Raw genomic sequence first — 118448 nt, 5'->3', positions numbered from 1 at the left:
TTAGATATTACTTTATTATGGAAGAAATGAAGAACAAATATGGGGACAGAGTGTGTCCCTATCATTCTAGGGATGTCAAAGGCACCAGCAATGTCATTTGCCCTAAAGATGCCATCTAAACTGCAAACTCCAGTAGACCTTAGTATGTTCATTCCATTTTTTAAAACCACCACTTTCCTCTAATAAAGCCACACCTTTTCTCCCCTGTTTGGTTATCCAAACCATCCAATATCACCTATACTTAGAGCAAAAAGAGTAGTAGCCTCTAGAAAATATGATGATAGTGGTGCCCTGGCAGTGTATGAACAAGGTTTAATATCAGCAAGCTGGGAAATCAAAGACGAGGACATATGGAATGATTGCATTGGTCGGTGTCCCACCTACGCTTTCTTCGCTCTGTCCCCAGAGAGGAGGCAACACTCCCTTTCTAACCTCCTATGGATGAGTCAACTCAGATATACAGCATAGCACTGCCCCCAAACTTAATTGCTCAAATGAATTAAAATCACTTCAAAAGTGTTTTACAGTAACTGCTCCCTCTGCCTAGAATGTTCTTCCAATAGCTGTCTTGTCTCTTCCTTCAGTTTTAAAAGTCCTTCAGTTCTCAAAGTTGACACCCTAGCTAAAGAGTTCCCCACCCCTAGAGGCACAAGTTTACTTCTAATACATTACCTTGAATTTTTCCCTCATGACTTTTCATTTGTAATTATTTTTAAAATTTGTTTATTGTATGTCTGCCCCACTTGAATATTAGATTTGTTCATTTTGTGTCTGCAATGCCTAGCCCACTACCTGCAACATAGTAAACATACAAAAAATGTATGTTGAATGCATACATAGATAATAAATCTAAACAAGCAGAAATCTGTTATCCAGCACTCCTTCTATGAAATGCTACATCAGTTGATAGTTTATGGTTCATAGCATACAATAACAGTTCAGATTCATGGTGCTAACCTAAGGTCTTACAAAATTTTCAGGTGCCATTCAAATCATATCTAAGAGGAAATATGTTCAACTTTTTTTGTGTCATATGTACCTCCTTGTGTTTCTGTGGCATAATAAAGAATATGTCTGGTCTTTGCTCATAGTTCTCTGCATAGAATTTAAAAAACCCTTTGAATTTCCTGAGTGATAACAGTGTATTTGTTATGCTAAAGAAGTAACTCAAGGGAAAGAGGGCAGCTAGATAGCTTCCAGATGGGGGCTAGTCACCAGAAAGTCCAACAATGTGATTAGTAAATTTGTCCAGGCTGGAGATTGAGTTCAATCACATGTCCAGTCATTTAATCAATCATGCCTACATAATAAAACCCAGATAAAATCTTGGACATCAAGGCTCAGAGGAGCTTCCTGGTTGGAGAACATATTAATATACCAGGAGATTGGCACACTATGTCTCCACTGAGATAGAAGCTCCTGCACTAAGGATACTTCCTGGCCTTGCCCTATATAGCTGTTCATTTTTATTACTTATAATAAAATGGTAATCACAGTGTGGCACTTTTAAGAGTTCTGTGAGTAATTTTAGTGAATTATTTAACCCAAGGAGGTTACAGAAAGCCCTAAATTTGTAGACTACCAAGGAGAAGCGTAATTGGCTTGGGCACATCTGAAACTTGCAGCTGGCATCTGAGGTGGTAGTGGTCTTGTGAAGGACTTGCTCCTGTGGGCTCTGCATTAAATCTGGGTAGTTAGTGTCAGAATTCAACTGAATTATAGGGCACACAGTTGGTGTCAGAGAATTGGTGTCACAGCAGGCTAATCTCAGTATTACTATATATTTGACTCTCAATTAAGTAGGACTTAAGAATAGCAAGACCATCCCCATTTATCTGTCGGTTAAAGCCAGCAGAGAGGTTGTTATAAATAAACTTCTATATTTTTTCTTAGGTAAACAGTCTTTCTAACACAGGGAGCAAAAATTAAAAGAGTTAATTTATTTGATCATTGCCATTGCCAATAGATTACTGAAGTCAATGGATGAAACAAATATGATGAAACTGGTAGTTTAACCAGTAACTAGTAGTCTAAGTAAATTCTACCAGTTGATTCAGTGCTAAGAAACAAAATTTGATTTTCTTTGCAAAAGGCACAGCTCTGGATGAAAATACTAGTCTTTCAAAATAGAAGCATACTTGACTTTTGTGTACCTTAAAAATGTAATATCCCCTTAATGAAAATGAGTCATTTGTCTTGGTCTTAAGCTGTCACACGTGTTTGTATTTTAAAACTGTCTAAGCATGATTTCATTGAAGCCCATACCTGAGCCAAAATTGTGTTCTGGGGAATCAGCTTAGGAAAATCATCATGATTTACCTGCCAATATTACACAGAAACCCAAACAGAAAGAGAAAATTGGTTTTCTCGAAGGTATTGCCCAGGAGAGAAATTTATTACTTCCTTACCAATCCTTCCAGCCTGGTTATTGTTCCAATGGGACCTAGCCAAAAGCATGTAAAAATCATTACAAAAAAATCCAGTCAATGCTGGACTTAAGGTAGAAATTAAATGACAGTCTAGGTTGTTCTTTACCAACTATAATTCTAACCCCTTATTTCCGAGTGAGTACAAAATACTTCAGTTTTTCTCCTGTTACCAACCATATTACAGGGTTTGAGGCCTGAACCTGACCTGGTGGGGACAAGGAAATTCTCACCACTACCAACGCCACTGCCCAGTTCAGCCTCTGAGTTAAACATGGTGATCATTTGCTAACAAATCATTAATGAGATAGTTAACCCCAAATCAGTAGCTTGTATGTAACAGCTCTGAAAAGATAATTTGAATTTTACTTAGCAGTATGATGAGGAGTTCACCCCTAAAGAGAAGTTTGGGAAAGCAAATATAGTCAGAATAGGATGAGATTGAGGCTTAAGCCCTTTTCAGTTTCCTTGTCTGCTGGTTAACCTCATCACAACCTGTGTCACTGGCTGTATTTTAGATTTTCAGTTAGAGAGACCTCTGGGAATGACTAAGCTGATTCCTCTAAAATGGGTGTATGAAAAAGATGGGTGCAAAAATGCATGTTTGGGAGATTAGAGAGAGAGAGAGGATCATTAAAACTGCTAGAGAAATACAGATATTTAGAAAAGGAATGCCTAGTAATATAATATACCTAATGTATATCATTTGCAGAGCTGTACTTTTTTCTCTTTCTGGCTGTGAAAATGCAGTCATATGCCATATAACAAAATTTTGATCAATGATTTGTTTAAGTATGCTTAGATACACAAATACTTACTATTGTGTTACAATTGCCTACGATATTAAGTATTGTCAATCACACGCTATACAGATTTATAGCCTAGCAACAATAGGCGATATCATATGACCTAGATGTATAGTAGGTTATACCATCTAGGTTTGTGTAAGTACACTCTATGATGTTCTCACAAAGATGAAATTTCCAAAGGATGTATTTCTCAGAATGTATCACTATTGTTAAGTGGCACTTAAATATAAAACTAAGCAATAGACTTCATATTTATGATAAACTACATTATGTTCTATTTTCAACATTAACTATGATAGAAAAAGTTGTTGATGTCCACTCTTCTTATTAGTTAATTACTCAAATAGTTAAATACTAAATAAGTACCATGTAACATGGTTTGTGTTAGGCAACAGGATGTAAAGATAATAACTACAGAGCTTGCTTAATAAGGCTGTCTCTGCTTCTTTACATCGCATTTACTTCTCAGCACATATTAATCTGGCCTTTCTGGCACGGTTTCATGTATTTTTCATTCATCCATAAACAAATATTTTTGAGCATCAGTTAATGGCAAGTACTAGTTAGGTACTGGGAGCTTACCATCTAGATTACACAGGGTCAAACTTAATTATACAGTCGACCTCTGTATCTGTGGTTTCTGCATCCTTGGTTTCAACCAACCATGTGTTGATCATATTTGAGGAAAAAAGCAGTAAAAATAACAATATAACAGTAAAAATTAAGACAAATAAAAATACAGTATAACTATTTACATAGTACTTACCTTATAATAGGTACTGCAAGTATATAGAGATGATTTAAAATATATGGAAAAATGTGTGTGAGTTATATGAAATGCTATGCCATTTTATTTTTTTATTTTTTATTTTTTAATTAATTTATTATTATTATTATACTTTAAGTTGTAGGGTACATGTGCATAACGTGCAGGTTTGTTACATATGTATACTTGTGCCATATTGGTGTGCTGCACCCATCAACTCGTCATTTACATCAGGTATAACTCCCAATGCAATCCCTCCCCCCTCCGCCCTCCCCATGACAGGCCCCTGTGTGTGATGTTCCCCTTCCTGAGTCCAAGTGATCTCATTGTTCAGTTCCCACCTATGAGTGAGAACATGCGGTGTTTGGTTTTCTGTTCTTGTGATAGATTGCTAAGAATGATGGTTTCCAGCTGCATCCATGTCCCTACAAAGGACACAAACTCATCCTTTTTGATGGCTGCATAGTATTCCATGGTGTATATGTGCCACATTTTCTTAATCCAATCTGTCACTGATGGACATTTGGGTTGATTCCAAGTCTTTGCTATTGTGAATAGTGCCGCAATAAACATACGAGTGCATGTGTCTTTATAGCAGCATAATTTATAATCCTTTGGGTATATACCCAGTAATGGGATGGCTGGGTCATATGGTACATCTAGTTCTAGATCCTTGAGGAATCGCCATACTGTTTTCCATAATGGTTGAACTAGTTTACAATCCCACCAACAGTGTAAAAGTGTTCCTATTTCTCCACATCCTCTCCAGCACCTGTTGTTTCCTGACTTTTTAATGATCGCCATTCTAACTGGTGTGAGATGGTATCTCATTGTGGTTTTGATTTGCATTTCTCTGATGGCCAGTGATGATGAGCATTTTTTCATGTGTCTGTTGGCTGTATGAATGTCTTCTTTTGAGAAATGTCTGTTCATATCCTTTGCCCACTTTTTGATGGGGTTGTTTGTTTTTTTTCTTGTAAATTTGTTTGAGTTCTTTGTAGGTTCTGGATATTAGCCCTTTGTCAGATGAGTAGATTGCAAAAATTTTCTCCCATTCTGTAGGTTGCCTGTTCACTCTGATGGTAGTTTCTTTTGCTGTGCAGAAGCTCTTTAGTTTAATGAGATCCCATTTGTCAATTTTGGCTTTTGCTGCCGTTGCTTTTGGTGTTTTAGACATGAAGTCTTTGCCCATGCCTATGTCCTGAATGGTACTACCTAGGTTTTCCTCTAGGATTTTTATGGTATTAGGTCTAACATTTAAGTCTCTAATCCATCTTGAATTAATTTTCGTATAAGGAGTAAGGAAAGGATCCAGTTTCAGCTTTCTACTTATGGCTAGCCAATTTTCCCAGCACCATTTATTAAATAGGGAATCCTTTCCCCATTTCTTGTTTCTCTCAGGTTTGTCAAAGATCAGATGGCTGTAGATGTGTGGCATTATTTCTGAGGACTCTGTTCTGTTCCATTGGTCTATATCTCTGTTTTGGTACTGGTACCAGTACCATGCTGTTTTGGTTACTGTAGCCTTGTAGTATAGTTTGAAGTCAGGTAGCGTGATGCCTCCAGCTTTGTTCTTTTGACTTAGGATTGTGTTGGAGATGCGGGTCTTTTTTGGTTCCATATGAACTTTAAAGCAGTTTTTTCCAATTCTGTGAAGAAACTCATTGGTAGCTTGATGGGGATGGCATTGAATCTATAAATTACCTTGGGCAGTATGGCCATTTTCACGATATTGATTCTTCCTATCCATGAGCATGGTATGTTCTTCCATTTGTTTGTGTCCTCTTTGATTTCACTGAGCAGTGGTTTGTAGTTCTCCTTGAAGAGGTCCTTTACATCCCTTGTAAGTTGGATTCCTAGGTATTTGATTCTCTTTGAAGCAATTGTGAATGGAAGTTCATTCCTGATTTGGCTCTCTGTTTGTCTGTTACTGGTGTATAAGAATGCTTGTGATTTTTGCACATTAATTTTGTATCCTGAGACTTTGCTGAAGTTGCTTATCAGCTTAAGGAGATTCTGGGCTGAGACAATGGGGTTTTCTAAATATACAATCATGTCATCTGCAAACAGGGACAGTTTGACTTCTTCTTTTCCTAACTGAATACCCTTGATTTCTTTCTCTTGCCTAATTGCCCTAGCCAGAACTTCCAACACTATGTTGAATAGGAGTGGTGAGAGAGGGCATCCCTGTCTTGTGCCAGTTTTCAAAGGGAATTTTTCCAGTTTTTGCCCATTCAGTATGATATTGGTTGTGGGTTTGTCATAAATAGCTCTTATTATTTTGAGGTACGTTCCATCAATACCGAATTTATTGAGCGTTTTTAGCATGAAGGGCTGTTGAATTTTGTCAAAAGCCTTTTCTGCATCTATTGAGATAATCATGTGGTTCTTGTCTTTGGTTCTGTTTATATGCTGGATTATGTTTATTGATTTGCGAATGTTGAACCAGCCTTGCATCCCAGGGATGAAGCCCACTTGATCATGGTGGATAAGCTTTTGGATGTGTTGCTGAATCCGGTTTGCCAGTATTTTATTGAGGATTTTTGCATCGATGTTCATCAGGGATATTGGTCTAAAATTCTCTTTCTTTGTTGTGTCTCTGCCAGGCTTTGGTATCAGGATGATGTTGGCCTCATCAAATGAGTTAGGGAGGATTCCCTCTTTTTCTATTGATTGGAATAGTTTCAGAAGGAATGGTACCAGCTCCTCCTTGTACCTCTGGTAGAATTCAGCTGTGAATCCATCTGGTCCTGGACTTTTTTTGGTTGGTAGGCTATTAATTATTGCCTCAATTTCAGAGCCTGCTATTGGTCTATTCAGGGATTCAACTTCTTCCTGGTTTAGTCTTGGAAGAGTGTAAGTGTCCAGGAAATTATCCATTTCTTCTAGATTTTCCAGTTTATTTGCGTAGAGGTGTTTATAGTATTCTCTGATGGTAGTTTGTATTTCTGTGGGGTCGGTGGTGATATCCCCTTTATCATTTTTAATTGCCTCGATTTGATTCTTCTCTCTTTTCTTCTTTATTAGTCTTGCTAGTGGTCTGTCAATTTTGTTGATCTTTTCAAAAAACCAACTCCTGGATTCATTGATTTTTTGGAGAGTTTTTTGTGTCTCTATCTCCTTCAGTTCTGCTCTGATCTTAGTTATTTCTTGCCTTCTGCTAGCTTTTGAATGTGTTTGCTCTTGCTTCTCTAGTTCTTTTAATCACGATGTTAGAGTGTCAATTTTAGATCTTTCCTGCTTTCTCTTGTGGGCATTTAGTGCTATAAATTTCCCTCTACACACTGCTTTAAATGTGTCCCAGAGATTCTGGTATGTTGTATCTTTGTTCTCATTGGTTTCAAAGAACATCTTTATTTCTGTCTTCATTTCGTTATGTACCCAGTAGTCATTCAGGAGCAGGTTGTTCAGTTTCCATGTAGTTGAGCGGTTTTGATTGAGTTTCTTAGTCCTGAGTTCTAGTTTGATTGCACTGTGGTCTGAGAGACAGTTTGTTATAATTTCTGTTCTTGTACATTTGCTGAGGAGTGCTTTACTTCCAATTACGTGGTCGATTTTGGAGTAAGTACGATGTGGTGCTGAGAAGAATGCATATGCTGTTGATTTGGGGTGGAGAGTTCTATAGATGTCTATTAGGTCTGCTTGCTGCAGAGATGAGTTCAATTCCTGGGTATCCTTGTTAACTTTCTGTCTCGTTGATCTGTCTAATGTTGACATTGGAGTGTTGAAGTCTCCCATTATTATTGTATGGGAGTCTAAGTCTCTTTGTAAGTCTCTAAGGACTTGCTTTATGAATCTGCGTGCTCCTGTATTGGGTGCATATATATTCAGGATAGTTAGCTCTTTCTTTTGAATTGATCCCTTTACCATTATGTAATGGCCTTCTTTGTCTCTTTTGATCTTTGATGGTTTAAAATCTGTTTTATCAGAGACTAGTATTGCAACCCCCGCTTTTTTTTGTTCTCCATTTGCTTGGTAAATCTTCCTCCATCCCTTTATTTTGAGCCTATGTATGTCTCTGCGTGTGAGATGGGTCTCCTGAATACAGCAGACCGATGGGTCTTGACTCTTCATCCAGTTTGCCAGTCTGTGTCTTTTAATTGGAGCATTTAGTCCATTTACATTCAAGGTTAATATTGTTATGTGTGAACTTGATCCTGCCATTATGATATTAACTGGTTATTTTGCTCGTTAGTTGATGCAGTTTCTTCCTAGCCTTGATGGTCTTTACATTTTGGCATGTTTTTGCAATGGCTGGTACCGGTTGTTCCTTTCCATGTTTAGTGCTTCCTTCAGAGTCTCTTGTAAGGCAGGCCTAGTGGTGACAAAATCTCTAAGCATTTGCTTATCTGTAAAGGATTTTATTTCTCCTTCACTTATGAAACTTAGTTTGGCTGGATATGAAATTCTGGGTTGAAAATTCTTTTCTTTAAGAATGTTGAATATTGGCCCCCACTCTCTTCTGGCTTGGAGAGTTTCTGCTGAGAAATCTGCTGTTAGTCTGATGGGCTTCCCTTTGTGGGTAACCCGACCTTTCTCTCTGGCTGCCCTTAAGATTTTTTCCTTCATTTCAACTTTGGTGAATCTGGCAATTATGTGTCTTGGAGTTGCTCTTCTAGAAGAGTATCTTTGTGTCGTTCTCTGTATTTCCTGGATTTGAATGTTGGGCTGCCCTACTAGGTTGGGGAAGTTCTCCTGGATGATATCCTGAAGAGTGTTTTCCAACTTGGTTCCATTTTCCCCCTAACTTTCAGGCACCCCAGTCAGACGTAGATTTGGTCTTTTTACATAATCCCATACTTCTTGCAGGCTTTGTTCATTTCTTTTTCTTCTTTTTTCTTTTGGTTTCTCTTCTCGCTTCATTTCATTCATTTGATCCTCAATCGCAGATACTCTTTCTTCCAGTTGATCGAGTCGGTTACTGAAGCTTGTGCATTTGTCACGTATTTCTCGTGTCATGGTTTTCATCTCTTTCATTTCGTTTATGACCTTCTCTGCATTCATTACTCTAGCCATCAATTCTTCCACTTTTTTTCAAGATTGTTAGTTTCTTTGCGCTGGGTACGTAATTCCTCCTTTAGCTCTGAGAAATTTGATGGACTGAAGCCTTCTTCTCTCATCTCGTCAAAGTCATTCTCCGTCCAGCTTTGATCCGTTGCTGGCGATGAGCTGGGCTCCTTTGCCGGGGGAGATGCGCTCTTATTGTTTGAATTTCCAGGTTTTCTGCCCTGCTTTTTCCCCATCTTTGTGGTTTTATCTGCCTCTGGTCTTTGATGATGGTGATATACTGATGGGGTTTTGGTGTAGGTGTCCTTCCTGTTTGATAGTTTTCCTTCTAACAGTCAGGACCCTCAGCTGTAGGTCTGTTGGAGATTGCTTGAGGTCCACTCCAGACCCTGTTTGCCTGGGTATCAGCAGCAGAGGCTGCAGAAGATAGAATATTTCTGAACAGCGAGTGTACCTGTCTGATTCTTGCTTTGGAAGCTTCCTCTCAGGGGTGTACTCCACCCTGTGAGGTGTGGGGTGTCAGACTGCCCCTAGTGGGGGATGTCTCCCAGTTAGGCTACTCAGGGGTCAGGGACCCACTTGAGCAGGGAGTCTGTCCCTTCTCAGATCTCAACCTCTGTGTTGGGAGATCCACTGCTCTCTTCAAAGCTGTCAGACAGAGTCGTTTGTGTCTGCAGAGGTTTCGGCTGTGTTTGTTATTGCCCTGTCCCCAGAGGTGGAGTCTACAGAGACAGGCAGGTTTCCTTGAGCTGCTGTGAGCTCCACCCAGATCGAGCTTCCCAGCAGCTTTGTTTACCTACTTAAGCCTCAGCAATGGCGGGCGCCCCTCCCCCAGCCTCGCTGCTGCCTTGCCGGTAGATCACAGACTGCTGTGCTAGCAATGAGGGAGGCTCCGTGGGTGTGGGACCCTCCCGGCCAGGTGTGGGATATGATCTCCTGTTGTGCCTGTTTGCTTCAAGCGCAGTATTGGGGTGGGAGTTACCCGATTTTCCAGGTGTTGTGTGTCTCAGTTCCCCTGGCTAGGAAAAGGGATTCCCTTCCCCCTTGCGCTTCCCAGGTGAGGCAATGCCTCGCCCTGCTTCAGCTCTCGCTGTTCGGGCTGCAGCAGCTGACCAGCACCGATCGTCCGGCACTCCCCAGTGAGATGAACCCAGTACCTCAGTTGAAAATGCAGAAATCACCGGTCTTCTGTGTCGCTTGCGCTGGGAGTTGGAGACTGGAGCTGTTCCTATTGGGCCATCTTGCTCCACCCCGCTATGCCATTTTATATAAGGCACTAAAGTATCCTTGATTTTTGGCACTGGGAGGAGGTCCTGAAACTAATTGTCCGTGGATTCTAAGAGAAAACTACATTCATATTTATATATGCATTTATATTTTAAGGTAAAAACAAAATTTTTTTCTAAAATTGGTATTACTTTTATTCATTTCTAATCATGATATTTATTCTTTTTTTTTTTTTTTTTTTGAGACCGAGTCTCACTCTGTTGCCCAGGCTGGAGTGTGCGGTGGCTTGATCTCAGCTTACTGCAGCCTCAGCCTCCCAGGTTTGAGCAATTCTCCTGTCTCAGCCACCCGAGTAGCTGGGACTGCAGGCACCCGCCACCATACCTGGCTAATTTTTGTATTTTTAGTAGAGACGGGGTTTCACCATTTTGGTCAGGCTGGTCTCGAACTCCTGACCTCAGGTGATCCACCTACCTCGGCTGCTCAAAGTGCTGGGATTACAGGCATGCTCCAGTGCGCCCAGCCTAATCTATTTTTAAACTATAAATGACATTAAAGAGGGATGTAAGACTATTTTCATCTGTTTATTAAAGAGGTTACATAAAGGTTAAAATGAAGTTAAGAAAGATGTTATTAAAGTGGGTCTTGAGTCTATGATCCTGAGGGTAAGTTGTCTTAGGAATTTTTTCCCTTTCTATCTCTTCTTTCAAGCCTGAGTCTAGTCTAACAGAGATTTGCACCAGTTATCTGGATCATTGTAGTAAAAAACAGGCTTATCTGAGCAAATGAGGTGATACTACTTTAAAACAAACAAACAAACAAACAAAAACTAAAAACCTCTTATTCACAGGAATTCAAACTGAAATTTAAAAAATTTTTAAACACGACCGGGTGTGGTGGCTCAAGCCTGTAATCCCAGCACTTTCGGAGGCCGAGGAGGGCAGATCACGAGGTCAGGGGATCGAGACCATCCTGGCTAACACGGTGAAACCCTGTCTCTACTAAAAGTACAAAACATTAACCGGCCGTGGTGGCGGGCGCCTGTAGTCCCAGTTACTCAAGAGGCTGAGGCAGAAGAATGGCGTGAACCCAGGAGGTGGGGCTTGCAGTGAGTCGAGATTGCGCCACTGCACCCTAGCCTGGGCAACAGTGTAAGACTCTGTCTCAAAACAAAACAAAACAAAAAACTAAAATTTTAAACTATCATGTATAATTTGTTTTTATTTGATATAACGCTTTTGACTTGGGCCCAATATACTAATCTTTCTGAATTGCTATTATCACAATTAACAGCTTTACTATTTATGCTTAGAAAAACCCACTGACTGTCTTCAGGGCCTCAGTTTATTTATATGTTAGCTCAAATTACAGAATTATAATGTCTAAGGACCATTCTAGTATTCAAGGTTTGTGGTCTTATGAAATTATCTGATCACGTGTATAATCAGAAGTTGTTACTGAAGGTTTTCTATATGCTGTGATGTGTGGGAGTAAAGATATTCCTGTTCTCTATGTCTTCGCTGCTTCTGGAAACCAAGAAGTTACTCCAGATGGCAAAATACCAGTAGAAAGTTAGGCAGTGCTGTTAAAACTCACAAATCAGGCATTTCAGAGTTTAGTGTTTTGTGTCATCATTGCCACCTTAAGATGCAATGCATACCTGCCCCCTTACAGTTTATGGAAAGGAAATGCGAAGAACTACTGTGTTTGCCTCTGATTTCCTTTTGAAGTAAGGATTCTCAAATTCTTAGAATATATTCAGGCAAATCAGTGATCATCCTTGCAAAAGTATCCCCAGACTTCAATTTCACAGTACAAAAAACGTTTCACAAAGAAAAAGTAGGAGGGGCTGACATAAGGTTGTATTTTGCCAAGTAGGTTATGCTAAAGCAAATTACTGACCAGGTACATTGACTATCACCATTATTTTATTTTAAAAAGAGCATTTTAATCTCTCAACCTTCCCTAAAGAAAGAGCCTAAACTCAGAATAAAAAAAAAAAAAGTTGTTTAAATACAATACATTTAGCCTTGCAGAAACACTCACTATATTGTTTATATTTTTCCCATTCATATGAAAGTTTTTGTGTGATTGGCATTTGGGAAACACTGTTCCACAGATCTTAAGTAAATTATTCCAATTCAGACCTAAAAGGGCGCAACGATGGGACTCATGTTTGGCTATTAGCGCTTTAAAGTTATCATGAGTCCTCAAGCCTGGGCTGAGTGCCCCAAAGAAATTAGTTTCCAAGGAGACTTGGCCACAAATTTGAAATAACATATTGTATAGACAAAATAGCAATGGATTGTATCTTGGGCACTTATTAACACTGCCTTCATCCACTAAATGAAAAATTGTTACTAAACTCTCTAGGGTTAAGCTTACTGTGCCTCTGTGAATACTAGAACTTGCCCCTCAATCCTCCTCTTCTGGTGAGTCACTTCCTCTTTAGGACCATTGTCCTGTAGATGGCGTCAATTCCGTGAGATTCCTGGCATGTAAATGGTCACCCCCTTTCCCTTGAGAAACAGAAAATTTCACACTAAGTAAAAGTATTACACTTTGAGCTCCTTTACCACTGGAAATTCTGCTTCTCTTTTCCTTCTTCCCTCCCTCTCTTCCTTCCTTCCTTCCTTCCTTCCTTCCTTCCTTCCTTCCTTCCTTCTTTCCTTCCTTTCTTCCTTCCTTCCTTCCCTCCTTCCTTCCTTTTTTCTTCTTTCCTGCCTTCCTTCTTTCTTTCCTGCCTTCCTTCCTTCTTTCCTTTCCTCCTTCCTTCTTGTATTTTTCTTTTATTCTGCCCTCACCTCACCACACACACACCTGATCCCAACCAGTGATAGGAGAAGGAATTATTTGCGGTCAGGTGACTTAGCAGGAGCAGAGAGAATCTGCATATATATAGAGAATAACTTAAGACCTATCGAAACTATGAAGACTATTGACTCTGTTTTCAGATAAAACACTAATAAATACTCATCTAAATATGAGGTAGACTTTTTTGGCCTAGCTAAATCATCAAAAATATATTCCCTGTCTAAATATATCACAAAAACCTTCCAATGGGTCTCATTGTCCTGGGAACTTAATTGGAAGTATTGTCTTCCAAGATATTCCAACGTTTGGTTCCCTAAAACTTAACATTGCTCTTAACTCAAACTCTGTCTTTTTTAAAATCATATATATATTTTTTCAGGTGGGAGACATCAAAAAGACTGGGTTTTCAATAAGTCTTTATATCTCACTTATCCAGGATAGGATTGATGGGAGAAAGGTCTAATAAATAATTGTTCATTGTAATTGGTGTTTTCCTTTTCTGCTTTCCCAGATGTCCATTGCTGTTTTATAACCCTGGCCCTGCTATATGCCCTGTTGTGCTTTCTCATTGTCTTGGTGCCAGATCTCTCAGGTTTATTTAATTTGATGAAGTAGTCCCTGCTAATGAATATGAATTTGTTAACAGTGGTAGCAGGTTACAAAATAGAGATGGTACTCTAAAGAAAATAGGTGATTGATGGGAAGTTTCTGAAACTATGGACTGACGGTGGATGAAATTGATTCATATGAATTTAGAGGTAAAGTAATCCTAAGGTTATCTGATAGAGTATTTGTCAAAGTGTGGCCTGTAACCTACCAGGATCAGAATGCTCTGGGGCTACTTGTTTAAAATTTATTTCAAAGATTGCCCTTCCCCAAATCATGATCCCTTGAATAGGGACAAGGAATTGGTATGTTACCAAGTACTCTGAATTATTCTCATGCAAATTTTAAGTCTGGTTTTATCAAACTTCTTTATTTTACAATTAAAAACCTAAGACTCATAGAGGAAAAAGTATTTACTAAAGTACAGAGTTAGCTAGTGGTAGAATCAGGTTTGGATCCCAAGCTGTATACTCATAACAACAGACCATTAATTCTCAATGAAGTACCTACCTAGCATAGTGACTGGCATAAAATAGCATTTTGGTAAATGTTCGTCAAATGAATGTTTCAAAATGCTTATACCTATTTTTTATTGTGATAAAATATGTATAATATTCATCTTACTGTTATAACTACACCAAAGTGTACAATTCAATGACATGATGCACATTAATATTGTTGTGCAACCATTACCACTATACAGGTTCAGAACTTTTTATCATCCCAAACTGAAACTCTGCATCCATTAAACAATAATTCTCCATACCCTCCTTACTTTGGCCACTGGTAATCATAATTCTGCTTTCTGTGTCTATGAATTTGTCCATTTAGGTACCTCATATAAGTGGAATCACACAATATTTATCCTCTTGTGTTTGGCTTAGCACAATATTTCCAAAATTCATCCATATGGTAGCATGTATCAGAATTTCATTGCTTTTTAAAGCTGAATAATATCCCACTACATGTATATACCATAATTTGTTTATTTATTAATCTGTCAGTAGACATTTGGGGTATTTCCATCATTTGGTCACTGTGAAAAATGCTGCTATGAACATTGATGAATAAATATTTGCTTGAGTCAGTTTTCAATTATTTTGTATACATACTCAGAAATGGACTTGATGGATTATAAAATAGTTCCATTTTTAATTTTCTGAGGAAGCACAGTACAGTTTTTGTAAATGATGTACCATTTACATTTTCAAGAGTGTGCCAAATTCTCCACAACTTTTCCAACTGTTCTTATTTTCTTTTTTTTTTTTTTTTCATAATCCCCATCCTAATGGGTGTGAAGGGACATCTCATTGTGGCTTTTACTTGCATTTCCCTGATGATTACTGATGTTGACACCATCTTTTAATGTGTTTATAGGCGATTTATATATCTTCTTTGGAAGTGTCTATTCAAGGCCTTCCCTCATTTTTAACTGGGTTGTTGTTGTTCCTGTAGAGTTGTAGAAGTTCTTAATATATTGTGGAAACTAAAACTTTAACAGACATATGTTATACAAATATTTTTCTCTCATTTTGTGGGTTGCTTTTTCACTTTGTTGATAGTGTCTTTAGAGGCACAAAAATTTTTAACTTTCATAAAATAAAATTTATGCATATTTTTATTTTGTTGCCTGTCCTTTTGGTGTCATATCCAAGATATCAGTGCCAAGTTCAATGTTGTGACTCTTTACCTCGTGTTTTCTTCTAATAGTTTTATAGTTTTAGCTCTTACATTAAGGTCTTTGATACATTTTGATTTTTCTATTCCACAAAATACATCATTTTAATAGGGATCAAACTGAATCTGTAGATTGCTTTGCTAGTATTAATGACTTAACAATATAAGTCTTTCAATCCATGAATGTCAAATGTCTACACATTTATTTGTGTTTTTTCCACTTCTTGCACCAATGTTTTGTTTTGTTTTGTTTTGTTTTTCAGTGTACAAGCCTTTTGCCTCCTGGATTAAGTTTATTACTAAGTAATGTTTCTTTTCAATGCTACTGTAAAAATAATTGTTCTTAATTGACTTTTTGAATGTTTTATTGGCAATATAGAGAAGCAAAATTGATTTTTGCATGTTGATTTTGCCACTATGGTTCAATTTATTAGTTTAAACAGTTTTGGAGTTTTTTTGTGTGGAATACTTAGGGTTTCTATGTATAAAATTATGCTATCTCTGAACACAGATATTTTACTTCTTTCACCACACATTTCATGCCATTTATTTCTTTATTTATTTGCCTAATTGCTCTGGTTAGACATTCCAGTACTATGTGAATAGAAGCACGGAAATAATGCATCCTTGTTCCTGATTTTAGAACAAAAACGGTCAATTTTTCAACACTGAGCATGTTGTTAGTTGTGGTATTTTTATGTAGGGCTATTACTATGTTCAAACAGTCTCCTTCCAATCCTAATTTGTTGAATGTTTTCATAATAACAGGGTAGTTACTGTTGCCAAATGTGTTTTTTTGCATCACTTGTGACTATCATGTGATTTTTTTCCTTTATTCTGTTGAAGAGGTATGTAACAACAATAATTTATATTTACACAAATTGAATTATGGGTAAAAACATAAAATGCATAATTTTAACCATTTTTAAGTGTAAAATTCGTGAGTTATAAGTATATTCACATTGTTGAGCAACAAATCTCCAGAATATTTTCATTTTGTAGAACTAAAATTCTATATCCATTGAACAACAGCTCTCTATTTCTCTCTTCCCCTAGTCCCTGTTAACCACCATCAACTTTCCATTTTCATGACTTATATTACTTTAGATACCTCATGTAAGTGGATTTATACCTTATTTATTTATTTATTTTTTGTAGTTGGTTTATTTTTCTTAGCATAATTCCTCAAGATTCATCTATATCATAGCATGTAACAGGATTTCCTTCCATTAAAAGGCTGAATTGTATGGTTATGCCAAATTTTGTTTATCCATTCATCCATCAATGGACGTTTGGGCTGCTTCTACCTCTTGAGTATTGTAAATAAAGCTGCTATAAATATGGCTGTGAAAATAACCTCTTTCATATGTATTCAATATGTACTCAAAATGGATATATACTGAAAAAGAGGATTCTTGAATATTAGGGTAATTTTTTACAAACATTTTTTTGAGAAATTTCCATGTTCCTTTTCGTAGCAGTTGCACTACTTTACAGTCTCACCAACAGTAAAGTTGTTTGCGTTTTCACCATCCCTTGCTATTTCTGTTTCATTGATAATAGTAATTCTAAGGGATGTGAGGTGATATCTTGCTGTGGTTTGGATTTGCATTTATCTGATGATTAGTGATGTTGAATATCTTTTCATATGCTTTTTGGCAATTTGTATATCACCTATTCAAGTCTTATACCCATTTTTAAAGCAAGTTTTGTGGTGGTGCTGAATTGTAGAAATTCTTGTTATGTTCTGTATAATAATCCCTTATCAGACATATGATTTTAAAATATTTTTCATTCTATAGTTTGCCTTTTCACTTTGTTAAATGTGTCCTTCAATGCAGAGGAATTTTTGGTTTTGATGTAGTCTCATTTGACCATCTTTGTTTTTATTGTCTATAGTTTCCATGTCATAGTAAGAAATCATTGCCAGATCTAACATCATAAAGCTTCTCTCCTAGGCTTTCTTCCAAGAGTTTTATTGTTTTGGATTTTATGTTTTGGTCTTTAATCAATTTAGGGTTATTTTTACATATTAATATTATATAAAATCAGGATCAAACTTCACTCTTGTGTGTAGATGTCCAGTTTTTCTAAAGCCATTTGTTGAAGAGCTGTCCTTTCCCCACTGAGTGTTCTTGCCACCCTTGTCTAAAATTATTTGATCATATACATGAGAGCTTATACCTGAGGTTTCTAATATAGCCTATTGGTCTATTTGTCTGTCTTCATCCCGGTAGCATGTTGTTTTGAGTACTGTGGTTTTGATATATATATAAATCAGAAAGTGTGAGACTTCCAGATTGGTTTTTCTTTATCAAGATTGTTGTGACTGTTTGATTCTCTCCAGATTGCATTAAATTTTAGCATAGATTTTTCTATTTCTGCAGAAAATGCCATTGGGGCTTTTTTAGGGATTCAATTGCACCAGGAGATCATTTTGGTTAAAAAAATGAATTTTGTGTGTTGAACTGCCTTTGCAGTCCCAGAATAAATCCTATTTCTTTATGGTGTATAACCTTTTTAATATGTTTCTGAGTATGTTTTGCTAATATTTTGTTGCAGAACTTTACACCTATATTCACAAAGATTATTTCTCAGTAGTTTTCAGTCTTATGATTACTTTGTCTGGCTTTGGTATCAAGTTAATGCTGGCCTCATATAATGAGTTAGGGAATATTCCCTCCTCTTCTACTTTTTGGAAGTGTTTCTTGAAAATCCATGTTGATTTTTCTTTAAATGTTTGGTAATACTTACCAGTGAAGCTATATGGTCCAGGGCTTTGTTTTGTTGTGAGGTGTTTGATTATGGATTCAATCTCTGTGATGGTTGTAGGCCTGTTCAGATTATCTATTTCTTCATAGTTTATTCTTGGTGGGTTGTGTGCTTCTAGAAATTTGGACTTTTTACCTAGGTTTTCCAACTTTTTGACTTATAATTGTTCGTAGTACTCTCTTATAGTCCATTTTATTTCTGTAAAATTGGTAGCAATGTCACCATTTTAATTTCTGATTTTACTTCTTTTTATATTTTATCTTTTTTTTTCTTAGTCAATATACCTAAAGCCTTATTCATTTTGCTGATCCTTTTGAACAGCCAAGTTTTGATTTCACAATGTTTCTGTTGCTTTTCTATTCTCTTTTATTCATCTCTGTTCTGATATGTATTATTTCATTCTCTCTGTTAGGTTTAGATTTGGTTTATTCTTCTATTTCTACTTCCTTAATGTTTACATTAAGGTTGTTGGTTGATAACTTTCTTCTTTTATAATGCATGCATTTAAAGCTATAAATCCCCTCTTAACACTGCTTTCTCTGAATTCCATAAGTTTTGATATATTGCATTTCTGTTTTCATTTGTCTCAAAATATTTTCTCATTTTCTATGTGATTTATTCTTTGACTCATTGGTTGTTCAAGAGTATGTCTTGTAATTATCACATAATTTTGAATTTTCTAGCCTTCACTCTGTTATTGATTTCTACATTAACTCTATAGTAATCAGTAAAAATATTTGGTTAAATGTAATATATTTTTAAAATATTAAGCCTTCTTTTGTGACCTTACATAAGTTCTAAACTGGGAGAATGTTCTACGTTCACTTCAAAAAAATGTGTATTCTGCCATTGTGGGGTGAAACTTTTTGGATATATCTGTTAAATATGGTTAGTTTATAACATTGTTCAAATTGTTTATTTGATCTTCTGACCAGATGTTATATCCATTACTGAAATTGTGACATTCATCCCTTCAGCTATTATTGTACAGCTTATTATTTTTCCCCTCAATTTTGTCAAAGTTTGCTTTACATATTTCAGAATTCTGATGTTTGGTGCATATTTGTTCATAATTATTACATTTTTTGGTAAATTGACCTTTTATTAATATACAATGTTCTTCTTTCTCTCTTGTAACTGTGACTTAAAGTCTATTTTTACTAATATCAGTATAGTCACAGCAGCTCACTCTATACTTTCTGTGGATTACCTTTTCTCATCTTTATTTATTTATTTTAAAATATTTATTTATTTGTTTATTTATTTTTAATTTTTCTTAAATTCCAGGATACATGTGCAGAATGTGCAGGTTTGTTACATAGGTATACATGTGCCATGGGTGTTTGATGCTCTTATCAACCTGCTATCTAGGTTTTAAGCTCCAGATGCATTAGGTATTTGTCCTAATGCTCTCCCTCTCCTTGCCTCCCAGAACACAACAAGCCCCCATGTCTGTTGTTCCCCTCCCTCTGTCCATGTAGTCTCACTGTTTAACTCCCACTTATGAGTGAGAACATGCATTGTTTGGTTTGCTGTTTCTGTGTTAGTTTGCTGAGGATTATGACGTCCAGCTTCATCCATGTCCCTGCAAAGTACATGATCTTATTCTTTTTCAGGGCTGCATAATATTCTATGGTGTATATGTACCACATTTAAAAAAAAATCTAGTCTATCATTGATGGGCATTTGGATTGGTTCCATGTCTTTGCTATTGTAAATACTGCTGCAATAAATGTATGTATGCATGTGTCTTTATAGCAGAGTGATTTATAACACTTTGGGTATATACCCAGTAAAGGAATTGCTGGGTCAAATGGTATTTCTGGTTCTAGATCCTTGAGAAATTGGCACTCTGTCTTCCACAATGGTAGAACTAATTTACACTCCTACCAACAATGTAAAACCATTCCTATTTCTCCGCAGCCTTGCCAACATCTATTGTTTCCTGAATTTTTTTTTTTTTTTTTTTTTTTTTTAGAAGGAATCTCATTCTGTTGCCCAGGCTCAAGTGCAGTGGCACAATCTTGGTTCACTGCAACCTCTGCCTCCCAGGTTCAAGCAATGCTCCTGCCTCTGCCTCCCAAGTAACTGGCAATACAGGAATGCCCCACCACACCTGGCTAATTTTTTGTATTTTTAGTAGAGATGAGGTTTCACCATGCTGGTCTCAAACTCCTGACCTCAAGTAATCTGCCCACCTTGCCCTCCCAAAGTGCTGGAATTACAGGCATGAGCCACCGTGGAAGGCCCTGTTTCCTGACTTTTTAATAATTGCTATTCTGAGTGGTGTGAGATGGTAGCCATACTCAGAAAACTGAAATAGACCCCTTCCTTATGCCTTATACAAAAATTAACTCACGATGGTTTAAAGACTTAAATGTAAAACCCAAAACCATAAAAACCCTAGAAGAAAACCTAGGCAGTACCATTCAGGACATAGGCATGGGCAAAGACTTCGTGATGAAAACACAAAAAGCGATTGCAACGAAAGCTGAAATTGACAAGTGGGAACTAATTAAACTAAAGAGCTTCTGCACAGAAAAAAGAAACAAACAAAAAAACAAACAAACAAAAACAGGCAACTTACAGAATGGGAGAAAATTTTTGCAATCTACCCATCTGACAAAGGTCCAATATCCAGAGTCTACAAGGAACTTAAAAAATTCACAAGAATAAAACAAACAACCCCGTCAAAAAGTGGGCAAAAGATTTGAACAGAGATTTCTCAAAAGAAGAAATTTATGTGGCCAAAAAATGTATAAAAAAAGTTCTTCATCACTGATCATTAGAGAAATGTAAATGCATCATTTTTTATCAACCTATAACAAATTCTTAGATCTAAAGTGAGTATCTTGTAAACAGCATATAGTTGGATGGTGTTTATTTTTGCATTTGTCTAATCTATGCCTTTTGATTAGAAAATGTAATCTATATGTAAACAAATTGCTAATAGAGACGAACTTATACTTGCCATTTTGTTATTTTTTCCTGATTCTCATTTATTCCATTATTGCCTTCCTTTGTTTTTAGTAGTTTTTAAATGTAGTGCCATGTTTTTATTCTCTTTTTCTTTTTTTATATATATTTTATTTATATTTCCTTAGTGGTTACCATGGAGATTGTACTTAACATTGTAGAGTCTTAACAATTTATTTTTTAATTTGCACAAATTTAACTCTAATTGTGTACTAAAACTGTAATTTTCTATTTCTCCCATTCCCTTAGACTTGAAGGGAAAGACCCAATTCTAACAGTATTCATCATCTGCTAAGTGAAGAGCTCTCGGGCCCTGAATAACCAACAGAAATACTCAGGTAACATATTGATGGCTTTGGGTGAGAGTCTGAGACTTGCTGGCCTCGGGAGAGATTCAGCACATTCACACCTGTAGTGGCTATGGGACAAGACTCCTTTTGCTTGAGAAATCAGAGGAAAAAGTAAAGGGGACATTGTCAAGCCTTAGGTACCAGGACAGCCACAGAGAAATAAAGCACCACTAAGTGGACTCTTGGGGTCCTTGATTTCAGGACTTGGCTCTTGGATGGCATTTCTAGACCTGCCCTGGGCCAAAGGAGAACTCACTCCACTGAAGAATATAAGTCCCAGGTCAAGCAGCATGACTTAAGAGCCCTTGGGTCTTAAGGGAACATTAACTGTAGCCTCAAAATACTCTACATGCACCTATGGTGGTAGTGGCCATTGAGTGAGGTTCCTCTGCCTTTGAGAGGGGGAGAAAAGAGTGGGAAGGACTGTATCTAGTGGTTTGAATCCCAGCTCATCTGCAGTACAACAGAATACCAGGTAGACTTCTCAGATTATTGAATCTAGTCACTGACTCTGAGGCAGCACCTCTGGACTGCTCAGAGACTGGGGGAACTCCACCCTGAAGGAAAACAGGCCTGGCTTGTGTTGCCACCTTTTGATTGTAGAGCCCCATGGTCTTGATTGAACATACTCATTGGACAGGGAGTGGTTACAGCAGACCACAAATAAGATACAGTGCTGTGCTGTGCTAGCTACAGATCTGACCCAGCACAGCCCTAGTGGCCACAGGACTCTTGTGTCACTCCAGTCCAACTTCAGGTGGCTCACAGCAGAGAGAGTGTTTAGGAGAAATTAAAGGAAAAAAACAAGTGTTTCCACCTGGTAATCCAGAGAATTCTCTCAGATATTTTCCAAGACTATCAAGACAGCAACTCTATGACCCTGCAGGAACCACAGTGCTACTGGGCTTGGGATGTCCTACAAAGCAGATACAGCTCATATCACAATATCCAAGTCCTTATGGGTATCTGGAAAGCCTTCCCAAAAAAGATGAGTAAAAACAAGCCCAGACTGTGAAGACTACAATAAATACCCAATTCTTCAATGTCCAGACATAGATGAACATCCACAAGTATCAAGATAATTCAGGAAAACACGACGTCACCAAATGAACTAAATAAACCAGCAGGAACTAATCTTGCAGAAACAAAATATGTGACCTTTCCAGGAGAGAATTCAAAATAATTGTCTTGTGGAAAAGAAAACTCAAATGAATTCAAGATAAAATCAAAGAAAGAATTCAGAATTCTGTCAGATAAAATTAACAAAGTTATTCAAATAATTTAAAAGAATCAAACAGAAATTCTGGAGCTGAAAATGCAATTAGCATACTGAAGAATGCATCAGGTTTTCAATAACATAATCAATCATCAGAAGAATTAATGAACTCGAAGACAGGCTATTTGAAAATACAAAGTCAGAAAACACACCAAAAAAAAGAAACAATAAAGCATGTGTACAGGATGCAGAAAATAGGCTCAAAAGAGCAAAACTGAGAGTAATTGGCCTTAAAGGGACATAGAGAAAGATATAGGGGTAGAAAGTTTATTCCAAGGGATAATAACAGAGAACTTCATAAACCTAGAGAATGATATCAATATCCAAGTATAAGAAGGTCATAAGACACCAAGCAAATTTAACCCAAATAAGACTACTTCAAAATGTTTAATAATGAAACATCCAAAAAACAAGGGTAAAGAAATGATCCTAAAAGTAGCAAGATCAAAGACATAAATGCTGCACAAGGAAGATTTAAAACACCTGACAACAGACTTTTCAGTGACAACCTTACAGACCAGAAGAGAGTGGCATGATATATTTAAACTGCTGGAGGAGGAAAAAAAATCAAATTAAAAAACACTTTTACCCTAAAATTGTATATCCAGCAATAATATCCTTAAAACCTGAAGAGGAAGTAGACATTCCAGAGAAAAACATGACATTTGTTTTTTTCTTGTAAAATTGATTGAGTTCTTTGTAGATTCTGGATATTAGCCCTTTGTCAGATGAGTAAATTGCAAAAATTTTCTCCCATTCTGTAGGTTGCCTGTTCACTCTGGTGGTAGTTTCTTTTGCTGTGCAGAAGCTTTTTAGTTTACTTAGATCTCATTTGTCAATTTTGACTTTTGTTGCCATTGATTTTGGTGTTTTAGACATGAAGTCCTTGCCCATGGCTATGTCCTGAATGGTATTACCTAGGACCTAGGTTTTCTTCTAGAGTTTTTATGGTTTTAGGCCTAACATTTAAGTCTCTAATCCATCTTGAATTAATTTTCATATAAGGAATAAAGAAAGAATCCAGTTTCAGCTTTCTACTCATGGCTAGCCAATTTTCCCAGCACCATTTATTAAATAGGGAACCCTTTCCCCATTTCTTGTTTTTGTCAGGTTTGTCAAAGATCAGATGGTTGTAGATATGTGGTATTATTTTTGAGGGCTCTGTTCTGCTCCATTGGTCTATATCTCTGTTTTGGTACCAGTACCATGCTGTTTTGGTTACTGTAGCCTTGTAGTATAGTTTGAAGTCAGGTAGCATGATGCCTCCAGCTTTATTCTTTTGGCTTAGGATTGTCTTGGCAATGTGGGGTCTTTTTTGGTTCCATATGAACTTCAAAGCAGTTTTTTCCAATTCTGTGAAGAAACTCATTGGTAGCTTGATGGAGATGGCATTGAATCTCTAAATTACCTTGGGCGGTATGGCCATTTTCACGATATTGATTCTTCCTATCCATGAGCATGGTATGTTCTTCCATTTGTTTGTGTCCTCTTTGATTTCACTGAGCAGTGGTTTGTAGTTCTCCTTGAAGAGGTCCTTTACATCCCTTGTAAGTTGGATTCCTGGGTATTTTATTCTCTTTGGAGCTATTGTGAATGGGAGTTCATTCATGATTTAACTCTTTGTTACCACTATTCCTCTCCGCTTTATGGAAACGCTCTGAGGATACAAAGAGACATCTGTATGCAAGGGCATTGGAAGTTTCTGGTGGTGTGTGTGTGTCTCTGTGTGTTAAAGTTTTATTTTATTTAAACATTTAGTTTTAGGGGTACATGTGCAGGTTTGTTATATAGGTAAAGTCATGTCAATGGGGTTTGTTGTTCAGATTATTTTGTCACCCAGGTACTAAGCCTACTACCCAATAGTTATTAGTTCCATATGTGAAGTTGGAGCTTTGATATTCATATTAGAACCCTTTGACTTGGCAAAGAATTTTGCTGCAAAATTTGAGGCCACATGTTCATTCTCCTAGTTTCTTTCTAAATCCCCTAGGGGACTGTGGATAGTTGAATTGGAACAACCACTAGGACTCATACCTCTACCTTTGTTACTTTCCTTAGGGGATGACTCCTACTTTGTACCCTTTTACAGGTACAGGAAGTTTTACAGGTACAGGAAGCCATAGACTACCAGAACTGTATGAGTACTTAGAGGTACTAATTCCACACAATATTCCTTAAATGGGAATAGGGCCAGGAGAGAAACAGAATATTTGTATCTAAATTATTTACCCTATCATTGATCACATTCTTTTTTTTTTTTTTTTTTCAAGTTTCTATCTGAGCCCCTATGCCATGTTATGCTTAGAAGTCAAGAAGTGGGCATTGATGGCTGTTTGGGTTAATGAAGAAAACCCTCACAGACTGAAGGATCATGGACTCTGGGGCGGGGAAGATCATAAAGGAATGCTTTGAATTACTATATTACTACATTAAATTATTATTGATCTCTGGGCCATGGTTTTACTTCCTACATCTGTGTTTCTGTGAGGATTATCTCAAACCCAATAGAACAAACCATTATTAGTTTTTTTACTGTTCTGGATTTATTTATTCATTTAATTATTGTACTTTAAGTTATGGGATACATGAGCAGAATGTGCAGGTTTGATACATAGGTATATGCGCGCCATGATGGTTTGCAGAACCCATCGACCCATCATCTACATTAGGTTTTTCTCCTAATGCTATCCCTCCCTTAACTCCCCACCCCCCAACGGCCCTGGTGTGTGATGTTCCCCTCTGTGTGTCCATGTATTCTCGTTGTTCAACCCCCACTATGAGTGAGAACATGTGGTGTATGATTTTCTGTTCCTGTGATATTTTGCTGAGAATGATGGTTTCCAGCTTCATCCATGTCCCTGCAAATGACATGAACTTATCCTTCCTTATGGCTGTATAATATTCCATGGTGTATATGTGCCAGATTTTCTTTATCCAGTCTATCATTGATGGGCATTTGGGTTAGTTCCAACTCTGTGCTATTGTGAATAGTGCTGCAATAAACATACATGTGCATGTGTCTTTATAGTAGAATGATTTATAATCCTTTGAGTGTATACCCAGCAATGGGATTGCTGGGTCAAATGGTAATTCTGGTTCTAGATGATTGAGGAATCCCCACAGTGTCTTCCACAATGGTTGAACTAATTTACACTCCCACCAGCAGTGTAAAAGTGTCCCTATTTCTCCACATCTTCTCCAGAATCTGTTGTTTCCTGACTTTAATGATCACCATTCTAACCAGCCTAAGATGGTATCTCATTATGGTTTTGATTTGCATTTCTCTAATGACCAGTGAGGATGAGCTTTTTTTCATATGTTTGGTGGCCACATAAATGTCTTCTGAGAAGTTTCTGTTCATATCCTTTGCCCACTTTTTGATGGGTTTGTTTGTTTTTCTCTTGTAAATTTGTTTTGGTTTAGATTTGCATTTCTCCAATGACCAGTGATGATGAGCTTTTTTTGATATATTTGTTGGCCCATAAATATCTTCTTTCGAGAAGTGTCTGCTCATATCCTTTGCCCAATTTTTCACGGAGTTTTTTATTTCTTGTAAATTTGTTTAAGTTCCTTGTAGATTATTGATATTAGCCTTTTGTCAGATGGATAGATTGCAAAATTTTTCTCCCATTCTTTAGGTTGCCTGTTCATTCTGATGTTAGTTTCTTTTGCTGTGCAGAAGCTCTTTAGCTTAATTAGATCTCATTTGTTTATTGTGGATTTTGTTGCCGTTGCTCTTGGTGCTTTAGTCATGAAGTCTTTGCCCATGCCTCTGTCCTGGATGGTATTGCCTAGGTTTTCTTATAGGATTTGTATGGTTTTAGGTCTTACATTTAATTCTTTAATCTATCTTGAGAAAAATTTTGTATAGGGTGTAAGGAAGGCATTCAGTTTCAGTTTTCTGCATATGGCTAGCCAGTTTTCCCAACACCGTTTATTGAATAGGGAATCCTTTGCCCATTACTTGTTTTTGTCCAGTTTTGTCCAAATTGTTGTAGATGTGTGGTGTTATTTCTGAGGCCGATGTTCTGTTCCATTGGTCTATATATCTGTTTTGGTACCTGTACCATGTTGTTTTGGTTACTGTAGCCTTGTAGTATAGTTTGAAGTCAGGTAGCGTGATGCCTCCAGCTTTTTTCTTTGCTTAGGATTGTCTTGGCTATACAGGTTCTTTTTTGATTCCATATGAAATTTAGTTTTTTTCTAATTATGTGAAGAAAGTCAATGGTAGTTTGATGGGAATAGCATTGAATCTTTAAATTACTTTGGGCAGTATGGCCATTCTTACGACACTGATTCTTCCTATCCATGAGCATGGAATGTTTTTCCATTTCTTTGTGTCCTCCCTTATTTCCTTGAGCAGTGGTTTGTAGTTCTTCTTGAAGAGCTGCTTCACATCCCTCACAGGTTGTATTCCTAGGTATTTTATTCTCTTTGTAGCAATTGTGAATGTGAGTTCACTGATGATTTGGATCTCTGTCTATTATTGGTGTATAGGAATGCTTGTGATTTTTCCACATTGATTTTGTATCCTGAGACTTTGCTGAAGTTGCTTACCAGCTTAAGGATATTTGGAAATTATCAGAAATTTGTTCTTATTTAATTTTAATAAAACTGAAAAAAACTCTTAGGAAGACTAATCTTTTAAGAAGCAAACACAAATTACCTATGTTAGGAATATTAGACATAAGTATAAATCATTTAAATGTTAAAACTATAACAATTGAATATGAAACATTTTAAACCAATAAATTTGAAAATTTGAATGAAATGAAAACATTCTCTGAAAATTCAACTTACCAAACGGACTTAATAATAAATTAAAAATCTGAATTATTTGAAATCCCATGAAGAAATGAATTCAATTTAAGAAATTTTCCCATAATGAACATTTCAAACTATAATAGATTAACCTGTGAATTCTTCCAAACACCAATATTATACAAAATCTACCAGATAATAAAGATGATACACTTTCTACCTATTTGTATGGAGATTACATTACCATGATGCCAAATCCCTACAAGAATGGGAAAAGAAAAGAAATCTACTGGCCAATATCTTTCATCAATCTAGTTCAAAATCCTAAGTAAAATACTAGACAATAGAATTCAGTGATTAAAAAAGCAATACTCCAAGACTAAGCCATTTACTTCAGAAAATCAAGGGTACATTTTTATACTTGTAAATCTATCAGTGTAATACACTACATTAATAAACACATAAGTGAAAATTTATATAATCATCTCAATAGAAGCAGAAAAGTAATCTGGTAAAATTAGATACCTAATTATGTTAAAAACAGTAAACTACATCTTCATAATAAAAAAATACAAATTAAAATCACAATGCGATACCACCACTACAAGAATAAATACAATATAAAAGAGTATATATATTAAAAAAAAAAAAGGAGATTTGGGGCTGAGACCATGGGGGTTTTCTAAATATACAATCATGTCATCTGCAAACAGAGACAATTTGATTTCCTTTCTTCCTATTTCAGTACCCTTTATTTATTCCTCTTGCCTGATTGTCCTGCCCAGAACTTCCAAAACTATGTTGAGTAGGAGTGTGGTGAGAGAGGGCATCTTGGTCTTGTGTTGATTTTCAAAGGGAATGCTTCCAGCTTTTGCCATTCAGTATGATACTGGCTGTGGGTTTCTCATAAATAGTTCTTATTATTTTGAGTTACATTCCATCAATACCTAGTTTATTGAGAGTTTTTAACATGAAGGGGTGTTAAATTTTATGGAAAGCCTTCTCTGCATCTATTGAGATAATCATGTGCTTTTGTCATTGGTTCCATTTATGTGATGGATTACGTTTATTGATTCACATATGTTGAACCAGCCTTGCATCCCAGGGATCAAGCTGTCTTGATTGTGTTGGATAAGCTTTTTGATGTGCTGCTGGATTCAGTTTGCCAGTATTTTATTGAGGAGTTTTGCATCAATGTTCATCAGGGATATTGGCCTGAAATTTTCTTTTTTTGCTGTGTCTCTGTCAGGTTTTGGTATCAAGATGATGCTAGCCTCATAAAATCAGTTAGAGAGGAGTCCCTCTTTTTCTATTGTTTAGAATAGCTTCAGAAGGAATGTTACCAGCTCCTCTTTGTACCTCCGGTAGAATTCGGCTGTGAATCTGTCTGGTCCTGGGGTTTTTTGGTTGGTAGACTATTAATTACTGCCTCAATTTCAGAACTTGTTATTGGTCTATTCAAGGATTTGACTTCTTCCTGGTTTAGTCTTGGGAGGGTGCATGTGTCCAGGAATTAATCCATTTTTTTTCTGGATTATTTGCATAGAGATGTTTATAGTATTCTCTGATGGTAGTTTGTATTTCTGTGGAATTGGTGGTGATATCCCCTTTATCTTGTTTTTATTGTGTCTATTCGATTCTTTTTTCTTCTTTATTGGTCTGGGTAGTAGTATATCTATCTTGTTAATCTTTTTGAAAAACGAGCTCCTGGATTCATTAATTTTTTGAAGGGTTTTCCATGTCTCTGTCTCCTTTAGTTCTGCTCTGATCTTAGTTATTTCTTGTCTTCTGCTAGCTTTTGAATGTCTTTGCTCTTGCTTCTCTAGTTCTTTTAATTATGATGTTAGGGTGTCAATTTTAGATCTTTCCCACTTTCTCCTGTGGGCATTTAGTGCTATACATTTCCCTCTAAACACTACTTTAGCTGTGTTCCAGAGATTTTGGTGCGTTGTGTCTTCGTTCTCATTGGTTTCAACGAACTTATTTTTTTTTCTGCGTTAATTTCGCTACTTACCCAGTACTCATTCAGGATCAGGTTGTTCAGTTTCCACGGAGCTGTGCGGTTTTGAAGGAGATTCTTAGTCCAGAGTTCTAATTTTATTGCATTGTGATCTGAGAGACTGTTTATTATGATTTCCATTCTTTTGCATTTGCTGAGGAGTGTTTTACTTCCAATTATGTGGTCAATTTTAGAATAAATGCAATGTGGTGCAGAGAAGAATGTATATTCTGTTGATTTGGGGTGAAGAATTCTGTAGATGTCTATTAGGTCCACTTGGTCCAGAGCTGAGTTCAAGTCCTGGATATCCTTGTTAATTTTCTGTCTCATTGATCTGTCTAATATTGACAGTGGGGTGTTAAAGTCTCCCATTACTATTGTGTGGGAGTCTAAGTCTCTTTGTAGGTCTCTAAGAACTCGCTTTATGAATCTGGGTGCTCCTGTATTGCATGTATATATATTTAGGATAGTTAGCTCATCTTGTTGCATTGATCCCATTACCATTATGTAATGCCCTTCTTTGTCTTTTTTTGATTTTTATTGGTTTAAGTCTGTTTTATGAGAGACTAAGATTGCACCCTCTGCTTTTTTTTTCTTTCCCTGCTTCCTTCATCCCTTTATTTTGGACCTATGTGTGTATTTGCATGTGAGATGGGTCTACTGAATAGAGTATACCAATGGGTCTAGACCCTTTATCCAATTTGCCAGTCTGTGTCTTTAATCAGGGCATTTAGCCCATTTGCATTTAAGGTTAATATCGTTATGTGTTAATTTGATCCTTTCATTATGATGCTAGCTGGTTCTTTTGCTCATTAGTTGCAGTTTCTTCATAGTGTCAATGGTCTTTACAATTTGGTATGTTTTTGCAGTGGCTAGTACTGTTTTTTCCTTGCTATATTTAGTGCTTCCTTCAGGAGCTCTTGTAAGGCAGGCCTGGTGGTGACAAAATATCTCAGCATTTGCTTGTCTGTTAAGGATTTTGTTTCTCCTTTGCTTATATAGCTTAATTTGTCTGGATATGAAATTCTGGACTGAAAATTCTTTTCTTTAAGCACGTTAAATATTGGCCCCCAGTCTACCCTGGATTTTAGGTCTGCAGAGAGGTCTTCTGTTAGCCTTATGGGCTTCCCTTTGTGGGTAACCTGTCCTTTCTCTCTGGCTGCCCTTAGCATTTTTTCCTTCATTTCAACCTTGTTAAATCTGATGATTATGTGTCTTGGAGTTGCTCTTCTCGAGGAGTATCTTTGTAGTGTTCTCTGTATTTCCTGAATTTGAATGTTGGCCTGTCTTGCTAGGCTGTGGAAGTGCTCTTGGATAATATTTTGAAATGTTTTCCAACTTGGTTCCATTCTACCCCTCACTTTCAGGTATACCAATCAAACATAGGTTTGGTCTTTTCACACAGTCCCATATTTCTTGGAGGCTTTGTTTGCTTCTTTTCATTATTATTGCTTTTTGTCTAATCTTCTCTTGGCACTTTATTTCAAATTGATCTTTAATGTCTGATATCTTTTATTGTGCTTGATCAATTTGGTTATTTATATTTGTGTATGTTTCATGAAGATCTCGTGCTGTATTTTTCAGCTCCATCATGTCATTTATATTCTTCTCTACACTGGTTATTCTAGTTAGTGATTCTTCTAACCTTTTTTCAAGGTTTTTAGCTTATGCTGCACCCACTGTCTAACCAGTCCTAATGAGATAAGCCAGGTACCTCAGTTGGAAATGCAGAAATCACTCATCATCTGCATTGATCTCGCTGGGAGCTGCAGACCTGAACTGTTCCAATTTGGCCATCTTGCCAGCCACCTCATCATATTCTCATTTAAAAATCTTCTCTACAGCCTGATATGACTACTTCTTCCATATTCATTCAATAAATATTTATTGAATGTATACCTATTCTCAGCCTAACAGTGCTCTAGATAGTGAGGCTACAGAGGTAAACGAGAAACCCTAAAACCAGAACCTTGTCTTCATGAAATTAACATTATGGCATTTGTAACAGGAAAGACAGTAAGATGATAGAGTTTAGCTTTTGTTTTGTTTTGGCACTTAACTAATCACTAACCAGTATTACCTAGGTTATTTCTGAATGGCCCAATTCTCTCTTTATATTTACATTGAAAAATAGTAAGTTCACTTCTTTGTTTTTTTTTTCACATTGTAAGAATTCTAATATTTTCATCAAATTGGGAAACAAAATCAAGAGGAGCTATAAACACTTCAATTACACTAGCTCAGGAAGATAAAATACTTACAACTCATAGGATTATCACAAAAATATGAAGTCACCAGGGTACAGTGAGTTAAGCAGCTATTTAAGCAGAAATATATCTCCTTCATGTATATCCATAGGTTTCAAATTGAATAGTTAATTCTAATAGCTGATCATTTTCTTGGCAAATGGTTAAATTAGAGGAAAATAGAATTATATCACAATTACAAACATATCTCTGTGTTTCTTTAAATAATACCTTTTTCATAGATTGTTAAATAGTTTACAATAGAAGAAACTTAAAGCTTAATTTTCCTATGCCCTTTCTGAGTGCATATGAATGAGAAATTGATCACAAAAATCTGAAAGTATAATAATAAAAAGCATTTACATATGTTTTGTTTTGTTTTACTATTCAGAAAACTAAAAGAAAAAATTATTTGATTTAGCACAAATCACCTGGCCACCCTATTCCCATATGCCGGTGTTCACGATTAAAATTTTTATCAACGTACACTGTGCTTGTATTACTATGATCACTAGACAAGAGCGCTTTCTTCTTTGATATTACCTCAACAGCTGTGGCAGAAGCGGCAGGGGAAGGAGTGGGCAGTGCAATAGTAAGGTGGAAAAAAAAGACATATGCTTGCAAGCATGACTCTATCTCTTCTCCCTGGAACATACTGACTTTGGAGTTTACACCAAACAAAGCTGTCTTTTGTCTCTCCTCAAAGTCAATTTAAAATAAATCTCCCTGTCTCCAAACATCTCATTCACTAATGCCTAAAATTCGTTTTAGGGAGCCATTTCATTCAGTTACCTCTTGTTCTGGACCAGATGTCTCTTTGCTAATGTTAGTTACCCGAAAGAGAAACACATTTTTCTCCATCCCTTAGATTAATGGAGTTTATGAGATCATTTTTATCTTATAATGGGAAGGGCATAAAGGAGCTAGAGAGTGTCAGACCTGATCTTAAGCCTGGCTTCTTTCAGGTTTTCCTACACACGAGAAGACCCTTAGAATATCAGGGCTTTTAGGTTATCCCTCCCCAGTGTTCATCTTCCTATCTCACCCAACAGTATCTGTTGTCTTTTATGTCCTTAGTAAACCATGTAATCTTATATGTGGCTATGCTCTCTTTTTTTAATGCCTCATAATCAATTGTTCCACAATCATTTGAGCTAGAAAATTATGCAAACCCTATGTATGTCCACCTGGGGCTTGAAGCCACTTGTCAGAGCACACACATGACCTGTGAGCTATGTTTTATTGCCATCTAGAAATAGAAGCAAACAAGCTTAAGAGCTGGAACTCCAGCATCGTTACAGATGCTGTGAGTAGTTAAAAGTTTCATTTTACACCAAGCACATATACCACAGCTGTAATGTTCAGTTTTCTGTCCAGCAGAAAATAAGAACGGAGTATATTTTGATTATGAAAATTAAACACTGGGAACCACGGTATTTTCTGCCTTAGAGACAATAAAGGCCACCGAGTATTTTTGTGACCATCTTAAGGGATGGTCTTGTGAAAGTCTTTTTCCTTCTCTGGACCTCAGTTCTGCCATCTGTGACATGATGTTGGTGGAATAAATAATCTTGGGGCTGGCACTGGGTGTCTGTTGCTTTTTCCAGGTGCAAGGTACAAGTTTTTGGTAGATTGTACCATTCTGGGGTCTGGAGGACAGAGGTCTTCTTCTCACAGTTCCACTGGGCATTGCCAAAGTGGAGACTCTGTGTGGGGGCTCCAACTCCAAATTTCCCTTCTACAGTGCCCTAACAGAGGTTCTTCATGAGTGTTCCACCCCACAGCAGACTTCTGCTGGACATCCAGGGATTGCCATACATCCCCTGAAATCTAGGTGGAGGTTCTCAAACCTCAATTCTTGTATTCTGTGCACTGGCAGGCCCAACACCATGTAGCAGCTGCCAAGCATTGGGGAATGCACCTTTTGAAGCAATGGTCTCAGTTGTACCTTGACCCCTTTTAGCCACAGCTGGAGCTGAAGCATCTGGGACACAAGGCACCATGTCCCAAGGCTGCAGAGAGCAGGGAGGCACTTGGACCTAGTCCATGAAACCAATTTTTTCCTCCTAGGCTTCTGGCCCTATGATTGGATAGGCGAAGGTCTGTGACACTCCCTGGAGACCTATTCCCCATTGTCTTGGTGATTAACATTCAGCTCCTTTTTTACTTATGCAAATTGCTGCAAAGGCTTGTATTTCTCACCAGAAAATGGGTATTTCTTTTCTATCGCATCTTCAGGCTGCAAATTTTCTAAACTTTGATGTTCTGCTTACTCTTGAATACTTTGCTGCTTTAAAATTTCCATTGCCAGGTACCCTAAATTATCTTTTTCTTTTTCTTTTTTAAATTGTACTTTAAGTTCTAGGGTACATGTGCACAATGTGCAGGTTTATTATGTATGTATACATATCCCATATTGGTGTGTCCATCCCATTAACTCGACATTTACTTTAGGTATATCTCCTAATGCTATCCCTTCCCCCTCCCCTCACCCCACAACAGGTCCCAGTGTGCAATGTTCCCCTTCCTGTGTCCAAGTGTTCTCATTGTTCAATTCCCACCTATAAGTGAGAACATGCAGTGTTTGTTTTTTTTTTTTTTTTTGTCCTTGTGATAGTTTGCTGAGAATGATGGTTTCCAGCTGCATCCATGTCCCTACAAAGGACACAAACTCATCCTTTTTTATGGCTGCATAGTATTCCATGGTGTATATGTGCCACATTTTCTTAATCCAGTCTATCACCGATGGACATTTGAGTTGGTTCCAAGTCTTTGCTATTGTGAATAGTGACACAATAAACACACGCATGCATGTGTCTTTATAGCAGCATGATTTGTAATCCTTTGGCTATACACCCAGTAATGTTATGGCTGGGTCAAATGGTATTTTCAGCTCTAGACCCTTGAGCAATTGCCACACTGTCTTCCACAATGGTTGAACTGGTTTACAGTCCCACCAACATTGTAAAAGTGTTCCTATTTCTCAACATCCTCTCCAGCACCTGTCGTTTCCTGGCTTTTTAATGATTGCCATTCTAACTGGTGTGAGATGGTGCCTCATTGTGGTTTTGATTTGCATTTCTCTGATGGCGAGTGATGATGAGCATTTTTCCATGTGTCTGATGTCTGCATACATGTCTTCTTTTGAGAAGTGTCTGAAAATATCCTTCGTCCACTTTTTGATGGGGTCGTTTGTTTTTTTCTTGTACACTTGTTTGAGTTCTTTGTAGATTCTGGATATTAGCTCTTTGTCAGATGAGTAGATTGCAAACATTTTCTCCCATTCTGTAAGTTGCCTGTTTCCTCTGATGATAGTTTCTTTTGCTGTGCAGAAGCTCTTTAGTTTAATTAGATCCCATTTGTCAATTTTGGCTTTTGTTGCTGTTGCTTTTGGTGTTTTAGACATGAAGCCCTTGCCCATGACTATATCCTGAATGGTATTGCCTAAGTTTTCTTCTACGGTTTTTATGGTTTTAGGTCTAACATTTCAGTCTCTAATTCATCTTGAATTAATTTTCATATAAGGTGTAAAGAAGGCATCCAGTTTCAGCTTTCTACATATGGCTAGCCAGTTTCCCAGCACCATCTAATAAATAGGGATTCCTTTTCCCATTTCTTGTTTTTGTCAGGATTTTCAAAGATAAAATGGTTGTAGATGCGTGGTATTATTTCTGAGGGCTCTGTTCCGTTCCATTGGTCTATATATCTGTTTTGGTACCAGTACCATGCTGTTTTAATTACCATAGCCTTGTAGTATAGTTTGAAGTCAGGTAGCGTAATGCCTTCAGCTTTGTTCTTTTGGCTTAGGATTGTCTTGGCAATGCATGGCCTTTTTTGGTTCCATATGAACTTTAAAGATTTTTTTTTTCCAATTCTGTGAATAAAGTCATTGGTAGCTTGATGGGGATGGCATTGAATCTACAAATTACCTTGGGCAGTATGGCCATTTTCATGTCACTGATTCTTCCTATCCATGAGCATGGAATGTTCTTCCATTTGTTTTTGTACTCTTTTACTTCCTTGAGCAGTGGTTTGTAGTTCTTCTTGAAGAGGTCCTTCACATCCCTTGTAAGTTGGATTCCTAGGTATTTTATTCTATTTGAAGCAATTCAGAATGGGATTTCACTCATGATTTGGCTTTCTGTTTGTCTGTTATTGGTGTATAAGAATGCTTGTGATTTTTGCACATTGATTTTGTATCCTGAGACTTTGCTGAAGGTGCTTATCAGCATAAGGAGATTTTGGGCTGAGACGATGGGGTTTTCTAAATATACTGTCATGTCATCTGCAAGCAGGGACAATTTGACTTCCTCTTTTCCTAATTGAATACCCTTTATTTCTTTCTCCTGTCTGATTGCCCTGGCCAGAACTTCCAACACTATGTTGAATGGGAATGGTGAGAGAGGGCATCCCTGTTTTGTGCCAGTTTTCAAAGGGAATTTTTCCAGTTTTTGCCCATTCAGTATGATATTGGCTGTGGGTTTGTCATAAATAGCTCTTATTATTTTGAGATATGTCCCATCAATACCTAATTTATTGAGAGTTTTTAGCATGAAAGGCAATGAAAACAAAGACACAACGTACCAGAATCTCTGGGACACATTTAACGCAGTGTGTAGAGAGAAATTTATAACACTAAATGCCCACAAGAGAAAACAGGAAAGATTTAAAATTGACACCCTAACATCACAATTAAAAGAACTAGAGAAGCAAGAGCAAGCACATTCAAAAGCTAGCAGAAGGCAAGAAATAATTAAGATCAGAGCAGAACTGAAGGAGATAGAGGTACAAGAAACCCTCCAAAAAATCAATGAATCCAGGAGCTGGTTTTTTGAAAGGATCCACAAAATTGATAGACCACTAGCAAGACTAATAAAGAAGAAAAGAGATAAGAATTAAATAGATGCAATAAAAAAATGATAAAGGAGATATCACCACTGACCCCACAGAAATACAAACTATCATCAGAGAGTACTCTACACACCTCTATGCAAATAAACTAGAAAATCTAGAAGAAATGGATAAATTCCTGGACACATACATCCTCCCAAGACTAAACCAGGAAGAAGTTGAATCCCTGAATAGACCAATAACAGGCTCTGAAATTGAGGCAATAATTAAGAGCCTACCAACCAAAAAATGTCCAGGACGAGACGGATTCACAGCCAAATTCTACCAGAAGTACAACGAGGAGCTGGTTTTCCTTCTGAAACTATTCCAATCAATAGAAAAGAGGGAATCCTCCCTAGCTCATTTTATCAGGACAGCATCATCCTGATACCAAAGCCTGGCAGAGATACAACAAAAAAAGAGAATTTTAGACCAATATCCCTGACGAACATCGATGCAAAAATCCTCAATGAAATACTGGCAAACCAAATCCATCAGCACATCCAAAAGTTTATCCATCAGGATCAAATGGGCTTCATCCCTGGGATGCAAGTGTGGTTCAACATATGCAAATCAATAAACGTCATACAGCATATAACCAGAATCAAAGACAAAAACCATATGATTATCTCAATAAATGCAGAGAAGGCCTTGACATAGTTCAACAGCCCTTCATGCTAAATCATCTCTTTCGAGTTCAAAGTTCCATGGATCTCTAGGGAAGGGGAAAAATGTTGCCAGTCTCTTTTTAAAGCATAACAAGTGTCACCTTTGTTCCTGTTCCCAACAAGTTCCTCATCTCCATCTGATACCACTTCAGCCTGGACTTCATTATTCATATCACTATCAGCATTTTGGTCAAACTCATTTAACAAGTCTCTAGGAATTTATGAACCTCCCCACATCTTTCTTTTTTCTTCTGAACCTTCTAAACTCTTACAAATGCTTCCTGTTAACCAGTTCCAGAGTTGCTTCTGCATTTTTTGTATCCTTATTGCAACACCCCACTCTATGTGGTACCAAGTTACTGTATTAGTCTGTTGCCATGCTGCTATAACGACATACACAAGACTGGGTAATTTATAAGGAAATGAGCTTTAATTGACTCACAGTTATGTACAGGTAGGGAGGCCCCAGGAGACTTACAATCATGGTGGAAGGCACCTCTTCACAGGATGGCATGGGAGAGAATGAGTGCCCAGTGAAGTGAGAAGCCCCTTATAAAACCATCAGATCTCATGGGAACTAACTCACTATCATGAGAACAGGATATGAGAAATCTCCCCCACAATTCGATTATTTCCACCTCGCCTATCCCATGATATATGAGGATTATGGGAACTACAATTCACGATGAAATTTGGGTGAGGACACAACCAAACTGTATCAAGACTCATAGTCGTACAACCATGGTGGTCTTGGATAAGATCCAGAATTCTCTTGATTGTCAGGCCAAGACTCTTGTACTTTTTCCTTACTTTCTTCCAAATAATGGAGTATCTCTGTGCTGGAACTGCATGAAAATGGGGGTGGGGGGAAAAAAGCACCCATGTGCAAAGCACTATTGGGACTTTGCTGCTTCAGACCTGAAACCAGCACTTCACTGGGTCTTGTCCAAGGCTTCAGAACTGAAACCAACACTTCACTGGAGCTTGTCCAAGGCCCACTGCAACCACTACCTGTCTACTACTTATAGTCATTCAAGATTGCAGGGCTCTACAATCAGTAGGTGGCAAAGCCACCGATGTTTGTATCTCTCCTTTTAGAGCAGTGAGTTCCCCCAGGACCTGAGTGTGTCCAGAGATGGTGTCTGGGAGCCAGAGATTGGAGTCAAAAACATTAGAAATTTACCTGTTGTTCTATTCTACTGTAGCTAAGCTGTCCCTCAAACCACAAGACAAAGTCCTTCCCACTCTACTCACCCATTTCCACAGGTGAAGGAGTCTCTCTTTCTCTCTCTGGTCACTACCACCACCAGCCAATGGGGGTTTCTCCCAGGCCACCAGTGATGTGGCCCAAGAGCTTATCATTCAGCTTATGATGAATGTTGCCTGGCCTGGGACTCACACTTAAGGGCAGTGTGCTTCCCTATGGGCCAGGGGAGGTCCAGGTATGCTGTCCAAGAGTCTAGGCTTGGACCTAAGTGCCAAGATCCCACTTAATTCTTTACCTTCTATGGCTGAACTGGAACCTAAGGTGGAAGACAAAGTCTCTGCTACTTTTCTCTCTGCTATTCTCAAACAGAAGGAGGCTTTCACCACAGTCACCACAGCTGGGAATGTGCTGAGTCACACCTGAAGCAAGCGTGTCCCAGAGCCCAAGTCCCACAGAGTGCTACCTGGTGCCGAGTGAGTCCATATACTATCTGTGTATTGCTGCTGGTTATTCATGGCCCAAGGGTTCTTTAGTCAGCAGTTGATGAATCCTGCCACGACTTGGCCCTTCCCATCAAGGCCATGGGTTCCACCCTTCTGACCAAGGGTGTGTCTAGAAATGTCATCCAGGAGGTAGGTCCTGGAAGGGAAATCTCACAACTCTGCCCACTGCCCTGTCCTATTGTGGCTAAGCTGATATCCAGGATGCAAGACAAAGTCCTCTTTACTTTTCCTCTTTACCCTTCCCTCTCCTTTCCTGAAGCAGAAAGAAGGAATTACCTTTCTTACTGCTAGAAGCATTGCATAGGGTTGGGAATGTGGGGCTCAAGCACTCCCTTAGTCACCTCATCTGCTCTCTTTCTAGGTCACATGTCACCCTAGTCCACTGGCTCTAACCCCAACCCAGCACCATTAGTTGCCCAATAATTGCCGTCCTTGTGTCCTGGATTGCCTTTCAAGTTTACTTAGGATTCCAGAGCACTTTGTCCTGTGGTGAAGAGACCTGCCAAGAAACTCAGCTTCTGACCACTGAGATGGGTGATTCTCCTCTGGCTAGGGTTAGTCAAAATGTACTTTCTGTGCGTGCGTGCCTGCTGAGCCTAGCACAGGTTTTCTCTCTGCAGTGACAGGGTAGCCCTAAGTTGAATGTAAAGTACCCTACTTGCTGCACTCTCCCTCCCACAAGGGTAGATTCTCTCTTGCCATGTGGCTACTGCCAGGGGTTGGGTAAAGGGTGACATTGGCCATTCAAGAGTGACTGCCTACTCTCTTCAGTGCCTCTTTCAGTGATATGAAGTAAAACTCAAGTACTGTGTGTGCTTACCTGGTGTTTAGTTTTTGTGATGGTGTTTTTTGTGTGTAGTTAGTTGTTAAAATTTGGTTTTCCTGCTTGTGGGGGATGAATGGTATAGGCTTCTGCACAGCCATTTTGCTCTGCCCTACATAACTCTTAATATTCAGGTATTTGCAAGCATCTGGGTGATCGAAATTATCACAACCTATAAAATATGTTTGTGATCAACAACATTGATGGATAAACTCATGCAATAATTTTCATTTAAAGTTAAACTCAACAATGTTTAGATAAATACTGACTGGATGGTGGGCTAAACTGATGAATGTATAGATGGATAAATGGTTGCACAGATAAATGAGTAAATATTGTTTCATTATATGTTGAGTAAGTTCATTTTATTGGTTAAAATAATAATGATACTATGTTGTTCAGATTGTGTAATTCATATTATTATTATATTGATTCTTTACCTATAATTGTTCATTTATATAGTTTTAAACAATTTGCATTGTAAATAAATTTGCCAGGTAGTGATATTTAGCACTTTAAGCACTATAGTAGTTTTCTAGACAGGGAGTTACCGATTACCGCAAACTCAGTGGCTTGAAACAAGAGCAATTAATTCTCTCATAGTTCTGGAGGCCACAAACTCAAAGTCTGTGTCTCCAAGTTTGCACTCTCTCCCAAGGTTCTAGCTGAGAGTCCATTCCATGGTTATTTCTCCTAGTTTCTAATGGATTCCCACAATTCTTAGCATTCCTTGGCTCACAGCCTCATTAAAGTACTCCACTCTCTGCCTCCATTTTTATATTGTCCTTTTCTCTATGTATATGTTTCCTCTTTTTTTAATCCTGTAAAGATACTTGTCACTGAGATAATCCAGGATAATCTCCTCAGTTCTAAATGTTTAATTTAATAGCATATGCAATGACCCCTTTTCCCAAATAACGTATCACTCACAAGTTCTAGGAATTAATATGTGGGCGTATCTTTTTGGTGGCCACCATTCAACCCACTAGAGGCACTAAAATATTTTTAAGCAAGGCCATTTGCCAAGACTGTTATATGACTGCCTTATTTAATACAGGACAGTTAACATAAGAGAAGGCTGTCCTAATGGCTCAAACCTGTTACCGTGTGACCTATAAATACAGCAAAACACCATGAGGTATGTAGGGCCCTTTACTCCTACAGTGAATGCTTAAGGACTAAGATTGCTTCTTTAATTCCTATGTTTGATTTTTGGAGTGTTTCTTTTTAAAATTTTCGTCAGCTGTAATTTCATGATTCTGCATTAGCATCTACTTTCCTTTCCCTAATCTCATACTTCTAATTATTCTGTAATAACAATGCCTGCTAAAAGTATTTGTGAAACAGGAACCAATCAGTTTGGAATTATTTAAATATTATGAAATATGGAAAAACAAAAACTAAACAAATTTTAACTAATGTAAATACTACATTTAGGTTCAGTAAGATAATTGTACAAGTTTGATATGAAGATAGCTGGCTTGATAACAACTTATGTTTAAGGAATAACTTTGAGTATGACAACTCTACAGTGTAATGTGGTTATCCAGAAGCTAGCAAAATACTTAAGAATCTGGTATTCTTGTTCCACTTCATGTTAGTCAGATAAATTTGGATGTCACATTTAATGACAGACTTAAATAAATTCAAGCATCCAGAGAAATGTGATCATAGTAAGGGGCTGAAAGCAGGCTTCATGAAGAATATATTATAATACCAATGATGAATATCCTGGGAAGTGAAAACTTTGATGCTGGAGAAGGGGAGAGAAAAGCATGTCTGCTGTTCTCATATAAAAAATGGCTGTCATGTGTAAGAGTGGAGGAAGCTGATTCTTTAGAAGGAAGGAATAGGATCAATATCTGGAAGTTAGGTGGAGATCGTTTTCAGCTTACAATATAAAACCAACATTTTTTAACAATGGGACCGCATTCTTATAGAAGAAAGTTATCTATCACTGAAGAAGGTTTCATTGAGATTGGCTTTTATTTACTTTATGAAATAGATGGTAGTTTGAAGAAAGTTGCCTGTTATGCAAAAAAGTACATATATAAGGGGTACTAGGTCTGTAAGGATTTTCAGTCGATAGGATAGCCTGTGATCAAGGTGAAATATGTATTTAAATGCCAGAGGGATAACTCTGACTGAGGCCATGACCATTGGCTTTCTAACTCTTCAATGCATGTGCCTCTTTCCCCACCTGCATTTGTGTTTATTTTCCCTTCTTCTTCCCTCTTTTCTTCTGTGTCTGTATCTCTCTCTTTAGTCTATGGCTTAAGTCATCTGGGGCTTTCACTTTTATCTTTAACCTTCAGGTCTAAAGAAGGCACTGATATCTGAAACAGAGATTATTCCTACCCTTACTGACCTGGTAACATTTCTTTCACCATTGGCTGTATGACCTTAGGCAATTTTCCAAACTCGCTTGAGTTTTAGTTGTCCCGTCCCTTCAGTATAAAATAATCTAAACAATACTTTTCCTCCTTTTTGTTGTTGTTTTGTTGTATGTGTGTGTGTATGTGTATGTGTGTGTAAAACATTAAAATCAGCATGTAAGGATGTCTCAGTTTAGGCTGCTATAACAAAATATTATAGACTGTGTAGCTTAAACAATAGACATTTCTTTCTCACAGTTCTGGAGGCTATGGTGTCCAAAATCAAGGTGCAGTAGATTCAGTTTGATGAAGGCCCACTCCCTGATTTGCAGACAGCTGTCTTCTTATTGTATTCTCACGTGGCTGAGAAGGAAAAGCCCCTGGTGTCTTCCATATATATATATATATATATATACACACACACACATATATATATATACACACACATATATATATACACACACACACACACACACACACATATATATATATATATTCCCATCATGATGGGGCACTACCCTCTTTACTTCATCTAAATCTAATTACCTCCCAAAGGCTTACCTCCAAATAACATCACATTGGAAATTCAAGTTTGAACATAAGAATTTTGAGGAAACATTAACAGTAAGTCTATAGCAAAAGGCAAGATATTATTAGTGAGCACAGCTTTCAGACATGAGTAAAAGTTTTGGAAGTTTCAAAATTATTTGGATGAGAAACCTTCCCCAAGTGTTTATATTTGTGTACGTGGGTAAAACAGTGAATTTACCTTACTCATTCTTTCTAACATTCCACAAGCTGTTTCCATTGGAAATGCAAGGTAGTTCGTTTTCTTTTTTCTGAGACAGAAATATTCTGGAGAAGCAAATAAAGTATCATGTTGAGGGTGGAAAAACAATCTAATTCTTGGAAGGGTTGCCAACATGTCTTTTTAGCTGCTTGAGAATATGTGGATAGGTTTTCTGTCAGTTAACTTTTTTTTTTTCTTTTGAGACAGTCTTGCTGGAGTGGAGTGGCATGATCTCGGCTCACTGAAACCTCTGCCTCCCAGATTCAAACAAGTCTCCTCCTTCAGCTATCTGAGTAGCTAGGTTTACCACCACGCCCCGCTAATTTTTATATTTTTATTACAGATGGGGTTTCACCGTGTTGGTCAGGCTGGTCTCGAACTCCTGACCTCAAATGATGCACCTGCCTCAGACTCACGAAGTGCTGGGATTACAAGTATGAGCCACCGCACCCGGCCCAGTTAACTTTTATGAATGAGAATATTCACAGTGACTTCTAGTGAAGCACTCTATAAACACGATACAGTGCAACACTTTTAAACAGAAACAAACAAAAAGCACTACAGTAAAAGGCAATGCAATATGACTGAATAGAATCCTCCAGTGATTGTCCCCCCACAGAAAAACGAAACTGAATAACTATTTACAGGAAAAACACATAAATGAGAACCAAAATACAGGTGAGTTATAACAATACATAGTTTTGACATCATATTAAGCAAAATGGCATTGAGGAGGTAGAAAAGACAGTCTTGAATTGCCTACACTGTCCCTCCCTCATCCCATGGTAGTTCCATATGGCGCTGGGAGAGATAATTTGTGTGCTTGAGGGAGGGAGAGCGAAGTGATTGTGAGACTTTACTTTGGAATTCAGTGTTGCCATGTAACAGTGGCAACAAACCCAGAGCAGAATTCACCTGGTAACCATGGAGGGAGCATTCAGACCAGTCCTAGCCAGTGGGGAATCATCCATCCTACCAGTCAGAACCTGAGTTCCATCTAGCCCCACAACCATGGACTAAAGTTCTTTGGGGTCCTAAATAAATTTGAAAGGAAGTCTAGGTTACAAGAACCAAAATTCCTGGGTAAGTCCTGGTGTTGTACTGGGATTGGAGCCAGTGGGCTTGGGATACATGGGAGCCAGTGAGACATCAGCTATGGTGGCCAAGAACGTGCTTGCATTACCTCTCCCCCAACTCCAGGTAGCAGAGCTTATAGCTCCAGGAGAGACACCTTCTGCTTGAGGAAAGCATAAGGAAGAGTAAAGAAGACTTTGTCTTGCAACTTGGAAACCAGCAGAGTCATAGTAAGATAAAACCCTATAGAGCCCTGAAGCCCCAATCTCAGGCCAAAAGCTTTAGGACAACATTTCTAGACCCACTCAAAGCCAGAAGAGAACTCATGCCCTGAAAGGAGACCTTGCTTTGGCAGATTTCACCACCTGCTCACTAAAGAGCTTTGGATCTTGAATAAACATTAATGGTAGCCAGGCAATAGTTGCCACAGGCTGTGGGTGAGACCCTGTACTGTGTTAGCTTTAGCTGTCACTCAGCACTGTCCCAGTGGTGGTGGCCACAGGAGTGTTTGTGTCACCACCACCCCTCCCCGCCCAAACAACTACAGGTGGCTCATCATGGAGAGAGAGAGAGAGAGAGAGACTCCATTTGTTTGGGGAAATGTAAAGGAAGACAATAAGAGACAGTGCCTTGTAACTCAGAAAGTTCTCCAGGATCCTTTTTTTTTTTTTTTTTTAAACTTTGAGATATATTTCTTTATTTTATTTTTATTTACCTATTTATTTATTTATTTATTATTATACTTTAAGTTCTAGGGTACATGTGCATAACGTGCAGGTTTGTTACATATGTATACTTGTGCCATGTTGGCGTGCTGCACCCATCAACACGTCAGCACCCATCAACTTGTCATTTACATCAGGTATAACTCCCAATACAATCCCTCCCACCTCCCCCCTCCCCATGATAGGCCCCGGTGTGTGATGTTCCCCTTCCCGAGTCCAAGTGATCTCATTGTTCAGTTCCCACCTATGAGTGAGAACATGCGGTGTTTGGTTTTCTGTTCTTGTGATAGTTTGCTAAGAATGATGGTTTCCAGCTGCATCCATGTCCCTACAAAGGACACAAACTCATCCTTTTTGATGGCTGCATAGTATTCCATGGTGTATATGTGCCACATTTTCTTAATCCAGTCTGTCACTGATGGACATTTGGGTTGATTCCAAGTCTTTGCTATTGTGAATAGTGCCGCAATAAACATACGTGTGCATGTGTCTTTATAGCAGCATGATTTATAATCTTTTGGGTATATCCCCAGTAATGGGATGGCTGGGTCATATGGTACATCTAGTTCTAGATCCTTGAGGAATCGCCATACTGTTTTCCATAATGGTTGAACTAGTTTACAATCCCACCAACAGTGTAAAAGTGTCCCTATTTATCCACATCCTCTCCAGCACCTGTTGTTTCCTGACTTTTTAATGATCGCCATTCTAATTGGTGTGAGATGGTATCTCATTGTGGTTTTGATTTGCATTTCTCTGATGGCCAGTGATGATGAGCATTTTTTCATGTGTCTGTTGGCTGTATGAATGTCTTCTTTTGAGAACTGTCTGTTCATATCTTTTGCCCACTTTTTGATGGGGTTGTTTGTTTTTTTCTTGTAAATTTGTTTGAGTTCTTTGTAGGTTCTGGATATTAGCCCTTTGTCAGATGAGTAGATTACAAACATTTTCTCCCATTCTGTAGGTTGCCTGTTCACTCTGATGGTAGTTTCTTTTGCTGTGCAGAAGCTCTTTAGTTTAATGAGATCCCATTGGTCAATTTTGGCTTTTGCTGCCGTTGCTTTTGGTGTTTTAGACATGAAGTCTTTGCCCATGCCTATGTCCTGAATGGTATTACCTAGGTTTTCCTCTAGGGTTTTTATGGTATTAGGTCTAACATTTAAGTCTCTAATCCATCTTGAATTAATTTTCGTATAAGGAGTAAGGAAAGGATCCAGTTTCAGCTTTCTACTTATGGCTAGCCAATTATCCCAGCACCATTTATTAAATAGGGAATCCTTTCCCCATTTCTTGTTTCTCTCAGGTTTGTCAAAGATCAGATGGCTGTAGATGTGTGGTATTATTTCTGAAGACTCTGTTCTGTTCCATTGGTCTATATCTCTGTTTTGGTACCAGTACCATGCTGTTTTGGTTACTGTAACCTTGTAGTATAGTTTGAAGCCAGGTAGCGTGATGCCTCCAGCTTTGTTCTATTGACTTAGGATTGTCTTGGAGATGCGGGCTCTTTTTTGGTTCCATATGAACATTAAAGCAGTTTTTTCCAATTCTGTGAAGAAACTCATTGGTAGCTTGATGGGGATGGCATTGAATCTATAAATAACCTTGGATAGTATGGCCATTTTCACGATATTGATTCTTCCTATCCATGAGCATGGTATGTTCTTCCACTTGTTTGTGTCCTCTTTGATTTCACTGAGCAGTGGTTTGTAGTTCTCCTTGAAGAGGTCCTTTACATCCCTTGTAAGTTGGATTCCTAGGTATTTGATTCTCTTTGAAGCAATTGTGAATGGAAGTTCATTCCTGATTTGGCTCTCTGTTTGTCTGTTACTGGTGTATAAGAATGCTTGTGATTTTTGCACATTAAATTTGTATCCTGAGACTTTGCTGAAGTTGGTTATCAGCTTAAGGAGATTTTGGGCTGAGACAATGGGGTTTTCTAAATATACAATCATGTATCTCCAAAGAGGGACAATTTGACTTCTTCTTTTCCTAACTGAATACCCTTGATTTCTTTCTCTTGCCTGATTGCCCTAGCCAGAACTTCCAACACTATGTTGAATAGGAGTGGTGAGAGAGGGCATCCCTGTCTTGTGCCAGTTTTCAAAGGGAATTTTTCCAGTTTTTGCCCATTCAGTTTGATATTGGCTGTGGGTTTGTCATAAATAGCTCTAATTATTTTGAGATACCTTCCATCAATACCGAATTTATTGAGCGTTTTTAGCATGAAGGGCTGTTGAATTTTGTCAAAAGCCTTTTCTGCATCAATTGAGATAATCATGTGGTTCTTGTCTTTGGTTCTGTTTATATGCTGCATTATGTTTATTGATTTGCAAATGTTGAACCAGCCTTGCATCCCAGGGATGAAGCCCACTTGATCATGGTGGATAGGCTTTTTGATGTGCTCCTGAATCCAGTTTGCCAGTATTTTATTGAGGATTTTTGCATTGATGTTCACCAGGGATATTGGTCTAAAATTCTCTTTTTTTTTGTTGTGTCTCTGCCAGGCTTTGGTATCAGGATGATTTTGGCCTCATAAAATGAGTTAGGGAGGATTCCCTCTTTTTCTATTGATTGGAATAGTTTCAGAAGGAATGGTACCAGCTCCTCCTTATACCTCTGGTAGAATTCAGCTGTGAATCCATCTGGTCCTGGACTTTTTTTGGTTGGTAGGCTATTAATTATAGCCTCAATTTCAGAGCCTGCTATTGGTCTCTTCAGGGATTCAACTTTTTCCTGGTTTAGTCTTGGAAGAGTGTAAGTGTCCAGGAAATTATCCATTTCTTCTAGATTTTCCAGTAAATTTGCATAGAGGTGTTTATAGTATTCTCTGATGGTAGTTTGTATTTCTGTGGGGTCGGTGGTGATATCCTCTTTATCATTTTTTATTGCATCTATTTGATTCTTCTCTCTTTTCTTCTTTATTAGTCTTGCTAGCGGTCTGTCAATTTTGATGATCTTTTCAAAAAACCAACTCCTGGATTCATTGATTTTTTGGAGGGTTTTTTGTGTCTCTATCTCCTTCAGTTCTGCTCTGATCTTAATTATTTCTTGCCTTCTGCTAGCTTTTGAATGTGTTTACTCTTGCTTCTCTAGTTCTTTTAATTGCGATGTTAGAGTGTCAATTTTAGATCTTTCCAGCTTTCTCTTGTGGGCATTTAGTGCTATAAATTTCCCTCTACACACTGCTTTAAATGTGTCCCAGAGATTCTGGTATGTTGTCTCTTTGTTCTCATTGGTTTCAAAGAACATCTTTATTTCTGCCTTCATTTCGTTATGTACCCAGTAGTCATTCAGGAGCAGGTTGTTCAGCTTCCATGTAGTTGAGCAGTTTTGATTGAGTTTCTTAGTCCTGAGTTCTAGTTTGATTGCACTGTGGTCTGAGAGACAGTTTGTTACAATTTCTGTTCTTGTACATTTGCTGAGGAGTGCTTTACTTCCAATTATGTGGTCAATTTTGGAGTAAGTACGATGTGGTGATGAGAAGAATGTATATTCTGTTGATTTGGGCTGGAGAGTTCTATAGATGTCTACTAGGTCTGCTTGCTGCAGAGATGAGTTCAATTCCTGGATATCCTTGTTAACTTTGTGTCTCATTGATCTGTCTAATGTTGACAGTGGAGTGTTGAATTCTCCTATTATTATTGTATGGGAGTCTAAGGCTCTTTGTAAGTCTCTAAGGACTTGCTTTATGAATCTGGGTGCTCCTGTATTGGGTGCATAAATATTTAGGATAGTTAGCTCTTCCTGTTGAATTGATCCCTTTACCATTATGTAATGGCCTTCTTTGTCTCTTTTGATCTTTGATGGTTTAAAGTCTGTTTTATCAGAGACTAGTATTGCAACCCTTGCTGTTTTCTTGTTCTCCATTTGCTTGGTAAATCTTCCTCCATCCCTTTATTTTGAGCCTATGTATGTCTCTGCATGTGAGATGGGTCTCCTGAATACAGCAGACTGATGGGTCTTGACTCTTTATCCAGTTTGCCAGTCTGTGTCTTTTAATTGGAGCATTTAGTCCATTTACATTTAAGGTTAATATTGTTATGTGTGAACTTGATCCTGCCATTATGGTATTAACTGGTTATTTTGCTCGTTAGTTGATGCAATTTCTTCCTGGCTTCGATGGTCTTTACATTTTGGCATGTTTTTGCAATGGCTGGTACCAGTTGTTCCTTTCCATGTTTAGTGCTTCCTTCAGGGTCCCTTGTAAGGCAGGCCTTGTGTTGACAAAATCTCTAAGCATTTGCTTATCTGTAAAGGATTTTATTTCTCCTTCACTTATGAAACTTAGTTTGGCTGGATATGAAATTCTGGGTTTAAAATTCTTTTCTTTAAGAATGTTGAATATTGGCCTCCACTCTCTTCTGGCTTGTAGAGTTTCTGCTGAGAAATCTGCTGTTAGTCTGATGGGCTTCCCTTTGTGGGTAACCCGACCTTTCTCTCTGGCTGCCCTTAAGGTTTTTTCCTTCATTTCAACTTTGGTGAATCTGGCAATTATGTGTCTTGGAGTTGCTCTTATGGAGGAGTATCTTTGTGGCGGCATTCTCTGTATTTCCTGGATTTGAATGTTGGGCTGCCCTACTAGGTTGGGGAAGTTCTCCTGGATGATATCCTGAAGAGTGTTTTCCAACTTGGTTCCATTTTCCCCCTCACTTTCAGGCACCCCAATCAGACGTAGATTTGGTCTTTTTACATAATCCCATACTTCTTGCAGGCTTTGTTCATTTCTTTTTCTTCTTTTTTCTTTTGGTTTCTCTTCTTGCTTCATTTCATTCATTTGATCCTCAATCGCTGATACTCTTTCTTCCAATTGATCGAGTCGGTTACTGAAGCTTGTGCACTTGTCACGTATTTCTCGTGTCATGGTTTTCATCTCTTTCATTTCGTTTATGACCTTCTCTGCATTAATTACTCTAGCCATCAATTCTTCCACTTTTTTTTCAAGATTTTTAGTTTCTTTGTGCTGGGTACATAATTCCTCCTTTAGCTCTGAGAAATTTGATGGACTGAAGCCTTCTTCTCTCATCTCGTCAAAGTCATTCTCCGTCAAGCTTTGATCCGTTGCTGGCGATGAGCTGCGCTCCTTTGCCGGGGGAGATGTGCTCTTATTTTTTGAATTTCCAGCTTTTCTGCCCTGCTTTTTCCCCATCTTTGTGGTTTTATCTGCCTCTGGTCTTTGATGATGGTGACGTACTGATGGGGTTTTGGTGTGGGTGTCCTTCCTGTTTGTTAGTTCTCCTTCTAACAGTCAGGACCCTCAGCTGTAGGTCTGATGGAGATTGCTTGAGGTCCACTCCAGACCCTGTTTGCCTGGGTATCAGCAGCAGAGGCTGCAGAAGATAGAATATTGCTGAACAGCCAGGGTACCTGTCTGATTCTTGCTTTGGAAGCTTCCTCTCTGGGATGTACTCCACCTTGTGAGGTGTGGGGTGTCAGACTGCCCCTAGTGGGGGATGTCTCCCAGTTAGGCTACTCAGGGGTTAGGGACCCACTTGAGCAGGGAGTCTGTCCCTTCTCAGATCTCAACCTCCATGTTGGGAGATCCACTGCTCTCTTCAAAGCTGTCAGACAGAGTCGTTTGCGTCTGCAGAGGTTTCTGCTGCTTTTGTTATTGTTTACTGTGCCGTGTCCTGAGAGGTGGAGTCTACAGAGACAGGCAGGTTTCCTTGAGCTGCTGTGAGCTCCACCCAGTTCGAGCTTCCCAGCAGCTTTGTTTACCTACTTAAGCCTCAGCAATGGTGGGCGCCCCTTCCCCAGCCTTGCTGCTGCCTTGCGGGTAGATCACAGACTGCTGTGCTAGCAATGAGGGAGGCTCCATGGGCGTGGGACCCTCCCGGCCAGGTGTGGGCTATAATCTCCTGGTGTGCCCGTTTGCTTAAAGTGCAGTATTGGGGTGGGAGTTACCCGATTTTCCAGGTGTTGTGTGTCTCAGTTCCCCTACTAGGAAAAGGGATTCCCTTCCCCCTTGTGCTTCCCAGGTGAGGCGATGCCTCGCCCTGCTTCAGCTCTCACTGGTCGGGCTGCAGCAGCTGACCAGCACTGATTGTCCGGCACTCCTTAGTGAGATGAATCCAGTACCTCAGTTGAAAATGCAGAAATCACCGGTCTGTGTCGCTCGTGCTGGGAGTTGGAGACTGGAGCTATTCCTATTCGGCCATCTTGCTCCACCCCTTTCTCCAGGATCTTACCCAAGACCACCCAGATGGTATGTTTATGAGTCTACAAAATTCACAGCATTACTGGGCTTGGAGTGCCCCCTAATGAACATATGGCTTCAGTAACCAAAGACTTAAATGACAACAGTCAACTCCCTTTGAATACTTGGAAAACCTTCTTTAAAAGAATGGGTATAAACAAGTCAAGACTGTGTAAATTACATTAAATACCTTACTTTTCAATGCCTAGACATTTGCAGACATCTACAAACATCAAGATTATATGGAAAAACGTGACCTCATCAAACAAACTCAATAAGGAACCATGACCAATTCTGGAGTGACGGAGGTATGTGGCCTTTCCAACAGGGAATTCAAAATAGTTGTTTTGAGGAAGTTATTCCATATAACACAGATAAGAAATTCAGAATCCTGTCAGATACATTTAACAAAGAAATTGAAATAATTTTTAAAAACCATGCAGGAATTGGCTGGGTGCGGAGCCTCACACCTGTAATCCAGCACTTTGAGAGGCCGAGAAGGGCAGAGAGATCGAGACCATTCTTGCTAACACGGTGAAACACTGTCTCTGCTAAAAATACAAAAAAATTAGCCGAGTGTTGTGGCGGCAACTGTAGTCCCAGCTACTCGGGAGACTGAGGCAGGAGAATGGCGTGAACCAGGGAGGTGGAGCTTGCAGTGAGCCGAGATCACGCCACTGCACTCCAGCCTAGGCAACAGAGCGAGACTCCGGGAAAAAAAAAAAAAAAAAGCAGAAATTCTGGAGCTAAAATATTTATTTGACAAACTGAAAATGCATCAGAGACTCTGAACAGCAGAACTAATTAAGCAGAAGAAATAATTCAGAAACTTGAAGACAGTCTATTTGAAAAAACATAGAGGAGGCAACAGAAAATGAATAAAAAAGAGAGAAGCATGCATATAAGATCTGGAATTTAGCTTCAAATTGTAAGAGTTATTGGTCATAAGGAGGAGGTTGAGAGAGAGCTCTGGGTAGAAAATTTACTCAAAAAGATAATAGAGAACATTACAAACCTAGAGAAAGATATCAGTATTCAAGTACAAGAAGGTTACAGAACACCAAGATGTTTTAACTCAAGACTAACTGGGCACACGTAATAATCAAACTTCCAAAGGTCAAGAATAAGGAAAGGATTCTAAAAACAGCAAGAGATAAGAACAAACTACATTTAAGGGAGCTCCAATACATTTGGCAGCAAATTTCTCTGTGGAAATCTTACAAGCCTGGAGAACGCCATGACATATATAAAATGCTGAAAGGGAAAGACTTTTATCCCAGAATATCACATCCAGCAAAAATATCCATCAAACATAAAGAGAAATAAAGAGTTTTCCAGACAAACAAAAACTTAGGGATTTTATAAACTCCAGGCTTGTCCTACAAGAAATGCTAAAGGGAGTTCTTCAGTCTGAAATAAAGAAATGTTAATGACCAAGAAGAAATCATCTGAAGGTACAAAATTCACTCTTAATAGTAAATGTACAGCCAAATACTGAATATTATACCAGTGTAATTGTGCTGTGCAAACTACTTGTATCATCAGTAGGAAGACTAAAAGATAAATCTATTCAAAATAATAACAACTACTTATTAAGATGTAGTATAAAAAGGTATCAACAGGAACAACAAAATTTTAAGAAGTAGGAGGATAAAGCTAAAGTGTAGAATTTTTTTGTGTGTGATTCTCATTCTTTATTTATTATTATTATTATTATACTTTAAGTTCTAGGGTGTAGAATTTTTAATAGTTTTCTTGTTGCTTGCTTTTTGGTTTCTTAGTTTGTTTTAGGTCAGAGTTAAGTTGTCATAATTTAAAAATAAGTGGTTATAATATATTGTTTGCAAGCCTCATGGTAACCTCAAATCAAAAAAACCTACAAGAGATACACATAAATAAAAAGAAATTAATTAAAAAATACTACAGGGAAAAATCACTTTCACACAAAGAACAGAAAGGAAGGAAGGAAGAGAAGACCACAAAACAACCAGAAAACAAATAACAAAATTGCAGGCGTAAGTTCTTACTTATCAATAATAGCACTGAATGTAAATGAACTAAATTCTCCAATCAAAAGAAATAGAGTGGCTGAATGGATAATTAAAAATAAAAGAATTAACTATCCACTGCCAAAAAAAAAAAAAAACACGCTTCACCTATAAAGACACACGTAGAGTGAAAATAAATGGATGGAAAAGAATATTCCATGCAAATGGGAAGAAAATAGGAACAGAATTTGCTATACTTACGTCAGAAAAAGTATATTTCAAAATGAAAACTATAGGAAAAGTAAAAGAATTTATTATATTGTGATAATGAAGTCAATTCAGTAAGAGAACATAACAATAATAAATATATATTCACCCAACGTGAGCACTCAGATACATAAAGCAAGTATTATTAGAGCTAAAGAGAGAGATAGACCTCAATACAATAATAGCGGGAGACTTCAACACTCTACTTTCAGCATTAGACAGACCATCCAGACCTTCCAAAATCAACAAAGAAAAAAAAGCAGACTTATTCTGCATTATAGAACAAATGGACCTCATAGACATTTATAGAACATTTCATACAATGGTTGCAGAATACAACATCTTCTGAGCACATGGATCATTCTCAAGGATAGACCATACATTGCACTATAAAATTAGTTTTTAAGTATTCCAAAAATTAGAAATCATATCAAGCATCTCCCCTGACAACAATGTATTAAATTAGAAAGCAATTACAAGAGGAAATTTAGAAATTAACCAAACACATGGAAGGTAAACTATATGCTTCTAAATGACCAATGGGTCAATGAAGAAATTAAGAAGGAAATTTAAAAATTTCAACAAAACAAATGAAAATGGAAACACAATATAGTAAAACCTATGAGACACAGCAAAAGCAGTAGTAAGAAGACAGTTTATAGTAAAAAGCACCTACATCAAAAAAGTAGAAAACCTTCAAATAAACAATACAATCATGCATCTTAAAGAACTAGGCAAGCAAGAGTGAAGCAAACTGAAAATTAGTAGAAAAAAAACGAAGATTAGAGCAAAATAAATGAAATGGTAACAAAAATATACAAAAGATCAACAAAATTAAAAGTTTGTTTTTTGAAAATATAAACAAAATCAACAAATCTTCACCAGACTAAGAAAAAAGAAGATCCAAATACATAAAATGAAAGACAAAAAAAGAAACATTACAACTGATACTGCAAAAAAAATCAAACGATCATTAGAGATTACTATGAGTAGCTATATGCTCATAAATCTAAAAACCTAAAAGAAATGGATAAATATCTAGACAATACAAACTACCAAGATTGAACCATAAAGAAATCCAAAGCATTAATAAATAAATAACAAGTAATGAGACAAAATGATAATATAAATTCTAGCAAATGAAAGCCTGAGACCCGATGGCTTCATTGCTGAGTTTTACCAAATATTTCAGAAGAATTAATACCCATTCTACTCAAAAACTATTCCAAAAAAAACAAAAAAGGAGGATATACCTCCAGACTTATTCTAAGAGGCCAATATTACCCTGATACCTAAATTCTAAAAAGACACATCAAAAGAAAGAAAACTGTAGGCCAATAGCTTTGATGGGCAGTAATGTAAAAATCCTCAACAAAATACTAGCAAATCAATTTCAACAACAAAGTGAAAAGATCATTCATCATGACCAAGTGGGATTTCTCCCTACAATGCAAGAAAGGTTCAACATATGGAAATCAATCAATATGATACACCATATAAATACAATGAAGAAATAAATCATGTGATCCATTCAATTGATGCTCATAAGATACTTCATAAAATTCAACATCCCTTCATGATAGAAACCCTCCAAAAACTGGGAATAGAAGGAACATACCTCCACACAACAAACAGCATACATGAAAGACTCACAGCTAGTATCAAACTGAATGGGGAAATTCTGGGAGCTTTACCTCTACTATCTAGAACACGACAAGGATGTGGGTAAAAAACTAGGTGCCTTTGGGTGGTGGTGGAGTGAGAAGACTAGTGGTGGCCCAGACGCCATGAGGGACCCTTAGGATTTGGAGGGCCTGAGAAGGTGGGTTATGGATACAAATATACCCACCTCTTTAGGCCATGGAGCCTTGGGGATCCGAGTCCTTGCATGACTGCTTTGTCCCAATTGGGCGAGACCTACATAGTCCTGATGACAAGGAACAAAGGAATTAATGGGCTAGGAAGGTGAGTGGACTCCCAGACGATCACAGGTAGAATGGTCAGCAGGCGGTTGGGTGGTGGGTCTTCATTCTACCAGACCGTTGTCTTATAAGAGAAAACTTATAGAATGACATACCACATTTGGCCAATTGGAAATGCCCCAACCCTCTTTGCAAAGATTTACTGGCTGTTTATAGAAGGCCTGTGTATATAATATGTAAAAGTTGTTCTCAACTTTCACCCAAACCTTTTAAAAGAAAACATTTGCTGCATCTACTTTTCTAGGTGTAAAGAGGTTGCAGACTTATGATGAAGTAGAGTGAGAAAATCACGCATCTTGTAAATTCTCATTTTTTAAAAACTCATAGAAAATAAATGTCTTTTGAGAATGAATTTTTGAAATGGCATTGTTAGACCATTTCTGAAAGCAACACCAGAAGCGACATGTCAACATTTGTTCAGTGGACATGGAGCAGAAGACTTGAGGAGGAAGAGAAGGTGGTTGTGTGCCAGATTGGTCATATTTAGAAGTCATTTTTATATCACAACCATTGTTTTTTTGTGCATTTTATTCCTCACTACTGTATATATGATTGACATTGCTAAATAGTTTTTTGAAATACCTAGTTTTTCTAGATATTCTGAAGTGCCTTATATGTGTTAAAATTAAAGGCAGTAAAATAACATATTTTGTAATTATATTTTTGTTAAAATTTACATGAAATGTTGTTTTTTGGGGGAAATGACCAAACCACTTCTTGAGTAATACATATTATGTTTATGCACTAGTTCGGGGAAGAGGAAGGAGGAGGAAGTGCACAGATCTTGATGCCAGTGTGCTTATAGTGAGGTAAACATGGTAAAACACTGTCTCCACTAAAAATAAAAAAATCAGTCAAGTGTGGTGGTGGGTGCCTGTAATTCCAGTTACTCAGAAGGCTGAGTCAAGAGAATCCCTTGAACCTGGGAGGCGGAGGTTGCATTGAACTGAAATTGTGCAGCTGAACTCCAGCCTGGGCAATAGAGTGAGACTTGGTCTCAAAAAAAAAAAAAAAAATAAATAAATAAAAATAAAATAAAATTTAACCATTGTCCCTATATCTGTGCATTTTGTTTTACTTATTTGAGTAAATAGTATATATCAAGAAAAATCAAGCCCCAATTTACAACATCTTGTTTTTCTAGATGTTAAAGAGGTTGCCAGTGTATGACCAAAGTAGAGTTAGTAAACTAATATATTTTGTGTATTTTGATTTAAAATTCCTAGGGGAAAAAATGTCTTCTGAAAATTTAAGCACTACTACTTGCTGGGTTGATGAAAATGGGAGGGTTTATAGGCTAGAATGTTCATATTTGTAAGACTCCTTCAAATTATAACTATTGTTGCATGTGTGCAGCTTATTCAAGAAAGTTGGGTATATAGTCGACAAATTAACATCTTACCTGAAACATTTAGTCTATCTAGATGTTTGAAGTGCCTCACATATATTAAATGTAGAGGCAGTAAAATATCACTTTGTAAATATATTTTTGCTAGAATTCATAGTAAGTATTGTCTTTTGGAATTCAAATTGTTAAACTGCCTCTGTGAGCAGTGTAGTACCGTCTATACTTGTTTAGAACAAACTGCCAAAGGTAACATATGGTTGTGTTCATATTTGGACATTTTCACACACCATTTTCCAATATGTTTTGTGCATTTTCTTTTGCTTGTGCTTATAGTATATATAATTGATAAATGAGTCCTAATCTTGCAATATCTAGTCTCTAGATGTTAAGGAGTTTACCAGTGTATGACAAAGGTCTTAGTAAAGTCAGCGCATTTTGCGCATTTTGTGATGAAATTCATAGGAAAGCTTGTCCTCCATAAGTGACTTTTGGATATGAATTTGTTCAATAACTCTTAAGCTTGTACTTGCCCACTGGTTTGAAGACAGAAAGAAGTGAAGGGGGAATGGCTCAAGGCCAAAATGGTCATATTTAGAAGACACCTCATATTATCACCATTGTTGTACGCATATAGTTTTACAGTGCTGTGTACATAGTGGACAAGTCAATGTGAAATATTTATCCATTTTAGATATTTAGAAGTGCTTGATGTATTTAAATTAGAAGTAGTAGGATAACAGTTTTTGTAAACAAAAACTGATAGAAAATACTCTGTTTGAAAGTGGAATTGTTAAACCAACCCTGTGAACAGTGTGTTCTCTCTACTTGTTCACTGACTTGAGGGAGGTGGGAGGAAATATATTGAAAAATGTGTTTTTGCTAGTGTGCACTAGAAAATTTAAGTTTATCTATCACCCTGTATGTTGTGTTCATTTCATTTATTTTTGGTATACTGTATATATTGTATATACACTGAACAAATGATTCCTAATATTATAATATCTACTCTGTAGATATTAAAGAGGTTGCCAATAAATGATGAAAATAGAGTTGGTAAACTAACACATTTTGTACACTTTGTCTTAAAATTCATAGAAAGATTGTATTCTGAAAAGAAATTGTGGAAATGAAATGATAACATCAGCTCTAAGTGACACAAGTGCCTGTATCCACTGGGTTGGTTGTGAAGAAAAGTTGGAAGAAATTAAGGAATCTATACTAGAATGTTTCTGTTTAGAAGACACCCGATGTAACCAGTGTTATAAGTGTGTCGTTTATTCAAAACCACTCGGTATATAGTGGACAAACTTAAGTCTTTATTTGAAACACTAGTCTTTTTTTCTTTTTAATTTTACCTTACATTCTGGGATACATGTGCAGAACGTGCAGGTTTGCTATATAGGTATATATGTGCCATGGTGGTTTGTTGCATCTGTCAAACCATAATCTAGGTTTTAAGTCCCACATGCATTAGGTATTTGTCCTAATGTTCTCCCTCCCCTTACCCTCCACTACCCGACAGACCCCAGTGTGTAACGTTCCCCTCCCTGAATGCAAGTGTTCTCATCGTTCAACTCCCACTTATGAGTGAGAACATGTGGTGTCTGGTTTTGTATTCCTGTGTTAGTTTGCTGAGAATGATGGCTTCCAGTTTCATCCATGTCCCTGAAAAGGACATTAACTCATTCTTTTTTATGGTTGCATAGTATTCCATATTTGGGTTGGTTCCAAGTCTTTACTATTGTAAATAGTGATGCAATAAATGTACATATGCGTGTGTCTTTGTAGTAGGATGATTTATACTCCTTTGGGTATATACCCAGTAATGGGATTGCTGGGTTAAATGGTATTTCAGGTTCTAGATCCTTGAGGAATCATCACACCGTCTTCCACAATGGTTGAACTAGTTTACACTCCCACCAACAGTGTAAAGGAATGCCTATCTCTCCACATCCTTGCCAGCATCTGTTGTTTCCTGACTTTTTAATAATGGCCATTCTAACTGGCGTGAGATGGTATCTCATTGTGGTTTTGATTTGCATTTCTCTAATGACCAGTGATGATGAGCTTTTTTTCATGTTTCTTGGCCACATAAACGTCTTCTTTTGAGAAGTGTCTGTTCATATCCTTTGCCCACTTTTTGATGTGTTTTTTTTTCTTGTAAATTTGTTTAAGTTCCTTGTAGACTTTGGATATTAGACCTGTGTCAGATGGGTAGATTGCAACAATTTTCTCCCATTCTGTATGGGAGAAATTCTCATACAGAGAACAGGGGGAATGTTCTCCCATTCTAAATGTTCACTTTAGTCTTTCTAGATATTTAGAAATGCACACAATATGTTAAGATTAGAGTCAGTAAAGAACACATCGTGTAGATATCATTTTGATTCATATGAAATATTGTCATTTGAAAATTGATGAAGCCATTTCTCAGAGAAGTACACATTATTATGTTTGTGCTGTTCCTGGGAAGAAGAAGAAAGTACAAAGAGCTTTATACTAGTGTTTTTATGATGAGGCACGATCGACCATTGTCCCTTATGTCTGCATTTGTTTTACTGTGTTGTGTATATAGTGTATATAAATACACAAATAAGTCCTAATTTGCAACATACAAATAATAAAGAGGTTGCCAGTGTATGACAAAAGTAGAGTAAGTAAATTAATACATCTAGTGCATGTTGTGTTAAAATTTATAGAAAAGACTGTTCTTAAAAGCACTTGCATAAGTGAAATTGTTAAAAATCCCCTCTAAGCATTACAGATGATTATTCCTGTCCATTGGGTGGATAGAAGTGGGAAGGGAAAAGAGTCTAGGCCAGGATGTTTCTATTTAGAAGACATTTTCAAACTATAGCCTGTGTTATACATGTGCAACATTTATTCCACTAAATAGTGCTACTCTGTATTTAGTGGAAAACTGAAGTGCTATTGGAAACATATAGCCTTTCTAGAAACATATAGCCTTTCTAGATATTTAACATAGGTTAAAGTGGAGGGCTAAAGTAACACCTTTTATGCATTTTTTAATTTCCTAGGAGTGGTTGTTTTTGGAAATGAAATTGTTAAATTTGATGTTTTGAAGAGTAAGCTAGCTGTTCATTAGGTGGTGGATGGAGGGAGGAGAAAGCATGCAAGGAGAAGGATTCTGTGACTGTGAGTTAGATTAGTTTAAATGGTTTAACCATTTTTCTATATGTGCATTTTAGTTAATATTGTTGTGTTTTAAAAGATAAACAATTCCCAATGCTCAAAGTATGTTAAAAGTAGAGTAGTAAAAAAAAAAATCCATTTATAAATGTCCTTTTGTTAGTTTTTAGAAAGACCCGTCTTCTGGGAGTAAACTTCATTAGCCTACCATTTGGAGTTAGACATAGTCCCATACTTAGCCACTGGGATGGTGGAAGATGGAGAAGATCAAGCGTGAAGGAAAAATCTCTCCTGTAGTAACTCTATATCTAAAGATGGTTTTAGATGATAACCGTAGGTCTACATTAGCATTTTTAGCAAAGTTCCTATGTTTATTGTGGACAAAGTACATTATTGCAACATGTAATCTTTCTGAATGTCCTGAGTGAAAACGTATGACAAAAAGTAGAGCTAGTGAATTAACCAATTTGTAAATAACTTTTTGTTATATTTAATAGAAAATATGCATCTTGGACATAGAATTGTTAAACTACCTCTGAGAAGTGTGTGTCAGGATTTCTTTATTAGATAGACAATAGAGGGACAGAAGTAAGCATAAAGAGAGAGAAGTATGCAGATGTGTTCATATTAACATTTTGATGATAGCCATTGATATATGTTAATCTCTTTGGGCTGTACTATAAAAATACATTAAGTAATTCAATGGCAACATATCTTTCTGATAATGTTTTAATGAACTAATTAGCTCTGCTAATAAATTATCTTAGAAACATCATATTTAGTGTATTCTGTTGTTTTATGTTTTATCTTAAATTGGGCATTAAGAGAATGAAGTATTTTAATCAGAACTCTACCAATATTTTTATCTAGAGGCATGCTGCCATTTTTGCTTTCTATAAAATTTTTGTTTCAAGAAAGGCAGGATAATATCTTTTTTCTAACATACTGACTTGGTGTAGTGTATTCTTGGTTATCAAAATTCTCATATAGCTTTGGAAGCTTTCTTTTTTTTTTTTTTTCTTCAAGACAGAGTCTCACTCTGTCGTTCAGGCTGAAGTGCAGTGGTGCAAACTTGGCTCAGTGAAACCTCCATCTCCCAGGTTCAAGCAATTCTCCTTCTGCAGCCTCCTGAGTAGCTGGGATTACAGGCATGCACCACCATGCCCAGTTAATTTTTGTCTTTTTAGTAGAGATGGAATTTCACCAGGTTGGCCAGGCTGGTCTCGAACTCCTGATCTCAAGTGATCCACCCGCCTCGGCCTCCCAAATTGCTGGGATTACATGTGTGAGCCACTGCACCTGGTCTGGAATTTTGAATTGGTAAATATTCATGATGTGTGAAAAAGCATGGCACATACTATACAACCTCAATCTCATAAAATTGAATGTTTTATCTATATATACACAGACCTAGAAAGACATGGCAAACCGTAAATTGCTGGTGATTGTGAATAACTTTGTTCTTTGCTTCTTGTGTTTTTTAGTTTCTTATAATGCACATATTAACTTTTTAAGAATAAAGGCTATTTTGAAAATCTGAAAGAAAAATCAGTATTGTTTAACTTTGCATACTACCTAAAGCAATCTATGGATTCAATGACATCCCCATGAAAATATCAATAACATTCTTCACAGAAATAGAGAAAATAATCCCAAAATTTATATGGAATCACAAAATACTCAGAATATCCAGAACTATCCTGGGCAAAAAGAACAAAACTGAAAGAATCACATTAACTGACTTGAAATTTTACTCTAGAGCTACAGTAACTAAACCAGCATGGTACTAGCATAAAAACAGACACGAACTAATGAAACAAAATAGAGAAACCAGAAATAAATTTATACATCTACAGTGAACTCATTTTCAACAAAGGTGCCAAGAATATTTATACATTGGGAAAGGGAAGTCTCCAATAAATTGTCCTGGGAAAACTGATATTCATACGCAGAGGAATGAATCTAAAACCCTATTTTTCACCTTTTGCAAAAATCAAATAAAAAATGGTTAAAGACTTAAATCTAAGACCTCAAACTGTGAAACTACTAAAAAAATTGAGGAGTCTCTCCGGGTTATTAAACTGTGCAAAGATTTCTTATGTAATATCCTACAAGCACAAGCAAGAAAGGAAACAATGAACAAATGGCATCATATCAATTAAAGAGCTTCTGTCCAGAAAAGGAAACAGTCAACAAAGTGAGGAACAACCCCCAGAATGGGAGAAAATATTTGCAAACTATCCATCTGACAAGAGATTAATAACTAGAATATATGACGAGCTCAAACAACTCTATAGGAAAAAACCTAAACCTAACAATCTGATTAAAAAATGGGCAAAAGATGTGAATAGATATTTCTCAAAAAAAGACATACAAATGGCAAACAAATACATGACCAGGTGCTCAACATCATTGATCATCAGAGAAATGTAAATGACAGCTACAAAGAAATATCATCTCACCCCAGTTAAAATGGCTTTTATCCAAAGCACAGGAAATCACTATGAAGAACAGTTTGGAGGTTCCTCAAAAAAACTAAAACTACAGCAACCACGTGATTCAGCAATTCCACTGCTACGTATATAACAACAAAAAAGAAATCAGTACAAGAAGACAGTATCTGCACTCCTATGTTTGTTGCAGCACTGTTCACAATAGCCAAGATTTGGAATCAACCTGTGTTCATCAGCACACAAACAGATAAAGAAAATATGATATATATACACAACGGAGTACTATTCATCAATAAAAGAGAATGAGATTCTGTCATTTGCAACAACATGGATAGGACTGAAGATCATTATGTTACGTGAAATAAGGCAGGCACAGAAAGACAAACATTACATGTTCTCACATTTTTGTAGGAACTAAAAATTAAAATAATTGAACTAATTGAGATAGAGAGTGGAAAGACATTTATCGGAGGCTGGAAAGGGTAGTGAGAGGTTGGGCGTGGTGGATGGAGTGGGGATGATTAATGTGTACAGAATTAGTTAGAAAGAATAAGATCCAGCATTTTATATCAAAATAGGGTGACTACAGTCAATAATAACTTACTCATACACTTCAAAATGACTAAAAGAGTATAATTGGATTGTTTGTTAAACAAGAATAAATGCTTGAAGTGATGGATACCCCATTTACCTTGATGTGATTGATTATTAAACATTGTATGCCTGGGTCAAAGAAAATATATATATATATATATATATATATATATATATATATATATATATATATATATCTGCTATGTACCCACAAAAATTAAATTAAAAAAAATCTAAAAAGAGAACTACCATATGATTCAACAATCCCACTGCTAGCTATATACCCAAAAGAAAGGAAATCAGTACATCAAAGAGATATCTACACTTTCATGTTTATTACCGCATCATTCACAACAATCAAGATTTTGATGTAACCTAAGTGTCACAAAAAATGAACAGGTAAAGAAAATGTGGTACATATACACAATGGAGTGCTATTTAGCCACAAAAATAATGAGATTTTGTCATCTGCAACTACATGAAACTGGAGGACATTATATTAAGTGAAATAAGCCAGGCACAGAAAGACAAACTTTGCGTGTTCTCACTTGGTTGTGGGAGCTAAAAAACAAAACAAACTCATGAAGATAGACAGTAGAAAGATGGTTACCAGAGGCTTTGAAGGGTAGTGAGGGTAGAAAAGGGAAGAGGGGATGGTTAGTGGACACAAAAGTATGGTTAGATAGAATGTATACAATCTAGTATTTGATAGCAGAACAGGGTGACTACAGTGAACAATAATTTATTGTGCATTAAGAAAATTAAAGGAGTACAATTAGGGTGTGTATAATGCAAAGCAAGAATAAATGCTCGAGGTTATGGATACTCTATTACTCTGATGTGGTTATTGCATATTGTATTGTATGCCTGTATCAAAGTAGCTTATGTACCCCATAAATATATGCATCTATGATATAGCCACAAAAAATAAAAATAAAAAAATTATAGTTAAAAAAAATAAAAAACTCCCATGGACCATACAACATAGCTACTGGTCCTCTTTGTTCTTAGCTGCACAAGGTTGAATAAGAAGAAATGACGGCAAGTAATGCCTTTCCCTAGATCTTGGCAGTGAAGCCTTATGTACAATTGTGCAAGTAATCATGAAGATGATGATAAGTGACCTTTTTTAGGAACTTTGAACAATCAAAGTTTCACTTGAGTCAAACATTAAAACATAAGTCCACACACATCCAGCTCATTTTGTCAATAGACAAAAGTATACTACAAAAAAAGAAAAAGCTTAGATTCTTCGAGCCCCATCCACAGACTGTAAAAAGCTGTGATATTAGAGTTTAATTTCAGGATCTTTTGACTATTCTGGTGAAGGAATGCCTACAGAGAAACCATGACATTGAATTAATAGGACAATCAAGAAGAGTCTACAAAGTTTCTAAATTTTTTTTGAGATTTCATAGATAATGCAGAGGCTTATTTAATCAAATCACCTAAAGAAAACCCATCTTAGAATTGTCTCTGATATTTCATGCCAAGATCAAAAGATCTTTCAGCCAAGTCCTGTATACTCTAGAAGATCTGAACTGATTCTCTGAAGACATGACTGTCTCTGGAATCTAATGGGTAAATTTGCAAGAATCATGGAAGAAATGCCAATGAAGGGGATAACTAGGATTCATTTTACCAAAATAACTGTGAAATAAGTGCTTGTGTTCTCACTTTTAGATTTGACTTCACTCCAGAAAAAAAGGCATGTAGTCACTTGCTAGCTTCTATACTTAATAATAATCAACAAAAAATTATTATCATGCTTTAGTTCATATGACATTTCAGAGACTACTGTGTTTGCTAGGAACCAGTAAATTTTGAAATTTTCACAGCATCCATAGGTCATGATAATCAACATATAACTAAGTTCACTAAGGAGAAGCAAGATTGTTTGATTTTCCCCAGATAGTAATATAGAAATGATGATGATGATGATGATGATGATGATGATGATGATGATGATGATGGAGGAAGAATATAACATTTACTTATTAAAATGTTACCATCTTATCTTGGAAGAGGTATATGTATTATTTCATTAAATTCTCACATGACCCTGTGAGGTATAGGACCTATTACTGTAACTATTTCATAGATGAAAAAAATGAGGTAAAAAAGAGGTTAAGTAATTTGCCTAAGGTTATATAACTACTATTTTGCAGAGCTGAGATTAAGATCCCAGGAGTCTGACTTCCATGGTCTGACCTTAGCTACTGCTAATGATTGGCTAAATTAGGACTTGAGAAAAAAATTCTTAACCGTAACACTAATGCTCTTTCCATTCTACAATTCAGAAGGCTCCTTGCACCACCAAATAAGTTTGGAGTCAATGCTTTGAAAGGATGATGGTCAGAGGGATTGTGTCTTTGTGGAGAGAGGTAGGTTTCTGAAGCCTGCAGCCAGTAAAATCTGCTTATAGCCCTGAGCACTCAGAACTAAAGTATTCCACCAAGGGAAAAGCAGTAACACAGCAGCTAAGTGTGTTTGAAGGAAAATTTGAAGGTGGCCCTCCTAGTCTGTACTGCCACTTGATAAGCACAAAGTGGAGGAGGAGGATGGAGTTAGCATATCCCCTTTACAAATTGGTTTCTCTATGTCTCATCTCATAATCTCTTGAGCGACTGTTTCCATAGACACCCACACTTCAGTTTCCCAGCTTAACCACATTTGAACAAGAATGCAGGCTTTGGCTTCAGCAGCTGTAAACTGTTTTACCATGTGTCTAACAGGCATGGCTTATCTACCTTCCTGTCTGTGTGCAACAGAACAGAGGGGTGGGAGCAGTTCAACGAACAGTAATGCAGCAGTAATGCAACATTAGGAGTTTCAAAGCTAAACAAACCCAACTTGATCCATATGAAACAAGGCAAAAGCAGACAAAAAATGAGTGACTTTTTTTCATCCTTGGCTTTCGGGAGTGGGGGTGGGGCAATAGTGGTTTGAAGTTGGCTGTTTCACAAGTGTAAAATGAAAGCGCAAGCCCTTTTTATTTTTTTCTTTCTGAAACAGAGCTGTGGGTCCCTGGGGACTCAGAGGGGAAGGCGATAGAGTGTGGGAGTCTGTGTGGGCACTGAAAGAAACCTAGAACATAAGTTAATGAAATTCACAGCCCACAAAGCTGTGCTTTAATTTTGAACTTGAACCAGCAACAGTTAAAGAAAACAATCGAATTAAATTAGGTTTGAAATCACTTGTCTGCTGAGAATATAGGAAACTAACAATGTAGTAGAAGTTTCCATACAAAGGAAAAAGAAAAATAATAATCTTAAAAATTTACTCTTGTGAAAAAAAAACCACACTTGTCAATTGGCCTAGGAATTTCAGTTATAGCCATAACAAAAAAGTATGAACACACACACACACACACATAAAAACACACCTATAATTAAGAGGGATTCGTGTACATCCACTACACAAACCATGCTAATTTCTATACATCCCACTTGAACACAGCATGCATACGAATGTTCCTCATATTAGGGATTGCTTTGAACTTCAATGTAACCAACCAGACAAATATTCTTGGCCTTGATGAAACCCAAGTCACAAAGAGTACATGATGAGGGATTACATGCATTAAAATAACAAACACATATTTCAATTAATGTAATATTCATAATAACCCTATGAATTAGTTTCTATTATTATTATATTTTACAGATGAGGAAACTGAGGCACAGAGGTGTTGAATGACTTGCCAAAAGTCACACTGCTAAGAAAGAGAGCCGAGACATATTTTGACATGAGTCTGGTACCGAAGTCTGTGTTCTCAACCATTATAATTAGCAAATGGAAAGAAAGTTTCATAGTCCAGTAGAAAGAAGTGGATGCCGAACCAGTCCCACTCTTTTCCTCTCCTAAGTGTCTAGATATTTTTGTGAGATGCTGTTCTATGTTAGTGAGTAGGTGGGTGGGAATTAAGATGGTGGGGATATTTTTGGTGGGGTGGCTTTAAAAGTAATTGCTATTTGACAAGAGAATGAACCTTTTGTAATGAACTCAGCAGAGACTCTTCCTCTTGCTTAGTCTTTGACTGTTAAAACAGTGAATGATCTAGATGTTCCTTTAGATTGCATTTCCTTAAACAGAGGAAAAACATGCTTCAAATGATTTTTGAGAATACTATTTTATCCAAATACTCAAGGTTCATTTTCCCTTGGTTATTATTTCCTGGTTTGTGGAGAGAATTTGGCATCCATGATCTTCTGTTCTAATTTGCTAGAATTGGGATTTAACTGTAATATTTGTATTCACAGGCAAGCTAGTTGGTGGATTACCATTTGTTGTAGACAGATTAAGGCACTCTTTATGTAGCCAGTTTTTTCTGTATTCTGTTGTGCTCAAGGAATCTTACCCCAGCTAGTTGAATCTCCACAAATGGGCATATGTTTGCATTTGTAAGTAAAATCTTTGATAAGCAAAATGTTGTCAACTTTCCTCAGATTCTTCTTTCAGAGAAGTTTTAATGTTGTCACTCTCTCTGAGTAAACTTTGGGATATTGGAAATGTGTAAACTAAGCATAACAGTGTTTTCCTTTGAATACTCACCTATACAAATACAATAGTAAAACAGATGAAACAGAGAAACCAAAACTGTCTAAAGATAGGCAATTCTGATAGTCCTCTCACTCACCTTAGTCATAAATGAAATGCACAAAGTAGTTAGAATAATTTGGCCTTGTCTATGAGCCGACTTTATTATTGTTTATCATTTCTTGCTTGTGTTGCTTTATTTAATTGCAAGGAGAAATTATCACAAACGATTGAGGCTTTTCTTGTTTATCTATTGATAGTATTTAAATGGTGGCTAAGGGACAAGAAAGCAGGAATATTTTTGAAAGGTGGTATGACATAAATATCAGTTAAACAAAAACTCAATAATAGGCACATCTAAGTCAATAAAGTTGGTCCATTGCTTCAGTAAAGGGGACAAAGAAATATCTCAGGTTTTAAGGCAGAGTTCTTTTTATTATTTCTTCTGGTTGCAGTCTTGGGCCTGCATATAGGTGCTAAGGACTTAGTAGCTGAGCTATGATTCTTATTGAGCAGATCTAAGAGCCTGACCGTCAGTAAGGAGTTTTGCCTTTAGGATAAGTAAACCGTGAAAGTGGATACAAGGGTACTTATTGAACAAATTGTTTCCCATATAAAGTGTTTAGAATATTTCCTGTGGAAAATAGTGGTCACCCCTTCTGATGTGGCAGCATGAGATTTTGAATGGCATAACAATGTAATATGATTATCATTATCTTAGAAATAACGCAGAAGTTATTTAACATCAATATTACCACTTGAAATACATCACCAACTACCTACACATGAAGCAGAATTACTGAAAATTTTAAAATGAAGGATAAGAGGCTTACAGATGGTGGGAAATTTTATGATTAAATGAAAGTATTGAGTTCCTTGAATAGGAAATGGTTTTCAACAAACAAGTGCCCATAAGTTGCATTTGGGGATTACTAGTGATTTGAAACATATATATTTTTCTAATGAGGAAAAGCCAAGAAATCCCTGAAGTCTCCACTTATAAAACTCAAGCTAAGCTGAATTCAGGCTTCTCATGAATGCCTTACATTCTTGGATAATACTCACTGCTGCCTATGAAATATTACCTGATCATTTGCCCAGGCCATGAACATGTTTCACCCCAGATTGGGGATTGCATGAATTCAGATTTCAGTCACACTTAAAGAGAAATTGGAACTGGCAGGCGTTGAAAGACTATGATTCAACTTGGGAATTAACCCCCCAAAAAGTCAGGGAAATACAAGGAAGAGGAAGGAGAAGGTGTGAGATAGGGGACAAATTGTGTTAGTCAGACTTTCTCTAGGTCCTCATATGAATAGGTGGCTATTTTGAGATCCTCATCACTGAACGCTACAGAGAGAAGCTGCTATGCAAAAAATAAAAATTAAAGAAGAGGTATACACTCTATATGAATACACATGCAAAGTCACGGATTTGTTAATGAAATTTAAGATACCGGGGCCAAATTGGAAATAACTATTTTTTATTTCTAGACTACTGATTAGTCACATCAGCACTGATCCATTTATTTCACTTAACCTCCTTTTTCACAAAACTTGTAAACAGAGGCAAATAGAGAGTCATCAAGAGGTGACAGAAATAGCTAGAACATTCAGAAGGTTTTTAAAAATGGTACCATCAGAACTGTGAAAAGATGTCCCCAGAGTAAAAGAACAGTGTGGGTGGCACTACTCAGTCTTAGTGGGAAATGAAAGGAAGAATATTTTTATATACAATCCTATGCCACCCCAAGGTGTCAATGAACTCATTTCTCTTTTCTCCTAACTAAATGCAAAAAGCACACACTTAAGTGCTTTTGTTTATTCGCTTAAAAACAGACAAATGTAAGTTACATTTACCATGTTGCCTCATCAAACTATCATTGTGTTTTGATTTCTAAGGTAAGAAATATTTATAAATTATTAAACATAGTGAAATTCTTTTCCACTGATAATTTCTAAAATTATTATCATAATTTTGTCATATTTTTTCATACCCAAACATCTAAAATAACCTTTACCCACTGCATCCATATTCTTATTCTGTCTCTTAAAACCTGGCTTCAACATTTTCTAAAGAAAATACTCACTTGATGGTCACTAGCGGCTTCCCAATTAATATATAATGTGATGTTTCCTCAAGTCATCGTTATTCATGATGTTTTTAAAGTGGTTTACACTGTTCATCACCACTTTTTGGAGCTTTGCTTCCTTAGTTTTATTAAGTAGCTATACTGATATTGCTACCTTTTGTCTATTTCCTTTTGTTCTCTTTTTCTGGGTAAACTCCCCCTCTGCTCAGCACTTAAATATTGTTCTTCCCCATATTACTTCCCAGGCAATTATTGTTCTCCTCATGCTGCCTATTCATGCTAGACACATTTACTTTTATGATTTCAACTACCACCTCAATACTGATGATTCCTAAATCTCTAATTCTGGCCTGGTCTTCTTTCTCCTTTGGTTACCAGTGATATGCTAGAATCTGTTTTGATAAGAGACAAAAGGATAGCTGAAAATATGTTGTTCTTAACTCTTCTGGCTTTATCAATGTTTGGAGGGAATTTATTGCCATATTATATGTTATTGAAAGTGAAAATCTGAGGTTTCATTATCTGAAAACAAAACAAAACAAAATAGTGTGCAATGGTCTATTTAGTCATATTCTCAAACTAGGTAGGTCAAAAGTTTTGCTTATATAAACCTCAGATGGATTCCCTCTACCAGTTTACACCAGGGTAGCAAAGAAGCTTCTTCCAGAGGTGCTCAGTTTTCAGGTTAGGTTGGGAGAATGAGACTGTGCATGCTTTTCAAGATATATCTGAACATTGAAGGAAGTGTTCAGGACTATTACCTCTACCTTTTGTTGTATTCTCTAAAACCCTTTCTAGTGCTACTTCCAGTGACAAACTAGTCCAGATAGAACCTAGGATCTCATAGGACACCAAAATATCTTAGCTCTAGAGTTATGCCGCCTACTCTGCTTCTAATGTAAAATATAAATCACAAGTACCTCTCTGGCTAGTTCTCAATTTTGTCTTCTCCTAAATAAGGATACTAGTACCTACTCTGCCTACCTTCCTAGGTTGTGTGAAACTTAAGAAGTAAATAAAATTATAGGTACTAGGGCCAGGGTGGTGGCTCATGCCTGTAGTCCCAGCACTTTGGGAGGCCGAGGCAGTAGGGAGATCACTTGAGATCAGGAGTTCGAGACCAGCCTGGCCAATATGGTAAAACCCTGTCAAAAAAAAAAAAGAAAAAAAAAAGCTGGGTGTGGCATGGGGGCTTGTGCCTGTAGTCCTAGCTACTCAGGAGGCTGAGTTGGGAGAGTCACTTTAACCTAAGAAGTGAAGGTTGCAGAGTCGAGGTTGTGCCACTGCACTCCAGTCTGGGTGACACAGTGAGACTCTGTCTCAAAAACAAACAAACAAACAAAAAAAATAGAGGTGCCATTCACATGTAAAAGACCCTCATTCATTTCTATTGTTCAAAGATCCAACAAAAACGCAACCTTGATAAATGTTGACATGGGTTGAAAAATCACAGATTCCTGAGCGAAGTGTTAAAGAATTCCATTCACCCTAGTGAAGAAAAGGTAGGTGGGTGTCATAAACCCTAAGGGATTTTTTAAAATACTGAATCTTGGTACACTGCTTTCTTTCTTTCTTTTTTTTTTTTTTTTTTTTTTGAGATGGAATCTCGCTCTGTCACCCAGGCTGGAGTGCAGTGGCGCGTTCTCAGTTCACTGCACCCTCCACATCCCGGGTTCACGTCATACTCCTGCCTCAGACTGCCGAGTAGCTGGGATTACAGGTGTGCACCACCATGCACAGCTAATTTTTGTATTTTTAGTAGAGATGGGGTTTCGCCATGTTGACCAGGCTGGTCTTGAACTCCTGACCTCAGGTGATCCACCACCTCAGCCACCGAAAGTGCTGGAATTACAGGCATGAGTCACAAGCCCGGCCCTGCTTTCTTTGAGGGACATTTGGAATTGCCTCTGCATGGTGGCCATAACGGATCTTTTGTTTGGAACATTAGCTTCTTCTTTTAGCTTTATTTTGAACTTCAGATGCTCCAATGGATCCTTACCATTCATGGTTCACACATTCCACAATAGTAGAGAATCTATGTCCCAGCTTGTAAAACAACCATGCGGCCCCAGATTTTAGGCGATCATTTGAGGCTTACTCTACCCATCAGCTGAAGATGGCATTTAGATGAGCATTTATAGTGAAATGAGAATGTCTGGTTTGTCTGTCTTAAAGTTCTGACACCAAAAAGGTATATTTTAAAATAGATTTTTAAAAAATATATTTGTTGCAGTGATTTCCAAGAAGAGCAATGTAATTATGTGGGAAGACACTCTTTCATTTGGAAGGTGAATAACTCTTGTTGAAAATGACTTAGGCAGAGCTGACACTTTTGGAATAAGTAAGGACTCAGTACTAAAACACATAGCACTGAGTGGAAGATGGAGAAGAAGGAGGTAGAGATAAAATAACTTTATAATTTCATTCTTCATTAAGTCACAATTGATGAAATCACAAAATCTAAGGGCAACCTTGAGGTTATCTGGTCTTGTATTTCTCAAATTTTAATCATTTTGTACCTCCTGCATGCTTTTTTCATACTTGCTTATCACCACTTAATATGTATAGTGGTATGCATATATTTTTTAACTTAGGCAATTTAAATTTTATTTAAAGTTATTTAACTTCTTTTGGAAGGAAACATTATATTACTATGTGTTTGGAAAAAAGTAACAACTGACATCAAGAAATAATAGTAACTGCAAAGAAATAAAATTGATTACATTATAAATAGTAATAAGTTAATTATTAGGATAAAGTATTTGTCCAAAAATCTGCTAAATAATCACATATACCAATTGTGGCAGGCGGGGTCAGGTCTAAATTTGCTTTATGTCCCTGGAATATATAGAAAATAACTTCTATTTCTCAGAAAGGGTAGTTTTTTTTTTTTTCAGAAATCACACAGCAAGGCCTGGCAGAAATGAGATTGATGTGGTCACAGGAATGTTTCACTATGTGAGAAAGACAATCTCTTTTCTATTTGGTTGGTACAAATGTATTTGCGGTTTTTGCTATTATTTCTAATGGCAAAAGCTGCAATTACTTTTGCACCAACCTACTATATAGCTCATGGAGACAAGTCATGCATTAGTGGCTTTTTATAAAGAAGAGCTATTGCTTGGGGCTTAGTAGATTGGCATATAATTTTTCCTTGCTAAATTTACTGGCATATTTGAACCTGTAGTGCCAGTTACAGGGGGTGTTGATGTAAGATGTTAATAGTGAGTTAAAGAGAGGAACCAAAATATAGGGCAAGAGATGAACAGAGTTGGACCGGGGAAAGAGTCTCGAGATAGATGGATTCAGATGTGCAAAGTCTATAATCTCTATAGGCAGAAGAGATATCTAAAAACGGATCACTTCCCTAACAGCTGCATAAATCTCAGGGATCCATGAAGGAGACAGCAGAGAAGCCAACTAGGACAGGAACATCAGGCTTTAACTGGAAACCGTAATAACCCAGGAGGAGTTTAGAACATAGAAGAAAAGAAGCTAATGCCGGAGATTACTCCAAATCTGCCATTTCCAGGTTGTGTTTTTCTGGATTTAGTGAACAACCCAATCACGTATAGTTACTCCACTTTTATCTCCAGCTGCAGGCAGTGAGAAGTTGTGCTCAGTATAATGCTTCAAGATCAAGTGTAACCTTCATTTAGCATTAAGATTAGAATGGTAGCAGGAGACTCCAACTAAAATTTATATTAACGTGTTAGCTTTATTAGTTGCTATCAGGTATAAGTGAACATTAGTCAAAGCCAAGCAAATTTGCAATAAATGATTCCAAATAACTTTAACGTGAATTGCAGAATTATAAAGGGTTATACCATATAGTATAATCATCTTAAATGATTACATCAGGAAACAAATGCCCAGAGAGAAAAGGAAATTTCTTACAGTAGCCTATAAAGTTAATATCAGTACTATGGTTAAAATACAGGTCTCCTGACTGCCAATATAATTCTGTTTCTAAGTACCATATTCTTTTTGGACATCAGTTTTTCCCCTCTTTCTCTCATTTCCCACACAACACCTCCTTCTCCACTAGTACGTACAGAATGCTTGCACTCCCAACACTACAAGATAATTTTAAAGTGATAATCCTTTCTTTTAAACCAAAATTGCAGTGGTCCATAAAGGAAGTTAAGGTAAGCATTTATTCCAAATAGAACACAATTCCTAAATCCATCAATCTTATTTTAGCTTTTGCGTATCCAAGATTTCATATTTTGGCCCTATTCCCTCATACTAGCTCCAACCTAAAACTGACTCCCAAGTGGGTAACCCAATTGTAATTCAAATCTGACATTCTTCTATCTTCCATGCACTTGGCTTCATTAATCTTCGTACTTTTCAACATGTGTAAATCACATGCACAAGCCGAGTTTCTTAAAGCCTCCTGCTCCCCATGATCTTTCCTTCCCCATATCTGAATTTCTTTCTCAAAATGTTGTTTGCCCAGAAACTTCCTTCAAAAACAGAGAGCAAACCTTTATAGGAAGAACTATTATTTGCAAATGGTTAGTGTACCATGGAGCTAATTCTTTTCTTGGTATATTGCTCCTTATGTACCAAGAAACACAAATATGAATTTATGAAATATGAAAATTGGAACAAAAAATTACCAAAACAAAAATTACCAAAAAATGTACCAAACCCTAGCTTCTTTTGTAGAAAAAAAAAATGCTAGTGTATTGGGGTGTTAGTAGATTTAAGCCAAATTATCTATTTAATCTTGGAAAGTGAGACGCTCATTGCATTTTATGAAGTGAAAACACTCTCCTATCTGGTCTTCTGAAGCAGAAAAATCACAGAGAAACAGTTGGAAAAATGATTGGCACAGTATGATCCTCTCCAACCCCTAAATTTTCAGCTTTCAGAGTTTTTTGTTTATTAATTCATTAATTAGGGGGAGGGGTTGCTTCTGTATTTTAAGTTAGCTTTTTGCTACAAAAATTATTAGTTGTCATCTGTGTTGTAGAGCCAGTAGGCACGTATGACCCTTGTTTGCAAGTGTTTAAAATATATCACCTTTATCCAATATAATTCAGTACCTTTTTCTGTAGCCAGAGTCTCAAATTCCCTTCCTGAATCCATTTAACTGATGCTCCCCTGGTTCTTTTTGATGACCATCAGCATTCCACGTCTGCGTATCTAGATGTGTGTATGACAATAAAGGAATTGCTTCTTGGTGATTGGTTCGTCTTGAAGATTTTTTATGCACAGATGATGTTCAAATTGTTTTGGAAACACACTCTCAAATCAATTGCTACATAATCAAACTGTATTGAGAAGTATCCCACCTGCACCTGAGAAGTATCCACCTGTATTTACAAACATACACATCCACCCTAGATATGTTTATATTTCTGAATAAAATTGAAGGAATCTTGCAACACAGTGCAAATAATAAAGTTAGTTTCCACAGTGTGAACTTAATTATATTTCTCTCAAAAACAAAAGGCCTCAAGTTTGCACATGGCAGTGTACAGTATTGTGAAAAGGCACACTCTCTTTAGCAGGTGCGTATTTATAAAACTTTTATTGGTATTAAGAAATCTTTTATTTAAAAATATTTATTATGGTCATAATCATAGATATTTAAAATCCATAGATTATACATAATCTATACATAATGGTTTAATTTCCTGTTACATATTCTTTCCCTTAACACATATTACTTTCAGAAAATGCTCTTTATGCCGAAAGCTGTGACCCACACCTGTAATCCTAGCATTTTAGGAGGCCTAGGTGCGAAGATCACTTGAACCCAGGAGTTCAAGACCAGCCTGGGCTTGAGAACTCATCTTTATACACACACACATGCAAACACGAATTAAATTAGCCGGGCATGGTGGCGCATACCTCTAGTCTCAGCTACTTGGAAGGCTGAGGTGGGAGGATTGCTTTAGCCGAGAAGATGGAGTTTGCAGTGTGTGAGCCAAGACTGGACTGCACCACTGCACTCCAGTCTGGGTGACAGAACAAGACCTCCAAAAAAGAAAAACAAACAAACAACAACAACAACAACAACAAAAAACAGAAAAATGCTTTTTATTATAGAAATATTTGAACGCACACACAAATGAAGAGAATGGTGTAGTGAACCCTAACCCACTTTCAGTGATTAAGAACATGTTTCAAATCTTGTTGTATTTATCTGTCCTTCCTCCCACTTTTTACTGAAGTATTTTAAAATAATTATATGTAAATGCCATTTCATCCATAAATGCTTGATTAAGAATCACTAACTGATGAGAAAAATTCCTCTATATATTGCCACCATAGACATAAATTGTTACGGGTTTTACTAGTTGCTATATTAGAAAAAGCATCACAAAAGGCTTAGAATCCTGGAATCTTTTTCCAACTCTATCGACACTCAATGTGTAGCTCCTCAGGGCCTCAGTTTCTCATGCTATCAAATAAAAGAGTTGAATACAATCACTAAGACACCTTTAATCTCTGGTATTCTGGGTTAAAATAACAACAATAATTAAGCTTGAGGATTTTTATTTTGTATTTCTCTATTAGCTAGGCACAGACAAAAGATTGGAACTTCCCATCTTTAAACACTAACTGCATTGAGAACTCTAGTTAGAGGTAGAAACTTTAAAAATAGTAAAATAAGTTTCAAGCATGATTATTTCCATCTTCTGAGGAAACGTTTCCTGTAACTGCCTACACAGGAACAGCCAATAATTATTTTAAAACAATAATAATGTGGTTTCATCATTCTGACTGCCTTCCTACTTAAAGGGTTAGCACGAGCTTGACAGAGGTGCTCCTAAAGGCTGTGGCGCCCTCTTCTGACCCCTCACCCAACAGGGTAAGTCATGGCTTGTTTCTGAACTGTCTTCTGGTTTCAGCCTTTCTCATTGCCTTATCTGTCATAATTAAGTCATGAAGCATTATGCAAAAATTCAGATCTGACTGGTGGGAAACACAGGTCTTATGAAATACATACGGCTACAGATGCATGCTGAATGCTTTATATTTTCTTAAAGGTTTCCATTTTGAAATTTGAGAATTATTCCAAAGAAAACGAGGTATCATTGAAAGTTGAAATGCGATAAAAGTCTCACTCAAACAAGGAGCAAGCCTGTGTAAGAAAACTTTACGAAAATAAGAAATAAGACGTTTTCTGCTAAAACATCTAAATGAGTTGAAAATAAATGACTACTATATAAAAATTCAAAATCCATGCCGTTAACTGTGTGCCTTATAGCAGAGAAGCTAAACAGGTTGCCCTTCACAGCTTATACTCTGTATTTTATTTTCTTAGACCACTGATACTTTTTTTTTCACCTAGAGACCTACCACATCAATATATAAGTAAATTTAGTGTTTTTTGTTTTTATTTGGGCTGCAGGGAGGAGGAGGTGAAAACTACAGGGCAGGAGAAACGGGCTGGAGAACAAGTGACCTTTTTGGTTTCGATTTTTTTTTTCTCAAACAGCAACTACTGCTCTGCTGATGGCAAGTTCACTCACTTGAAAGATACATCTCGAGTTTATAACAGCATCCAGGACTGTTCTGTTGAATTCCAAAATGAGAAAATTGCATTTGCTTTTGTCACGTAACGCACATCAGCATCAAGAGTGAGTGGGTCTGGCCATACTTCTCAAGGGTACAGGCAGAGATGAATGTGTGTGGTTCCCACAGAGTACTCTGCACTTTAAAATTAGTCTGTGATTTTCTGTTCAGAGATGGATGCTCTCTGAAAACTTCTAATGTTTTATCTCTCATTTTTCTCTATCACCAGCTCTTGCTGGTTTTCTTCCTATTCCTCAAAATGTTGCTCAAGCGGGCTTTCTACCAAAATGTCACCCTCTCTACTTGCAACTCGTCCAAGCAATTACTACCCTCATTACTTCAGGCCCATCACAAATCTTACCTGCTTAAGAAAACGTTTTTGAAAATTTTATTTACACGACCCTTTCTCTCCTCTCGATTCCTATGTCTAAAATTACACTCTTAAGAACTGCATTGTATTACCATGTTATGAAGGTAATTTTACAAGCTGTAATTCTTGAAAAACTAATCTCAGTAGTCACTGTCTTTTCTTTGTTCTTACTGTTAGCATACTTGTATTCTGATTTGTTCCCTCATTTGGGGCTTAAGCTTTAGATATACAGAAGCATATCTGGCCTATTTCAATGTTTCTCATAGGACTGGGCTTACCCACCATTATCCCTGAAGTCCCAAGTTCTCTTGCTGTTGGATCTTCTGGGAGCAAAATCTAGTTGACTGGGAAGTGAAACTTCTTAGTTAAACAAAACACTCAACTAGCCAAAGTAACTAGTTCCTGGCCACTCCTATTAGATAGATGCCATTTCCATGTCCATGTTTGCTGGCTGGTTTTAAAATTCAAAATAAAACAAATGGCACTTTTGACTACATAATTGCTTTGTATAAAATATTTTCATAAAAGCAAATCTTAAAGTCACCACAAAATAATAGTGTTTATTTCCTGAAAGCTGTTTATATTTACTAAAAGAGCCACTTCCTGGTTGGATTTTGCACTAGAGCCAATAGAATCATTCACCAAAAGCTTGGCAAAATTAATTTGAATTTCTTGGATACCTTTAAATAGACAATGCCAAGAAGATAATTAAAAATTATTGTTAAGATATTAATTTACAATGAAATGCAGCATGAAACTGAGTAGTTCCCTGCTATACATCTGCCATCTTTGTGTCCAACTGACCTTTAGCATGTATCCCAGCTACAATCTTGCCCTTGCCGTTAAAATAGTAGAAAAAGTTCTCAGATACTCTACACTTTTATGCACATTGGAGACTATGACAGCAGGTAAAATATTTATTTTCATTTGAAAAGAGATAAATATGAACAGAATTTATTTAAAATTGATCACTGATTACTGTGAAGAAGCAAGTGTTTGTATAACTGATATTCATGTGTTTAAGCATGAAGAGTAGGTGACCTACTTGAGAGACATCCCTTCCTTTCTCTAGAATAGTTATTCTGTTAAGCTTACCAGTGGAGTAGTACTACTTCAGTGCCATACACCTACCTCCTTCCTGCTCTGTGGCATACTTTTTGAGATATCCTGCTTTCTAGTCATCTAAGTTGATGGCCTATTCCTTTTTCTTAGATAATCTGCATCATTTTATTTATGTTCTCTTTAGCACCTTTCATTACTTCAGGCAAATGTAGGCCACCCTCCATCTTCTTTTCCAGGGTTTCTCAAGTGTAACAAAAAAGAGAAACTGATAAGAAAACAAGAAACTAGAAAGTACCAACTTGCTAATTTGTAGGGATGTGACCTTTCCTTAGGCAAAAAAAAAGGTCTAAAGTATATTTACCATTTTTAGTAGATTAAGTTGAGGCCTACAAACCATTGGTCAAGAGGCTAGAACTGCTTTTATTCATTTGTGCGATTATGCATATATTTATTATTGAAAACATTTGTTGAGTGCTTACTATGAGCCAAGTAGTGTTCTGAGTAACCATACAGTAGTGAACAAACCATGACTCCTGCTCTAGTGGAGCTTATAGTATACTGTGGGAATACAGTAACTTCTTAATTCTAAAAATTAAAAATAAATATTTAAATTAAATTTGTAGTAATTTATCTTTAAATAAAAACAAGTTCTTGTGAGAAAGACTATTTTGGTGAGGCAGGGTCTTGTGGACTTGATAGTCAGGGAAGTCCTATCTGCAGAAATGACATTTAAAATCATATTTGAATAATTGTAAAGATGTAGGTAGATTATAGAGATGGGAATTGAGGGCAAGACCATCACAGAAGGGAAGAAAGTGTCAAATGCCCTGAAATGAGAAGAAGCTTGGCTATAGTGAAATAGGGAGAAATAAGCACAATAAGAGGGAGGAAAGCTTTGCAGGAGTGGGAATAATTCATGCAAAGTCATGAAGGTATGAAATATATTGCCTGTTCATTCATTCATAGAAAAACTCCTGAGAGCCTACTAAGACACAGGCATTAGAGAGACAATTGCAAATAATTCATAATCTCAGTGCCTTTAAAGAGCTGAGTCTAGTGAGAAAGATAAGTAAAAATAAATGACTTCAATGTAATATTACATAAATAAAATAGGATAATATAAAAAACAATCTTTGATGATCAAATATGTGCTTGCAAATATGTCTATTGCAAGTGTGAAAGACAATTTGGAAAAAATGAATATTGTAGTCAGGAAGATCAGTTGTAAGTTTCTTGAAACAGTCAAGGTAAGACATGAGGAGTTCCAGGATTCAGATAACTTCAGTTAAAAGGGTTTGAGGATTATTTTTGAGTTGGAATTGACAATAGTGGGTGATCGATTGAACTTTGGTAGTGAATGAGACCAGAAAGAGAGAAGAAGTAAGATCAGGAATGTGAGGGAATAGGAAGTATCTCATGACTCCAATTTTTAACACATAGGACAGACACAATGGATATGCTGTGAAATGAAGAATCAACTCGATGAAAAGTATACATTTAAAAAATTTTTGTTTAGGTCATATTATTTGTATGTTTTGCTTAGATGATGTTTGGGTGTTTAGAAATATCCAGATGGTTGGCTTAGTTTTTATTTGTGAATTGGAACTTCCATGTCATATAAACAGTTACTCTTTTCTTCTTGCTCATGATTGCTATCTTCTGGAAGTGCTAATTATTTTGAATACTGACCAATAATTAATGGAAGGATACTTAGCAGTAAACAAATGTAATCATATTCTAGTTTCATTAGTTCCAAATTATCAAAAGCTATGTTTCTTTAAATGTTACCACTATTTTGCTAATGGAGAAAAACCCCTTATTCCCTTAATATTTTCAGCACCAACTATGACTTTTCAATCTGTGACCCAGCTCTCTAAGTCAATTTCCTGAACACAGACAGCCTAACATGCATTTCATATTGAGCATTTTTCTTTTACTTATTAGCAGTTATAATAAATTATTTGATGCAAAATTGTTTTTAAATTATATCAGAATTTTTACTTTCAAAGCTCTAACATTTCCCCATTACAACAATTATTTAAATACTATTATATTTATGTAATAGAAGGATGGGTGAGGAAACCTAGAACTATGAAACAGCATATACAGATTTTCAGGAGAAAACTAAATACAAGTCTACTAGAAACAGTACAACTTTAGAAATGATAAATCTATTAACTTGAGTCCATTCCCTGGAAAAGGCATTAGATAATTTTAATTAAAATACAACAGACCTATTCATCAATTAGGAAATGTGCATGAAATTATTAGAAAAGGGAAGCACACGATCAGTTTTTCTCCATTGTAGCAAATTTATGTCTCTAAAGAAACTATATATTACTTTTATTACACAGCTTCAATTTGTTTTTTAAAATTTTAGGATTTTATTCTACAAATAATAACTTTTCATTACCTAAACTTTTCATTACCTAAAGATACTGATCATGTCATGCAAATTATGATTAAGTAATGAGATACATAGATTTTTAAAAGTGTCAGTATGTGCTAAATTAATCATGTTTTTGATCTTTGAACCAGTTTTACAAAATTTATTTAGGTACATGTTGACAAAACATAGTTAACATTTTAAGACTACTCAAACATTTTTACTCAATGTTCAATGAATTTTTTAAAAATTTAATGATGTGTTGTGGCATACCTCAGAAAGAGGAGGAAAATAAAGCATGCCGTATATAAGGAATAACTGCGCAAACATGCATAAACAGTGATGTTATACATGCGCGCACACACACACACGCACAAACACATTTGGAATACATCCAAAAGAAAAAAAATGATTGTTTTTAAGCAGTTTGTAAATGTATGGAGTCTAGAGTAGTTGAAACTTTCAGAATTTGCTCCAGATCTATTCCTCAATCAACAGAACTATGAAGAAAGATAAGAAAAAAGAAGTATAAGATCAGTTTTTCTCCATGTTAGTAAACTTAAGTCTCTAAAGAACTCTATATTGCTTTTATTACAGTGCTTCATTTTAAGATTTTTGTTCTACAAATAATGTCCATTTTTTGATGAAAAATTAGGTAATGTAGATAGGCCGAAACAGAAAAAAAAAATCCATAATATCCCCTACAAGATAAAACATCTCTTACTATTTTGGTATTTTATTTTCTAGACTTGGTGAACATTTGTGTATTTGTGTGCATAAAACAAAAATTAAATAATGTGTCATAATTGCATGATTTTGTTTCCCCACTCAGCAACATATTATGAACATGTTTGTAAATCAATAAAGATATTCACTCAGTTAATGTTAACAATACAAATAAAATATATTATACCTAATAGGAATTAAATCTAGAAGAGGCATATTTTATAAATTTGACCCTTTTATCAGTAAAAATAAAAATGATATTCACTGATGTAAGCTAGTTTGATTAAGTGAGCAGAAAAATCATAAAAGGACGGCCAAGATAATGAAATGGGTGGTGAAAGGGTCATATATGAACACAAAACTTATCAACACCGTGTGTGTGGTGGTAAAGGATAGAAATTGAAGTGGGACATAAGACATAATTTGTGCTGGGAAAAACTGTTGCTGATTGCTAATTTGGTAGCGTACTGGCAGACAGGATAATAATGCGTAGAAGGACAAGGAACAGGAATTACCCTGATGACAATCAGTGTAGCGAAAAGCCTGGCAGTGTACCTAAAGGGAAAACCACAGGTGTTGACGTGAAGTACTAGTCTAAATTAGCTAGATGTGCATACTACAGAAACCATTTGTGAAAAAGTTATTATGGTTAAACATTGATTTGGATGTGAGTGGTTTTGGAATGACATGAAATTCTTTTTGCTTAATTTTTTGCATACTCTATTTTATGAGGACATGACAGTACATTCGGAAACCTATACTATACCATATGATTTTGGTAGATTTAAAGGTAAACGGCCAGTACCTATATCTCGATACTTCCCTTTCTAGCCTGCACTTTAATCAAACAACAGATCCTGCTGGCTTTCCATTTCCATTTCTACTGTTTTAGTTCAGGAACTTGCTATTTCTCATCTAATAGTTGCAGCAGTTTTCTAGATGGAAATCTCTACTACAAATGCTGTCCTTCATGTGACTTTCATAGGCATTTATAAGCTTTGTTTACCTACTAGTGTATTAACCATTTATATACGGAATATGTTGCACAGACTTCATCAGCAGAATGTTTGCTTTCCATTTTGATAGTGCATTTTAACATACAGTAATTTAAAATTAGGTTGTAATCAAACCTAACAATATTCAGCTTTGTATTTTGCCCTTTCTTTCCCCACTCTGCTCATACTTTTATGCTAGAAAGGACTTGTCCATGCCAAGGTCAGAAAATTATTAACTCATAATTTCTTCCACTACTCTATGGTGTAACTTTTAAGAATTCAATGCTTTGGTTTACATAGAATTTTATTCTTTTTTTCTTTGTTAAATTAATGATGAAAATGAACCACATGTATAGCAATATTTTGATCAAGGAAAGATTATATAGCAGGAAAGTCAATAAGTAATGGCCAAGTTATTACACTGTTAGTCTTAAACATTTTTTCTTTCAGTGAAACATATCACATGGAAGATCAGAGCAGAACTGAAGGAGATAGAGACATGAAAAACCTTTCAAAAAAATCAATGAATCCAGCAGCTGGTTGTTTGAAAAGATCAACAAAATAGATAGATTGCTAGCCAGACAAAGAAGAAAACAGAGAAGAATCAAATAGATGCAATTAAAAAATGATAAATGGGATATCATCACTGATCCCACAGAAATACAAACTAACATCAGAGAGTACTATAAACACCTCTATGCAAATAAACCAGAAAATCAAGAAGAAATGGATAAATTCCTGGAAGCATACACCCTCCCAATTCTAAACAAGAAAGAAGTAGAATCTCTGAATAGACCAATAACAGGCAACAATTTCTAAAATTGAGGAAGTAGTTAATAGTCACCAACCAAAAAAATCCAGGAACAGATGGATTCACAGCTGAATTCTACCAGAGGTACAAAGAGGAGCTGGTACCATTTCTTCTAAAGCTACTCCAAAGAATAGAGAAAGACAGAATCCTCCCTAACTCATTTTATGAGCCAGCATCATCCTGATACCAAAGCCTGGCAGAGACACACACACAAAAAAGAAAATTTCAGGCCAATATCCCTGATGAACCTCGATGCAAAAATCCCCAATAAAATATTGGTAAACCAAATCCAGCAGCACATCAGAAAGCTTATCCAACACAATCAAGTTGGCTTCATCCCTGGGATGCAAGGCTGATTCAGCAAATGCAAATCAGTAAATGTAATCCATCAAATGAACAGAACCAATGACAAAACCCACATGATTATCTCAATAGATGCAGAAAAGGCCTTTGACAAAATTCAAAAGCCCATCATGCTAGAAACTTTCAATAAACTAGGTATCAGTGGAATGTATCTCAAAATAATAAGAGTTATTTATGACAAACCCACAGCCAATATCATACTAAATGGGCAAAAACTGGAAGCATTCCCTTTGAAAAGCAGCACAAGGCAAGGATGCCCTCTCTCACCACTCCTATGCAACATAGTATTGTAAGTTCTGTCCAGGGCAATCAGGCAAGATAAATAAATAAAGCGTATTCAAATAGGAAAAGAGGAAGTCAAATTATTCCTGTTTGCAGATGACATTATTATATATTTAGAAAATCCCGTCATCTTAGCCCAAAATCTCCTTAAGCTGATAAGCAACTCCAGCAAAGTCTCAGGATACAAAATCAATGTGTAAAACTCACATGCATTCTTATACACCAATAATAGACAAACAGAGAGTCAAATCATGAGTGAACTCCCATTCACAATTGCTACTAAGAGAATAAAACACTTAGTAATACAACTTACAAGGGATTTGAAGGACCTCTTCAAGAGAACTACAAACCATTGCTCAAGGAAATAGGAGAGGACACAAACAAATGGAAAAACATTCCATGCTCATGGAAAGGAAGAATCAATATCATGAAAATGGCCATACTTCCCAAAGTAATTTATAGATTTAATGCTAACCCTATCAAGCTATCACTGACCTTCTTCACAGAATTGGAAAAAACCTACTTTAAATTTCATATGGAACTTAAAAAGAGCCCGTATAGCCAAGACAATTTTAAACAAAAATAATAAAGCTTGAGACATCACACCACTTGACTTCAAACTATACTACAAGCCTACAGTAATTAAAATAGCATGGTACTAGTACCAAAACAAATATGTAGACCAATGAAACAGAGCAGAGGCCTCAGAAATAACACCACACATCTACAACCATCTGATCTTTTACAAACCTGATACAAACAAGCAACGGGGACAGGATTCCCAATTTAATAAATGACCCTGGGAAAACTGGCAAGCCATATGCAGAAAACTGAGACTGGACCCCTTCCTTACACCTTATACAAAAATTAACTTGAGATAGATTAAAGACTTAAATGTAAGACCTAAAACCACAAAAACCCTAGAAGAAAATGTAGGCAATACCATTCGGGACATAGGCATGGGCAAAGACTTCCTGTCTAAAACACCAAAAGCAATGGCAACAAAAGCCAAAATTGACAAATGGGATCTAATTAAACTAAAGAGGTTCTGCACAGCAAAAGAAACTATCATCAGAGGGAACAGGCAACCTACAGAATGGGAGAAAAGTTTTGCAATCTATCCATCTGACAAAGGGCTAATATCCAGAATCTACAAAGAACTTAAACAAATTTACAAGAAAAACAAACAAACAAACAGACTCATCATAAAGTGGGCAAAGAATGTGAACAGACACTTCTTAAAAGGAGACATTTATGTGGCCAACATACATATGTAAAAAGGCTTATCATCACTGGTCGTTAGAGAAATGCAAATCAAAAATCACAATGAGATACTGTCTCACTCCAGTTAGAATTGTGATCACTAAAATGTCAGGAAACAACAGATGCTGGAGAGGATGTGGAGAAATAGGAACATTATTACACTGTTGGTGGGAGTGTAAATTAATTCAACCATTTTGGAAGACAGCGTGGTGATTCCTCAACGATCTAGAACTAGAAATACCATTTGACCCAGCAATCCCGTTACAGAGTATATACCCAAAGATATATAAATCATTCTACTATAAAGACACATGCACACATATGTTTATTTCAGCACTATTCACAATAGGAAATACTTGGAACCAACCCAAATGCCCATCAATGATAGACTGGATAAAGAAAATCTGGCACATATACACCATGCAGTACTATGTAGCCATAAATAAGGATGAGTTCATGTCCTTTGCAGGGACATAGATTAAGCTGGAAACCATCATTCTCAGCAAACTAACACAAGAACAGAAAACCAAACACCACATGTTCTCACTCATAATTTGGAGTTGAACAATGAGAACACATGGGCACAGGGAGGGGAACATCACACACTAGGGCATGTTGGTGGGTGGGGAGCTAGGGGAGGGAGAGCGTTAGGAGAAATACCTAATGTAAGTGATGGGTTGATGGATGTGGCAAACCACTATGGCATGTATATAACTATGTAACAAAACTGCACATTCTGCACATGTACCCCAGTACTTAAGGTATTTTAAAAAATAAAAATATATAAAAAATGTAAAAAAGAATTGTCTCAATAAAACTATATCACATGTAAAAGCATCTAAATAAGAAATGTGTATTTTTAATATTTTGTACCCTTCTAGTTTTTTAGTAATTTAAATGAATGAGATATTCTATAGTTCATTTTATAACTTTGTAGAGGTTGACACTGACAGACACAGTAGATTCAATATAATTGTGTAAAATAGTGATGCATAAATTGTTTTAACAATAATATACATATATCATAGTAAAATAAGGCATTCAGCACTTGAGAATATAATGTTTAAATAACATATCTCTGGAACCAGAACTTTATGAGCTGCTTATGGTCAATGTATTATTCTATTCTCACACTGCTAATAAAGACATACCTGAGACTGGATAATTTATAAAGAAAAGAGGGTTAACTGACTCACAGTTTTACATGACTGCAAAGGTCTCACAATCATGATAGAAGGTGAAGAAGAAGCAAAGCACGTCTTACATGGTGTCAAGCAAGAGAGCATGTGTAGGGGAATCCCCCATTATAAAACCATCAGTTCTCATGAGACTTATTCACTATCACAAGAATAGTTCAGGAAAGATTCACCTACATGATTCAATTACCTCCCACCGGGTGCCTCCCACAAAAAAGTGGTTATTGCGGGAGCTACAATTCAAGATGAGATTTGGGTGGTGACACAGGTAAGTCATATCATTCCATCCCTGGCTCCTCAAAAATCTCATGTCCTCACATTTCAAAACCAGTTATGCCCTCCCAACAGTCCTCCAAAATCTTAACTCATTTCAGCATTAGCTCAAAAGTCCACAGTCCAAAGTCTCATCTGAGACAAGTCTTTTCCACCTATGCGCCTGTAAAATCAAAACCAAGTTAGTTACTTCCTAGACACAATGGAGGTACAGGCATTGGGTAAATATATCTATTCCAAACAGGAGAAATTGATCAAAACAAAGGGGCTATAGGCCCCATGAAAGCCTGAAATTCAGCTGGGCAGTCAAATCTTTAAGCTCCAAATTGAGCTTAAAGCTTTGACTCTATGTCTCATATCCAGGTCTTGCTGATGCGAGAGGTGGGTTCCCATGGTCTTGGCAGCTCCACTCCTGTGGGTACAGCCCCCTCCTGGCTGCTTTCATAGGCTGGCATTGAGTGTGTCTGCAGCTTTTTCAGGTGCATAGTGCAAGCTGTCTGTGGATCTAAAATTCTGGGGTTTGGAGGATGGTTTCCCTCTTTTCACAGCTCCACCAGGCAGTGCCTCAATGGGGACTCTCTGTGGGGGCTCCTACCCCACATTTCCCTTCTGCACTGCACTAGTAGAAGCTCTCCTGAGGACTCTGCCCCTGTAGCACACCTCTTTCTGGACATCCACCTATTTCCATACATCCTCTGAGATCTAGATGGAGGTTCCCAAACCTCAATTCTTAACTTCTGTGCACCTGCAGGCCCAACACAATGTGTAAGCCACCAAGGCTTGGGACTTGTCTCCTCTGGTACAATGACCTGAGCTGAATGTTGACCCCTTTTAACCATGGCTGAGACACAGGACTCCAAGTCCCAAAACTACACAAAGCAGCAAAGTCCTGGGTCTGGCCCACAGAACCATTTTTTCCTCCCATGCCTCTAGGGTTATGATGGGAGAGGCTGCTGTGAAGACCTCTGACATGCCCAGTAAACATTTTCTCCAATATCTTGATGATTAATTTGTGGTTCCTCGTTATTTATGCAAATTTCTGCAGCTGGCTTGAATTTCTCATCAGAAAATTGTTTTTTTTTTTTTCTATCATGCCGTCAAGCTGCAAATTTTCCAAACTTTTATCCTCTGCTTCCCTTTTAAAAATAAGTTCTAATTCCAACCCATATCTTTGTGGATACATATAACTGAATGCTTTAACAGCACCCAAATCACCCCTCGAATGCTTTGCTGGTTAGAAATCTCTTCCACTAGATACCCTAAATAACCTCTCTCCAGTTGAAAGTTCCACAGATCGCTAGGGCAAGGGCAAAATGCCACCAATCTCTTTGCTAAATCATAACAAGAGTCACTTTCACTCCTATTCCCAACAAGTTCCTCATCTCCATCTGAGACCACCTCAATCTGGACTCCATTGTCTATATCATTATCAGCATTTTGGTCAAAGACATTCAACAAGTCTCCAGGAAGTTCTAAACTTTCCCATATCTTCCTGTCTTCTGAGCCCTCTAAACTGTTGTAACTTCTGCCTGTTATCCAGTTCCAAAGTCGTTCCACATTTTCAGGTGTCTTTACAGCAGTGCCTCACTAACCAGTACCAATTTACTGTATTAGTCTGTGCTCACAGTGCTAATAAAGACATACCAAGACTGAGTAATTTATAAAGAAAATAGGATTAATTGACTCACAGTTCCACATGGTTGGGGAGGCCTCACAATCATTGTGGATGATGAAGCAGGAGTAAAGTCACATCTTACACTGTGGCAGGCGTGAGAGTGTGTGCAGGGAAACTCCCCTTCACAAAACCATCAGAGCTCATGAGATTTATTCACTCTCGCAAGAACAGCATGGGAAAGACTCGCTCCCATGATGCAATTACCTCCTACCAGGGTCCCTCCAACAACACGTGGGAATTATGGGAGCTACAATTTAAGATGAGATTTGGGTAGGGACACAGCCAAAACATATCAGTCTGTGACCATGTTTAATTTAACTTTTTATCCCCAGCCCTATGGCACATAACCCTTCAACTGCTGATTTTAATAATTAAATGAAATTTATTCTGAACACACTGCACACCTACTGACTGGGAAATTAATCAGGCTAATGTTATCAATTAGCTGGCTATAATTCAGTGTGTAAAAGTTAGAAGGTCTACAAATAGATAATCTTTGATTTTTTTAAAAAAAATCCGTCTACTTATATATGATAGATTCTTCATCAATGTGTACTGTTAGTGAGACAGCCACATAAGGTTATGCCACAGTTTTCAATGAGACTGGACAAAGTGACTTTAAAAATATATCAACAATTAGAAATCCAATTCAGAAACAGAACAAATAAATAGAATGAAAAGATAAACTTGAAGAATGAGTTCATGCTTTTGTTTTTCATTATAGAAACACAAGTTTATTATAGGGCTTTTCAAAGCCACCCTTTCCACAGGAAAAAAAAAACACATGCAATTCACTTCTAAATAAAATACATGTTATCTTTAATATATATTACCTATTCTAATTTTAAAATCAGTACATGTTCACTAACAATCTAAAATGAAAAATTTGCAAAATATAAAGTGGAAGTTTACAGAAATATGGTAAACCACCATTTCTAAACAAATATTTTGTTGCATGTTTTATAACAAAAAGTGAAAAAAAATCCCCACTCCCTTTCTACATTCCTCCTTGATCTTCCCACAAAGGTGGAAATACAACTCTAGTCAGATTCCAAGACACTTTGCATTATAATGCTACACCCGTTATAGATCTGTTTTATATTTTCTTCTTCCATGTGATTATATAAAAGGTCAGAAGGAGACATAATTATATTTTCTTCTCTCAAATGGATGCTGAAACTCCCTTATCCTATTATCCCCATTACCCCATGTGGTCTACTAGAGTATCAGTAAGAGCTTAAAACACTGGTATGGGTTTAAAGAAATGAAGAGATAGGGTACTTGCTCCATATGAGCTCACTAGACTCTACATATTAGAGATAGTAGACTTTAACATACAGATTGCAACTTTCTTTCTGCTGAATAACTCAGGTTTTATTGGCTCTTTTTATTTTTCTAACAATTGGAAGTTATTCTAGTATTTTAAAATACTTATGGGAGTATTTTTAAATATAACAAAATTATATTATTGTCTTTCAAGATCAAGGATAAAATAGTATCTGTCGATAGACTATAAGATGGAGATGTAAAGTATTTTTTTCTTTATTATGTTATGTGTCTTCCATTTCAAGACTTATTTTTGAAATTGATATAAAGTTTTATAGCCATATACATGATTGTTTAAACATTAACTTTATATAGTTTTATTGTTTATAATTTTTCTGTTCTCATACTTGAGTTCTTTATTTTGATTGAGGTTTAATTTGATTTGACTTTAACTTCTGTAGTACTGGGAATGTATATTTGCTGTAACTTTCTTTTTTCCTCACATGTATGTAACAATTTTTCTCTTTAGAGAATACGTGGGCCAACATCTCTTTTCCCTAAAATTGTTGTATAAATTTCCCTATAGTCTTCCTTAGAGAAAAAAAGCTATTTAGAACACTGTTGTAGAACTGGGAATACTACGTCAAATGAAATAAACCCTTATAATGCTCTTACAACTTCTTGGTAAATTTATTTGTTATACCAATTTACATTCATACCAGTGGCATGCAAGAATGTGAGCCTCACCACACAGTTATTAATGTTAGTCCTTTGGGTGAAGTTTGGAAAAGTTTTCAGTTTTACATGAGTATTATTCACTTTTAAAAGTCCTCCTTTGGTCAATGTTAGTAATTTACATTTTCTCCAAAATTTCCATTCATCAAGATTTTATATATATTTTTTTAGCATAGTGCTATATACACTATTTCCTAATAATTTTTCGGTTCCACCATGCTTGTGATTATATCCCTTTCTCATTATGCTGTTTATGAATTAGTTCTTTTTTTCTCTCTGTCACTGTCTTCCTCTCTTTAGTTCTCATTGTGGTTTGATTTACTTTTTCAAATGATTGTCCACTTTGTTTAAGGTTTCCAAATAACAACCTCTTGAAATTATTCATCTATTCTACTGTTTGATTTCTTCTTAATCTTTGATTTCTGCTTTTAATTTTTATTATTTTCATCTTCCTACATTTCTTGGCATCATTTAGTGTTTTCTTTTGGATATTTGAGTTCAACTATTTTATTTCTTATAATAATAAAGTGTTATTCAAAGGAAGTATAAAAAGTCTCAAGTTGCTACTTATTATAGCTTTGCCCTAACCCTTCAGTTTTAAACATTCAGTAGTTTTCATATTACATAAATTATGATTACGGTTTTAATTTTCCTTTGATCTAAGAATAATGGAATCTTTTAATAAGTTCAGTTTCTAATTGTAATACAGTTTACCAGAGAATATACACTATAAATGGTTTCATTTTTGGAATTGAGAGTTTCCTTGGGATCTAATACTGATTAGTCCTTGTAAATACTCCATCGATGCTTGAAAGGAACTGTATCTTACTTTCATTTTTAGAAGACATAAGATATAGTACAAATAAATATATAGTTTATGTATTATATAAAATATTCATGAAGTATGAAAGTTTATATAATATATAACTTAATCGGCAAATTTAAATATTTTCTAGCCTAACTCATTTTTCACCTACTTGTCCTACAAAAGAAAGAATGGTGTATTTAAAACACACACATGCACACACACTTATATTTCCTTATTTACCAATTACAAGAAGGTACAGTTTCTACTGAGTAGTCCCAAGGTTAAATAAAATAATTATATCACTTATATTACTTCTTTGCACATCTCCCTGTGGATTTCTGGCTTTCTTGGGTTCACAGGATAATCTAGAATGTGGGCCCGTAATTACTATTTTTCATATTTAACTTTTCTTTTCATATATATATATGTAATTTTTTTTCTTTTTTTTTTTTTTTTTTTGAGACGGACTCTTGCTCTGTCACCCAGTGGTGTGATCTCGGCTCACTACAAGCTCTGCCATTCTCCTGCCTCAACCTCCTGAGTAGCTGGGACTACAGTGCCTGCCACCACACCCAGCTATTTTTTTGTATTTTTAGTAGAGAGGGGCTTCACCATGTTAGGCAGGATGGTCTTGATCTCCTGTTCTTGTGATCCGTCCGCCTTGGCCTCCCAAAGTGCTTTCCAAAATATTTTTAAACATATATATAATAGCTCATAACCGTATTTATCCCATTGTATGTTTACTTGATTTCAATGTTCATTGCTAGTTATCATATACTCTTATAACATAGCTCCCAATTAATGAACGTTTTTATTCTTACTCCACCAGTTGGTATACATCTGTAAGTAATGTTTTCTTGTTTACTTTTCATTTCTTTTTATTATTATTATACTTTAAGTTCTAGGGTACATGTGCATAACATGCAGGTTTGTTACATATGTATACATGTGCCATGTTGGTGTGCTGCACCCATTAACTCGTCATTTACATTAGGTATATCTCCTAATGTTATCCCTCCCCTCTCCCCCCTCCCCACAATAGGACCCAGTGTGTGATGTTCCCCTTCCTGTGTCCAGGTGATCTCATTGTTCAATTCCCACCTATGAGTGAGAACATGCGGTGTTTGGTTTTCTGTTCTTGCGATAGTTTGCTGAGAATGATAGTTTCCAGCTGCATCCATGTCCATACAAAGGACATGAACTCATCCTTTTTTATGGCTGCATAGTATTCCATTGTGTATATGTGTCACATTTTCTTAATCCAGTCTGTCACTGATGGACATTTGAGTTGATTCCAAGTCTTTGCTATTGTGAATAGTGCCACAATAAACATACGTGTGCATGTGTCTTTATAGCAGCGTGACTTATAACACTTTGGGTATATCCCCAGTAGTGGGATGGTTGGGTCAAATGGTATTTCTAGTTCTAGATCCTTGAGGAATCGCCACACTGTTTTCCACAATGGTTGAACTAGTTTACAGTCCTACCAACAGTGTAAAAGTGTTCCTATTTCTCCACATCCTCTCCAGCACCTGTTGTTTCCTGATTTTTTAATGATTGCCATTCTAACTGGTGTGAGATAGTCTCTCATTGTGGTTTTGATTTGCATTTCTCTGATGGCAAGTGATGATGAGCATTTTGTTTATTTGCTTGAGAAAAACAAAACAAGTTTAGCTGAAAGACTGATACAAATCATTCGTTTATGTGTTCCTTAACTTGAAACTCATATAGAAAACCTTTATGCACTTCTCGTAAAAACTACAAATAGACTACAGACCCACAGATGCCTACAAAAAAATTATGAAAGGAAACATACAATAGATCAACTAAGGCCCAGAGGAAAGTTGGGCTTAAAATCTTTGGGAAAGTAGGGCTTTCAAAAGTAGCCATGTATATTGAGGGAATATAGAAAAACACACATATGATCTGGCAAGATATTCTCAGAAAATACTTGAGAAGACCTTAAGATTTCACACTGGGTTGATCAATACACTCAGAGTAACCTTGGCTAAGTGTTGAAGGAGCACCACAGCACAGAGACAATCTTGAAAGAAAGGGAGAGCTTCTGGCATTCAAATAAACTTCTGTCAAAACATTAGCTGAACACAAGATAAAGGAACAGAGACTTTAGTAATCACACATAACAGAAAACAGCCTTTCCAAATAATATTTTGAAAAGGTCTCAAAGTAAATGGTCCACTATAGCCTTTAACAATAGAAATAAAAACCCATGGGGAGGGAGAGAATTTTATTTCAAGAATTGCCAGATTACAGTAGCCAAAATCCAATACTTAACAAAAACATTGCAATGCAAAAAAAAAAAAAAAAAAAGAAACAGGAAAGCATGACACAAGAAAACAATTTAAACAGGTACCAACACTGAGGAAGTCTAAATATCAGACTTACTAGGAACAGACTTTGAAACAACTGTCTTAAATATGCTTATAGAGCTAAAGAAACAAATGATCAAAAAAAAACTGAAGGAATTGGAAAAATAATGTGTGAATAAAATGACAATATCAAGAAAGTGATAGAATTATTAAAAAAACAGAAAAATTTGGAGCTAAGAAACAATAACTGGGAAAAAATCACTGGATGGGCTTAAAAGAAGATTGAGAAGGCAAAAAAAAAAGACTTTAAGACAGGACAATTAAAATTGTCAAGTCTAAAGAGCAGAAGGAAAATGAAAGAAGAAAAGTAAACAGAGCCTAAGAGACTTAGAAGGCACCGTCAAGCAAATAAAAAATGCATTATGGGGATTCAAAAAGAAAGGAGAGGAAAATGGTCAGAAAGGTTAAAAAGTAGAAGAATTAATGGCCAATATATTTCCTAATTTGGTAAGAGACATAAATCTAAAACTTTAAGAAGCTACACAAACATCAAGTAAAATAAACACAAAAAGACACATACTGAGACATATTATACTCAAACTGTCAAAAGACAAAAAGAAAGTGAGAATCTTGAAAGCAAAAAGATAGAAGCAACCCATCACCTACAGTAAGACAATCTCCTGATTTCTCACCAGAAAGCTTAGAGGCCACAAGGCAATAGGGTATTATATTTAAAGTGTTGAAAGAAGGAGATTTGGGCAAGATGGTCAAATAGACACATCCAGGTAGAAAAGCTAACACCAAGGGACCAGGACGACTGGCACACTCCTAACAGATCTTCATAGGGACAGCACTGAGAGTAGACAGAGGGAAGACACAGAAGCTGGGCTGAAGGGGGAGGAAGCCGGGAACCCTGCAGAGGGCAGTCATGTATGGGAACTCATTCCTGGTCCCCCAAATCTCCAGGTGAATGAGTGAGTGGAATGGGCAAGGAGAAACTTGGTGTAGCCACAGGCCTCTGTAATCCCTGGGAGGAGGCAAACACTCCCCCCACCAACCACCACAGACATTTGAGTTGGCAGAGAAAGCCAGAGAAATGGTGAGCCCAGGGAGTTCTGTGTGGTAGCATCTGTAGCAGAGCACAGTCAGGGACGCCTATCCCCCTACGCTCAACGTGTTTCCCACAGGAGACTTCAGTCCTAAGGGAATGGTAGGACCTGAACCCTGCAGAGTGGTCTTACCCATCAGATAGGACCTATTTGACCTGAACACCCCTTGGTTTTGTGGCCTCCCCCTGGACCCCAGGCTGGCCATGCCTGCTTGCAGTGTAATCTCAGGTTCCCTGGAGGCATACATCATAGCTCCTGTTCTAGCCAACTGCACTAAATGGGCAAGGAGATCCAGTGGGGAAGCCCCTGTGGTCATGTACCAGCCTGTCCACTTTATCTCATCACTTCAGCTTCCCCCATACCCATGGCCAACCCTAAATTTTTCTCCCAGTGCATGTGTGCACAAGTGGATCTTGCCTTCCCTGTCCTGCCAGCACACATGTTCACATGCACCCTGCAGTGTCACAGCTGCCAGTGGGAGGGCATTCCACCCTTCCTCTCCTGCCATATGACATTGCAGTCAGAGCCTTGAAGACACAGAGCACTCCAACCCTACACCTGTGCCAACACTGCTACCAGAGTGAAACTAGGCAAAGAGAACAATGGACCCTCCCCTACCCTGAGCAGCCACTGATGCCTGCAGGAACATGTGGGTGCACACAGACCTGCAAAAATACTTTGGTTGGCACAACCCATTGGATTCTTGTGATCAGTGGTCTGGGACCACCTCAGCCAGCACCCCTACACCACCAACACACTCCAGCACAATGGGTTCCTAACCTCAATAAGCAAGGGAACAAAGTCAGGATCTGACACAAGTCCCCCACAGTTACAGTATGCGGTCCAGAAGTTAGAAGCTGAGCCTTGGCTCCCAAAGATCTTCTAGAAATAAAGGCAATTAATTGAACCCACCTTATACCACAATCAACCCTCAGTGTCATCAAATAAGATAAAAGGAAAAAAAAAAAACCAAAGGACAGCAAATTTAAAGATTGAAAGAACACTAGGCCACAAAAATGAGAAAGAGCAAGTGCAAGAACTCTGACAACTGAAAAAGCCATAGTGCCTCTTTCTTCCAAACGACTGCACTAGCTCTCCAGCAAGGGTTTCAAACCAGGCTGAGATGGTTGAAATGACAGAAATAGAATTCAGAATATGGGTAAGAATGACGATCATTGAGATGCAGAATTATATTGAAACCCAATTCAGGATAGCTAAGAATCACAACAAAATGATACAGGAGCTGACAGACGAAATAACTAGTATAGAAAATAAATAACTGATCTGATAGTGCTGAAAAACCAACTGCAAAAATTTCATATTGCAATCACAAGTATTAATTGCAGAACAGACCAAACTGAGGAAAGAATCTCAGAGCTTGAAGACTAAATATGTGATATATAGTCAGACAAGAAAAGAGAAAAATAATTAAGAAAAGCATTTCCACAATAGCAGATTGGAGGCAGTGTTAGCATTCCTCTCCCAAATGGAAGCACAGAGTAATGTGTAGAGATTCACATCGTGAACTTTTTTCCAAGAAACAATGCAGGAACTTGACAGAAAAACCAAAAGAAGCCACTAACCCTTTGAAAGAACTGGCACACTGCAGCCTACTCTTTTAGACAGGTGAAAAACTGTTATCCCCCAGAGGGTGAGACCGGTAGAGACTGCCTCCAGAAAGTACATCTCCACTGGGGAATCTGAAAATCCAGGCCACAGGAGAAAGCCATAATTCTGTGCAGAGCTGCAAATGATTTACAGAGTGGCAAGAAATATAAAAGTAAAAGGCAGCAGTGGGAAGTACAAGGCAGGCATTCCCAGTCTCCATTGTGAACCAAGGGAGGCTATACCTGATTATACCTCACAGACGACCTAGGGGAATTCAGCCAACAAACTCAGGGAGGGGTAACAGGGTGAAAGGAGGTCAAAACTAAATTTCATAAATAATCTTGAGTGGAGATACATTGTCTTGACCAGAACCCTGGGAGCAAGCAGGAAGTGAACTACACATGTAAGTGCAAGAGCTGGGTGCCCAGCCTTTCAGGAGGATGGGGAGAGGCATGGTTTAAAAGCCATGGTTGCTATTTCTGGGGAAAAACTTTATGGCCTGGGGCAGGTCTCAGTTCTGTCTGTGGGCTGGGTTGATCTTAACCCGGTGCTGTTAGTGGAGCACTGCAGGAATGAGATTTACCTTGACCACTGTGTGGCAGCTGAGTTAGGCTTACTGCCACCTGCTACTTCCTATTCCCTTTTCAAACTCTTCTGTGCAGCAGAGACAGTTATACTTGTCTCTAGAATATTACCATAGCAGCTCGAGGAACAGCCCCCAACTCTCACAGCTTGCCCTCCTTGCAGAGAGACCAGACACAAACCCACCTAAACCTCCCCCAACCTGGTTGTGCCCCTTCACCCTCCTTGTTAGCTTAACACAGAGAACATGCACTTCTGTGAGTTTTATAGTCATCCACATCACCTGAGAATCCAGAATAGTTTTCCTGGGAAACTTAGGGCAAGCTCATATCCTACTGCTACTACTACAACTGGTGCTCTCCTGCAAGCATCACCTACTGTCTGGAAGCCAACAAATACAGTCTAGGACAGCATCTCTAGATAAAATAACACTACATGCAGAAAGAAGCAAATGACTGTATGAGTTCAGCTATCACTAACAAGCACTTAAGAAATTCAGTACACTAAGATGGCCGAATAGGAACAGCTCCAGTCTCCAACTCCCAGCGCGAGTGACACAGAAGACCAGTGATTTCTGCATTTTCAACTGAGGTACTGGGTTCATCTCACTAGGGAGTGCCGGACAATTGGTGCTGGTCAGCTGCTGCAGTCCGACCAGCAAGAGCTGAAGCAGGGCGAGGCATCGCCTCACCTGGGAAGTGCAAGGGGAAAGGGAATCTCTTTTCCTAGCCAGGGGAACTGAGACACACAACACCTGGAAAATCGGGTAACTCCCACCCCAATACTGCGCTTTAAGCAAACAGGCACACCAGGAGATTATATCCCACACCTGGCCGGGAGGGTCCCACGCCCATGGAGCCTCCCTCATTGCTAGCACAGCACTCTGAGATCTAACCGCAAGGCAGCAGTGAGGCTGGGGGAGGGGCGCCCGCCATTGCCCAGGCTTAAGTAGGTAAACAAAGCCCTGGGAAGCTCAAACTGGGTGGAGCTCACAGCAGCTCAAGGAAACCTGCCTGTCTCTGTAGACTCCACCTCTGGGGACAGGGCACAGCTAAACAACAACAACCAAAAAAAAAAAAAAAAAAGCAGCAGAAACGTCTGCAGATGCAAACGACTCTGTCTGACAGCTTTGAAGAGAGCAGTGGATCTCCCAACATGGAGGTTGAGATCTGAGAAGGGACAGACTGCCTGCTCAAGTGGGTCCGTAACCCCTGAGTAGCTTAAGAGGGAGACATCCCCCACTAGAGGCAGTCTGACACCCCGCACCTCACAGGGTGGAGTACACCCCTGAGAGGAAGCCTCCAAAACAAGAATCAGACAGGTACACTCGCTGTTCAGCAATATTCTATCTTCTGCAGCCTCTGCTGCTGACACCCAGGCAAACAGGGTCTGGAGTGGACATCAAGCTATCTCCAACAGACCTACAGCTGAGGGTCCTGACTGTTAGAAGAAAAACTATCAAACAGGAAGGACACCTACACCAAAACCCCATCAGTACGTCACCATCATCATCAAAGACCAGAGGCAGAAAAAACCACAAAGATGGGGAAAAAGCAGGGCAGGAAAGCTGGAAATTCAAAAAATAAGAGCGCATCTCCCCCGGCAGAGGAGCGCAGCTCATCACCAGTAATGGATCAAAGCTTGACGGAGAATGACTTTGATGAGATGAGAGAAGAAGGCTTCAGTCCATCAAACTTCTCAGAGCTAAAGGAGGAATTACGTACCCAGTGCAAAGAAACTAACAATCTTGAAAAAAAAGTGGAAGAATTGATGGCTAGAGTAATTAATGCAGAGAAAGTCATAAACGAAATGAAAGAGATGAAAACCATGACACGAGAAATACATCACAAATGCACAAGCTTCAGTAACCGACTCGATCAATTGGAAGAAAGAGTATCAGCGATTGAGGATCAAATGAACGAAATGAAGCAAGAAGAGAAACAAAAACAAAAAAGAGGAAAAAGAAATGAACAAAGCCTGTAAGAAGTATGGGATTATGTAAAAAGACCAAATCTACGTCTGATTGGGGTGCCTGAAAGTGAGGGGGAAAATGGAACCAAGTTGGAAAACACTCTTCAGGATATCATCCAGGAGAACTTCCCCAACCTAGTAGGGCAGGCCAACATTCAAATCCAGGAAATACAGAGAACGCCACAAAGATAATCCTCGAGAAGAGCAACTCCAAGGCACATAATTGCCAGATTCACCAAAGTTGAAATGAAGGAAAAAACCTTAAGGGCAGCCAGAAAGAAAGGTCGGGTTACCCACAAAGGGAAGCCCATCAGACTAACAGCGGATCTCTTGGCAGAAACTTTACAAGACAGAAGAGAGTGGGGGCCAATATTCAACATTCTTAAAGAAAAGAATTTTCAACCCAGAATTTCCTATCTGGCCAAACTAAGTTTCATAAGTGAAGGAGAAAAAAAACCTTTACAGATAAGCAAATGCTTAGAGATTTTGTCACCACTAGGCCTGCCTTACAAAAGACCCTGAAGGAAGCACTCAACATGGAAAGGAACAACCAGTACCAGCCATTGCAAAAACATGCCAAAATGTAAAGACCATCGAGGCTAGGAAGAAACTGCATCAACTAACGAGCAAAATAACCAGTTAATATCATAATGGCAGGATCAAGTTCACACATAACAATCTTAACCCTAAATGTAAATGGACTAAATGCTCCAATTAAAAGACACAGACTGGCAAACTGGATAAAGAGTCAAGACCCATCAGTCTGCTGTATTCAGGAGACCCATCTCACATGCAGAGACATACATAGGCTCAAAATAAAGGAATGGAGGAGGATTTACCAAGCAAATGGAGAACAAAAAAAAGCAGGGGTTGCAATACTAGTCTCTGATAAACCAGATTTTAAACCATCAAAGATCAAAAGAGACAAAGAAGGCCATTACATAATGGTAAAGGGATCAATTCAACAGGAAGAGCTAACTCTCCTAAATATATATGCACCCAATACAGGAGCACCCAGATTCATAAATCAAGTCCTTAGAGACTTACAAAGAGACTTAGAATCCCATACAATAATAATGGGAGACTTCAACACTCCACTGTCGACATTAGACAGATCAACGAGACAAAAAGTTAACAAGGATATCCAGGAATTGAACTCATCTCAGCAGCAAGCAGACCTAATAGACATCTAAAGAACTCTCCACCCCAAATCAACAGAACATACATTCTTCTCAGCACCACATCACACTTATTCCAAAATTGACCACGTAATTGGAAGTAAAGCACTCCTCAGCAAATGTACGAGAACAGAAATTATAACAAACTGTCTCTCAGACCACAGTGCAATCAAACTAGAACTCAGGACTAAGAAACTCAATCCAAACCGCTCAACTACATGGAAACTGAACAACCTGCTCCTGAATGACTACTGGGTACATAACGAAATGAAGGCAGAAATAAAGATATTCCTTGAAACCAATGAGAACAAAGATACAACATACCAGAATCTCTGGGACACATTTAAAGCAGTGTGTAGAGGGAAATTTATAGCACTAAATGCCCACAAGAGAAAGCTGGAAAGATCTAAAATTGACACTCTAACATCACAATTAAAAGAACTAGAGAAGCAAGAGCAAATGCATTCAAAAGCTAGCAGAAGGCAAGAAATAACTAAGATCAGAGCAGAACTGAAGGAGATAGAGACACAAAAAACTCTCCAAAAAATCAATGAATTCAGGAGTTGGTTTTTTGAAAAGATCAACAAAATTGACAGACCGCTAGCAAGACTAATAAAGAAGAAAAGAGAGAAGAATCACATAGACGCGTTAAAAAATGATAAAGGGGATATCACCACCGACCCCACAGAAATACAAACTACCATCAGAGAATACTGTAAACACATCTAAGCAAATAAACTAGAAAATCTAGAAGAAATGGATAATTTCCCGGACACTAACACTCTTCCAAGACTAAACCAGGAAGAAGTTGAATCCCTGAAGAGACCAATAGGAGGCTCTGAAATTGAGGCAATAATTAATAGCCTACCAACCAAAAAAAGTCCCGGACCACATGGATTCACAGCTGAATTCTACCAGAGATACAAGGAGGAGATGGTACCATTCCTTCTGAAACTATTCCAATCAATAGAAAAAGAGGGAACCCTCCCTAACACATTTTATTTGGCCAACATCATCCTGATACCAAAGCCTGGCAGAGACACAACAAAGAAAGAGAATTTTAGACCAATATCCCTGATGAACATCGATGCTAAAATCCTCAATAAAATACTGGCAACCCGGATTCAGCAACACATCAAAAAGCTTATCCACCATGATCAAGTGGGCTTCATCCCTGGGATGCAAGGCTGGTTCAACATACACAAATCAATAAACATAATCCAGCATATAAACAGAACCAAAGACAGGAACCACCTGATTATCTCAATAGATGCAGAAAAGGCTTTTGACAAAATTCAACAGCCCTTCATGCTAAAAACGCTCAATAAATTAGATATTGATGGAATGTACCTCAAAATAGTAAGAGCTATTTATGACAAACCCACAGCCAATATCAAACTGAATGGGCAAAAACTGGAAAAATTCCCTTTGAAAACTGGCACAAGACAGGGATGCCCTCTCTCACCACTCCTATTCAACATAGTGTTGGAAGTTCTGGCTAGGGCAATCAGGCAAGAGAAAGAAATCAAGGGTATTCAGTTAGGAAAAGAAGAAGTCAAATTGTCCCTCTTTGCAGATACATGATTTTATATTTAGAAAACCACATTGTCTCAGCCCAAAATCTCCTTAAGCTGATAAGCAACTTCAGCAAAGTCTCAGGATACAAAATTAATGTGCAAAAATCACAAACATTCTTATACACCAGTAACAGACAAACAGAGAGCCAAATCAGGAATGAACTTCCATTCACAATTGCTTCAAAGAGAATAAAATACCTAGGAATCCAACTTACAAGGGATGTAAAGGACCTCTTCAAGGACAACTACAAACCACTGCTCAGTGAAATAAAAGAGGACACAAACAAATGGAAGAACATCCCATGTTCATGGATAGGAAGAATCAATATCGTGAAAATGGCCATACTGCCCAAGGTTATTTATAGATTCAATGCCATCCCCATCAAGCTACCAATGAGTTTCTTCACAGAATTGGAAAAACTGCTTTAAAGTTCATACGGAACCAAAAAAGAGCCCGCATCTCCAAGACAATCCTAAGTCAAAAGAACAAAGCTGGAGGCATCACGCTACCTGACTTCTAACTATACTACAAGGCTACAGTAACTAAAAGAGCATGGTACTGGTAACAAAACAGAGATATAGACCAATGGAACAGAACAGAATCCTCAGAAATAATACCACACATCTACAGCCATCTGATCTTTGACAAACCTGAGAGAAACAAGAAATGGGGAAAGGATTCCCTATTTAATAAATGGTGCTGGGAAAATTGGCTAGCCATAAGTAGAAAGCTGAAACTGGATCCTTTCCTTACTCCTTATATGAAAATTAATTCAAGATGGATTAGAGACTTAAATGTTAGACCTAATGCCATAAAAACCCTAGAGGAAAACCTAGGTAGTACCATTCAGGACATAGGCATGGGCAAAGGCTTCATATCTAAAATACCAAAAGCAACGGCAGCAAAAGCCAAAATTGACAAATGGGATCTCATTAAACTAAAAAGTTTCTGCACAGCAAAAGAAACTACCATCAGAGTGAACAGGCAACCTACAGAATGGGAGAAAATTTTTGCAATCTACTCATCTGACAAAGGGCTAATATCCAGAACCTTCAAAGAACTCAAACAAATTTACAAGAAAAAATCAAACAACCCCATCAAAAAGTGGGCAAAGGATATGAACAGACATTTCTCAAAAGAAGACATTCATACAGCCAACAGACACATGAAAAAATGCTCATCATCACTGGCCATCAGAGAAATGAAAATCAAAACCACAATGAGATACCATCTCACACCAGTTAGAAAGGCAATCATTAAAAAGTCAGGAAACAACAGGTGCTGGAGAGGATGTGGAGAAATAGGAACACTTTTACACTGTTGGTGGGATTGTAAACTAGTTCAACCATTATGGAAAACAGTATGGTGATTCCTCAAGGATCTAGAACTGGAAGTACTATATGACCCAGCCATCCCATTACTGGGTATATACCCAAAGGATTAGAAATCATGCTGCTACAAAGACACATGCACACGTATGTTTATTGTAGCACTATTCACAATAGCAAATACTTGGAATCAACCCAAATGTCCATCAGTGACAGGCTGGATTAAGAAAATGTGGCACATATACACCATGTAATACTATGCAGCCATAAAAAAGGATGAGTTTGTGTCCTTTGTAGGGACATGGATGCAGCTGGAAACCATCATTCTTAGCAAAGTATCACAGGAACAGAAAACCAAACACTGCATGTTCTCACTCATAGGTGGGAACTGATCAATGAGATCACTTGGACTCGGGAAGGGGAACATCACACACCGGGGCCTATCATGGGGAGGGGTGAGGGGAGAGGGATTGCATTGGGAGTTATACCTGATGTAAATGACGAGTTGATGGGTGCTGACGAGTTGATGGGTGCAGCACACCAACATGCCACAAGTATACATATGTAACAAACCTGCACATTATGCACATGTACCCTAGAACTTAAAGTGTAATAATAAAAAAAAAAAAAAAAAAAAAAAAAAAAAAAAAAAAAAGGAAATTCAGTACACTAAGCCTGTCTAAAACTAAGGAATCTCAAAGAGTCTATGTCACTCCCTTGGCACTCCCATAAGAGCTGGTGCAGTTACCCACTCTTGGGAGAGTTGAAGATAAGTCACATCACCAGATCACTGGCAGACATTCCTCACCAGCAGCCCAGAGTGTGGCAGCCTCTCGGGTGGCTAGACCCAGAAGAGCAATAGGCAGTCTGGCTCTTAGGAACTCTTTTTTTCTTTTTTAAAAATTATTATTATACTTTAAGTTCTAGGGTAGCGTGATGCCTCCAGCTTTGTTCTTTTGACTTAGGATTGTCTTGGCAATGCGGGCGCTTTTTTGGTTCCATATGAACTTTAAAGTAGTTTTTTCCAATTCTGTGAAGAAATTCATTGGTAGCTTGATGGGGATGGCATTGAATCTATAAATTACCTTGGGCAGTATCGCCATTTTCCCGATATTGATTCTTCCTATCCATGAGCATGGTATGTTCTTCCATTTGTTTGTGTCCTCTTTTATTTCACTGAGCGGTGGTTTGTAGTTCTCCATGAAGAGGTCCTTTCCATTCCTTGTAAGTTGGATTCCTAGGTATTTTATTCTCTTTGAAGCAATTGTGAATGGAAGTTCATTCCTGATTTGGCTCTCTGTTTGTCTGTTACTGGTGTATAAGAATATTTGTGATTTTTGCACATTAATTTTGTATCCTGAGGCTTTGCTGAAGTTTCTTATCAGCTTAAGGAGATTTTGGGCAGAGACAATGGGGTTTTCTAAATATACAATCATGTCATCTGCAAACAGGGACAATTTGACTTCTTCTTTTCCTAATTGAATACCCTTATTCCTAAGAAAGAGCAATTGTACTCCATCAAAGAAACACCCCAGGGAACAAAAGAATCAGGATGGCAAGCCTTGAATCCCAGATATTTCTGGTAGTAGAAAGTGTTATTTATTTATTTATTTATTTATTTATTTATTTATTTATTTGCAGAGACACAATTGCAGTGCTGCATGCATCAGGTAAAGTGCTCACTTTTACCCAAACAGTCAAGCAACCTCTGTGATCATGAACGATCTTGGAGAAGAGGTCCTTGTTTCCCCTTTGTCCACCACTGCACATGCAGCTGGGACTTCTCCCACAGGAAATCAATATGAATGCACCTAAAGATAGCCTTCCTGGAACAATTCAGGGTGATCGCATCCCCACAGGAGGAGCACTCCTCAGGGACACGCTCGCATGAGAGGTAGAGTTACATTTCCTCTCTACTTAGGATATCAACATCCCTACAGACAAGGAGAGGTGCCTGTCTGATCTGAATAGCTAGAACACTGTCACAGGAGTGAGGCTGGGAGGTGGATAGCTTTTCTATTGGTTTAGCAGAGGAGCTGAAGTAGTTCTCAACCTCCACCCTGATAAAACCTCAGTGTGTCTATTTGGGAGCTCTCCCAGGCACCTTCATCCTTGCCTGCTTTAGCTACAACTGATTTCCTCTCAGGGATGCTTCTCCTACTGGTCTGAAGCCTGAACCACCAACTCAATCAATAAAATACTGGGGAAAAAGTAAATAAATAAATAAATAAATAAATAAGAGCACACCATAGGGGTATAAAATAAGTTTCAACAGATCCTTATTATTCTGACACCATAGGAGAAAGTGAACTTTGCCTATACACCAAGTGCATAACTATTACAACTAGAATCTCAGCAAACAGCACAAAATGACTCTCTATAACTAAGTAACTCGTACATAGTCACCACCCCCAAAAGCACCAAGAACCAAATTAGGCAATAATAAAGTATACATATTAAAGTCATAACTTTGAGAGAAAAAAAAGAAATTAAAAAGCAACCCCACAAATCAAAAATAAATTCAAGGACAATTTGAAGAAATAGTCTACCCAAATGAGAAAAACACAGAAAAGTAATTCTGATAATATCACAAAACAGGGTTCTGTAACACCCCCAAAACATTACACTAGCTCCCTAGCAATGGATCCAATCCAAGATGAATTTTCTTTTTTTTGAAATACCAGATAAAGAATTGAGAAAGTTGATTACTAAGCTTCTTGGGAAGATACCATAGGAAGGTAAATACTGACTTAAATAAATTTTAAAAAATAATTTAGGACATTAATAAAAATGTTTAGAAGACATATATCATAAATAAAAACTATCAGGGAGAAGAGGTAATGAATACTGGGCTTAACACATAGGTGATGTAATGATCTGTGCAGCAAACTACCATGGCACACATTTATCTGTGTAACAAATCTGCACATCCTGCACATGTTCCCCTGAACTTAAAATAAAAGTTGAAGGAAAAAAAGAAAAAAAAAACACCAATCAGAACTTCTGAAAATGCAAAGCACACTCAGGGAAATACAAAATGCGTAGAAAGTTTTAAAAATAGACTAGTACACGTAGAAGAAAGAATTTCAAAGTTTAAAGACAAGACATTCAAATTAACCCAATCAAGCAAAGATCAAGAAAAAAAAAATTAAAAAATGAACAGTCTCCAAGAAATATGGGATTATGTAAAACAGTCAGACCTAGGAATAATTGGTATTCTTGAGGGAGAAGAAAAGGCTAAAAATTTGGGAAATCTATTTGAGGGAGTAATTGTGGAAAACTTCTCTGGCCTTGCTAGAGATTTAGATATCCAAATACAAGAAACTCAAAGAACTCCTGGGGAATTTGTTGCAAAATTATTACCAAGGTATTTACTCATCACAATATCCAAACTCAACACACACAAAAAATAATTCTAAAAACTGTGAGACAAAATTGTTAGGTAAGTATAACGAAAAACCTATCACCTATCAGACTCACAGCAGACTTCTCAGCAGAAACCTTAGAAGCCAGAAGGCTTAGGGTCCTATCCTTAGCCTCCTTAAACCAAATGATTGTCAGCCCAAAATTTTGTATACAGTCAAACTAAGCTTCATAAATGAAGGTGATATAAAGTCTTTTCAGACAACAAATGCTGAGGAAATTTCTTACTATCAAACCAGCACTACAAGAAATGTTTAAAAGGAGTTCTAAATCTTGAAACAAATGCTCAGTATGCATCAAAACAGAACCACCTGAAAGTATAAAACTCACAGAGCTTATAAAATAATAGCACAGCTTAAAAAACAAATCATCTAGATAACAACTGACATAATGAATACAATATTACCTCACATCTTAGTATTATTAACATTGAACACAAACGGCCTAAATCCTCCACTTAAAACATACAGAATGGCAGAATGGATTTAAAAAAGAAGAAGAAGAAGAAAAAAAAAATCCCAAGTATCTGTTTCTTCAAGAGGCTGACCTAACACATAAAAATTCATATAAATTCAGGGTCAAGAGATGGAAAAAGTTATTCCACACAAGTGGAAACCAAAAGTGAGCAGAGCAGCTGTTCTTGTATCGGACAAAACAGACTTTAAAGCAGAAACAGGAAAAAAAAGAAAAGATAAAGAAGAATATTATATATTGATAAAAGGATCAGTCCAACAAGAATATATTACACTCCTAAATTTATATGCACCTATCATTGAAGCTTCCAGATTTATAAAACAGTTGCTACTGGACCAAAGAAATGAGATAAATAGCAACACATTAATAGTGGGAAACCTCAATACTCCACTTACAGCACCAGATAGATCATAAAGACAGAAAGTTAACTAAGAAGAAAATGTATTTAAAGTATACCTAGAAAAAAAATGGACTTAACAAATACTTACAGAGCATTATTCCCACAAATTGAACAACACACATTCTTCTCATCAGCTTATGGAGCATCTTCCAGGATAGACCGTATGTTAGGTCACAAAAATATCCCAATAAATTTAGAATATTGACCTCATATCAACTATCTTCTAAGAACATAGTGGAATAAAATGAGGAATCAACTCCAAAATGAATCCTCAAAATTATGCAAATACATGGAAATTAAATAACCTGCCCTTGAATAATTTTGGGGTTAACAATAAAATTGAATATGAACAGACATTTCTCAAAAGAAGACATTCATACAGCCAACAGACACATGAAAAAATGCTCATCACTGGCCATCAGAGAAATGCAAATCAAAACCACAATGAGATACCATCTCACACCAGTTAGAATGGCGATCATTCAAAAGTCAGGAAACAACAGGTGCTGGAGAGGATGTGGAGAAATAGGAACACTTTTACACTGTTGGTGGGATTGTAAACTAGTTCAACCATTATGGAAAACAGTATGGCGATTCCTCAAGGATCTAGAACTAGATGTACCATATGACCCAGCCATCCCATTACTGGGTATATACCCAAAGGATTATAAATTATGCTGCTATAAAGACACATGCACACGTATGTTTATTGCAGCACTATTCACAATAGCAAAGACTTGGAATCAACCCAAATGTCCATCAGTGACAGATTGGATTAAGAAAATGTGGCACATATACACCATGGAATACTATGCAGCCATAAAAAAGGATGAGTTTGTGTCCTTTGTAGGGACATGGATGCAGCTGGAAACCATCATTCTTAGCAAACTATCACAAGAACAGAAAACCAAACACCGCATGTTCTCACTCATAGGTGGGAACTGAACAATGAGATCACTTGGACTCAGGAAGGGGAACATCACACACAGCAGCCTGTCATGGGGAGGGCGGAGGGGGGAGGGATTGCATTGGGAGTTATACCTGATGTAAATGACGAGTTGATGGGTGCAGCACACCAACATGGCACAAGTATACATATGTAACAAACCTGCACGTTATGCACATGTACCCTACAACTTAAAGTATAATAATAATAAATAAATTTAAAAAAAACAATAAAGTTGAGATGGAAATTTAAAAGTTCTTTGAAATGAATGATAATAGTGACACAAATTATCTAAATGCCTGGGATACAGCAAAAGCCATGTGAACAGGAAAGTTTACAGCATTAAATGACTACATTAAAAAGTCTGAAAGAGCACCAATTGACAACCTAATGTCACATTTCAAGTAACTAGAGGAAGAGAAACAAACTAAACTCAAAGCCAGCAGAAGAAAAGAAATAACAAAAATCAGAGAAAAACTAAATAAAATTGAAACAAAAAAATACAAAAGATAAATGTAGCAAAAGTTGGTTATTGAAAAAATAAACAAAATTGATGGAGCATTAGTGAGATTAACCAATAAATGAAGATAGACGATTCAAATAAGCTCAATTAGAAATAAAACTAGAAACATTACAAATGATAATACAAAAAAAGTCTATAAACATTTTTACACACACAAACTAGAAAATCTAGAGAAAATAGATAAAGTTCTAGAAACACAAAACAAAACAGGAATAAATCAGGAAGAAAATAGAAACCCTAAACAGACCAATAACAAGAGGTGAGATAGAATCAGTAATGATAAAAACAAAAATTACAGACAACAAAAAGTCCAGAACCAGATGGATTCACAGATGAATTCTACCAGACATTCCAAGAATTGGTAGCAATCTTACAGAAACTATTCCAAAATATAAGTAAAGAGGGAATCCTCTCTAAACATTCCATGAAGCCAGCATCACCCTAATATCCAAATCAGAAAAGGACATCAACAACAGAAACTACAAACCATTATTTCTGATAAGCCTAGATGCAAAAGTTCTCAGAAAAATATGCTACCTAACAGAATTTGACAGAACATTCAACAGATAATATACCATGATCATGTTGGTTTCACTCCAGGTATGCAAGAATGGTAAAACATATGCAAGTCAATAAATGTAATACCTCACAAAAACATAATTAAAAACAAAAAACCATATAATCATCTCAATAGACAAAGAAAAAAAGATTTGATCAAATCCAATATCCCTTTCTAATAAAAATTCTCAAAATCTAGGTATAGAAGGGACTTACCTTAAAGTAATAGAAACTATATATTTCAAACCCACAGCCAACATCATACTGAAGGGAGAAATTTGAAACCATTTTCTCCCTGAGAACTGGAACAAGACAAGGATTTCCACTTTCACCAATTCTACTGTTCACTACTCATGTGATTGTATACCTAGAAAACCCTAAAGACTCATCCATAAAGCTCCTAGATTGATAAAGGAATTCAGTAAATTCTCAAGGGAACACTTTTATACTGTTAGTGGGAATGTAAATTAATACAACCACTATGGAAAACAGCATAGAGATTCCTTAAAGAGCTAAAAGCAGAACTACCATTTGATCCAGCAATCTCACTCCTGGGTAATTACTCATAGGAAAAGAAGTTACTATGTGAAAAAGAAATATGCAAATGCATGTTTATAGCAAAACAATTCACAACTGCAAAGATGTGGAACCGACTTAAGTTCACATCAACCAATGAGTGGATAAAGAAAATATGATTATATATACACCATAGAATACTACTCAGTTATAAAAATAAACAAAATAATGTCTTTGCAGCTACTTAGAGCTGGAAGTTGTTGTTGTTGTTGTTGTTGTTGTTGTTGTTGTTGTTGTTTTGAGATGGAGTTTTGCTCTTGTTGCCTATGCTGTAACGCAATGGCACAATCTCTGCTCACCACAACCTCCACCTCCTGAGTTCAAGCGATTCTCCCACCTCAGTCTCCCAAGTAGCTGGGATTACAGGCATGCACCACCATGCCTGGCTAATTTTTTGTATTTTTAGTAGAGACGGGGTTTCTCCGTGTTCTCAGGTTGGTCTTGAACTCCCGACCTCAGGTGATCCGCCTGCCTCGGCCTCCTGAAGTGCTGGGATTACAGGTGTGAGCCACTGCGCTTGGAAGTTGCTATTCTAAGTAAAGTAAGTCAGGAATGAAAAGCCAAATACCATACATTGCCACTTATAAGTGGGAGCTAAGCTATGAGGACAAAGACATAGTGGTGTAATGGACTTTGGGAACTCAGGTGGGATGCTGGGAGGAGGGTGAGGAAAAAAAGGCTACATGTTGGGTACAGTGTACATTGCTTGCCTGACTCGTGCACTATAATTTTAGAATGAATCCCTAAAGAACTCATTCATGTAACCAAAACCACCTGTATCCCCAAAAACTATTGAAATAAAAGAAATAACAAAAAATAGAAGATTTAAAAAGAGAAAAAAGTAAAGAGGAATGAACAAAATGTCTCAGAAATATAGGATTATATATAGATCAAATCTACCTCTATTTGGTGTTCTTGAAAGAGATGGGGAGAATGCGACAAACTTGGAAACCTTGTTTCAAGGTAACATCCCTGAGAACTTCTCCAATCTTGCCAGAAAGGCCAACATTAAAATTCAGGAAATGCTGAAAACTCCAATAAGACATTTCTTAAGAAAATTATTCCCAAGATGCATAATCATCAGATTCTCCAAGGTCAAATGAAAGAAAAAATGTTAAAGGCAGCTAGAGAGAAATGTCAGGTCACCTACAAAGAGAATGACATAAGACAAGAAGTAGAACTCCCAGCAGAAACTCTAAAAGCCAGAAGAGATTAGGGGCCAATATTTAACATTCTTAAAGAAATTCCAACAAGGAATTTCATATTCAGCCAAACTAAGCTTCATAAATGAAGGAGAAATAAGATATTTTCCAGACAAGCAAATGCTGATGAAATCCATCACCACCAGACCTCCTTATAAGAGCTCCTGAAGGAAGCACTAAATATTGAAAGGGAAGAACTTTATGAGTCTTTTCAAAAACACATGTAAGTACACAAACCAGTGACGCTATAAAGCAACCGCAAAAGTGTCTGCATAATAACCAGTTAATATCATGATGATAGGATCAAAGCTACACATATCATATGAACCTTGAATGTACATGGGCTAAGTTCCCCAATTAAAAGGCACAGGATTACAAGCTGGTTAAAGAACCAAGACCTACTGGTATGTTGTATTATTCCATTTTCACACTGCTATAAAGAAATACCCAAGACTGGTTAGTTTGTAAAGAAAAAAGCTTTAATTGACTCACAGTTCCACGTGGCTGGGGAGGCCTCAATAAACCTACAATCATAGCAGAAGGCAAAGCAGGAACCTGCTTCATAAAGTGACAGGAAAGAGAAAAGAGGAGCAAAGAGCGAAGGTGGAAGAGCCCCTCATAAAACCATCAGATCTCATGAGAATTCACTCACTATCATGAGAACACCATGAGGGAAACTGCCCCAATGATCCAGTCACCTCCAAGCAGGTCTCTCCCTTGATGCATGTGGATTATCCATATCTTAGGCCACAGAACAAGTCTTAATTATTATTTTTTTAATTTTAAGTTATATGTAGTATGATTTTTGCTCACAAGAAAACTAGAAATCTATAACAGAAGGAATACTAGAAAATTCACAAATATGTGGAAATTAAACAACACACTAAAAGTGTCAATGGATAAAATTGGAAATTACAAAGAAGATTTTTAAATAACTGAGATAAAATGAAAACACAAACACTAAAATTTATGAGATGTAGTGAAAGTAGTGGTAAATGCAAAATTTATTGCAGTAATGACTACATTCTACTGCAACAAAGATCTTGATTCTTTAACAACTTTACACCTTAAGAAACTAGGAAAAGAAGAGCAAATCGTTCAAATGTATTAGAAAAGGAAAACAATAAACAGTAGAGGAACATTGGAGACCTATTGGAAGATGGTCAACTAGATGCAGCCAGGAAGTGCCACTCCCACAGAGATTGGGATTTCATTTAATGTACATAATTTGAACAGATCTCCGGAAGGAATATGCTCAATGTGGATAGATAAAATATGCAGATGCTGAGGCTACATATGAAGAAAACTGGGAAGTCTGCATGGGGTGCCTGAATGCCAGGGCCCATCCCTGGCCCCAGACAGCACCTAGGAAAGGGGTGAGTGAAGAGACTGAGGGAATTTCCACTCTTGCCGTGGACCTCTGGGATCCTAGCTTCAGAGGATCCTGCAGCATCCACAGACATTTAAACTGGCAGGGGGATCTCCTCAGAGATTAGACTGAGATGAAGCTGCAACAGGCATAGAGCCAGGGACCTTTGGGCATGGGACAGCTCTAATAGAGCCCAGGAATAAGTGCCGATCCCCCAGGGATGCTCGTCTCTCTCTGAGAGACTCTGGCCCAAGATAACTTCCAGGGAGAAATAAGGGACTTCCCCTTGGGATTGAGTCATATCTGAGCTGTAGGCCTACTAGAACCTTCCAGAGCTTCTGTCTGGTCACTCCGCAAGAGTGTGTACACTTTGCAGACTCTGCTGCCCAGTCCGTATGCTTTGCTCCACCTGATTTTGTTCCAACACTCTGGGAGTCCTTCAGATCCCCCAACACACCTAGAACCTATCCCAGAGGGTTGGTAGGAAGGAACCATGAGCAGGTCCTGATTACCCAGAGCTGTAGCTTGTGGCTCAAGAGTGCAAAGCCAGGAATCTGTGTGCAGCACTTGAGTAGAGTAGGAGCCCACACTCTCAGAAACATGAGAATGTTAAGTTGCACAGATTCACGGGATGATCTGGAACTTAGGCATGCCTCCCTCCACAGTGCTGGACTGGTAGGAGTGTGGGCTATCTCTCTACTGAACCCCTCTATAAGGGAGCCCCATGGCCCTGAAGCCCTAACAACAGCAACAACAACAAAATTTTGGGTAGAGTGCCAATGATCAGATGTGGGTTCCCCAAGGCCTAAGAGCAAAACTGGTGAGGAGGTCACTTCTATTCATCTCACACCACAGAATACAACTGAAAATTCAAGTTTACACAAATGAGCCATGTGGCTGAGTAAGAGCCTGTCTACTGCCAACTGTTCACAAGCGCCATTTACTGTATCACTGCCCAAACTACAACACTAAAAGTGTTTACTAATTCTCCCCTCTGTGAAACCAAAAGCAAAAATTTGACTACAAAGACCCTATACAGAGATTTAATGCTCTGAAAACTTCCAAAAATGAAGCCAACTGACTACACTGCCATTTACACCAAAATTAAAGGAATGACAACATTCCCGGATGAGAAAAAATCAGCAAAAAACCTTGGGCAATTAAAAAAGCCAGTATGTCCTTTAAAACGAGCCCACTAATTCTGCAGCAATGCTTTTAACCCATCTGAAATGTCTGAAATAACTGACATGAAATTCAAAATGTGGATGGCAATGAAGCTTATCAAGATAGAGGAGAAAGTTGAAACTCAATCCAAGGACACCAAGCAATAGAGTAAAATTATTCAAGAGCTGAAAGAAAAGATAGCCATTCTAGGAAAGAATGAAACTGAACTTCATGAGCTGAAAAATTTACAACAAGAATTTTACAGTAAAAGTAGATTTACTAACAGCAGAATAAACCAAGTTGAGGAATGCATCTCAGAGCCCAAAGACAAGGCATTTGAACAGACAAAAATTTTTTAAAAATTAGGAAAAATGAACAAAACTTCCAAAAAATATGGGATTATGTAAACAATCCAAATCTGCAAATTATCAACATTTCTGAGAGAGGAGGAGAAAGTATAAGGAACTAGGGAAATATATTTGAGAATAAGGTCCATGAAACTTTATTTTCTCATTAGAGAGGTTGATAAATCCATGAATTACAAACAACCCCAGACTGATTTTATACAACATGACCATTCCCGAGGCACACGGTCATTATATTTACTGAGATCAATGCAAAAGAAAAAATTTTAAAAAGCTAGAGAGCAGGGGCAGGTCACTTACAGAGGGAACCCAACCAGGCTAGCAGTAAACTTCTCAGCAGAAATATTATGCTTGTAGAAAAAAATGGGGGCCTATTTTCAGTATCATTAAAAGGAAGACATTCCAAAAAAGAATTTTGTATCTCCAAACTAAGCTTCATACATGAATGAGAAATAAAGTTCTCCTCAGATGGCAAATGCTGAGGGAATATATTTCAACTAGATTATTCTTACAAGAGATCCTTAATGGAGTGCTAAACAAAGAATAACAAGAATGACACCTGCTACTACAAAAGCACACTTATGCATGTAGCTCAAAGTACTGTAAAGCAACTATGCAATCAAATCTATATAACAGACAGCTAACAACAAAATGAAAGGATTAAAACTATGGTTATTAATATTAACCTTCAATGTAAATGTGCTAAACATCCCACTTGAAAGAGACAGAGTGGCATGCTGGATAAAAATAGAAGACCCAACCATCTGTTGTATTCAAGAGACACATTTTACATGTAAAAACACCCACGGGCTCAAAGTAAAAGGGTGGAGTAAAATCTACCATGCCAGTGGAAAACAAAAAGAGCAGGACTCATTATTTTTATGTCAGAAAAAAACAGATTTTAAATGAATACAAATGAAGAAGGACAATGAGGGCCTTTACATAACAAAAAAGGGTACGATCAAACGAGAGGACTTAACTACCTTGTATGTATACATGTCTAACATTGGAGTACCCAGATTCATAAAACAAGTTCTTCTTGGCCTACAAAATACTTAGACAATCATGCAATAATAAAAGTAGACTCCAACACCCCACTGACAACATTAGACAGATTATTATGGCAGAAAATTAACAAAGAAAGTCTGGACTTAAACTTGACACTTACCTAACAAACATGTTACCAGTTGAAGGTATCTGATTTACCAGTAGCAAATTAGTATAGGTCTGCAACAACCTCAATTCTTGCCTCCTCAGAAGAAATAATTCGACTGAAGAGCATAAGGCAGAAAAAGAGACCAAAGCAAGTTTCAGAGCAGGAGTACAAATCTTTTAAAATGCTTTAGCACAGGAAAGAAAGAAAAGTGCACTTGGAAGAGATCCAAGTGGGCAACATGAAGAAACAGTGCAGTGTTTAACCTTGATCATAGAACTTCATATGCTGGCCCCTTTCCTACAATTCTTCCCTTAGGGTGGGCTGCCCACATACAGAGTGCCCATCTTACACTTGGGAAGTGAGCATGTGCAGTGTGTTTAGGAAATTGTACACATGCCCATCTGAGGCTTTTCTTTGCTTTTCTGGTGGAGTGTCCCCGGAAGGTCATACTCCATCATTTTGTTTATTAATGCACATGCCTAGGCTCACTAATCGAATACATGAGATTTTATTGGAATCCTCCCTTTGCTTCTTCCTGCCACCTGCATTCAATTAACACTTTAATGTTAACAGCTGTGGACCATTAGGAGATTGTCTCTCCCTGAGGCTGGCTGTCTATTATCATTTTTAGAGGGGCACTGGGATAACTTTCAAACCATCACCTGATCATCTGACATTTCTAGTAGATGAAGGGTAGGGGGGCCCTTCTCCTGCCACTCTAATGTTTATCTGTAACAAATATATACAGTACACTCCACCAAACAGCCTTAGAATATAATTTTTTTCTCATATGCTAATGGAACATATTTTAAAATCAACTACATGCTTGTTCATAAAACAAGTCTCAATGAATTCAAACACAATTTCAAACAGCAGTGCAATAAAAATGGAAATAAATATCAAAGAGATCTCTCAAAATTACAAAAATCCATGGAAATGAAACAACTTATTCTTGAATGAAACCTCAGTGAACATTGAAATTAGGGCAGAAATCAAAATATTCTTTAAAATTATTGAAAGTAGAGAAACAGCTAACCAAAATCTATCGGATGCACCAAAAGCAGTGTTAAGAGGAAAGTTTACAGCCCTAAATGCTTTTATCAAGAAGGTAAAAAGATCTCAAATTAACTATCTAACTTTGAACCTAATGAAACTAGAAAAAAATAAATAAACCAACACTTAAGCCAACAGAACAAAATAAAAACTAAAATTAGAGAAGAAATTAATGAAATGAAGATGTAAAAATCTATACAAAACATCAGTAAAACCAACTGTTACTTATTTGAAAAATGAATAAGATTGACAGACTTATAGCTAAAAAAAGAAAGAGAAGATACGAATAAACACAATCAAAAATGACAAATGTGATATTATAACTGATCTCACAGAAATTCAAAAAATCCTCAGAGACTACTATGAACTACTCTATGCACACAAATTAGAACATCTGGAGGAAATAAATAGATTGTTGGAAGCACACAATCTCACCAGGTTGAATCAGGTACACATTAAACCCTCAATAGATAATTATCAAAATTTGAAATAAAATCAGTAATGAAGAAACTACCAACCAAAAAAGGCCCTGGACCAGAAGGATTCACAGCCAGATTTTACCAGATATATATAGAAAAATTGGGCCGGGTGCAGTGGCTCATGCCTGTAATCCCAGTTCTTTGGGAGGCCAAGGCGGGTGGATTGCTTGAGGTCAGGAGTTGGTGGTCAACCTGGCCAACATGGTGAAACCTTGTCTCTACTAAAAATACAAAAAATTAGCCGGGCATGGTAGCACATGCCTGTAGTCCTAACTACTCAGGAGGCTGAGGCAGGAGAATCACTTGAACCCAGGAGGCGGAGGTTGCAGTGAGCCAAGATTACACCACTGCACTCCAGTCTGGGAGACAGAGAGAAACTCTATCTCAGAAAAAAAAATAAATAAATAAATAAATAAAATAAAAAATAAAAAAAAAACTAATGATAACAATCATACTAAAACCATTCCAAAAAAGTGAGGAGGAGGATTACCTTCCTAACTCATTCTAGCAAGCAAGTATAAGGCTAATACCAACATGTGGAAGAGACCCAACAACAAAAACTTCAGGTCAATACCACTCATGAACATAAACACAAAGTCTTCAACAAAATATTAGCAAACCAAATTCAGTTGCACATCAGTGAGTGTACTATGATCAAGTAGACTTTATTCCTGGGATGCAAGGCTGGTTCAACATACACAAATGAAGTGATTTATGACATAAGCGGAATGAAATAAAAAAAAAAAAAACCCACAGGTGATCATCTCAATAGATGTGGAATTTTTTTTTGATAAAATTTAACACCCCTTCATGATAAAAACCCCCAATGGACTAAGCATTGAAGGAACATACCTTGAAATAATAAGAGCCATCAAAGACGAATCCACAGGCAACATCATATTGAATGGGCAAAAGCTCAAACCATTCCCCTAGAGAAATGGAACAAGACAAGAAGGCCTAATCACACCACTCGTATTTAACCTAGTATTGAATGTCCTAGTCAGGAAAATCAGGCAAAATAAATAAGCAAAAGACATTCAAATATAAATAGAAGAAATCAAGCTATCTCTCTTTATGGATGATATAATTCTATACAAAGAAAATTCTAAAAACTCTACCAGGGGGCCCCTCGAACTGATCAACTACTGTAATGAAGTTTCAGGATACAGGATCAATGTATAAAAATCAGTAGCACTTCTACATGCAAACAAACAAACAAACAAACAAAATAAACAGTTCGGGCTAAGAGTGAAATCAGGAACCCAATCCCACTTACAATAGCCACAAGGAAAATGTAATACCTAGGAATACAGCTAATCAAGGAGGTAAAAGACCTCTACAAGTAGAATGACAAAACACTGCTAAAGTAAACCAGATAATGCAAATAAATGAAAAAAAAATTTGTTGTTCATAAATTGAAAAAATCAGTATTTTACAAATGGCCATACTGCCCAAAGCAATTTAGTGATTCAATTATATTCTTATTAATATTCCAATGTCATTCTTCACAAATTAGAAAAGGGTATTCTTAAATTTATATGAAACCAAAAAAGAGCCTAAATACACAAAATAATTATAACTAAAGTACAAAGCTGGAGGCATTGAACTATCTGATTTCAAATGATACTATAAAGTCACAGTAACCAAAAGAACTTGGTACTAGCAAAAAATAATAAAAATAAAAATAAAAAAACCAGACACATAGACCAATGGAACTGAATAGACAACTGAGAAATAAAGCCATAAACCTAACACCATTTGATCTTCAACAAAACCAACCAAAACAAGTAATGGGGAAAAGACTCCCTATTCAATAAATTGTGCTTGGATAAATCCAATAGCATAATATTAAGCCATATGCTTAATATTGAGCCTTAAGCCTTACTTTTCCCCATATACAAAAATTAACTCAAAATGGGTTAAAGACTTAAATGTAACACCTAAAACTGTAGAGAC

At 37.2% G+C, this 118448-nt stretch overlaps 2 long non-coding RNA genes across 2 annotated transcripts; both read left to right on the top strand.

Moving 5' to 3' along the window:
• The first annotated feature begins 20067 nt into the window (after window positions 1-20067).
• Window positions 20068-42558, top strand: LOC139360792 (uncharacterized). The gene is made up of 3 exons (XR_011618298.1): window positions 20068-20947; window positions 21330-21418; window positions 38847-42558. It is a non-coding gene; the product is annotated as an uncharacterized lncRNA (long non-coding RNA).
• Window positions 42559-43652: 1094 nt separating this feature from the next.
• LOC105464398 (uncharacterized) lies at window positions 43653-70959 on the top strand. Its single transcript, XR_976811.2, has 4 exons — window positions 43653-44051; window positions 44169-44272; window positions 65043-65126; window positions 66409-70959. It is a non-coding gene; the product is annotated as an uncharacterized lncRNA (long non-coding RNA).
• Window positions 70960-118448: the final 47489 nt, after the last annotated feature.

Source organism: Macaca nemestrina, chromosome X, assembly GCF_043159975.1.
Source record: "Macaca nemestrina isolate mMacNem1 chromosome X, mMacNem.hap1, whole genome shotgun sequence".
NCBI classification, from domain to species: domain Eukaryota; kingdom Metazoa; phylum Chordata; class Mammalia; order Primates; family Cercopithecidae; genus Macaca; species Macaca nemestrina.
Note: the sequence above shows the minus strand (reverse complement) of the source record. Positions and strands in the feature narration are given on the sequence as shown.